Raw genomic sequence first — 133564 nt, 5'->3', positions numbered from 1 at the left:
ATACAGGTTGGCGGTAATTTTACTTGCATACATGAGGGTCTCTTGATACATTACAAGATGAGTATTACTTGAATGCATCAAGGTCCTTACCTTACTAGGTACTGGATATTGTTTCCCCTTTATTTGTTATTTAGTTTATAAAATAAATTACAAAATCAAAGAAAAAAACAATTTAAATTTTTTTTCCTTTTGATAAAATCAGAATTTTTCATCTTATGCTTACATTTACGACAATATACATTTCATAAAATTCATTCAATTGTTACATCATTTTTACATTTTAATCTATTGTGCATACATTTTTTAAAAAAGCTAAAACTCGTAATCTCAGGGACATTGATTCCCTGTGTAACATTCTTAGCCATAGGAGATCTCTCAATAGCCAGGCATAATGAATACATGCTCCAAAATACCTTTCTCTTTGTATTGACAATTCCTCACATTCAACCATTAAATGACATAATGTTTCTACCTCTTTCTTATCTTTGCAGAATCTGCATGAGGCGTTTTCCATCACTCTTTTTGATCTTAAACATTTTATTTAATTTGTTGAGAGTACATTCATTCTAAATCTCATAAATCCGATTTTCATGCTCTTATTTGGAAATTCTTTAAATATTGTTCTACTTCTCCCACAATTTTTCCTTCTGTTAATACATGCACATATTATCTTGAGTTGCAAATAGAAAGACACGTTTTTCCCAATCCAGTACCTTGCGTTTTTCTTAACTAGATTTGGGTTTGTTTCCATCACTTCCATTGAAATACCAATTTCTTCCAGAATTGTTTCACATTCAAACCTTAGAGTTTTAATATACCCCTCTGTGTCATTCAGTCTCAATTGTTGGTCCAAGGTTTCTTCTCTTGAAAAGTCAAATTTACTCAATAAACATAACTTTTTCCACTGTATCAGGCTTACCAATGATTGGAGGCCCATTTCATACCTGATTACCTCCAATGGTATACATTTGGATAAGAAGTATATAATGGCTCTCCAAATTTTACTTTCGACTGCTCTATATTCAGATTCCATAGTTGATGGCCAAAATTCTAGCCTATACATAACAATTGGGAGAACTTTACTTCTGTAGAATTCTCTACATGGATCCAAAGAGAATTTTCAATATTTGTTATCCACCCTCTTCATTTGATTTAACATTCCTTTAACTTTAGAGTTTAAATAGTTCACCAGGAAGATCTTACTGTGCTTCACCAATACAGGGTATCCCAGGAATTGAAATTTATTTTTCGCTGATAGTTCATTATTTTGCCAATTCCATACAAACTTCCTCTTTCTGTTCTTTGTTTCCCCTTTAGTTAGCTTGATTATCACTGTTTTAGATGGGTTAATTGTCAACTCAGTTCCTAACATGTACTTTCCAAAAGTTGTTATAAGTCTTTGGAGTCCCACTGGAGTAGTATCAATATGAAGAAAATCATCGCCGTAACCTGCCCAACTTATTTTTAAGTGGGCTTTACCTCCTCCTGCTATGTACAAATTATATAGGGTAGAGACCAGTATACAGCCTTGTCTAATTCCCTTGTCTGTGATACACTCTCTTGATAGATGACCTTGTGAATGTAATCTTACTTGAATTCTTGATTCATTGTGAAGAAAGATTATCAGACCCAACAGAGCCTTAGGTATTCCATTTCTGTCCAGCTGTTTCTAGTCACACAGTCAAAGGCTTTACTAAGATCCACGCCTTATTCTGCAGACACTTTGGGGGTCATTACGAACCAGGCGGTAACCATGGCGCTAGTAGCGCCATGGTTGCCGCCGGTATTTTACCGATTGCGCCATGGTGAATGGCAGAATTACCGCCCCATTCCAAGGTTGGCGGGGCGGTAATTCCCCATTCATCATTGGCCTTTCCCCATTCCCATTTTTGCCCCCATAGGGCTCAATGGAAATGGGGAAGGCGGTAGTTACGGTATCGCAAATTGCGGTGCTGTTAATACCTCCAAGGTCCCTTTGCAGGTCCAATCCTTAACGGCTGGTAAAAACCAGCCGTTAAGGTCGGGACCCGCAAAAGGACCTCGTAATTAGGCGGTAATGGGTTAACGGCGCTGCCACCTTTTATGGCGCCGGTAATCCCTTACGGCCTGGGTCGTAATGAGGCCCTTTATCAATAAACCCCACAATCTGTACCTATGTGTTTTCAGAATCCTATTTGTCTATAATCTAAGATGTTGTTCTCTTCAGCCCATTCATTAATTCTTTCCAGCACCATAGGGGCAAAGATTTTAGAGTCTGTATCCATTATGCAGATTGTTGTATAGTTTGCAGGTTCTTCTCGCGAACCCCTTTTAAAAATGGGTACCATAAATGAACGCTTCCAGGTTTCCGGAATTGTTTGAGTGTCAATTATATCTTGAAATTGGACATACAGTATCTTAGCCCATAGCAGAGGGGCTTGCTTAAGAACATTATTTGTTAGTTTGTTGGGTCCAGGGGCCCTAGATGGATTAGCCTTCATAATCTTTGCCTCTATTTGTTGCGTGGTTACCTCTAATTCCCATTTCTCAAATTCCTGTATGTAAGTACCCCCCTTCTTTGTAGTAAACATTTGTTTCATATATTTTAGCCAGACATCCTCAGCTATTGGACTGGTCATACTACTCCAATTCTTTTCCTCTTTTTTACTGCTTAAGTCCCAGAAGGCCCAAGGATTATTTCCCTGTAAACTCTCTAACATCTTTTCCCCATCCTCCTTGGTTATTCTAAACTTCTCTTGCTTTAACCAGTTTTTGTACTTTTGCTTTAATTTCCTTATTGCTTCTTCTTTATTAATAGATATATCTGTGCTTTTTGTAGTTTTTCTTATGTCCCTTCTAAAAGCATTCTTTTTCATTCTTATTTCGTTACTATAGTTATGCTTATGGTTTGTGTTTCGGGTAAAGTGATTTTTCTGCTTCCCTCCACACTCTCGACCATATTTTCAGATATTCCGGGAACCCCTTTACTAACCACCTTCTCATCTAGGGTGCTGTCATTGAATTCATTTAGCATACACGTGTTAAAGTTCCACACTTTTTTTTTCCCTTCCATCTTACCCACTTGCCTCTATTATTTATACATAAATTCTCCAGGTTTCTTTTCTCCCTATTACCATTATTATTCTGCCACTCTAGGTCCACCATTAACATGGCATGGTCACTTACACTCGTCTCTTTTACCTGAAATCTTTTCATACTGTCAAGCGTTCTAACAGACATAAAGACAAAGTCGATTTCTGACTTAGATCCTCTAGCTGACCATGTTGACCTTTCATTCTCAATATGTTTCGATCCCCAACTAGCCGCCCAGTTTATCCACATACCCCCTTCCACTTTCTTTCGTTTACCTTTCGCAACATCTGCATAATCGGAGGAAAAACAATCCATACTTTGCAAATTACAACTTGCATTTAAATCCCCAGACAGTATTATTTCAGCTTCCTCATTCTTCGATAAGCATTCATACAATTTTTGATCTAGTCTTACAAGAATTTCTTGGAAATTGGCCTCAAAGGATCTATAAATGTTTATCAGCAACAATATTGTCTTTTCGTCCTTCATTGTTATTTGCCACCCCATTCCGAATATTTCCCCATCTATATTCCACTCTTCACTTTTATGCAGTCCCTTTCCTACCTTAACTAGCGTTGTTATCCCTCCCTTAGGTCTACCCATTTTACCTTGTGTGGCGGGTATGCTGCCAGACTGGAACCCATCCCATATCAATTTTGTTGTGGACCATGTTTCTTGTATGTGCAGCACATCAGATTTTTTTCAGCAGAAATGTTACTGTTGCCTAGCAAGGTTTTATTTCCCCTAGAATTCCAGCTTAAAATCCTAAATGTTCCAGTAGGTCTAAAGAGGTTGCTTAACGCTCTTAATTGCGCAATGGAGCCTTCCAAAACTTCTGCTAAGCGTTTCAATGTTTGATTTTCCTTTTTATTCAGTTGGGTTTCATCTTGATTTTCTGATATTTTCTCATTACCTCTTCTTTCCAGTTTGCTTTTACTTTCATCTTTTGGATTATCCCAGAGGCACACATTGTAACCAAATTTTTTTAGGCTTTCTGCCTCCCTCATAATAATTCTCCTTACCAAAGGTGAGTATATTACTAGTCTTACGTAGTCATACCTCCACCCATGAATAAAATGTACAAGTTGAATATCTGCTGAGGTAATTACTCTTATTTCTGGAAATAATTCAAATAGTTCCATTATTGTCCTCCTATTTAATGAATGGGGACCTCCTTCTTCAAACAAATACTGACGGATCAAACCTAGTCCCTCTGGATATTTGGGTTTACAGAGTTTCCAACCATTCTCCCCTCTCTTATATCTCTTTCCCCGGATCCTGTCCCTCTATTTTTTGTTTGATTTACTTCCTTCAAACTCTCCATATTCCCTTCAGCCCTTCCTCCTTCTCGTTCCCTTCCTCTTCTTTCCTCCATTCTTATTTCAACTTCATCCTTTGTCTCTCTTCCTTTCACATCTTTCTCTTCATAACAGTTCTTTTCTTTCAAAATTTCCCTTATAATGTTCCTAACATTTTCCTTTGAAGTCATTGTTTCTGATTCCTTTCTTACATCCACATTTCCTTCTTCTTGCTTTCTCAATCTTTCACTGATTTTTCTCACTCTACCTTTGGAGTACCTATATTCCTCTAGTTTGTCGTCCTCCTCACTCAGTTCCCAAAGTCTTTCCCTACTTATACTCTGAGGGGTGATTTGCTGCTTTTGTTGTTTCTTTTGTACTCACTGTTTTTTCGCCTGCTTTTTTCTGTTTTAGAGCATCCTTTAGTTGTATCTCTGAGTTACTGCATTCCTGTTGATCACCCTTTTCAGCTCTTGGTTCCTCATTCATATCCCTTTTCTCTCCCTCCTCCTCGTTTTCTGTTATTGCCTGCTCTGCAGTTAATCCCTTACCAATATTACTCAGAAATTTTAGAGATGATGACTTGCCCATCTTCAACTCTGCAGCTTTTAGAATCCTTTGTTTTTTTTCTCCCTTTTTCTGGCATTTTTAGAGATTACAACCCGTAACTCTTCCTCTTCACCATTTATCTTTATGATTTCTTCTTCTTGATCTTCTGTAATATGTATCTCCTCCCCTATGCCTTCATTTTCCTGAGCTTTCAGACATTTTCCCCCTTCAGCTTTTCCTCTCTTTTTCCAGTTTTGTCTTTTCCCATTCCTTGCTCATTTTGAGGTTCCCCTTGTCCTCCACTACTCACATTACCCTTCTCTTCACCCAATACTAGTTCATCCACATTTTTTCCTACAATTTCCATCCTTGTTATCCTGTCTGACATTGTTGTTAAAAAAGCTGTTTGTTGTGTCATTTCCTTTTGTATCCATTCTTTAATTTCAAATAATGTATGTAAAATAAACTCTCTTACCATACTTGCGTTTGTTCCCTTCTCTTCTTTTTGCACCCCATTCTCTTCCATCTCTCGCAACTCTTCTTCTGTCGCTTTGCCCCTCATTGCTAGTTGTTATTAATCCTTTTGTGAATATAAAAGGAGAATCTTGCATTGTGCAAACGTGTACATCTTCGTTCTGTAACCCTTCCTCTCCCTGTTCTTTCCCCATGTCAGGTGGAACGTCCCCTCCGCCCTCATCTTCGAACAAGAGTTGTGATTGGCCCAGTTCCCCTTCTACACTAAGCCCTTTCCCTGCTTCCAGGTTTTCTAACATCTTAGCCATTTCATTATCAGTACTGTTGTCAGTACTGAGTAGGAGTACATAGTCTTCAGGCTCTATTTCACAGTTATTTTTCTTAAGGCTCGGTGAGGGTGGTAGAGGCATCGTTAAAGCCTTTGCAATTGTACTTCTTCTTGGGGTAAAGACTATGGGGCCTAAAACTGTTTCCTTTCTTGAGCGAATCGTCTTTTTCCTCATACCTATTACATACCTATTCTTAAGACTCCTGTTTTTCTGCTTAAGGTGTCACGTTTTCACCCTTAGCAACTTTCTTTACCCTTTTACCATTTACCATTCAAATAAGTGCTCCTTTCGCAATTATCTGAACAATGATTTTTCACAAGCCTAACTTGATTGTTAAGTATTCCTTAACATACCCAATCTTTGCATTCCACAACCAGTTTCCTACAATTAGTAGCCTAGATTGAGCGCAAACATTACAAAAAATAAAAGAAACAAAAATGACAAAAAGAAAGAATGAAAATAAATTACATTTTCCTCCTCCTCTGTGCCCCCCCTTCTCCCCTCGATAGTATTCAAGTACACACGTTTTTGCCTTTTTACCCTCTTCAGTTGCTGCTTTGCAGCTGCTTCTGTTTTTTTTTCCTCTGTAAAAGCAAAAGGAAATATCGAGGCTGAGTACCCAAAAAGAAATTACACCAAACACGGGCTTATAAAGATTCACAGATCTTTATTCTATAACTGTGCAGTTTTACAAAGAAACAAAGTATCAGATAGCTATCTGGCCCTCAGTACATCACAGTGAATACCAGCCCTTTCGGTGTGAGAAGTGAGAGGTACTGGACGTCTAAACATTTACATCTTTTATACATTTTCCAATTGTAATGTCCAGCCCCTCTGCAGGTTAATAATTCTCCATCTAGGGTTTGTGCAGAGTTCACCTCTACTTTGTCCAACTATATGCATGTGGATTATTTCCACTTTGTACAACAACAAGTCACAATGTCAACAGTGTATCTTCGGATTTAACATTAAGCCTTAGGACATGTCCTATACAATGCAGTTCAACAAATGTCCACGTTTAGTATGTAAACAACATTGTATTTGATGTATGTCTGCGGATTGGACTTGTTGGCGCGGGTAATCCTTGATCTACAGGTCAAACGTAGGACAAGGTCTCATTACATGATCCTAACATTCAGCCTACGGGCAGTTTAGACATTAACTTATGTGCGAAGGTCAGGACGGCTAGGTTACAAGTGGGAAACACTGTCCAATCATTTTAGAACACAGAGTGACTTTGAAATGGAAATCAAAATGGTGGTTGGACCTAAAATGACGGCTAAGTCGATCTAAGATCGGAAATTTGCAACACGGATTTCTTCACATAAAGGAGGCACAATATGATATCCCGTTTAACAAACCCTCCTTTTGGCCTAAGCCAAGTGCTAAACTACTTCTAGTCACTTTACGAGTAACTCCACATTTCAATGTCCACACATCCTGAATCATTATCAGAGATATCAATTGCCATGAGGTCAGATACTAAGATTTCCTTCAGCACAAATTCATTGGATATTTTCTCTGGGGTGAATACCTTGTGCCCTAATGTACCCATCGCTTGTGCACAACATCCTCCAAACATCAAACACATAACAGGAAGACATTGTATGCAACAACAAAGAAACACCAGAATGCCTAAAATAATCAGCAAGACCGAAAGTAGCTTCCATCCCCAAGATCGTAGGAGGTCCCAGAACCAAGCACTAAGATCCCAGTTTCCCTCGGGAACATACACTTCTGAACTGAGAACATGCAGTTTGTGAATCGCCCTAAAGATAGTTGGGGAGGAATCTGGAACGAAAACACAGCAAGTGGACCCCACTAATTTACATACCCCACCACTTTCAGCCAGGATGACATCTAATGCCATCCGGTTCTGAAGTGCCACTAACCTTATTGCTTTCTATTCTAATGTCATATTATAGAGTATGTCAGTGGTCCGGTTGATGGTCCTCTCCAGTACTCTGGTTAATCTCCTGATATCTTCTGAATTCAGTATTTGCCCCCAAAATGGCACAAAGGATTTAGCTACATTGCCCAGAACTTGTGCTGAGGTATCGCCATTCTCGTCCCGCCGTGGACGAGCCTTTGAAATTTCTACAGTGCTAGCAATGAATAGCCTAGGTAACAGAACCCTAAATAACAAGTTCCCTGCCAATCCCTGGGTAACCATGGAAATGCTACATTACCGCAAACAAAGTAGACAGGTTTGCCTACATACAAAGGTCTGACCTTGGCGCAACCCTTAAAATCATCCATTGACTGAGTTCCATTCCTCTGTATGCAGAAATAAACTGAATCTGGGCTGTGATTGACAGTATAAGAAGGAGGCGTGGCATCCCTATTGCCTATTGGAGCCATCTTAAAAGAGATCAGAGATTGAAAAGGATCGGACAGTCTATCAGAAGTCTAATAGAAGCATCATTTGGCTTGCTCCTATTCGCAAAGAGTGAGCATCCCAGGGCATTAGAAAAAGTTTTTCAAAATCATTTAAGTTAGTTCCATCAAAGTTCCCCGAGTTGCTATCGTTCCATCGGCCAAAGAATAGTGCTCTAAGAGAAGCATAGCAAGCAGTTGTCAAAGGTAAAGGATGAATATACCAACCCAGCCCCCTATCCCCGTGTTGCGGTAAATGCGAACAGACCCAACAGTTGGACCTACTAAAAATGGCATGTGTAGCATTCATAATGAGTAATAGAGTGTTGTTGTGGTAACTCTGTCTGTGCTGAGAGCCTCTAGAAGATAGAGTGTGCAGATGCACGAATGGAGTAGAAACAGTGGGTACATTTTCAGTGGGTAACACATTTTCAAGCGGATGTACTTCTTTCAGATACCAGAATCCTAAGGCAATGACTATTGTAAAACCAGTTAACATTATCACAAGAAAAAAATACGTTTTCGGGGCCCACACATTCGATTGTTCATTTTCGTGGCTGGTCACACAGTCGCTTATGTGTTCCGTATGAGCAGGAGCGGTTGCAGGCATTGTTCTTTAAACGATTTGCACCAATGTATTTTTGCTGCCGACCTCCCGGACGAGTATCTTCTTAGTCCTTTCACAAACCCTAGCCAACAGAATCCCCTTATATACAAATGATCGGGCCAAATAGGTAAGCCCTTTGATGATTTACTTTGATGGCACAGCCGAACTGTGCAATAGGTCTATTTCCTCGGATGCAGATCGTACCTTGTGACTCCTGGTACTGAGTGATCTGTGAACAACGTTTCGTCACTTCCAGATGGAAGCAACAAATCCAAAGCAGGATCTGATGCAAGATCCGGAATAATTTTTAAAGACTGAACTGTTGGAGAGTATGGAGGTGAAATGGCTGTTTCCCCAGGCCCCACGGGCTCAGGGAGAGTCTCCGACGCACTCTCGATGCTGTTTACTGCTTCATGATCGTTGGTTGCAGTACTGGTGAGGGGTTCTGTATCTTCTGTAGCGTGAGGCACAGGGTATGGAATTCTCTTGATGTGGGACGCGTGGATCCAGTGCTTCTTGCCTGCTACCCGCACCGCCATCTGTGTGACCAGGAGGACCTGATGAGGGCCCCGCCAATGAGGTGTGAGGCAAGAAGTCCGCTCAAATGATTTTGTGAGGACCCAGTCTCCCAGCCTTATGCTGTGACAGGGACCCTCGTACATGACAGGTAAAGCCTCTCGCACCTGGTGATAAATCAAATACAGATTTTAGTTAACTGGCCACAATAATCAGAAAGAAGTACATTTTCAACCTTGCGTAAAGAACAGGGCCTTGGGACATTCTAAATATTGGCTGGCCTACCCATTACCACCTCAAAGGGAGAGAGCCCAGTCTTAGTTTGAGGGGTCGTCCTCATGGACAATAACACGATCAGTAAGGCGTCCGGCCATTTTAATTTGGTGCCGGCACACATTTTAGCGAGCTTGTTCTTGATGATGCCGTTGTGTCTTTCCACTAAACCAGCACTCTGTGCGTGTCTGGCCGAATGGAACCGTTTATCGATCTGTCAATCTGGAAAAATAAATACCCTTCATTTGGATGATAGACGTATCTTGATGGCCGAAGGCCAACCGTCTTATGCACAGAATTATAGAAATGCAGACTGCTATGCTTGACCAACAAGCGGCCATTTTCAACGTAGCAAGAATCGCCATTTTGCTTGTTAACCATTGCTCAATGCTTCCTGTCTAAACTGCTTTGCAGCTTGTAATACTTGCGAATTCTGCTTACTCTGCTCAACTGTTAACATTGTTGTCTGAATATGAAAGGGCAAGGCCGGGGGACTGAGGAGTTCGTTGAAACTCCTCATGAGCCACCCAGAAAGGAATGCCCACGCTCCCTCTTTGTAGCCTTGAGGGAGAGCTGCAGGGCATTTAATCATTTCACAGCTGCCAGCCAGTCTCGTAATGTGATAGAATATGTTAGAATAAAGCAGCTAAAGGCTTGAATTATGTTCTTCCTACGTCCCCCCTTCACAAAACCCTTTAGAGCGTGTCGGCTCTCAGGACACGAATAGCACCTCATAGATAGCAAAGCTTGGAATGTGACTCTTCCCCCGTGTGCAGCTTGCTTCCAAGAACAGAAGCACCGTGTTCTGTTCAACAACTATTGATGCCTCCGCACTTTCTAAATTGCACATTGTTACTAGAATAGACAACAAAAGTGTCATAACATGACAAAGCTGATTGTATGATATGCATTTTGTATATATGTAACTGATGTACGTAATTCGCTCTCTTGCGTCCCTCGAGGTCTAGAGAATACACGTCGCGGGGCGTGAGACCACAGTTGGCCAATTGGGACTATTTTGCTTGCAATAAACCCTAGCATTGGGAATTTGAACCTCGTGTCTGGCGCATCCTTTCGTGTATGGTTATTGCCTTGTTTCCATATTGCGAGGGACCCTTAAGGGCCCCTTTCAAGATGGTGCCCGAACAGGGACCCTCCCCCACTTGCCCCATCGTATATGTTGTAACGGAGTAAAGGCGGAGACGGCAAGGACGGGACGATCGAGCTGGGATCAAGAGGTGTACGGGGCGCCCTGTAGAAGTGAGGAGAGATTCCTTCCGCAGATCTGTACACATCTGATCCCTGATCGACGTACCGGGCCAGAGGGCAAAGGAGGCGAAGGTCCCGAAATGAGGCAGAAGCCAGAGAAGCGCAGACATGATGTTGGGAGAGGTTACGTCAGGAAATAGGCGACTTGTTTTATCAGGTGAGTCATTCCCCGATTCAAACGAAACCCTGATTATTGGTAGAGGGTTGATTTTGCAAATTCAAACAACCAGAGTAAGGTTGATTAACCAAGGGGAAGGTTAAAAACATGCCTAGAGTACTGTCCACTTTAGCGGGGCTTTTCTGCTGCGGTAGACAGTCCTTGGAAAATGGCCATATTGCACCGCCTGGGGGAACGCCGGCTTATGACATGTATGCAAAATATGGTGTGGGTGCGATAATGTTTTGTGAAATTTGGCATAGGCAAACTAGAAAGCAACAGGACCATCACTGGCCGATTAATGGTAGCTTTGAGATTGCGAGGATAGATAACCTAGAAAGGGTGTTGATAAGGGAAAAAGCGCGACCCGCAGCTTTTGAGACTATCAAAGATTGGAGGAGGGAAGCAATGCTCCGACTTAGGAGTAGAGAGAAGCATGCGCGTATAGCACAAATCGAAGCTTGAGGTAGCAGAAGAAAAGGAGGAGGAGTGGATGGCAAGTCTAAGACGGGAAGGGATACGTGAGCAAATGAACATAGAAGGAATATACCCACAGCGGGAACTACACATAGCAGACAAATTAATGGAACATTTGTTAACCCATACCGGTCAAGGCCCAAAACCAGGATCGAAACCAAACACGCCAGTAGTGCCTGCGCAGGCCCAACCAGTAGCTCTCATACTCCCTCCCGCAGCCCAAGCACTTCCGCTCATGCAAGCATTAACCCACACCCCACCCACAGCTCGAGCCATCCCACAAGCGCAGACCGCAGACGCACAATTTCCCAGCACCCAGCAAGGCCCTTCACAGATGCCACCTGTGTCACTTGTCCCATCCGCACCTCCCGCTCCAGAGACAGATTCAGCACCATCCGCCCCTCCCGAAGTCGAAATTGAGACCGGGGAGGCGAGAGGCGGGGCTGAAGGAACAGGATTTTGGACGGGTAACTCGCAGCGCGATCAGCAAAGAAAGAAAGATTGAATTACAGCAAGAGTCAGAAATGTACATAGAAGGAAATGATGGGACGGCAGCATTGGCCTCATTATATGGGTACCGAAGAAGCAATGAGAGACAGGTAGTGTTGGAATCCATGGGGGAAAAGATACTTGGGAATTTACCACCACAACGATTGTTAGATTTGAATAAGTTAGCACGGAGTGAGCAAAGAGATGAGGATGTAAGAAAACATGTGTACAAACTCATTGAACTGAAAAATGAAATGGTAGATATGCTGAAATGTTTGCTACACCTGAATATAGTCAGGAGTGTATTAAGAAAGGTAGGAAGGAGGCGTTGAGGTTGTATATGCAAAAATCGCGGCCGACAGTTTTTCCAGGTGGTACAAAGCATTCGCCGGCACCGGGACAAATAGGTGATAAACAAAGATTGCAGGCATGGGTGAGGGAAACGATGAGATGGATGTCAAATAAGAAAACGTCAGTTAAGGAAGTAAGTGAGATGTGTAATGGGTACCCATTGGAGATGAGAAAAGAAGCGATGCAAACGATAGTAGGACTGTTACTGCAGCAGGTAATTGGATACAATAGAGGTAGAGGAAATGCACAAGGCAGGGGAAATTTGAATAATATGCACGTGGTGTCATTGGGATTAAATCAATGTGCGTACTGTAAAGAGGAAGGACAATGGCGAGCGCAATGCCCGCACCTACAGAATAGAGGTGGGTTTGGCCAGAGAAGGCCTCATAGAGGACATCAGGGGTCAAATGGCCCAAGCAGAAATAGCATGCAGCAGCAGCAGGGATATACCAATGGAGGTAATCAAAACCAATCCTATGGTCAAAACCAAGCTCAACAGAACCAGGCATTGAACCAAAGTGTTCCGAACCAAAATCAGGGCGGGCAGGGCCAACAGAGAAATGATCAGAGTGGAGGACACCAAGGGGGAAATGGCAATATTTTTGATACACAGCCAAACACGTATTATAGTAGCAGCGGTGACTACACATTGGACAATGTGTTATTTTCGCAATTGGACAGCCCACAGCAGGGGTCGGAACCAGTGTCTATTCTCGTGAATCAGAGAGGACCCTACATAGAAATGAGAGTCGGGAATAAGGAGCACCATTTCCTTGTAGATACAGGGGCACAAAAGTGTTCGATAGACCACCACTTGGTTCCGGAGATCCCACTGTCGGGGCAAAAGAATGTTTCTGTAGGGTTCGCAGGTACACCAGTAATTAACCCCATGTTCGAAGCTGTCCCAATTACAATAGGACCATTTACGGAACAGTGTCCATTTCTTCTGACAGAAAATTGTGGGGAGAACTTGCTAGGATTAAACTTGTTGAGAAAATTGGGGGCAGTTATACATTGTACGGCAGATGGGGTGTTCCTCACGATTTGGCCTCACGATGCACCGGTTACGGAATTTATGTCAAAAGCGTTACCAGAAGAGCTAAGTAGAGTACCAACCTGTCTATGGGCAATGCATGATAACGATGTAGGATGCTTGAAAATAGAGCCAGCAAAAATAACTTTGAAAGAAGGTGTTACATTACCACGAATTCCCCAGTATAAAATTTCTGTTGAAGGTGAGAAGGGATTAAAGAGTATTGTTACTGATCTGGTGAGATTGGGGGTGGTTGAAGAAATTGCAGGTAGCACGTGCAACAGCCCGATTCTTCCAGTTTACAAGAAAGGAGGCAATGAAGTACCATATCATTTCATAATTGATCTGCGTGCATTGAACAAAGTGGTAGACCCACTATTCCCTTTGGTCCCAGATGTCACAACAATACTGACAATGATACCGGCCACTGCAGAATACTTTAGTGTAGTTGATTTGAAGAACACGATCTTTAGCATTCCAGTGGATAAAAGCAGTAGATATCTGTTCGCGTTCATTCTAGGAGGTCGATCATTCACATTCACACGCATTCCACAAGGATACACAGAAAGCCCAAGTATTTACAGCAGAGCGCTAAAAGAGCAGCTAGACATGCTAGAATTACCTGAAGGTTGCATACTCTTGCAGTACATAGATGACTTGTTACTAGCTGCTGACACAAAAGAGATCTGCAAAGAAAGTACTATATTACTATTGACACACCTAGCGACCCATGGTCATAATGCAAGTTTGAAGAAATTCCAGTATAATCAAAAGGAGGTGTCTTATTTGGGTTGCCTACTTTCGAAAGAAGGGAGAAGATTAACACCAGAACGCATAAAAAGTATTTCTAGTATGCCTATTCCAAAAACTCAAAAGGGAGTGAGAGCTGTAATAGGCATGGCCTCTTATTGTCGGCAGTGGATCAGTCATTTTGCGTTGATTGTGAAGCTGATGATAAAATTAACTAAAAAGGATGCAGTGATGCCTTTACAGTGGGATGAGGAATGTCAGAAAGCGTTTGAGCAATTCAAAGCTGCATTGTGTGCTGCGCCAGTTTTAGGCACTCCTAACTGTAAAAAGATCTTTAGACTATTTGTGAGCGAGAGTGAAGGATGTGCATTGGCGGTTTTGACACAGGAACAAGGTGGAAGAAATAGCCTGTGCGGCTATTATTCTTCCGCGCTGGACCCTGTAGCGCGCGCACTACCACGATGTTTGCGATCTGTTGCAGCGGCTGCTGCGTCAGTGAAACAAACGGAAGGAATGGTATTGGGGCATACTTTAATTCTGATGGTGCCACATGCCATAGACGTTCCATTAAATAGAACACAGACGCAACACCTCACCTTTGCTAGACTAACAAGATATGAGCTCATATTGTTTGCACCCCACATCCAAATTATGAGGTGTAGCACATTGAATCCTGCAGAATTAATGCCACTGCCCATAGCAGAAATTGGTGACAACGAATCACCACCCCATGATTGTTTAATGGTCACTGAAGAAGAAACAAAGGGAAGAGTTGACTTGAGCGACATCCCACAGAAAGAGCCAGATGGGGAGTTGTTTTGTGACGGCTCTTGTTTTAAATTACCTGATGGCACATCAACGGCCGCATATGCAATTACTACCCCAGAGAGTGTTGTAGAAAGCAGAAAAATCCTCTACAATTCGGCACAAGCCGCAGAAATAATAGCACTGACCCGAGCATGTGAAGTCTCTGAGAATTTAAACGTGAATATTTATACTGAGAGCCAGTACACCTTTGGCGTGGTTCATAACTTTGGCCGACTCTGGGCTGAGAGGGGCTTCTTGACATCACATGGGGCCAGGATTCAGCATGGCCCTTTGATTGTACGATTGTTGTCTGCACTCACGTTTCCAAAGCGCTTAGCTATAGTAAAATGCGAGGCGCATAAAAAAGTAACATGCAAAGTGGGAGAGGGAAACGCATTTGCAGACAGGATTGCGAAACAAACAGCCACTGATTTGAGTACTAGAATGATGACAGTACAAACAGAGGAAGTACCTTGTATGATAGAGAATGGAGTTGCCACAGTCAAAGAAATGCAGGCTGAGGCCACGACCGAAGAGATTCAGGGGTGGGCTGAGGGCTCTGCTGAGTTAGATTTGGAAAGATGTTGGGTGGACAAAGAGACCAAGAACTGGATGTTGCCAAATTGTTACATAACCGCAATGGTCACAATGGTGCATAGCCCTACCCACATTTGCGCGAAGAAAATGGTACAGCATTTGTCCACAGTATGGAAAAATGAGCACATAAAAAAGAATGCAGAAAGGCTAGTGCATAATTGTATTACATGCCTGCAACACAATGTAGGGAAGGGAACCGTGACTCCAGTAGGTAGTTTTGGCCCACTCTCTATGCCATTCGAGGTTATCCATTTTGATTTCATAGAAATGGAAAGGTGCCAGAACTACAAATATGTGTTAGTGGTGATTTGTGCATTTAGCAAGTGGGTGGAGGCATATCCTTTAAAAGACTGTACTGCCATGTCAACGGCAAAAGTAATGTTGAAGGAGTATTTCTCCCGGTTCGGGCTGCCCCGTGTCCTGTGGTCAGATAACGGCCCACATTTTGTGGGCGCAGTAGTACTACAGATCTGTGCAGGTCTACAGATAGAGAAACGATTCCACAGTTCCAGGCATCCGAGTTCCGCTGGACTTGTTGAGAGACATAACGGTATCTTAAAGTCAAAGATAGCTAAGATCTGTGCTGGGAGCAAGTTGAGTTGGGTGGATGCATTACCCCTAGCGCTATTGTGCATGCGCAGGTCTGTGCAGGCTAAAACTGGGCTCTCTCCCTATGAAATTATAATGGGGAGACCAGCAAATGTATGGTGCGCACCGCAGCCCAAAAGATTATGTGAGGGTAGAGCATCCTGTGTTAAGCACGTACTGTGGCCATTTAATGCAGCAGTTGTGTTTGATTCATCAGAAGGTGCAGGAGGCGGTACCAGTGCGATACACCGAACCGCTGGAACCTGGAAGAACTTTGAGCGGAAGACAGCATTAGCACCCAGGTGGTGCGGCCCCTATCAAGTGTTGCTGGCAACGCAGACGGCCATACGGGTGGACGGCCGCAAGGCATGGATCCATGCGACACATGCCAAAAGATTCCCAGGACTCCTGACAACTTCCGACGACCAGAGAAAGGAAACGGTCTCGGAAACAAAAGAAACTGTTTCCAGTTCACTGCCAAAGCATCAGCCTGAGCGAGAAGTGAAAGGTGAAACAAAGCCTAAGCGAGAAGTGAAACTCGAAACAGAGCCTGAGGAGGCTGCCAGGAAGGGGAAAGGGCGAAAAGTGCCTCAACGTTGCTCAGCAGAAACAACATCACTGCGGAACGACACAAACTCTGCATTGAAAACACGAGCAGAAACAACGCGTGTACCCCTTTGGCGCCCACCAGCTTCTGCAAATACACCAAAGCCAGAGAAAGAAACTACATCATTGCCACGGCGCTCATCGCTACCCATTCATTGTGCTGCAGGCTGACACTGAGCCTGATACTGAAAGTGCAACGGCACTATTCACGGATCATACAATACCAGGAGTGAAACGGTATAATTTGCGGCCTCGACGGGCAAAGTGATCCACAGATCTTTGGTGCTTTTCTTTTGCCTTTGGTTCCACTCATGGACGGCGTAGGAACCAGAGGCGTAGAGGAGAGAAGTGTGAGAGTTGTGCAAGTCGGACAATTCAAGACTCACGGCTCCTCGGTGCGCTTATAATAAAGTACATGTGTCAGGAGCCAGAGCAGGACAAGCTGGACGCACATAAGTACTAAGGCTGATAGAGTACATGTGTCCTAAGCTAGAGCGGGACAAGCTGGATGCACATAGTACTCTGTCAATAAAGAACTGTTCAGAAATCGTTTGAGCAGTGGGAGAAAGAACAACTAATCTTGCTCAGAGGGGATAAGTGATCTAGGCTGTGAAAGGGTTGGCAGAATTGAACTGTGACATTTTCATTGAACTTTTTGCATCAAGAACGAGAGACATTTGCGACGAACTTTGCCAGCAAGAAGAAGAGCGATGAAGAACAAATCAAGACCGGTTTCAGCCTCCTCCTGCATCTGCTGAAAAGATGATAGTTTTAAAGACTGTAAATTTAGGGAAAAAGCATGGTAAAAGGAATAAGGTACTGATTTGGACATTGGTCCTGTGTTCCCTAAGTATGGTAGTACCAACAATAATAGCTATTACACTATGGTTCCTGGAGTCCGCGAACCCATTAGAAACACTTTTGCTAAAAGCAGCTACTGAGAGCCCGGTTCATGTAATCACTGGTACTTTGTCCCCAATGGAAGAAAGACATAGAGAAGGATATGACAACAATACATTGTTGCTCATCATGAACATGACCAATGTGGTTTTAAAGAAAAAAGATTGCTGGGTTTGTGCCCATTTACCACAGCACGGTGGGGAAGGGATAGGCTGGTATGTATAACCGTTATCATTGATTTATTCATGTGAAGTATCGTTGAGTGCAATGTTCTTTGGGAAATGGAACAAGAGTAATACGGGTCAGCTAGACGAGACCAATATGAATGAATTTGAGGAAGTGATCATGAGACCTGTGGGTTGTTCCATATTCCACAAAGCTTGCGTGTTATCACCAGATCCCATGAGGAAAAATACACGAAAGACAACAAGACTAGATAGATTACATAGGCAGAATAGACCGACCCCGCCAGCAGAGGAAACATCAGTAATGACATTTCAAATAAGGGATGAATGGAGTAAAGATGCTGTGCTCCCTGCCTATACAGTGGATTATAGCCCCAAAACTGCTCCCCTATGTTTAAAGAAAAAAGGTTCCTATAAAGTAGGAACGTTTAGCAGCTGCCTGAACACAGTGGTTTTAAAGCACGAAATAGAACCCGTGTACGTAGGGGACCCTGTTTACTTTATATGTGGGGAAAAAGCATATCCATGGTTACCTAGGAACTGGGGAGGTACGTGTTACTTGGGTCTACTATTCCCAGGAGTGTTCCTCTTAGAAACTGCAGAAGTAGTGAGGCGATTAAAAGGTAGAACCCGAAGGAGTAGTGAAGATGGAATGATAGCAATGGATGTAGCCAAAACGTTTATACCATTCTTGGTCCAAATAGAAAATTCCTATAACATAAGGAAACTGTCCAGAATACTAAAAAATACAATAGATACAACAACGGATATCTTATACAACATGACGTTGGAAGAAAAAGGAATTAGGCTAATGGCACTACAAAACAGAATGGATCTTGATATAATATTAGTTGATCGTGGGGGAGTTTGCAAACTCATAAAAACTGCATGCTGTGTGTTTATAGATGATTGCTCCCCTACAATATTTAAAGCAATCCGGAAATTACATGTCCTAAGTTCCACACTCTCTACTGAGGAAGGAGGTTGGTGGATAGGACCCTGGTTTTGGGGACTATTGTGGTCCTGGGGATGGAAGCTAATTTCGATACTAGTGGTGGTACTTGGTATATTCATAACATGTTGCTGTTGCATACAATGCCTACCAATAGTTTGCACTGAGATAACTGAGGGATGTACTAAGGGATGTACGCACATGGTGTCGAGAGGAAAACAAACGCATGGCTGAAATAACAGAGACACTGATGAAACAAAAACAATAAAACAATTCATGGCTATAGACATTAAAGATGAAGATGATGCTTGTGATAGCATGAAAGGTTCAGACATAGATACCCCAGACTTATCCTCATCAGAGGAGGATATAATGAATGAATGAGACGTTTGGCATACGGCCAAAAAGAGGGTTTGTCAATCTGGAAAAATGAATACCCTTCATTTGGATGATAGACGTATCTTGATGGCCGAAGGCCAACCGTTTTATGCACAGAATTATAGAAATACAGACTGCTATGCTTGACCAACAAGCGGTCATTTTCAACATAGCAAGAATCGCCATTTTGCTTGTTAACCATTGCTCCTTGCTTTCTGTCTAAACTGCTTTGCAGCTTGCAATTCTTGCGACTTCTGCTTACTCTGCTCAACTGTTAACATTGTTGTCTGAATATGAAAGGGCAAGGCCGGGGGACTGAGGAGTTTGTTGAAACTCCTCATGAGCCGCCCAGAAAGGAATGCCCACGCTCCCTATCTGTAGCCTTGAGGGAGAGCTGCAGGGCATTTAATCATTTCACAGATGCCAGCCAGTCTCGTACTGTGATAGAATATGTTAGAATAAAGCAGCTAAAGGCTTGAATTATGTTCTTCTTACGGCCCCCCTTCACAAAACCCTTTAAACGTGTCGGCCCCCAGGACACGAATAGCACCTCATAGATAGCAAAGCTTGGAATGTGACTCTTCCCCCGTGTGCAGCTTGCTTCCAAGAACAGAAGCACCGTGCTCTGTTCAACAACTATTGATGCCTCCGCACTTTCTAAATTGAACATTGTTACTAGAATAGACAACAAAAGTGTCATAATTGTCATACTAGTCGGAAATGTCCATCATCATCCCGAGTGCAAAGAAACTCAATAAAAGGGGGGTGTTCAATATGACAAAGCTGATTGTATGATATGCATTTTGTATATATGTAACTGATGTACGTAATTCGCTCTCTTGCATCCCTCGAGGTCTAGAGAATACACGTTGCGGGGCGTGAGACCACAGTTGGCCAATTGGGACTATTTTGCTTGCAATAAACCCTAGCATTGGGAATCTGAACCTCGTGTCTGGCGCATCCTTTCGTGTATGGTTATTGCCTTGTTTCCATATCGCGAATGGGACCCCTAAGGGCCCCTTTCAGATCTGTAATCCTGCGCATATCTGCAGAATTACAGCAGCGATAAAATGTGCACCATTATCCGACCAAATGACCCTTGGCAAACCAAATCTAGGAAAATATTCCTTCAGCATGGTCTTTGCCGTGATCATGGCTGTGGCATCTTTGACGGGAAAAGCTTCAACCCATTTGCTAATGGCACAGATGACAACTAATACGTATTTAAAATTATGACAATGCTCCATTTCCATAAAGTCAAAATGAATCACTTCAAAGGGGACAGAAGGTGGACCAAAACTACCCCTAGGAGTTGATGTGCCCTTTCCCACATTATGCTGCAAACAAATCATACACCTCTGAACGAAGCGTTCAGCTACCTTAGGGATTTTGTCATTTACCCACACGTTTTGCAACATTTTGGTGACCTTACGAGCAGAGATATGGGTAGGACCATGAGCCATAACAACCATCATCATAATATACATGTCGGGCAATAACCACTTCCCTTCAACTTTGTCCACCCAACACCCGTCATCATCCAATTTCATCAACCCCTCAGGACATTTCTTAGATTCCTCTAACGTGGCATCAGCTTGAATGTTCTTTACGGAGTCAAAACCCTCATCCAAAGTACAGGCATTTATGGCTTCGCTTGAAGTATCCATTTCTGAAGAGAGATCAGTGGCAGTCTGTTTGTCTATCTGGTCAGCGAAAGTGTTCCCTTTTCCTACATTGTCTACAACCTTCTGATGTTCTGCGCATTTCATGATGCCTAGCTGAGTAGGGAGTGCAAGCACTGAAAGTAACGGTACTATCAAGGAGCCATGCAGGATTTTAGTGCCATGTGAGGTCAAAAACCCTCTTTCTGCCCAAAGTCTACCGAAGTTGTGAACCACCCCAAAGGCATACTGACTGTCAGTATATATGTTTACGGTAAGCCCTTCATAAAGTTCACAAGCTCGGGTCAATGCTATAATCTCTGCGGCCTGCGCAGAGTTATGCATGATTCTTTTGGTCTCCATGACCGTGCTTAATGTGGTGATTGCATAAGCAGCTGTGGATATACCATCCGGGAGTTTGAAACAGGAGCCATCACAAAACAGCTCCCCTTGTGGATTGTTCAAAGGAATGTCTTTTAGATCGATTCTGCCTTTGGTCTCTTGCTCTGTGGTGTAAAGGCAGTCATGTGACTCTTCGTCACTGCAAGTAGTACTTTGCGAGAAAGGTAAAAGTTCAGCCGGATTAAGAACACAACACCTCTTGATTTGGATGTGCGGTGCAAACAAGATCAATTTGTATCTCATTAATCGTGCGGAGGTGCGGAGGTGAGGTGTTGCGTTTGTGTTCTGTTTAATAGAACAACTACAGAGTGAGGTACCATCAGGTACCATCAGGGTTAAAGCATGGCCTAGGACCATTCCCTCGCTCTGTTTTAAGGACGCAGCAGCGACAGCTCGCAAACAGCTTCGCAAAGCGCATGCAACAGGATCAAGGGTGGACGAAAAGTAGCCACACGGCCTATTCTTCCCTCCATGTTCCTGCGTTAACACAGCCAAAGCACATCCATCACATTCATGCACATACAACACAAAGTCCTTTTCATAATTTAGTGTGCCCCAAACTGGTGCCGAGCACAATGCAGTCTTGAGCAGATCAAAAGCTTGCTGGTGTTCCAAGTTCCACGGCAATGGTGAAGAAATGCCCTTCTTTGTCAAAGCCAACATTGGTTTAATCACTAAGGAGAAGTTCGGGATCCACTGCCTATAGTAAGAAGCCATTCCTATCAAGGCTCTGACTTCCTTCTGTGTATTTGGGACAGACATGCTAGAAATGATTTCTATCCATTCAGGTGTCAACCTTCTTCGCTACTTTGACAGGAGATAACCTAAATTGTCCTGTCGACAATATTGACATTTTTTAAGCAAAGCTTTGTGTCCATGTTGTGCTAAGTGGATAAGCAACAACTCGGTGCCCTCCTTACAAGCGCTCTCTGAGTCAGCAGCTAAGAGAAGATCGTCTACCTACTGAAGCAGTGTACAAGTAGTGGGCAACTCGAGTGTGTCGAGCTGCTCTTACAAAGCCCTACTGTAGATGCTAGGACTTTCCGTGTAGCCTTGCAGTGCACGGGTAAAGGTAAACGAGCGTCCCCTTAAGGTAAACGCGAACAAGTATCAACTGTCCTTTCTTTAGATCCACAACACTAAAGTGAGTAGCTGAAGCCGGAATCATGGTCAATATTGTGACATCAGGCAGAATAGGACATTTTGGAGCAACAATCTTACTAATGGCACATAATTCAATAATAAAACATTATCGCCTTTTCTGCACACAGGCAAAATCGAACTATTGCACAGACTACCTGCAATTTCCTCAATCACCACTCAATGCACAAAATCAGAAACAATGCATTTCAAAGCTTGCTCACCATCGACCGAGATCTTATATTGGGGAATACGTGGTAACTTCACTCCATGTTTCAAAATAATCTTAACAGGCTCAATCTGCAAAACACCAATATCATTGTCGTCAATTGCCCACAAACACTCCGGAACATCCTTAAATTCCGGCGGCAAAGGTCTGGTTAAGAATTCAGAGACAGAAAGTTGCTGTGGTGAAATCGTCAAATGCACTCCATCAGAAGAACAAAGCATTTAATTCTTTCAACAGATTCAACCCCAACAAATTCTCTCCACAATTCGTGGTCAAAAGGAATGGACAGTGGTCCGTAAATGGACCCAAAGAAATAGGTACCGGCGAAGAAACTGGACAGACAACTGGTGTGCCAGAAAACCCTACAGAAACATTGGTTTGCCCTGACAGTGGAATGTTTGGAACCCGTGAATGGTCAATGGAACACTTCTGTGCCCCTGTATCTATCAAGAATAGATGTTTCCTATTTTCCACTTTTCAACATAGGGACCTTTCTGATTAACGGGAATAGGCGTTGGTTCCAAACCCTGCTTCGGGCAATCCTAGCGACACAGAATGTCATTGAAAGGAAGTTCTTCAGAGAGGTAAGCGGCAGAAGGATGATCAAAGATGTTTCAATTGTACACACTTGGTGCCTGATTGTCCTGTGAAAAAGGTTGCTGTGAATCCTTTGAAAACTGACTTCTACCAGGACCTCCTGCCCCTGGGAATCCTCTGGATCGTCTACCCATATTCCCAAATGCGTTATTCGACCTCTGCTGGAGGATCGGACATTGTGCACGCCAATGACCCTCTTGTGTGCAATAAGCGCACTGGTTTATGTTTACAAGACCCAATGGCGCATTTCCCTGTGGAACATACTGACCTATAAATTGCGAATTACCCCCTCTAGGACCTCTAACAATCTGTTGCACTAGTACTTTTGTCTTTAAGTCACCTTTTCTCTTTTTAACTCTTTCTTTTTCGTTATTGACACAATACTCATAGTACTGAGCCATATGCAGTACTTGACTATGACTGAGACTTCGCTTGCCAAGCACTCTCGGAGGACATCATTTGTGACTGGATGTCAGGCAGCAATCCATGCACAAATTTGACCATGAATAGTCGTTTCCCAGACTCTGTGCTTAAGTATTGCCCACTGTAATCTGAAAATACTTGTTCGAACCAATTAAAGAACTCGGTAGCGCCCTCAGATTTTCCTTGGACACAGGTCGTAAGCTTGTCCCAAATAATCCTTCTTTCAGTAATTATAGTTTTCAACTTTGTAATTATTCTATCAGGCAAAGTTAGTATTACCTGCGGTGGTCTTTCACCAGCTGGTCTTTCTCTATCGAGTCTAGCTATAGTATTCCATGAATCTCCTAACCCGGGTACATCATCTACAGTCCTAATCTTCTTCCATAAGTCAATAGGCAGGAGTACAGGAAATAACAAGTCAATATCACTTAAGGTGAACACTGATGATTGTAAGACGGACTCTATTTTTTTGTAGAACCTTGTCGTATTCTTCCTAATATCGGGAATAGATTGTTTTATTGTGTTCACTTCCTGCCCCGAGAAAGGGACATGAACAAACTGTGACACATAATGTGCAGGGATATCTTGGGCAGGTGTACCTTCTGCAACATCAGACGGAATCTCTACTTTTGGGACAAATGTCAGAGGAACCTCTCTCATAGGCAACTGAGAACTAGGCAACTCTGAACGCTTACTAAGCAACAGAGCTAAATCAAGCGCTAAAGCAGCTGAAGAAGTGTTAAACGAAAAAGCTCTCTTATAAATACTCAATAACTCTGCGGGACAAGAAACCTTTCTTTTTACGCATTCATCCTGTAGTTACTCTACCATTACCTGCATCACTTTCCTCTGCATTTCTGGCGTATACTGACTATACGTGTCATATACTTCAACGGGAGTTATGGATTGGCTGAGATCCACCTAATTGAATCTTTTGTACAAATTCGTGCTTCCTCATTTATCGATTTACGACAAGGAAAGAACCGTTTCTGTACTAACATAGCGTCCAAACTATCACCATCTATATCTTCATTCTTTAACCTTTCCAACTCCCTTCTATACCCAATAATCCTCTCGACATGCTCTTGTACTTTCTCCACAGTATCTCTAGAGAATGCTAAAGTTTTCAAATCCCTTAACCCTTGATATGATATGATATGATATGGTATTTGTAACGCGCCTATACACAAGTGTTTCGGGAGATCTATATCATTTAGTCTGTTCCACATTACACATAAATGAATTCTTAATCCTTCAATAAAAACTTTTTTCTCAGGAAAATTGTCTAAATTACAGAGTGTGGCAAACACATCGGCTTATTCACCCCTTTCAATGCAATGCTTAGCCCATACAGTCAACTCACGCTTTTTCTGTGATGTCACAGTATTACGAGTTACAACCCTCGATCCCGCTCCCCGATCTACTACAAGTGGTGTAGAAGCACTTGGAAGAGGGAGAGTAGGCACATTTTGAACATCCGGAAACAAAGGTACTATCACTGGCGCGGCAGGCAAATCCACCGGACCCGTAGCAGCAGGCAAAGGTGGAGGAACAGGCAGAGGAGTGATAACAAGAGGAGGAACAACAGCCGGAGGAAGAGGAACATTAAGAGGAGCAATAGGAGGAGCATGAGGAGCTATGGGAGGAGGAATAACAATAGGAAGAGGAACATATGGAGGTGGCACAGTGGCACCAGACCTTCGTTCATTTAAAAGTTTGTCGATGAGTTCATCAGAAAGATGAAAGTCTTTAGAAGGATACAAGCTCTATCCATATTCCTAACTGACTCAGACTGTTTATTGTGGTCATATAACAACGCTTTTTCGGTGTTTGTCATATGACGGCGCGCATGCTTTTCTCTACTCTTAAGCTGCTGCATAGCTTCTTTCTTCCAATTCTGTAATACATCGAATGCTGCAGGTCTAGCCTTTTTCTTCAATAATATGGATTCTAAGTATTCAATACAAGGAATTTCAAAACTACCATTGATTGGCCACTGAAGTTCGGAAGCATGTCTAGTTTGTCTGTGCCAAATATCATTAAATACTATACTACCAATGCCGTGCTTACAGTCGATAGTACACGCCGGCGACCCCTCCATTGGCGCCGGTCAGTCAAATTCCAAAGATTGTCTGTCATTGCGGAATAACGCCCTCAAGCAGGCAGATAATTTCCCAGGCATATCAAAATACTGGTGTTACCTGGTCAATAATTGTACTCGTGAGTGCAATGCGCCAAAACAAATCATCAGGATACTTAAGAATCTGGTCACGACTCACCTGATCAAATCCTAAGGAGGTCCGATTGGATTACAAAGTTCTAACTAAGGTCCCACGTGGTTGTTGATTTCAGCAAATCTGCCCGCCTCGATGTATGGACCCTCGTCAAGATGCCAACTTGGACCGCATGCTCACCATCCAGGGATCGGGTCGTGCAGCGCTGCTGAGGTTTCGCGTCTCACCCAAGAAAGGGGCCCACTTTTACATCGTCCGATCCCGGCCGGTAGCCGTGTCAACCTTCAATGAGCTGGCATCTTCTTGATGGTCCCTATTCGGGTGCCATCTGTAAAAGCAAAAGGAAATATCAATGCTGAGTACCCAAAAAGGAAATACACCAATCACAGGATTATAAAGATTCAGAGATCTTTATTCTATAACTGTACAGTTTTACAAAGAAACAAATATATCAAAGAGCTATCTCACCCTCAGTACATCACAGCGAATACCAGCCCTTTTCATGTGAGAAGTGAGAGGTACTGGATGTCTAAACATTTACATCTTTTATACATTTTCCAATCGTAATGTCCAGCCCCTCTGCAGGTTAATAATTCTCGGTCTAGGGTTTGTGCCGAGTTCACCTCTAGTTTGTCCAACTATATGCATGTGGATTATTTCCAGTTTGTACAACAAGTCATAATGGCAACAGTGTATCTTCGGATTTAACATTAGACCTTAGGACATGTCCTATACAATGCGGTTCAACAAATGTCTACGTTTAGTATTTAAACAACATTGTATTTGATGTATGTCCGCGGATCGGACTTGTTGGCGCGGGTAATCCTTGATCTACAGGTCAAACATAGGACAAGGTCTCATTGCACGACCCTAACATTCAGCCTATGGGCAGTTTAGACATTAACTTATGTGCGAAGGTCAGGACGGCTAGGTTACAAGTGGGAAACACTGTCCACCATTTTAGAACACAGAGTGACTTTGAAATGGAAATCAAAATGGCGGATGGACCCAAAATGGCGGCTAAATCGATCTAAGATCGGAACTTTGCAACGCGGATATCTTCACAGAGCGACTGGGCTTAGGCCAATATATACAATAAAGGAGGCACAATATGATATCCCATTTAACACCTCAATGTATTAATCTCTCAATAACATGCCATGTACTCCTCTGCTATTACTTCCCTTCTTTCCACTTGCGTGTACATTATTACATTTGTCCTGCCCAGCAACTCTCTTACATGTTCTTGACTTAACCAACGTGCTCTGACCACAATCTGCAACACTCGCGAGCGGCTTGCCTTCGCGTTCTCTAGGTGTTATGCATTTAATTGTCAGAGCATTAACATATGCCATGACCAGCTGTTGTTGTTTTATGCAACATTTTCAATAATCACACTGCTCCTTACGGCTTTCACCTCACAACAAATTGACCGATCCAAATAAGCTTCCGAGCGACTCAAACAATCAATATGCAACAGAGCGACTCAGAATCAATCAATGTATCCTAACCTCAAATAATACGTATTGGCTTTCAGTTGAACAACATGTTTTCAGACTACTTGTCCACGCGTCACTTGTAATAATATTATAGCTTTTGCACTTTGTTCATTTGACATCCCACCATATGTGAGGTTAACTAACTCCATGAGAACCAGTTGCGTAGTACGGTTTCTTGTAACATACCTCCCTCGCAGCTGCAGCCTCCCTCTCTTTAAGAGTTTCCCACACCTTTGTGTAATAGAGAGACAGAGACAAAGACTTTCCCCTTGTCCCCGGCTCCCGGCTAACAGGCTAACAGGCAGTTCTGGGCACTACATTGGTGCGTGCGCTCAGGTGCACGCGACTCTCAGTTTTTATGGAATTCGGGGAGCCAGTGGGCGGGGCTTATCCTTGCTGGGAAAAAATGCTTTTAAAGTCCATATTTTTCATACGATGGTCACGGATCTCAGGTGCTACGTCGATTCTCTCCCCAGTCTCCCCAGGCTAACAGGCGCTTCTGTGCACTTCCAGGTACTGGATATGAACTCCTTGGTTACCTCCCGGCTTGATTTTAGTGATGCTATTTACTTAGTTTGCCCAACTACAGAATTCAAAGATTACAAAACACTGCTGGAAGATTCTTACTGAAATACAAGAAATATGAGCAAATTACTCGAGCCCTGTGTTCTCTTCACTGGCTACCAGTGAAGAGTTGCATCGCTTTTAAAAGATTGTGTCTTGTTTTTAAGAGCCTCCCACTTCTGTATGTCAATGCGTTCTTCAAGATTAAGATCTGACAGAAGACTAGCTGTGTCCAAATACAAGAAGGATCGCTTGGGCGGGCTCCTTCTTGGTCCAGGCAATTAGACTGTGGAACGTTCTACCCAAGTTACGTAGAGAAAAAAACCTTTTAATTTTCGGGAAAAACTGTAAACGTACCTCTTCAATAATGAATATGTCCTGTTCCGACCCTAGCGAATATTCTAGTTTTCAATTTAGTTCTAGATTATGTAGCTCTGAGATACTGTCAGGTGTTTGTGCCTCAAAAAATCTACCATATAACATAACATGTTTTCACTTCCAGTCTGTATATCAATGGGCCCCCACATGTTTTTTAGGTCTTGAGCCCCGCTGATTTTGTTAACACATGCAGATCTTTGAAACTGTTTACTGTCACTGACTCACAGCCTTTCCGTTAAAAAAGGTCTGCTTCAATCGCAGCATATTTTGCCCTGTCTGCTGCAGCCACAATCCCTGTTGTACGAAAGGGTAGGTTAGCCCCTGAGGTGTTAAGTGTGAATTTAGTGCAAAGTGCAAAACAAACAAAAAGTAGCAATCCACACTGTAGTTTAGACATAAAAATGAATGTCCTCATTTGACTTATTTTTACCTAAAAGTGTTTCTGAGCTCATATATAGAGTCACAAGTAGGAAATTACCAGAAGTACAGCTGGAATAATATTGACCATTTTTTAATGAAAAAATATAGAACATATACAAAGATTTCAAAAACAAATACAGTGACAAGGCTTGAAAATAAATTATTCAAACACAGAAACAGTGAATTAGGCAAGGCTTGAAAATAAATTATTCAAACACAGAAAGAGATACATTTCTCAAAATATGAAAAACAGAGTCAAAGAGAACATCATATTCAACAATAAAATATCAGAGACATTGTAAGAAAAAAGGGTGTAAACAGAAAACGATACAAACATTTCTCTGTGATAGACTTAATCTTTTTTATTCATAAAGTTTACTAAAACTGTCGATTCTCAGAGATTTCTCCATTTTTTGTGTGTGTCAAGATCAATATGTGATCATGTTTTTTAATCTGCCAGCGTGCCAGTTTTTAAGCAAAGAAATTATTGTTCAGTATTGCTGATCTAAAACTTTCAAATAGGCAAAATACTGAAGACACATTTCGGCTATTGCCATCTCTGTTGGCATACATTTTGGAGCCTTCCTCAGGGCAAAACGGACCTAGAAGTCCGGGAAACAAAAAGGAGAAAGATATGTGTATTAAGGCAATGTCATCTTTTTCCAGCATATAAACGGTATTTACTACCAGGGTTTAAATTCAATCCCTGCCTTCACCTCCTTGAAACCTGTGATCAGAGCAGGAGACATTCTCTAGGTACGAAGCTTAAAAGAAAAAAAAAGAATTGCTCAGGGATTTATTCAAAATAATCCTCATCTGTGCTTCGGAAGGAAAAGCATATTGCTACTTTGGACAACATGACCGAATCTACACAGCACAAAAATAAAAGCAACAGAGAAACTGCCATAAACAAAAAGGTGAATATTATGTAGCAGAACACAATCACATTTGCTTGCAATGAATTACAAAGTCAGAAGGAGTTTTCAAACCAAAGTTGCAAAAGCTCCTGTGGTAAACAACATTTCTACCAACTACCGCTAGGTAAATGTGTGTGCAAGTGCCTGGGTTCCAAACTGGTCTCATATCTGGATTTTCCAGTTAGCCAAAGTGTGTGCTCCTGGGCAAATCATTTTCTCACCTTTACTTGCCTAACAAAATGAGGAGTCTCTATAAGTGATACAGCTCACATTGTCTGCTGTTCCAAAAAGCCTTACTCCCCATATTGCCAAATATGTCATAGCTGGCTGTGACCACTCATAAAGTCAATATCATACTTTATTTCTCATACTTTATCATGCTTATTCCTGTATGAAACTTTACATGAACACATGGAGTATTACAGACTCATTCTGTGATGCTTTTGCCACCCAGGGCCCAACACATCCTAGGGCCCTGTTTGTTGGCTCAATCAGGTTCCAATTTTGGCAGCTTTTTCTTCTTCGACACATTTTTAATTTGTATTTACTAATATTATTTATTGATATTGATTTAATTTTATTTTATTCTGATTTTAGTTATTTATTTGCGATACAAAATGATGGAAACCAACATACGGCTGTGGTTCAAACTAGTATGAATGGATTCCGGCTACAAAGAAGTCAAACCAAGCATTTTTAAGGTTTATATCGCTTTTAGGGGCCGCTCACTTCAAGTGATTACTAGATCCGAAGCCAGGGTCTTAGGTCAAATTACCTTTTTTTATTTTCCCAACAGGAAAAATAATCAATTTAGAAAGACTGCTGCGTGATCCCATGGATCGGTCTTTCTAAATGGAACTGTCACGCCCCTGCCGCACACGAGTGCACGCAGGGCCCGACAGGCGGAGCGAGACGGAGAGGACGGGCCAGGGAGTGCTGGATAGTATATGACTGTGAAAGTTTAGGAGGCTTGAATACTTAGACCTGCCTGCCATGAAACTGTGATGCAAGTGCAGGATGATTTAGAAAAGGCATATCTTTCATGGTGGTGCACGTATTAGCGTGGAGCCATAACTCAAAGTTCCCTCCAGTATTTGTCTTGTGTTCTGAATAGTGACCCATTAGCGCTGGTCGCCCAGCTAATCACCAGGACTCCTGCTTTACTTATGTTCAGCCATATTCCCCTACCACCATGGTCGCCACGCGGTTGAATGGGGCCTGTGACAAAAAGAAAATATTCTGGGGCCACCCACTATATTTTCAAACTAGTGCAGTGTCATTAAGGGGCAAATGTGTAATATATGTGTGACTCTCACCTGGCACCATCAAGTTAGGCTGTGGGTACATGTGGTAAAGCATGATTCGTCAGTATGACTACCAGAGAAGGGGCATGTGCCCCCTTCTGCAAAGGCCACAAGCCCTGCCAATGTGTCCCCTGGCATAGTTCCCAGGCCTCTCTGACCCTCAGCCATGTATGTCTGCATTCCTCAGCGGCCCCACACACTAATATCCACCCAGCCCTGCACAAAACTCAGGTACACTCCTACATGATATTCCCACAATGCTGCATAGCCACTCGCCGTGCCTACTCAATGTATCCTACAATCCACAACCCCACAGACACCCCCAGTCTAAGATGTTAGATGACACCTGAGCCATGCATACCACCGAGGCCTGAAACCCCGTCGTCCTCAGATGATCCCAGACTCATATGTATCTTCTCGCATTACCACCAATGCTCCACGGCTCACAACACATCAGGTTCTAAGGCCACAGCAGAGGTACCCGCCTAAAAAAAGCCCCCTTAGCCTGTATGATCACAAGCTCTTCCTCTCTCTGCACACTCTGCACGAATACCCCAGAACTGCCCGCATCCCACAGCCCTGCACAAACACCCCAGACCTGCATGCCTCCACCAGCAATGCACAAACACCCCAGAATTTCCTGCCTCCCCCAGCCAGCAACAAACCCCCCAGAACTACTTGCCTCCCTTTGCCCTGCACAAACACCCCAGAACTGCCTGCATCCGCCATCCCTGCACAGACAGCCCAAAACTGACTGCCTCCCTCTGCCCCACACAAACATCACAGAGCTGACTGCATCTCTCAGCGCTGCACAAACACCCCAGAACTGCCTGCATCCCCCAGCCCTGCACAAACACCGCAGAACAGACTGCCTCCCTCTGGCCCACACAAACATCACATAACTGACTGCATTACCCAGCCCTGCACAAACTCTCCAGAACTGCCTGCATCCCCCAGCCCTGCACAAACACAGCAGAACTGCCTGCATCAGCCAGCCCTGCACACACACCCCAGAACTGCCTGCATCCCCCAGCCCTGCACAAACACCTTAGAACTGCCTGCATCCCGCAGCCCTGCACAAACACCGCAGAACTGCCTGCATCCAACAGCCCTGCACAAACACCCCAGAACTGCCTGCATCCGCCAGCCGTGCACAAACACCCCAGAACTGCCTGCATCCTCCAGTCCTGCACAAACACAGCAGAACTACCTGACTCCCCCAGCCCTGCACAGACACCACAGAACTACCTGCCTCCCCTTGCCCCGCACAAACGCCCCAGGACTGCCTGCATCCCCCAGCCCTGCACAGACACCCCACAATTGCCTGCATCCCCTAACCCTGCACAAACATCCCAGAACTGCCTGCTTCCCACAGATATGCACACACACCCTGGAACTGCCTGCCTCCACCAGCCCCGCACAAACACCCCAGAACGGATTGCCTCCCTCGGCCCTGCACAAACTTCACAAAACTGACTGCACCTCACAGTCCTGCACAAACAACCCAGAACTGCCTGCATCCCCCTGCCCTGCACAAACACCCCAGAACTTCCTGCATCCCCCAGCTCTGCACATACACCCCAAAACTGCCTGCCTCCACCAGCCCTGCACAAACACCCCAGACCTGCCTGCCTCCCCCAGCCCTGCACAAACACTGCAGAACTACCTGCCTCCCCTTGCCCCGCACAAACACCCAGGACTGCCTGCATCCCCCAGTGCGCACAGACACCCCATAACTGACTGCCTCCCTCTGCCCCACACAAACATCACTGAACTGACTGCATCGCCCAGCCCTGCACAAACACCCCAGAACTGCTGGCATCCCCCAGCCCTGCACCAACACCCCAGAACTGTCTGCATCCCCCAGCCATGCACAAACACCCCAGAACTGCCTGCCTCCACTAGCCCTACACAAACACCCCAGAACTGCCTGCAGCCCCCAGCCCTGCACAAACACCCCAGAAATGCCTGCATCCCCCAGCCCTGCACAAACATCCCATCCCTGCCTAACTCTGCTAGACAAACGCCACAGCCCTACCTGCCTCTGTGAACCCTGCACAAAGAGCCCAGAGTTGCCTGACTCTCCCAGCCCTGCACAAACCCCCAGCCTCTTCAAGCCATTTATTTATAAAAAGTCAAAGGGAAAGCAATACATTTGTGCTATGTACAAACACCCCAGCCCTGCACAAACCCCAGGTACACTCCTACATGATATTCCCACAACGCTATATATGCACTCGCCATGCCTACTCAATTCATCCTACAATCCACAACCCCACAGACACCACCAGTCTAACATGTTAGATGACACCTGAGCCATGCATGCCACCGAGGCCTGAAACCACGTCGTCCTCAGATGATCCCAGACTCATATGTATCCTTCTCGCATTACCACCAATGCTCCACGACTCACAACACATCAGGTTCTAAGACCACAGCAGAGGTACCCGCCTAAAAAAGCCCCCTTAGCCTGTATGATCACAAGCTTTTCCTCACGCTGCACACCCTGCACGAATACCCCAGAACTGCCCGCATCCCACAGCCCCGCACAAACACCCCAGAACTGCCTGCATCCCACAGCCCTGCACGAATACCTCATAACTGTCCGCATCCCACAGCCCTGCACAAACACCCCAGAACTGCATGCCTCCACCAGCAATGCACAAACACCCCAGAACTGCCTGCCTCCCCCAGCCCTGCACAAACCCAGCAGAACTACCTGCCTCCCCTTGCCACGCATAAACACCCCAGAACTGCCTGCATCCGCCAGCCCTGCACAAACACCCCAAAACTACCTGCCTCCCCCAGCCCTGCACAAACACAGCAGAACTACCTGCCTCCCCCTGCCCCGCAGAAACACCCCAGGATGGCCTGCATCTGCCAGACCTGCACAAACACCCCAGAACTACCTGCCTCCCCCAGCTCTGCACAAACACAGCAGAACGACCTGGCCCAGCATTTCAGTATCCGTGGTAAGTCATAAGAGTGCATCAGGGCCTTTCAACTTTTTCAAATGAAAGGGGAATCGAGCCTCCGGGGGGCCCCTAGCAACTCCCCCCATGTTTCCAGTAAGCAGTGTTGTAACACAGCAATATATTCCTTTCTCTATTTTTGTTCCGGGGGTTAAAATTGCACTTTGCAGCGCTCACATTACAAGCTGCGTGTCCTGGTGCCTTTCCGACATCACTTCCCATGGGCGACAGTGTTACCACCTCATTGCCATTAAACACTGGTTCCTCCACATCAGCCATTTGCTGACAAAGAAGGGTTTATAGCTCTTCAATGGGCATTTAGTGGTTAAGGGAGCTGCTGGCTGGCTGTCTAGTTTCAACCAATACCTGGCACTTCTTGCCCACCGCATCGCCACACTCTCCTCCTCCAACTTTCAGTGCTATGCGGATGACGCTCAGCTCGTTTTCAGGCTCCACTCTGCCACCTCTTCTCCTTCTCTGACTGTCTGTCTGCTATCCAGGAGTGGTGTGCCGCCAACGATCTCTGCCTTAATGTCAGTAAGACTGGGATTCGCCTCATCGGCACACCTGCACCCTCCTTTCCTGTCACTCTCTGGCTGGCCTCCCTTGGCCCTCTTCCTGCTCCCATCTGTGAGGCTAAGAACCTCAGGGTCATCTTTGACTCCACACTCTCCCTTTCTCCTCACATTTCTGACATCTCTAAGAAGTCAAACTACTAACTGCACCTCCTCAGAAGCATTCTTCCTTTCCTCCCCTTCCACTTCCTCCAGAAGCTCACTGCACTGTCTCTAGAGCTCTGGTTCTCTCTAGGCTGGACTACTACAACAGCCTCTTTCTAAATCTGCCTTCTGCTACTCTCTGCCCTCTGCAACTCAACCAGAACAGGACAGCAAGACTTGTCCTGTGTCCTTAAGCCCAGGGATCCTATCTCTCCAGCACTGAAATCTCTGTATTGGCTCCCAGTGGCTGCAAGGATTAAGTTCAAGACCCTCTGCATTGTCCACAAGGCCTTCTGGGGCCTGGGTCCTCAATACCTCCAACCCTCTCTTTGTAAATAACTTCCTACTCGAGCTCTTCGCTCCTCCACCTCAAACTCCCTCAGGGTCAGTCACTTCTCCAAGCAACGAGTTGGTGGTAGATCTCTTTCCTCAGCTGGGGCCTCCCTCTGGTACAGCCTCTTTACCTCTCTGAAACTTGAGGGGAACCATCTCCAGTTCCGCAAGCACCTCAAGAACTTCCTCTTTGTTTCTGCCTTCTCTCTTCCTCCCCCCATCTGATTTCCTGTCTCATACTGCACTGATCACCTGGTTATCCTCTGATTTTGGGCCCAAGTCCCTGCCCGCCCAGTTGCACACCCACACCACATCCCGGAACCCTTGCACTTGGGTCTGTAGCTGTAACCCTGCAGTCCCTCTACATGCACTTATGGTCATGTGTTCTGCACTTACTCTTGCACTTGCCACCTGCTGGCCACACTTCTTGTTATTGTTTTGATCCCATGTACAGCACTGCTCCCCCAGGCGCAATCTCAATGTCACTTGGCTTAGTAAGCGTTGTCTCAGTCCTCCCTCTGTTCCCCCTTCCTTGCCTCGTTGCGCCTTGAAACACTTGTGTATAGGCGCCTTACAAATGCCACATCATATCATATCATAATCAGCGGCTATTAAGCTTATCTTTGTCGCCATTGCAATGTATGCACAGTGATATTCGGTGGTGTGGCTTTTGATGACAAGTAGACAGGAGGTTTGCTGGTGACTCTCCTGTGCTTTCCCTCCTGCGGCGCTTCAGCACAAGACATGAGTGCTCCTAAGAATCACAGTGTGTAGGTGCAGCACTGCATGTGCCATGGTGCACATATCAGCCTGTGGGCAGGCACAGGTCTGCGGCGGGGCAGTTTGAATAACATTTGGCATCAGACACGGGGATCAGGAGGCATCCTGGAAAATAACAGCTGCGTTATTACATAATTTCCCTAGCCTCGACCCTAAAGCAAATGCCCAACGATGCCATAGGGCTCATTAGTCCACAATAGCCCCAGGTCAATGCGTGGCTACCCAAAACCTTAGCCTTCAGGCACGCTCCTCCCAGATGCATTGGCGCCAGGGACCCTTCACCTCCAGGAGTCCCGATTAAAGTGAAAGGTGCAGACAGTGGGGCCATCTGGACCCAGGTCAACAGCCACCCACACCTACCTGATAGCATTAGGATGTGTTCATCTCCCTGCTCTGCGCGCATGGCACCTCTGATCCAGTCTAAGTGGCCTGTGCAGTGATGCATACGCCCCAGTACTCACATGGGGTACGGTGTGTAACAAAGCGAGAGACAGAACCTGTACCCCACTGAAAGCCGTGGCTGTGCCCCCCCCCCCCCGCCCTGTCAAACTTAAGTGGCTGGCGTTTTCACCTGACGTTGGTGGCCTCACTTTTGCCTCGTTATATAAAGAGGCTTGCTCCTCTGCAGACATTTCTTCGATTTGGACGATACATTTGAGCCATGTACTTTAAAGAGCACTCCCCTTACTGTAGTACTGTAGCACTCCCTGTAACACCCGTCTGGACACAGGCTCATGACGAGTGTTGTTAGTGTTGTCATTCTAGTTTATTCCATCATCACAGTCATTATGTTCTGGCCTCCAGCTGCACCATGATATGACAAGTGGGAACCCTGCTAAGGGGGCAGTGACAACTGATATATTAGGTCAGATTGAGTTCCAATTAACGACGCCTTCCTGTACGACAAGGCGTACGACAAGGCAAGCTGACGCGGTGCGCGCTTATACACACATACATTCATACATTGGAATGCAATGTTGAATGGCAGTGCAGGCAAGCCCATTCCAGAAACAATGTTGAGTAGTTCTGTGAAACTCTGTGTCTGCATCTTGGAAAGTCAGTGTGCTTAAAATAGTCTCCGGATCTCAGCCAGTTATTAAAAAAACATAGAACTGGTGAGAATGGGACGGGGAGACGCTGATCAAGATACGTCTCATACCACATTTCCATGCCTTCTTCTTCTCTCCCAAATCTACCCTGTGGCTGGAGGATGAAGACACACACTGGCCCAAGGAAACATATAACTATGGTGATCAGACGGCAGTTCTCAATCTGGAATTCCACTGCCGTCTCGATACATCCATAAACAATATTCACATTTATAGTATGAGGCTTACCCTGATGAATATCCATCTATCCTCACTAAGGATAGAAACATGTTGGGGTTTTAGGGAATGCAGCGGACTGAATAATGGCGAACAGGTGTATCAAAAAGGGACGAGCACCAGCAATCTACATTTCATTCAATCCCAGGCATGGTAACGACTATCTTCATAAATGTGAAAAGATGTTAATACATCAACTAGAGAATGGCCCATGATGTGCAAGTGGCACTACATGTATACATTCACCACTGTGGTAAGAAGCACATGGCACACTCCCCTTTCACAAGCAGGCACACGCATTCTCAAGTAGCAAAAGGTTGCCCTGCCCTGCTGCTCAGTGTTGCATAGGGGCTTCACCTGGGAAATGCGCACTGTTTACAAAACACATTAAATAAATGAAATAAACTCCAAGGATAAGCGCATTCAAACTTAAATACACTTTCCACTAATACAGACTTCTGCAGCTGCTTGTTTACAAAATGCAGACCAGTCACGTTCAATTGCTATCAGAAGCTGCAATCTTTTTACCTTCGACCCATATAACATTGCTGCCCATCCCATTAGGCAAGACCCTTAAGAGTGAAAATCATACTTCCTAGGAAATTAATAAAATAACAGAAATAAGAAGAAAGAATTGGCAAGTCCTCGATGTTTTAGTTGAATCCCCGGTCTGTTTCTTCTTGGCTTCTGGCTCTCACTGTGTTTCCTGGGCTTCCTTAGTTTTCCCTGATAGGTCTTCCCTGCTCCCGGATCACAGATGCACTGAAGAGAGGGAGGGCGAGCATCTCCCACGACGCTCCCCGCCAGACTGCTGCATGTGGTCGAATTTCAGAACAAGCGAACGCAAAGCATCCATTGGTGCCCAGCATCCATCTGCCAGCCAATTATATCCCACGATGACGAAGTGAAGAGAAATCAAAGCCTTGGGAATTTGATAGACGGATCCCTGGACACTATTTGACCAAATATAGAAGGCCGCCCTGCTGAGTTGGCAGGTCTCAGCTTATAAAAGAGCACCCTTTGGGATGGCCTTTAATCCGCCTGCAGCCCTGCTTCCAGAGGTAATTAAGGACCACTTGTGTGTGTGTGTGTGTGCTCCTTGTGTCTCACCAGTCTGGTGTGTAAGGAGTGGGTTCTACAGGCAGTGCCTCCCTGGTACTTTTAAGCTAAATATAATTTGAAGCAAGCCTGCATGTAACCATTGAACTGAAATCATACGCGTATGGGACCGGTGTGCATCCGCGCCTTTCCCATGCCCGGCATGCCTGAAATAATGTCACTGAAACCCAACTCCCAAACACGATGTGCCCAGTCTGTGCCCAGGAGCCGGGAACTCAGAAATGCTAAGTGATGAATATTAAATGTTAAAGGTATTTGTACCGCGCACCTTCAGCAACGGACTTGGTCCACAAGCGCTCTGGCGGATCTGCAAATGAGAAGGTGGGATGGGATAGTAGGTGAAGCGGGAGTAGGGTAGTGAGAGGAGTGGTGTTCTGTTGGCAGCTTCAACTCGTTATACACCGGGTGCTGAGCTTTGGTGCGAGTATTGGATCGGTGTCAGTCCACGTGTGCTGTTGGTGTTGCTTATGTATTGTTGCAGTGTTGTGGATTGCGTGCGGGTTGTTGTGCGAGAGATGGTTGTGTGAGATTTTGGGTGAGATAAGTCTGCTGAATGCTTCAGATGTTGCTGCTAAACCTCCCTTGGCATGACTCAGTTAAATAAGGAATCACAACAATGCGTGAGCCTAATTATAAAGCACCCTGTGCTACACCTGGTCTCTCTCTGCTTCAGTTTTCAGGGTGCCTCGAGGCCCTACAGTTTTTCCATCGGAGGAATAAGTGAAGGTAAGTGCCTTTGCAGAACGCTGTTTATTTTACACAAGTACGCAAACTTTGGATGCGCTGACAATTTACCGAAGTGTGGGCCTCTTTCGAGTTGGGGGGTAATTCTAGATCAATTACCCCCAAACTCAGTTACCAATGCTGCCACTCGTTCCTGCAGAATTCATGTCAGGTTACAGGTGGAAGTATTGGGGAGTTACCCCTGCACCCCCATTCATGGAGTCCATAGGAATCCAGGTGGGGGGTATTGGTGGCAAGTCCACCCACGGTAACTCCTCCAGTTTATGCTATTAAAGTGGGGGAGTTTACTCCAGAAAATTGCTGGAGGAAAATCCCCCACTTTAAGGGTACATTTGTATTTTGATTGCAATAAAAATGGCGGTAATTCCATTCCACCCAAAAAAGCTGGTAAGGGAAGTAATGCAATGGTTTTATCGGTATACCACTATAACAGGCCCAGTGACTTTTGAAAGCCATCAACATGCTCGTGTTTTGAATGGCAGGATTGTAACTCTGTATTGTGACCATGGCCGAATTCGTTTTGCTGGTCAAACTTCTTTTAGATACAAAACTATCCCTGAGCGATGCGAGGCCTACAACAAAATTATGTGTTGAGGGATGCATGGCCTCTAGCCTTTGCAACAACCTTCTGTCTGGGCTTTGACCAGCAAGAGGAACTCATGCCCACCTAGTCATTCATGTCTGATGCCTGGTCAACCCCGAGTACCCGCCTTACACTCTCTGGCTCTGTTTGCTCAACTTGCCTCCCAGCTGCTTTCCACATGGAGTACCATGGCTTAATAATACTCAGCGACTTCCAACCACGTTTGGAAATTAAAGTATGTTACGTTACCTTATATTTGCATAGCGCCTCCTGTCATATTTAATGGTGTCCAAGTCCTGCATTGAATGGCATCTTTTCAGAAAGGGATGGCAAGCAGGTGGCAAACTTGCTGCTCGCCCTGTCTGACTCTGATCCCTACATATCACGGAAACGTACCCCTGATTATCGCAAGTTTGTCCCTCTGGGTTCCTCTTGGAACCTGAACCCACCTGATCTCCAATCTAAAACCCTGGTCACCAAAGCTCATCAAAGACATCAATCTACTTCTCTGCTTCAGAACTGAAAAAGATAAATCCGAAAGGTCCTAGTGGGTCCTCTAGGGATCACAATTCCCATTCTAGCTTTCAGGAAGGAGAAACAATAACTTACCTGGCACCGTAAGTGCTTCCTTTCCTGCAGCCCCTATCACGAGTGTAGGTGCCTACCTACCCCATAAACTGGAAAAATACCCTTGGTCTTCCCTACTTGTGTCGAGTGCTGATGCCAGGTGCTCCACCTAAAATTATCAAATATCATGACATCACTTACTGACAGAAGATACTGAATGCAAGGACCACCTTGCACTGCCACTACATTCGTGTCTCTGTAGGTTTTTCTTTTGTTTTAATTCCATCTCTGAATCTGGTTCCGGGCTCTGTCTATTTGGGGTTAGTGTTGTGGCAACCTGATTGCCAGAGAGCACCATATGCATATACTTTCACCCACTCATCTCTCTCTCTCTCTCTCTCTCTCTCTTCCCTCTCCTCCTTTTGTTGCTCTTACTTGACTCTCCCTTTCTTCCTCTTCCTGTTTCTTGCTCTGACTCTGTATGCCTTTCAATCTCCCTTCCTTTTCTCTTCCTCTTGGTTTCTGTCCCTGCTTTCTCTTTCTTCACCTTGCATCTCTATTTTTCTTTCACTCATCACACTGTATATCTGATCTCACTCTTCCTCTTTCTGTGTTTCAGCTCTGTCTCTCCCATTCTCTGTGCCTGAATATCAATTTCTTCAGTTTCTCTTCCTCTGTGATTGACTTGCTCGCCCTCGCTTCTATCTCCATTTTCATCCCCATTATGTTCTATCTCCCCATCTCTAGCTCTCTCTGGCTTATCATTTCCCTTTTATCTCTTTCATTCATTCGTTCTTTCGGTTCTCTCTCTCCTTCTCTCTTTCTCTCTCTCTCTCTCTCTCTCTCTCTCTCTCTCTCTCTCTCTCTCTCTCTCTCCCTAGCCCCTCCATCTCTCTCTCTCTATTTCCCTCTCTCTCATTCTCTCCCCCAACTCTCTACATCTCTCCATTTCTCTCTCTCTACCTTTCATTTCCCCCTACCTCTCTCTTTCCCTCTCCCCCTTTCTCTCCCCCACCCTCCCTTTCTCTCACTTTCCCTTGCCGTCTCCCCCTCTCTCTCACTCTCTTTCTCCCCATCTCTATCTTTCTCTGTTTCTCTCTTTCTCTTTCCCTCTCTCTCTCCCCCACCCTCTCTTTTTTCTCTCTCTCTCACACTTTCCCCTGCCCTCTCCCTCCCTCTTTCTCTCCCTTACCCTCTATATCTCTCTCTGTTTCTCTCCCTCTTTCCCTCTCCATATCTCTCTGTTTCTCTCTCACTTTCCCTTGTCCCTCTCTCTCTTTCTTTCTATCCCCCAACCCCTCTTTTTAACTCTTTTTCTCTATCTCTCTTTCCTTGTACCTCTCTTCCTCTCTCTTTCCCTCTCGCCTTCTCTCCCCATACTCTCTATCTCTCTCGTTCTCTCTCTCTCTTTCACTTGCCTCCTCTTTCTCTTCCCTCTCTCTCTTCTTCTCCCCCACCGTCTTTCTCCCTTTCCTTTTTACCTCTCTCCCTCGCTCTTTCCCTCTCTCTTTCTCTCCCACCCCTCTCTCTTTCTCACTTTCCCCTGCCCTCTACCTCCCCAACTCTTTCTCCCCCCAACCCTCTCTGTCTCCCCCTCTTTCCCTGGTCCCTCCCTCTCTGTCGTTCCCTCTCTCTTTCCCTTCCCCACCATCTCTACCTGTCTCTATTTCTCTCTCTCGCTCTCTCTCCCTTTTCATTACCTCTCCCTCTCTCTTTCCCTCTCCGTCTTTCTCTCCCCTCCCTCCCTCTCTCTCTCTTTCCCTTGCCCCTCCATCTCCCTCACTCTCTTTCTCGCCCCATCTCTATTTCTCTGTTTCTCTCCCTCTACCTTTCTTTCTTTCCCTCTCTCTTTCCCCCACCCCTCTATCGCTCTCTGTTTCTCTCTCTCTTTCCCTTGTCCCTCCCTCTCTTTCGTTCCCTCTCTCTTTCTCTTCCCCACCATCTCTACCTCTCTCTATTTCTCTATCTCTCTCTCGCTCTCTCTCCCTTTTCCTTGCTCCTCCTTCTCTCTTCCCCTCTCCCTCTTTCTCTCCCCCTCCCACCCTCTCACTTTCCCTTGCGCTTCCATCTCTCGCACTCTCTCTCTTTCTCGCCCCATCCCTATCCCTCTCTGTTTCTCTCCCTCTCCCTCTCTTTCTCTCCCCACCCTTCCTTTCTCTCTCTTTCCTTCGCCCTCTCCTCTCTTTCTCTCGCCCACCCTCTCTATCTCCCCCTCTTCCTCTCTCTGTTTCCTTTGTCCCTCCCTCCTCTCTTTCCCTCTCTCTTTCTCTCCCCAACACTCTCTATCTCTCTCATTCGCTCTCTCGTCCCCTTGTCCCTCCCTCCTTTCTCCCCTCTCTCTCTTTCTCTCCCCTCTCCCCCACCCTCTCTCTCATTCCTTTGTACCCTCCTCTCCATCTCGCTCTCTTTTTCTCCCCCACCCTCTCTATCTATCACTTTCTCTTTCTCACTTTCCCCTGTCCTCAACCTACCCCTCTCTCTCTCTCCCCACCCTCTCTATCACTCTTTGTTTCTCTCTCTCTTTCCTTCTCGATCTCTCTTTTTCTCTTTCTCTTTCCCTTGTCCCTCCCTCTCTCTTTCTCCCTCCACTTTATCTCTTTCTCTCCCTCTCTTTCCGTGCCCCTCTCTATCTTCCCTCTCTCTCTTTCTCTCCCCAACCCCCTCTCTCTCGCTTTCCCTTGTACCTCTCTCTCCACTTCTCTCGCTTTCCTTCTCTCTTTCTCCCCCTCACCCTATCTCTCTCTTTCTCTCTCTCACTTTATCTTGCCCCCTCCCGCTCTTTCTCTTTCCTCGCTCTCTTTCCCTCTCTTCCCTCTCTCTCTTTCTCTTGTACTTCTCTCCCTCTCTCTTTCCCTCTCTTTTTCTTCTCCCCACCCTCCATATCTCTCTCTCTTTCTCTCTCCCACTTTCCCTTGCCCCCTCCCTCCCACCCTCTCTCTTTCCCTCTCTCTCTCTTTCTTTCCCCCACCCCTCTATCGCTCTCTGTTTCTCTCTCTCTTTCCCTGGTCCCTCGCTCTCTCTCTTTCCCTCTCTCTTTCTCTCCCCCGTCTTTCTCTCTCTTTCTCTTTCCCTTGCCCCCTCCATCTCTTCCCTCTCTCTCATCCTCTCTCTCCCCCACTCTCTCTCTCTCTCTCTCTCTCCCTTGCCCCTTTGCTCTCGTCCTCCTATCTCTCTGTCCCTCTCTTTTTCTCTCCCCCACCCTCTCTATATCTCCCTTTCTCTCACTTTCCCTTGCCCCCTCCCTCCCTCCCTGTCGTTCTCTTTCTCTTCCCCACCCTCTCTATCACTCTGTTTCTCTCTCTCGTTCCCCTGTCCCTCACTCTCTCTTTCCTTCTCTCTTTCTATTCCCGACCCTCTCTATCTCTTTCTCTTTCCCTTGCCCCCTCCATCTCTTCCCTCTCTCTCTTTCTCTCCCCCACGCCCTCCCTCTCTCTCTCTCTCTCTCTCTCTCTCTCATACTTTTCCTTGCCCCCCCCCCTCTCTGTCTCCTTCGTCTCTTTCTTTCTCTCCCCCACCCTGGTATCAGCTTGGGGAGTTGTGGTTGCTTGGATCTGCGTAGGTCAGCTAAGGAAATCACAACAAGAGTAGGACTAACTATACCTTTGTTTCCCCCCTCACTGTTATGGACAGTTCATTTTTTTACTTTTTTATACCTAGCTTTACTTTTTTTAGGACTCCCTTTTGCCATGATGACGTTCCTCTGACATGGTTTAGTCAAAATTAAAACAGCCCATAATATCCCCAATGAATATGGTAGACTTCAAAAGGCAGACGATGGTTGTCGGCAATATTCTAATGTGAGAAATACAGCGGAGGTTCTCTGGGTGTTCAGAACAGATGTTATAAGAGTCCAGTACAGGACACGTAGGCGAGCAGTGCAAACAGACCAAGAGCTCTGTGTGTAGAATACACGGGTGCTGGGTGTATAGAGCACGCTCTCTGAGTGTACACCACACTGGATGTACACAATAAGCACGGTACAATGGCTCTCAGTGTACAGAAGGAGCAGCCTGAGTGCACCCTACTATGGGTTTGAGTGTCCAGAAGAAGCACTGTGAATGTGCCATGCAAGGGCTGGCTCGACTCTAACCGCTCTGTGCAGGCAGATAGCTGCAATGTGAACCCAGGCCAGGTGTTTGATGCAAGCACCTTGGAGGCCCTGATGAGGACTCTTGGAATATGTCAGGCACATGGAACCCATGTATTTAATGGCACACGTGAGATCTAGACATTCCCACAACGTGAATATTTAGCAGAATATTACACTGGAATGCAACCTAGAGAGCAAGTGAGAAGTCATAGTCCACCAGTAATGGACGGGCCACTGAGTGAGGAGCTTCAGCCAAGCACGGGCCGATAGCCATCATCCCTCCATTCAGAGACTGGTGGATTGTTGACGAGGGTTCTTTTGACCCAACTGAAGCTCATTGAGTTTCATATCACTACCAGTCGAGATGCAAGAGGGGGAAGTGTTCCCTTTCTGTGCACACCCTTGACGTGGTCTCCATGCTATCATGATAGATATATCAGAGGTCGCCTGAACATTTTACAGTGTCCCTTTGTAGAGGCGGGTAGAAATCACCTAACAATGCTATGCAGTGAAGCTCTCGCTGAGCAAGGCATCCAGAGTCTTCCATTATCGAAGACATCAGAATGATCAGTATTGGTGGGGACAAGTAGGGTCACACTTCTGACACCGTTACTGACGGTCCACAAATTAGGGGATTGTGACCGTTCCTATCCAGGATTTGGCCTGTTTCAATATTCCAGGAGGGCAGAGACCAAGTTATTTAGAAGCTGACTTTGGTCCATGGTCACTGACTGTGTTGTTTAAATGTAAGGAAAGTGCAGTTTAGCAGTTGGGCACTGTTTGCTGGAGGGTGCTTTGATCCCAATTTTCTGGCAGCACATATTGCGTACTTGCTAATGTTATAACTTATGATATTCATGGTGGCATTTCCTACATCACTTAATATGATGGCACCGGTGTTATGATTATGTGGCACCTCTAAACCTTCAGCTTTTGTGCGATAATGATCTTTTCGCTGTTTATATACGAATGTAAAATCATTGCTCAGAACCACATTTAAATTGTATCTCCTTGATGCTGCAGGAACTCTCCAGCCATGAGTTCAGACGCTGAAATGGCCGTCTTTGGCGTGGCGGCTCAGTTCCTCCGAAAGACTGAGAAGGAAAGAATTGAGGACCAGAATCGGCCCTTTGATGCTAAAACCTCCTGCTTTGTGTGTGAGCCAAAGGAGTTATTCGTAAAGGGTGTAATCCAGAGTAAAGAGGGTGGCAAAGTCACAGTAAAAACTGAGGGCGGTCAAGTAAGTAGAAATTGATTTAACTTAGTCAATATCCTTTAACAAGACTGAACTTCAATCCAATTTTAATACATCGTATACCTCAATTCCTTCAAAGTCTCTCACTGTCAAGGATGACCAAGTCTTCCCGATGAATCCCCCCAAGTATGATAAAATTGAGGACATGGCTATGATGACCCACCTGAATGAAGCGACGGTGCTGTATAACCTCAAAGAGCGCTATGCAGCCTGGATGATCTATGTGAGTACACTGAGAAGAATGCAACTCTCCGTGGCATTAGTGATAATGTGATCGTTTTCATTTTCTACACACATACTCCTGCCAGTGGACAAATCAACTGGCTCTCTTCTTATATGTCCAGAGGAAACACACGTAAACTGTATTATTTTATTGCTTAAAAAAGGAAATTGAGATTAAATCCTTTCTGTATTGTTTGGGAGATTGCTCAATAGCATGCAGTGACTACATAGGTAACGTGAGTTAGTAAGTTACTATCTGGCAAGAGCAGCAGTTGTAGAACTTACTTTTGGGCCCTTAACATCACTCTATCCACAATTCAGAACCCACTGATAGTTCTACAAAAACCTTCTGTAACATGATCGTGAATTGGTTTACGAGACTGGTTCTGCCGCAAGATATTTTGTAGGACATTTTACACGAGAGTGTGCATAGTTGTGACACTAAGGGCACTTGGTTACACTTCTTCCACACTGCCAACTGGGTCCCAGAATCTTTTGTAGTTTGAAATGTGGGCCCTTGACTAATATGGCCCCGGGGTAGGACAATCCTAGCAATGTGGCTACTAGAATTGTCGACGTAGCCTAGGAGAACCTAATATGATCCCCGATACATGGACCACTGTGCTTGCGTTCTGCTTTGTAGCACTCTAACCAGTATTCTAAACACTCCCTGTTCTCAGATGCATTGTGGGGCAGCAAGGAATTAGCATTGCTTCTCAATCTTAAATGGTACATGCCATGTTGTCTCCCGTGTTTTCAGATATGACACCAAAACTCTGCTTGTAACCTATATTATGAAGTAGTAGCATTTTCTACAGGTTCGTTGCCCAGGTGGACGATGATAAGCATTTTCTTGTGTTTCCCAGACATATTCAGGTCTCTTCTGTGCAACTGTCAACCCCTACAAGTGGCTACCAGTGTACAACCCCGAAGTGGTGACCGGCTACCGGGGCAAGAAGCGCCAGGAGGCCCCTCCACACATCTTCTCCATCTCTGATAACGCCTATCAGTTCATGCTGACTGGTGAGTGAGTCACGCGATGGACATTGCCTTGGGCAAAATGACCTCAAACAACGTAGCAGAGTCACACAAATTTCTCAAATTATCGAATGGGGGGAGGGGCTATCAATATATTTATTTCTAACATTTAAGAGTTATGAATTAAAACTGGCCAAAAGAAAATGCAACGCAGGAAACAACAGTTTATCTCGTATTGGAATTCTTTTTCAAGCTATACAGCAGAGACGTGCCCTCCTCTTCGCAGGGTGTGGGCTGTTAAGAGGGCACAGTGTGCAGCCACCTAGAGAATGCTTAACTCACACTGGGAAACAGCGCTTTCACGAGGAAAAAACACGTGTATGCTGCTCTCATGGTCTGATTCCTGTCATGGGCTTCTGATTAAGCAGCCGGGTGCCCCTGTTTCCCTGGAGACTGGTACAGTGGCCCCATAGGCTGGGCCTGGGAGTGTCATATCTAGTTCTGTGGCTTGCCATCTGATGCCGGCTGCTCATACCCTCGCGAAGAGAGAGATGTCCCACCGGTAGGTCACACAACCACCTATATACATCAAGTCCTGGAGGAAAGTTCAACATCAACTTAAAGTGAGTGTTAGAGTTCACATTAATGGGAAATACAAACACAGTCAACAAAGGACATATACACAAAAAGCCGGGCTAAACGCGTGCCTAAAAGACCCCTTCCAACCTTTGTGCAGTGCAAAAAATGCGGCTTCCTTGCATTCGATAAGACGGGTGCATGGTGCCCCCCATATCCTGTTCTTCTGCTTTCCACTTTACCCCCATATGATCTTTGCTTCTCCTGACCTTTACTCAGAGATGCCTCTTGCCTGCATTGGCTAGCAGGATGCTAGACTGGTGAATCAGTCCTGCTAAATCTGAGGTCCGGGGAGTCAAAGGTCGAGGGTGACAACATATAAAGGTCTGAGTTAAGGTGTGGAGAAGTGTGGGAGGTCCCCAACATCTGGAGGGCCACACAATGAGTGACCCCTCTGAAACAAGTAGCAATGATTTGTGGTACCATCTATGAAGCTGTCAAATCCGTCTTTTAAGTATTCAAAATGTCATCTGATAAATCTGGTTCTCTTCTTCCCCAGACCGGGAAAACCAGTCCATCCTGATCACGTAAGTATGCGTCCAGGCCTTCCTTGGATTTGCAATGCTTCGCATTGTCCATCAGGATGCAACATGTGTGCGCTTCATTCCACAGCGGAGAATCCGGTGCTGGGAAGACTGTGAACACGAAGCGTGTCATCCAGTACTTTGCATCAATCGCTGCCTCCGGTGACAAGAAGAAGCAGGAGCCGACACCTGGGAAAATACAGGTATTGTAACAGCAACCCCTTTGCCAATTGTAGGTCTGTGATTCTTTAAAAATATGTAGTTGTTGAGAATTCTGCATAGGAACATATTGGAAATCTATTCTGTGTTCTTGCTGATAAACCGTTTGCAGCCCTCCAAATTCTTTAGTTAAGTAGTTGGAAATACAGCACCTAAAGGCAATTTAGTTGTTGCCCATTCACGGTATATTTTATGTTATGTTATGTTGAATTATACCGCACACCGCTACCATTTGCATGGTCTCCAGGGGCCAGATTACAGAAACCTTGCACTGGTGCAAGTGCAAAGTTTGCACGGTATTAGCACTAGGGCAAAGTTTGTCCTATTTCTAAAAACACTTGAATATGTTAAAAAACCATTGCACCATGACAAGTGCAATTTGGCATGGTATACGCACCAAGGCAAACATTTCCCCAGTGCAAAAAAGATACATTTATGATGCCTATGTTATGTTATGTTACTAGTGCTATTCAGTATCAGCACTAGGGCAAACTTTGCCCTGGTGCAAAAATGCAGTGAAAAAGTATCTTTTTGTTCACATGGGTAATTTTTTCCCTAATGCTTATGACATGCCAAAATGCACTTGTCATGGTGCAATGGTTTCCTCATATTTCCAAGTGCAAACTCTGCCCTAGTGCAATCTGTGCAATCTTTGCACTTGCACCAGTGCAACACTTCTGTAATCTGGCCCCAGGTGCTCTAGATAAACAAATAAACACACACATAAACATTGTATATACACATATGGCCTCCCCCATATATGGATTTGTAAAAGGCAAGGTATCCAGTATACGTGCATAGTTAACTTAAAGGATAAAGACATGTACCTGCTTAGCTTAAAGTGGGGCCAGCGTGTTAAGAGTACTCTACGACTGGCATTTAAAGGGTGAAGTCACAGTGGGCCTCAAAACCCAATCATACACTGCCAACCATCAAGAAAAATGATATTCTGGAAAATATTTTGATGATGATTGTGGATTGTGGAAGAATAACTTGGTTTTCACAATGGCACCTCTGCCACTCTAACTACTATGCTTCTTATAAAGTATAAATAGGCACAGAATCCTGGGACGCCCTGGATATATGTGCCCAATATATACCCCTTTACTAAAACAAACAAACCAGCATGCAGAGGGTGGTAGAGACACATGTGTTGGTGGTTGCGGTCCGCTCCGTGCTATTTACGTATCACACAAAGCGATCGATTCTATGTTTGTTGACTAAATAATCGATGAGAGAACTTGGGAAATGAACTTACTATGTTTATTTCGGCCCTAGGGCACCCTGGAAGATCAAATCATCTCAGCCAACCCGCTGCTGGAAGCCTTCGGCAACGCCAAGACCGTGAGGAACGACAACTCCTCGCGTTTTGTAAGTATTGATATTCCTCAGCTCTAAAGTAGACAGCAAGAATAAGTGATTTATAAATGCACCCTACACATAAAAGACTTCAAAGACAAAACATGTTTAGAAACATGTTTAGAAATGGGCAAATCCCATTGAAAACGTGTTTGTAAATCAGCCCCAAAGACTGTTTAACGTATTCGTGTAAGGAGCTAACATGCAGCATGGACCATGTCCAGCAGAGAGCCTTGCACTCAGTACACTATTTGCATATCAAGAAGTTGTTCCATGTACAGGACAAATTCTATTAAGGAGGGGACATGCAGCATGGACCATGCCCAACACAGACTCTGGCACTCAGTAGCACTATTTGCATACCAAGAAGTTGTTCCATGTACAGGACACATTCTATTAAGGAGAGGACATGCAGGATGGACCATGCCCAACACAGACTCTGGCACTCAGTAGCACTATTTGCATACCAAGATGTTTTTCCATGTACAAGACATATTTATATAATGAGGGGGCATGCAGCATGGACCACATCTGATGCAAAATATTCCACTTAGGAGCACTATTTTCATAGCAAACAGTTACTCCAGGAGCAGCACATATTTTTAAAGGAGAGGACATCCTCTTAGTTGCACTGTTTTCCCACAGCAAAGTTGCTGAAATAGGCGAGAAATTGATTCAGTGGAAACCCCACATCCATAGGTTGATCTCGTGATGCATGTTGATTGGGGGCCTGATTCAGATGTGATAAAAAGTGTGTGGAAAACCGACATTCTCCCCTCCAGTTTCCGGCACCATCACTCTGAGGTGGGTGGAAATATTGGAGTGGAATATGTTGTGCTTTCCAGCAGCAAAAGATGCTAAAATCCCACTTGTGGGGGAAACATGTGCCCTGGTGACATTGTGAGCCTTTCTTAATAGACTGCCACATTTCTAGTTTAAGAAACTTTTTTTAAACTTTCATTAAAATATAAAACTGATGCTGCAGTCTGAGAAATGCATTGTTTAAAGAGGAACAAGTGTGCAGTGGAGTTTAACGGCACCTCATAGTTACCGTATTTGTACTCCTTTTTTTATGGTGCTAACCCATTGCTACTGGAAGGAAAATCCCCTCCGTGTGGCTGCCCTGCATTCCTGATGGTTGTTAGGGCTGTTGTCAAGCCATAAATCAGGCACCTGCAAAAGCCGAAGCCTTAGTGTCCCTGCACCACATTCGTTCTTCATCAGAATATGGTGTTTGTAAGTAAAGTATTCCTCCATAATGGAAGAACACTTTCTTACATTTGCACGCACCTTAGAATCGGCCCATGGGTGTATTGCTTTAAGTGTCTAATTGTGATCATTTGATTTTGCAAACGCTTTATTATTCTTTTCTTTTACTCTACGAGTTTAGTGGAAAACTGTGATATTAGAAATGTGTATATTATTCAACATTCCAAAGTAAACCAATTCCTCCCAATTCAGGATCTCTGAGGGAACATGACACAAATTAAAATATGCCTATTTTTAATTCCACAGGGTAAATTCATCAGGATTCATTTTGGGGCTACAGGAAAACTGGCCTCTGCTGATATTGAAACATGTAAGACCCAGCGAGTCACTTAATCACCAGAGCCGCTTATCTGCCAGTACCATGTTGTGCATTAAATAATTGATGCTATTTATTGTGAACAGATCTTCTGGAAAAATCCAGAGTAACATTCCAGCTGTCAGCGGAAAGGAGTTACCACATCTTTTACCAGGTCATGTGCAACAAGAAGCCGGAGCTCATTGGTGCGTAGGCAAAATGACACAAAAAACAAAAATTGCTTGCATGATTATGACCATTCTGTATAATTTACAACACATGCACATTTCAAATTTAAACTTGACTATAACAATTACCCCACAGATATGCTCCTCATTACAACCAATCCCTATGATTTTGGATTTGTGAGTCAAGGCGAGATCACCGTGGCCAGCATTGACGACGCAGAGGAGTTAATGGCTACAGATGTAAGTACATTTAGTCCGGCTCTGTCACTCGGCGGTGTGCATGGGGAGCTCTGGAAATAATGCAGGGATGATTGCATCCACACCGTTCAGCCCATGCTATTCAATACCCTCTCTCTGTAAGGGATGGGCTGAAAGGCCCATGAGCTTCTGACTTGGGGCATTGCATTTCACCAGCCTCACTGCAATGCCTCAGATACATTAAAGATCCTTAATATTCCTGCAGGACATTTGCTCAGATGCTCATGCCTGGAAAGGGAGTCCTTTGTATGAGTGCATGCAGTCCTTTACCACCATGCATGTCTCCCGTGCTCAGCCTTTTACCATCATGCTTATATCTCTTGTACAGCCCTTTACCATCATCCATACCTCTCTTGTACATCCCTTTACCATTATGCATATATCTCTTGTACAGCCCTTTACCATCATGCATACCTCTCTTGTACAGCCCTTCACCATCATGCATACCTCTCTTGTACAGCCCTTTACCATCTCGCAAATATCTCTTGTACATCCCTTTACCATCATGCTTATATCTCTTGTACAGCCTTTTGCCATCATGCATACATCTCTTGTACAGCCCTTTACCATCATGCATACCTCTCTTGTACAGCCTTTACCATCTTGCATATATCTCTTGTACATCCCTTTACCATCATGTGTATATCTCTTGTACAGCCCTTTACCATCATGCATACCTCTCTTGTACAGCCCTTTATCATCACGCATACCTCTCTTGTACAGCCTTTTACCATCATGCATACATCTCTTGTACAGCCCTTTACCATCATGCATACCTCTCTTGTACAGCCCTTTACCATCATGCATATATCTCTTGTACAGCCCTTTACCATCATGCATACCTCTCTTGTGTAGCCATTTGCTATGAACAACAAATTCTGCCTCATATCATCACCAATTACCAAACTTTCAGGCTATAAAAGATCTCTTGGGTTTCAAACGTCATTATATTGAAGAAATTACACTAAAATGATGTATATATTTTTTAAGTTGCCCTTTAGTAGTATACATTTCAAAATTCGACTAATAAAATGTATTTGAACTCCACCTGAGAGCTTTGACACATTCACCATAAAACATTAATATGTTTACTTCATGCAGCTATTTTAAGTGATGGCAAATGATGATTGATAGGTTTACCCAATTAACATAAGAAACTTTGCTAAATCAGGAAGTAATGCTACCAGTATTCTATTTCTGGAATTATGAATTCATTTCCCAGGAAAAAGTTCAAGTGAATAGTCACCACTGAACTCAGACACTATAGAACTTGATATTTAGGCATACAATATGACAGCCATGCTGGAAAATGTGTCTATTTGGTATATTAGGTGAAAAGAATAGGTCTAGTTATGTATATTTTTATTGCGAAATCAAAAGAAAATGTCTAAGGGTCTTTTTGTTACACCCAGAGTGCTATCGACATCCTGGGCTTTAATTCAGAGGAGAAAGTGGGTATCTACAAGCTGACCGGCGCAGTGATGCACCACGGCAACATGAAGTTCAAGCAGAAGCAGCGAGAGGAGCAGGCAGAACCCGACGGCACGGAAGGTATAAACTGTGGAAATAAGTTAGAGTATTTGTCTCTACTACCACTGGAGACTAGTCACCTGCTTTTGATCCGTACATTCGGAGGGGGAAGGCATATGTGACAGGAATTGAAAATGGGCACTCTGCTTGCTCTATGAGGCATTTGTAGCCAAAGAATGTGATGGGTGCAAGGTTGTGACAGGCATTGCTCTGGGCCACCTCCCACATCATTGTTTTTAAGCCTGTCTGCGCCATCGCAGAGTCGAGCAACCGTATGCAAGGCAGTCTTAGTCTTGCTACCAATGGGAGCAGTCTAGTCCGAACTGCTAGGCCACCCCCCCTCTGCACAGAAACACAAGCAAATCCAGGCGTGTTTCAGCCTGGTTGGGCCTCATCAACGAGGTGCAGCATGGTTCTCGAAGATTAATTCAAAACTTTTCAAAACTTTTCAGCCATCATTCCTTTTGTTTTGCTATAAGGAATTTGCAACAGCAGAATTTAATGTGGACTGGAGTAGATGGAGAAACTGGGCAGTAATGATGTGCTGTGCCCGGTTTCAGGCACAGCTCACCATCATAATTTTATGGAGGATACTTTTTTATGGCCCAAATATATGTGATGTATACATCTGAGATACACTGTATATTCACAACACCAAGAATGTTATGGTGGATTTAAAGAGGTTTGAAAAAAACCTTTCATCTGAAATTTGAAAATAGGAAAGTCCATTTGAGCCAAGTCACACATTCCACAATGCCACATAGTAGCTATCACTCCAGTTCTGAGCCACAACAGCAAGAAATTCTGGGTATGCAAATTAGCTCAAATGCAACCTTTTTCTCCATACAATTGTCTCTGTCTAAGAGGGCAATGCTATGTTATACATGGTGTATATTATATATGTCAAACATAACATATATTAAATACCAAATAAGGTCATGTACATATGCAGCACGCATGTATCACCAATATTAAACTAATTGAAATGTATGATATATGGGGGCATGATTTACAGAAATGTTTTCAATGGGACTTTCATTTTGAAAATCAGGCCCGTATGTCTTTTAGGTTCTTATATATGTACTACCAGTCCTTAACTGCCAGCCAAAACTCAGCACTTCTGCCACATGCAATAAGTACAGGATTTGTAGTAGACAGAAAAGGAAGCCACAGAAATGCATGGCTTCTTTAAAAGTTGGTCTTTTGCTCCTAGCCTTTGAACAGAGATCCCACAGCATTGGTCTTGTAAAGTTCCTGCTGTAAGGAAGCTTCCAGCTGCCACATGCCTGATATTTACAATTTAAATGGAGAGACTCCCTGCATTGCACTTGCTGGTAATCCCTTAGCGCCATCCGTGTAATGAGGCCCATAATCTGTTTTTTCCTAATGTGTGTGTTTAGGGGTGCTGATGAATCATCTTCTTGGTTCTGGATTATCAGCCTGTACACAGAGGAACACAACATGCAAAACCAAAAATATGTTCATGATTTTACTCAAAACTTTGTTTAGCGTCATATTTGGAGTTTGAACTATTAGTAGTATGATCTAATGCATAACAATGTTTTATTTGACTTCAGTATAAAAAATACAGTATTGACATAGATCTGAAACTCCAACAAAATAGTAACAGTTTTCCAGTGGCTTTTGGAAACGTGTCCAAACGTAATGTTAGTATTTACATAATGTATAGCAATAGATATGAAACAATGTAAGGCTACATAAGGCTGTCACCTGTTTTATGCCACCTATTTGATGTACCTGCCTATTCCTGAATGTAACTGTGTCATAAAACGAATCTGTAACCAATCTCGTAAGCTAATGCGCCTATATGCCTTTGGGCTTTGTGCACTGTATAAATGACATGTAAATGAATAAATACATGCATGAAAAAACCTATATCCTTGATTGCAGTGGCTGACAAGATCGCCTACCTGATGGGTCTGAACTCTGCAGATCTGCTGAAGGCTCTCTGCTACCCACGAGTGAAGGTTGGCAATGAATACGTCACCAAAGGTCAAACTGTTGCCCAGGTACAGTAGCGTCGCCCCCATTTGCTATGTGAAACCCAAGGTGTTCTGAAAACCAAAGAAATACTCATTGACGCTACAATTCTCTTTAATCAGGTGTACAACAATGTCGGTGCTTTGGCCAAATCTGTCTATGAGAAAATGTTCTTGTGGATGGTCATTCGCATCAACCAGCAGCTGGACACGAAGCAAGCGCGACAGCACTTCATTGGAGTACTGGACATTGCCGGCTTTGAGATCTTTGATGTAAGTAAATTATGCGATCACTGCAGCTGTAACGTACAAATGCTAAAGTGTCACTCGATTACATGCATGAAATTTCAAATCAACTAAAATATCCTGTATCTTAAATGTTCAGTTCAACACCCTGGAGCAGCTGTGCATCAACTTCACCAATGAGAAGCTGCAACAGTTCTTCAACCACCACATGTTCGTCCTGGAGCAGGAGGAGTACAAGAAAGAAGGCATTGAGTGGGCGTTCATCGACTTTGGCATGGACCTGGCCGCCTGCATTGAGCTCATTGAGAAGGTATGGTTGGTGTGCTGCTCTTAATCAAGATTGTGAGGCCTGAAGCAGTGACTGGTAGTTTCAAGATAATATATGACAAAATACCTTGCTGCTTCTCCCCATGGGTAAGAAACTACAGCAACTCTGAAACTAGGTAAACCTGTATTAGTTTGGAGCTTTTTTTATGGTATACCAGAGTCCCTATGGAGGCTTCTGAATACATTCACACTTATTGCGCACAAGGCAAAAGAGAGAGTACACCAGAGGAATACAATTCATCTTATAGCAGGCATCACTTAGGATAACATGAACATTCATCCTATAACGCTGGAGATCTCTGAGCTCTATTACACTTTGTCTACAGCAATTAAACAAAGAAGCAGAACAGGAGAACCTATTTCCATGCAATTAGAAAGAATTAAAGGGAAAGGATGTGAATATCTGTTCACTAATCTGAAGATGGATCATGATCTACTGCGTGAGATCTCAGAGCTTATTTCTTTATTTGCCAATGAATTACTAGATACCAGCCTTCTTTCAAACCAATGTTTGGGGCCCTTGGAGGGAAGATGAACCTGGAGGCAGCCGAAGGTTAAAAGGGGCACCAACTGCATCAATTATAATTCAAATCAACTTGGTACATTTCAAGAATGATTAACAAAAGCCCCTTAGAGGTGCAATAAGCCAAGCCTCTGCCATTTACCCCACATTAACCCTTTTCACTTAATGTTCTAAGGTTTTACTGACAAACTGTGTGTAAATGTTTAAAACTTCTTTATTCTAAGCTATGCCCATGTTTTCCCCCATCCTCTAGCCCATGGGCATCTTCTCCATCCTGGAAGAGGAGTGCATGTTCCCTAAGGCTACAGACACATCCTTCAAAAACAAGCTCTATGACCAGCATCTGGGCAAGTGCAACAACTTCCAGAAGCCCAAGCCTACCAAGGGCAAGGCCGAGGCACACTTCGCACTGGTGCACTATGCCGGCACCGTGGACTACAACATCAACGGCTGGCTGGAGAAGAACAAGGACCCACTGAACGACTCTGTGATCCAGCTCTACCAGAAGGCCTCTGTGAAGCTCTTGTGTTTTCTCTATGCCAGCCATGGAGCTGAAGGTACTTTAATTAGGACATGTGTTAATGGAGGAAGACTGTTTTACTTTTAGATGAAACCCAAAGTATTGCTTGTGCTGTATGCCGTTCCTAAAAGTTGATCTGCATAAATATTAATTACAATAATTCATAGAACAAACATAATAATGTCTACCTTTCTACTGCAATAGGTTTATTACATGCTGTGCACGAACATTGCTTTTTACAGGCTGTCAATCAATTGAGGGAAATCCTTTACTCATTTTGTTCTGAATGTTCAAAGGTGATTGCTAAGAAGAGGGAACTATGGTTACATAGAATAGCAGTGTGTTCTGATAGTATACAAAGGTGTCCAGTCATACTTTCGAAAAAATAGTTTCGACATACAAAAGTTCCGAATACAAATTTTCGAATGAAAAAGTTTCGAATGCATTTTTTCATGTTTTAGGTATTATTTTAGTTTCGTATAGATATATGTATATATGTATATTTTAAAGGAAATGGGGGTTGGAGGGGAACCACCCCATACATTTTATTTTTTTCAAATGCATTCAAAAATTCTGAACCGTATACAAAGATACAGGCAATCATTGGGTACTTCCACAGATTACACTGTCAAATTAACATTGTTATAACATCACAAACCCAAGATGGCGACCATTAGTGAGGTAACATGTTACACAAAGATGTGCACTGAATTACATCAGGAGATTCCTGTGAGCATTTCAGTTTTGTGTCTTTTAGCCTTATTTCTGCTTCACAGAGCCCAACACTGAAGCAAACATCTGTGTGATGCCATTGAGCCAGACTATGTGGATCATATTTATATGTGATAATCTAAGGTTTTGGGCATCTCCAGTTTTGCTGTGGTTTTAGGCTTTGTGAATCAGGTATAAGGTTAGCAGGTGCAAATCAGGCATACTGACTGGCATCACCTCTTTTACTCCAGTGGAAGTCTTTGTAAATCAGTCCTATTGTGCTTGAGTCCCCTTATCAATATCACTAGCAATAGATAAACAGGGCAGACCCGTAAGAAGAAAATAGGCATTCTTCTTCAGATATCTACCAATAATGCACGTTTCGCAACTAAGTTTAAGTTTGTATGGGTACATGTGATACGGTTTTCCCAATCTCTACCAATGCATAACGAGTTCATCTATTACGGGTGACTGTCAATCAAAGCCCCGGATGCTATATAATAATAAGCCACGGTTCATGGAATGGGTGACCACAAGAAACAAAAGGGAGACATTTTGATTGGAGGACCTCTGTCAGGTGTCAATACAACACACATATTATCAAAAATGGGCTGTGTAAAACAATTGTTTGGGAATGATTTTCAAATACACAAATCACACGGATAAACAAGACTATCAAAAAGGATCAGTTTTGTTTCTTATGACACTCAGTTCCCACAAGCCCTTCCACCGGGACTAAGGTCTAAGAGTAGACTTAATCGATGCTCTGACTCCACCAGCTACCCTGTGGTCATAACCACTCCAGATCATCATCAGTATGTACGACATTCCCTCGGAATCTTGAACCAACGTCCAAAGCACAAACTAGACTAATCCCCGTACAGTTGGCACGGTGAGCAAATACCTCTTTGTAGTCAAACTAGCATTGGGTTGGTTGATCTACTGAATAGTCAAATCAAGTTATGTTTTTAGAACCTCCATAATGAATATAGGTGACAAACATGTACATGTAATGGATTTCAAGGCATACTATTTACATATATTTTTGATCATTCTAAACACACGGTTCGATTTTACGCTACAGTGGTTACAGTCTAGCCGTATAAAATCAGCAATATTTAAAATTCCACATGAGCATATTCTACATGAAGACTGAGCTACAAATGAACACATATGCAAATTCTGCCTAAAATATAAGTATGCTAGTTTCCATTTAAGGAAGTTGCAATATGTGCTAATAAACTCAGGCATTTTAAACATGTTTACAGATTTGACAAGGAATGTTCTTTAAGTTACAGTGACTTGTATGAATTGAAGTATAATTGGTGTTCATTGGGACAATAGGCTACCACTATAAAAACGCTAGATGGAAATTTAGAAATAGAAAGCCCATACACCATAGCTGTGATAGACAATGGTATGAAAGAGAGTTAATGATGTCCCCCCACTAAAGTTATTCTTGTTAAGCCTCTGCGTTCTGAAGTTGCACGCGTAGCAGATGATCACTAGGGTGTTCTTCAAATGCTAGCAAGAATCTATCCATGTGCAAATCATCTAGTCTCCAAAAATGGGTACCCACAGCCTTCATGCATCCATTGGCAGCATCACCTCGGCAATAGGATAGGAGACCTGGGAGTAGCTCCCCATCTTTTGCAAATCGCTTCACGCCAATGAATTGAAATCACTCCAATATTGGTGTCTGGTAAAATGTTTCAGTGTATGGTGAGAGCTGTCCTGATGGGGGTATAGGTGGAGGGACACCCGAGACAAGAACCCCCATTTGGGCATTAAGGCAAGATTATGAGTTCAATCCGTGCTCTAGCCTAACAATGAAGGCATTGAAAGCACCTGTTTGCATTTACGAATTAATTGAAAAACGTTTTTTGAAGAATTATTATGGATTGGTAGGTTAGCATCAAAAGAGAAACGGTAACTAAACTAATATGGAATACATTGTAAGATAACATACAAAACACTGCATTAACCCCCCCATCCCCCGCTCGTCCAAAATACGATTGGCCTTATTTACAAATGTGTTTTTCAATGGGAACATCCTATTGAAAAACACTGTAAATCAGGCCCTATGTATCGATTATGTCCATGTGAAAAAACCTAATCCATAAACACATGCAAAGGACACATTTACCTCATCCTAAATGGGGTTTAACATATTTTGCAGTGCCCCTGAGGCAATCAATCATGTGTGATTAAACTCAACAAATATTTGACCGTGCTTGTTTTTCATTCAAGAGGGCGCTGGCAAGAAGGCCGGCAAGAAGAAGGGTGGCTCTTTCCAGACTGTGTCTGCACTCTTCAGGGTGAGTCATTTCTTCTCAAGAATGAACTCTTTTTTTCCAGTTCCAATGCGCCAAATGTACCCCTAAATGCTGACATGCGCTCTTCCTTCAAACTACAGGAAAACTTGAACAAACTGATGTCCAACCTGAGAAGCACCCACCCTCACTTTGTGCGCTGCCTCATCCCCAATGAGACCAAGACACCCGGTGAGTGACAGCATTGACAGTATTGACAACACTCAGACATGTTCATTTGTAAAGCAGATACGCTGACGGATTACCTCAACCGGTATTCCAGGTACATGTTTAGTTGACAATCATATCACAGTTTATTGATTTATTAAGATATGACTAGGTTTCATATATTCATGTTGAGGAATTATATTAGATTGCAATATTTAGATTCAAATGTTTTATTGACACCGACTTAGTCTGTAATCTGCATTGTTTTAAGGTGCCATGGATCACCACCTGGTTATTCATCAGCTGAGGTGTAACGGGGTGCTGGAGGGCATCAGAATCTGCAGAAAGGGATTTCCCAGCAGAATCATTTACGGTGACTTCAAACAACGGTAAATGGGGCATGCAAAATGCCTGTGAACTGATAAATAACTACATCATGTGGAACATTATGTCTTATTACGTCTGAACAATGTAGGTGTACACATTTCTCTTGATGAGATCTCTGAAATTATATGAGTGGTCTTTCTCCGAGTTGAGCATAGGGCAGGCTCATAAAATAGTTTGCTATTGATATACAGAGAACTTTATTTAGGCGTTTGCTTATTGCAATTTGTATTGTGTACATGCATAGAGGCAAGAACTGGGATTAGATGGGTGGATGGAGAACAGGTCAGGGAGCCTTTACGGCATGACCAAGGTTGCTTTCTAGAGTCTCATAACACGATCAACTAAGACACAGTTTCAGCTAATGAAAAATGGTTTCAGCTCCATCTTCAAACGAAAGGTAGTTACGGAAACACATTGCACTCCTACACAATTCACTTTACTCACAGCAACTACACCATATATATATATATATATATATATATATATATATATATATATATATATATATATTCCTTGTTTATATTCATCTACAAAGTAGAGGACGTTTAATACACTCTTTTCTGTATGTACATGAGACAAAGACATTGAAATATGCTTTGATGTTAACGTTATTTGTCCAAACATCTATGGAAATTGAAGTTCATATTGTAAAAATGTTGAAGATTTTGGAGCACAAGCTGCGTTTTTCTTCAGACCACATGCCCTGGTTTTGCATACCTGATGATCATTCGTATGCTTTGCCAATATATGCATAATTATTGTAGACTGGTCCTTCAGTTGTCATCACAAGGTGCATGTTTTTCACAATAATGTATAAATACATGTTTCTTATCATTTACAGTTACAAAGTCTTAAATGCCAGTGCTATCCCAGACGGGCAATTTATTGACAGCAAGAAGGCCTCTGAGAAACTACTTGGCTCCATTGATATTGATCATACTCAGTACAAATTTGGACACACCAAGGTAAATATTTCAACTTTTCTTTTCAGTGCTTCCCAACTAATTCGTGTTGCATGTTTGGGCTCCATTGAGATCTTAAAATATGGACACTTGTCTGCTTGCTTTATATTTGCTTTATATTTTCTATATTTCACATCATTATCTTTGAGTATTTGAGAGTATGTGGCCTGTCAGAATTAGATATTCTCTTCTTAGCATTTTCAAATATGTTGATGTTTGCTTAGTCTGCTGCACTGCAGAAAATCCAATGAATTTCCTTATAAATATAATATAGTAGAAAGCTAAACAAACATTGAGAATCACATATAGAACAACAGCCTGTAAAAGAACAAAGTACAGCTGCCTAAATGCATAGTAGCTGTATGAATGCAGAAGGACACACGATGGACTTCAGACTGTTACATATATGTTACATAATTCAGCAGTCGATGAATGCTGAGACGTCCCCCGAAAAGGTTAATAAAAACCTTTGCTATCAAATGTTTACCTGTTCATATTTATGTATCAATAATTTGCTTTGATATTAAGAAAATACATAGGTGGATAGTATTACCAGGACTTATGAAAATATCATGTCTAACCAACTAATTTTGTTCTAAAGGTTTTCTTCAAAGCTGGTATTCTGGGTGTTCTTGAAGAGATGAGAGATGAAAAATTAGCTGAACTGATCACAAAAACTCAGGCCATGTGCAGAGGATTTCTGATGAGAGTAGAATTCCAGAAGATGATGCAAAGGAGGTAAACCTCATTCACAGGAGAACATGAATTTACAGTATGTATGGAAAGCTCATCAAAAGTTAGTTTTGCATTTGTTGGAATGACCGAGGTATAGAGGATTACATTATTTATCTGTTTTTTAAGTTGTACTCCGTTAGTACAGTCTGTGGCATTATCCTTCTGCAGAGCGTGTATAGCATACCACTTGGAGCACTGTAATATTTTGCAAAGAGGCATTTTGACCGGTCAATTTCTCACTATTTCTCACTTGGTATTTCCTGGCCTCCATTGGAACAACCTGTTTTAAATATGAATAAAATGTGTTTTTAATGAGGCTGCTTGAAATGAACCCATCAATACATACTAATCCTCACAACATGTGCAATGTAGACAAACACATACTTTCTTTTGAAACTACTTCAACAAAGAAATGTTTTGATGTTTAATTGAACATCAAATCTCCAGTGGGGTGAACATACTCCATCAATACATTTGTTGATTCATTCTTAGAGAGTCCATCTTCACCATTCAGTACAATGTCCGCTCCTTCATGAATGTCAAACATTGGTCATGGATGAAGCTCTACTTCAAGATTAAGCCCCTCCTGAAGAGCGCCGAGTCTGAGAAGGAGATGGCCAACATGAAAGAAGAGTTTGAGAAAACCAAAGAAAGTCTGGCTAAATCCGAGGCCAGAAGGAAGGAACTGGAAGAGAAAATGGTTGCTGTCATGCAGGAAAAGAATGACCTGCTGCTTCAAGTCCAGTCCGTAAGTTCTAACTCTAATACAAGAACAATATTCTAATTTCATAACATACAAAGGCAATACAAAAAGTAAAGATTGTTCTATGAAAAGTGAAATAACTGAATTGAACCCATTTGTTCAAATTTACATTGAAATAGGGAAGAAGATCATCGTTTCATGGTTGCGACACCATGGCCCACTTAAACATACCATATATAGTTTTCATTGTTAGCAGGCACCGTCAAACAAGTAGCTGTTAGGGGCGGTGGTAGAACAATGGGCAACACAAAGAAGTGATGAAAACATCTGGCATCACAGGATGAAACAGCATTTTTGGGTCATGGTGTATTAGTGAGAGCCAGGGGGGATGGGGATGATGAGGGAGCTGGGCTGGGGGATTAGGGTGCAAGGTGTGGGAGTAGGAAGAGGCCAATCGTGTGCAACAAAAAGAAGGCCTGCAATGGAGAGACACATGATAGGAAGGTCCACATCTCTAATTTAATTGAACTGTGACCTGAATGCAATGCTTATTTCTTAATAACATGGCACATTACCCGCTGCAGATTCCCTTAAATGAGGAGGAAACGATCACTTACAAATATTGAAGTATAATGTATAGGACTCCAATTACACTGTCTTATCTTTATGTTTAAATGATATATAACTAACGTTATTTAGTCAAATTCGAAAACCATGAATGGTCTATATTACATTTGTGCTTTTGACATTTTATTTAAAATCTCATAGGAAACAGAAAATCTGTCGGATGCTGAGGAAAGGTGTGAGCAGCTCATCAAAAGCAAGATTGGCCTGGAGGCTAAAATTAAGGAAATTACTGAAAGGCTGGAGGATGAAGAAGAATCCAACGCTGAGCTGACCGCCAAGAAGAGGAAACTCGAGGACGAGTGCTCCGAGCTCAAGAAGGACATCGACGACCTCGAGCTGACACTGGCCAAAGTGGAAAAGGAGAAGCATGCCACTGAGAACAAGGTAACATATATGTTTTTATTTGACTTAGGAAACACACAAAAAAGGTTTTGATCAAATTATTAGGCCATTCTTTGCTGATTGACGAAAAACACACAATGAGAGGTGCCTTCTTGCTTATTGTGAGCTTACTTAGAATGTGCATACTTAGGCGCAGGTGCCACAAGTGTTACCAAGATAAGCAAACTCAATGTTTACAAAGAAGTTGAAAACTTTAGTTTCGACCCATTCAGCATTTTGAAAAATAGTGTGTAAATGCGAACTATTAAAACTAAGAAAACATGGAGGAAGTTGCCTGTGAATAAGGAGCGAAAATGCACAAAATGTTGAGCTTTGTTGATTAGAACAATCAGACCTGAAATGCAAATCAAGGCTATGGTACCTGTTGGCCCAACACTGTGGTCTTTCTGTAAGTCAAATTAACTAAGTTCACATGTTTTTTGTTCAGGTTAAAGCCTCATCTTTAAGAATGAACATAATTGCTAGAAAATTTTTGGGAGTTCCTATTTTCTGCTTAAATATGACCCCAACCAACATTGAAAACTCCACACCAAATATTTGCTGGTTCAAAACAAACAGCACTTTTCTGCAACATTTTTATGAGATGTCCTTGTGACAGACCAGTGCTGAAATGCCGCTGGGTTTCTGAATGATGTATGCATTTAAGATAAGATGAATTATCCATTTGCAATCACAGGTTAAGAATCTTACTGAAGAAATGGCCATCTTGGATGAAAATATAGCTAAGCTCTCCAAGGAGAAGAAGGCTCTCCAAGAAGCTCATCAGCAGACCTTGGATGACCTTCAAGCGGAAGAAGACAAAGTCAACACTCTAACCAAAGCAAAATCGAAGCTGGAGCAGCAAGTGGATGATGTAAGTCACCTCCCATAGAGAAAACGACAGCTGTTCAATGACAGATAACAATATCTCTCACTGTTGCCTGGCATAATCACAATGATCATTTCCTACCTTCTCTTTTACTGTAGCTTGAAGGTTCCCTGGAACAAGAGAAGAAGCTTCGCATGGACTTGGAAAGAGCTAAGAGGAAGCTTGAAGGTGACCTCAAATTGGCCCAGGAATCTCTTATGGACATGGAAAATGACAAGCAACAGCTCGATGAAAAGAATAAAAAGTAAGTGTATTAAAGGTTGCAAACAGGAATGAGAATTTCATCAAGAAACAGATTGGAATGACAAGTGATGTGTGACCTTTAGTAATTGAGGGCCATTCCCAAACATGCAGTCAGTAGCCAGTGGTAGCCAGTAGTGAACGTGCAGTAAACACGCAGTAACTGAAATTGCAGGTTGGCTTCACTCGGCCTGCACTACCAGTGATCTTGATTAGAGAACCCTGCATGGAGAGATGACTAGTACATGTATAGGGATAGTATGGGTGGGGCAACATATTTTCGTCAAACTCCTTCAGGATTGTGTACTTTGCAAAACTGCATAATAATTGCATAGTGCAATAGTGTTCAATTAATCTCCACACAGCAAGGAATGTATCAATTGTACGTACCATAGCTCCATAATTATGTCAGGTAGATACAGACTTTCACGTAACCATTGCTATTCTCCTCTTTAGTGGTAATTCAGTGGCATAGCTTTCCGGGATAGAGAGTAGTTCATTTAGTGGTGACTAAACATTGCTGGCGTCATCGCCAAGAGCATTCATTCATGTGGTAGATTTCAACTCAATCACTTAATCCCAACAAATCCCAGCTATGGTATAGTGAATTGGTCACATGGTTTGCAACTTCTTATTAAAAACGGATTATCGACACAAGCTAAAACAGTATTTTGGACAACCACTAAGTTAATAATTCTACTTGCTTCAAAAAAGAGGGACAACTTCAACATTTCAACTCACATATCACTTTTAGGGTGATCTGTGAAAACTGTTTCTTGGCCACAAAACATATACATGTTGAGGAAAGATGAAATGACATCATTGTGCTCATCAGAGTTTTAAGGTGCATAGTACAGGAAACGTGTGTAAGTGTGCACAACACTGCAGTTAATTAACCAGTTTTTGTTCCACCAGGATTATGAATGGCGATAGACAAATCTTGCTCATGTGAATGTGCTTAACTTGTTTCATTTGATCAGGAAGGAGTTTGAAATCAGTCAATTCCAAAGTAGGATTGAGGATGAGCAGATCCTAGGTGTGCAACTGCAGAAGAAGATCAAGGAGCTGCAGGTATGTTTTAATATTTCTGATTTCTGAGAACAGGAAGAGCATAGGGTCTCCCACAGATTCAGATTGAAAAGCTTGAAAGGAGGATGCAGTGAGTAACTGCACAGAATAGACTGCACTATTATGCCATCCTGCCAACTTTGCGGGACTCTGGCTGTGTCCCATCACTCGACTGCACTAGTACTGGATGACCATTTCCATAAGCACCTCCTTGAGTTGAAGATTGCATTCTAAGCGAAGCCAGGATGTATACTGGAAGTGGTCACAAAGAGGAGAAGCCTGTTGGCATACATCATCTCCTAAACTTGTTTGGCATTTGCCAAGGACTTTAAGAAGTTCACCTCCTCCCATCACAAACTGCTAATATAATAAACACCAGTCACTGGTGGGTGAAGGGCGGCACACATATTCAGCCATATTGAATTTGAAGCATAAAAGGCACATTCCTCATGTTGCCCCCGCTCTAATAGTAACAGAATGAAAGTTGACAGACATCTTGGCACCACGAAATATGCCTTATTAGTCAAAGGTGTGAACACAAGCCACAACTGTCCTGATTATTGTGGTGCCCACCCTCACGGCATTGTGCTTGGTTTAGCAACCATGGGTGGCCTGCTGATAACAACACTCCTGAGCAACAGTCTGACTTTAAAGCTCTCACGTATGAGACTGGTTACAATGCAGCGGGAATGACCAACTGTACCTACCTGGTTCATGTGCCCTGACACTCACAGGTTTCAGAAACACACAAATGTAATTCATAAAATAAATAAATAATAATATCTTATTTTCAAGTGAAAGAAGGACATCCTTGGTGTTTTATTCGGTGGTCTATTGATTGTGAAGAAAGAATCATTGGTCATATCGTGTTAGCATGTTTCCTTTTTTCTGTCTTTGTACTAGTTAGAGAAATTGAGGTGGTAGTAATCTAGAGCCATTACCTTATTGGAAAGTATTCTATAGCAGGTGTCTGGTATATACAGAAGATATTGTCTCAATGCATTAATTAAAAACATTTTACATGCATGTCGTAGGTGATAGACACACGGACCAAACAGTGGTTTGCAAACATTCTTTAGACTAAAAGACCGTCCACATTACCCAAAATATTCCATACTTTTTGGCCGTCATATCATTGAGGCATTTGTACTTCTCCTATTTTCAGGCGCGCATCGAAGAACTTGAAGAGGAAATAGAGGCTGAACGGGCGGGCCGTGCCAAAACAGAGAAGCAGAGGTCAGATCTCTCCAGGGAGCTTGAAGAGATCAGCGAGAGGCTGGAGGAGGCCGGCGGGGCCACCTCAGCTCAGATTGAGATGAACAAGAAGCGAGATGCGGAATACCAGAAAATGCGCCGTGACCTGGAAGAGTCCACACTGCAGCATGAAGCTACAGCCGCTGCTCTACGCAAGAAGCACGCGGACAGTGCCGCAGAACTTGCGGAGCAAATCGACAACCTGCAGCGAGTCAAACAGAAGCTGGAGAAGGAGAAGAGTGAGCTGAAGATGGAGATCGATGACCTCGCCAGTAACATGGAGTCTGTCTCCAAAACCAAGGCAGGTTTATTTGACTTTTGTTGTGTATTTATTGCCGTTGCCTAAGTTATTTTGCAAAACTGACAAATCAATAATGTATATATAATTTCCTTTTTCAAAAAGGCTAACCTGGAAAAAACATGCAGAGCCCTAGAGGACCAATTTAGTGAAGTGAAGTCAAAAGATGAAGAACACCAACGACAAATCATTGACCTGAATACACACAGGGCTCGCCTGGCAACAGAGAATGGTAAAACATGCATACTATTCAGGACTTTTCTATAAGAATGATAATGCAAAGACAACTTTGTTCATTTTCTAAACATCTCTACCTTTAGGTGAATTTTCTAGGCAGTTAGATGAAAAGGAGTCTTTGATTTCACAGCTAAGCAGGGCCAAGCAAGCCTTCACCCAGCAGCTGGAGGAGCTGAAGAGACATCTGGAGGAAGAGACAAAGGTAGATGATGTCACCCTCAAGCAACATTCCTACATAGATTTCAATGTCATTTCAAGATATGCCACTATTTAAGCAAATTATAAAACACAGCTTACTTGTCTCAGTGACATTCTCCAAGTTATTATTACAAGAGGTAGTTACTAATGGAACCCTTAACTCCCTGTTTAAGAAAAGCTAAAGTTGTGATAGGTTCTATCACAAGTAAAGTGTAGGTCTGCAGGCAAAGAGCTTTATGCAAGAATGGACATTTGGGGTGAATTATAACACTAATTGAACATATTTCATGGATGATACGTTATTGGGTCTGATGATAAATGGAGCTCATTGTGTTACATTAACAAAAGTGTATTAATATGCATTTGGATGAATTATGTCAAACATTAAGTTCAATAGATTTTCTGAGGCTCTGCTCTATTTGGTGTGAGAAACCCTAATGCCACTCTATTTTGTTCCAACTTGTGCTGTTGTCCCTCCCTGCAGGCTAAGAATGCTCTCGCGCATGGTCTGCAATCTTCCCGCCATGACTGCGACTTGCTCCGGGAACAATATGAAGAGGAGCAGGAGGCCAAGGCGGAGCTGCAGCGGGCATTGTCCAAAGCCAATGGTGAAGTTGCCCAATGGAGGACCAAGTATGAGACCGATGCCATCCAGCGCACAGAGGAGCTGGAAGAGGCCAAGTATGTTTTTAAAGACTCTTTACAATGTTCATGGTTTGCTTTTGAGTGATTGTGTTTGAGAGTATTGTATGGGTTCTTTGCAACATACCCATAATACATTCAATAAAAACATTGTTTGTGGTGGTCTTTCAAGCATCACTGCCTCTGCAATAAAGATAGGGCTTTTACCTAGTGTTCATATTTATAATTATAATTGGTTATTTATAACGCACGTTATACCCAGAGGTTTCTAAGTGCGGACCCGGGGTTTGAACTTGTGCTGCTCTGCGTTGTCTTGCTTCCAAGGTGAGCACGTTGCCCCTGAACTATCCTTTCTATCTTAACTGACAGATGTGTTATGGCGATATATCCTAATTACTCTCACATGCATAATAGAATCATCAACAGTGTTGGAATGTATATATAGACTTAATATGTTTTGTGAATTTATGTACTGCAAACCAGACACCCAGGGGTGTTGGAGTGCTGAACAAGAATGGTTTGGTCAACCCTGAGCAGGGGTGAAGTGTGAGGACAGTTCTAAACATTAGTGTAACGGTCATTGCCAAATGGCAGTTACCGATGCAGATGTTTTAAAGGACCGACATTCCACAGAGAATCTGGCAGCTCACCTGCGTGCTACTGAAAAATTAAAGATGGGTCGCCAGCACATTAGACGAGCTGCAAGTGACCTAAACTATAGTCTTTTTTAGTTAATAATAATACTGCGCGGCTCGCAGTCAGCGAGCAGCACTCCCGAACAAGCATATATGCCCAAAACCAGAATCACCTAAAATGTGCTTAATCGAAGAACATTAACCAGTGACTAATTCAATTCCTAGCATGGGCTCCAGGGTAGTATACATTTGGAAAATATAATTCTTAGGGAGGGCCCCTGTGATTTCTAATTTCAGCATGGGGAACTCTTCCCTGGATTTGCTTATATGCTCTCTGATTTCAGTGTAGGTTGGCCTGCATTAGAAATAGAGAAAATACTGTTTCTAGCACAGGTGCTGCACAGGCTCCCAAATCCTACGGCTAGTGGGTGGTGTTACTCCGAAGCCCGCATTGACCTGCACACATCTCTCTGTTGGGGATAGCTTGCATGGAGACACTGATAATATTCATGGGCCACTTTTTAAGGCGTTTTCCCAGACCTTGTGTGGAGCAGTAAGAAGAAACGTAGCGGTCTAGTGCAACGATTGAGGGAAGAAGACATTCTGACTTGGTGGCTTTGAAAAAGGAGGCGTGTTAGCCACATTTCAAAATTACTAGACAGACTACTGATGGGGACAACAACATATTTCATACAAAACAGAAAAGAAGTTTTACAAAACAGAAAAGAAGTTTTATTGACAACCACAATTCTCCATTATTTTCTTTCTTATTTGACCCACAGCTTGCTGCACCGTTTTTAAATGTCCTGTGCTAATAAATAAATGTTTATTCTCCTTCAGGAAAAAGCTTGCCCAACGACTACAGGAGGCCGAGGAACAGATCGAGGCTGTTAATTCCAAGTGTGCTTCTTTGGAAAAGACAAAACAGAGACTCAATGGTGAAGTTGAAGACCTCATGATTGACGTGGAGCGGTCGAACTCAGCCTGTGCAGCCCTGGACAAGAAGCAGAAAAACTTTGACAAGGTATCGCAAAGGGCAACATAGTTAGCTCTTGGGGTAATATCTACAGAAAATGACTTGAAAAGAGCCTTCCTTCAGATCCCTTGCATTGCATGCTGGTGCCTTCTGAGCTAGTCATCCATTTCAATAAAAGCTTTCCCTATATACAGAAGTCTTAGGAAACACATATGCCACACTTGGAACTAGGAAACACGCCCAATCCAATGTTCAGTAATGTGTATTAGACCATGATTTCTTCTAATGGTTAATGGAATACCTTATTGAAAATTGGAACAGACACAAAACAGGGAGATGAACTCGAGCAATGCTTAGAGTCTAGTGAACACCCTACATGTATCCAAAATTGAGCTTTACATATCTTTTCAGACAGTGGACTGATTCTGTGGTTGAAGTGATTATAAAGCACTTACAATAGTTAAGAACGAGGTATGTACTTTGTGAAGGATTCCAGAGTATCACGGTATCAATAGAATTGAAAGAGTAATTTCACAAATATTGTATAAGTTCATTAAACGCTATCAATAGGAGAGTATTGTGCAAAAGCCCGAATTTCCATAATGTTTGCTTTCCCTGACTCCATAGATCCTGGCAGAATGGAAGCAAAAGCACGATGAAGCTCAGGCAGAACTTGAATCAGCCCTGAAAGAGTCACGATCGCTGAGTACCGAGGTCTTCAAAATAAAGAACGCATATGAGGAGTCATTGGAACATCTTGAGACCCTCAAGAGAGAAAACAAAAACCTTCAACGTGAGTTGCAGTTTCAGCGGTGTGGGGACTTGTTGGCTTTGACGGTTCAGGGGAGCCCTGGATAGAACCAAAACCATCTCAGAAGAAAATAAGCAGAGGATAATAACTTTCTCTGATCCTTCTCCGGCTATGAATCACTGAGAAAAAATACTACTCATTAAATTTGGCTGTATTTTTCCCTTTACTTTCATAATGTTTTTTGCATAACTAAATCCAATCTATCTAAATAATTTGATGTATTTTCCTGATTTGGGCTGCATTCGATTTTTATTTTGGGTAGGTGCGTGCAAGCACTTGACAACTCACAAAATTGAAATAGCATGTTTCTAACTTTTGATGTGCTGAAGTTTCCATTTTAGATGTGCTGGGCACTATAGAGCTGCCTATATGTACATATTGTCCTAATTTATGAAACACAAACCCAATTAGGTTCTGCAGTAATTTAACAAAATGTATTCCAATTGCAGAGGAGATTTCTGACCTCACCGAACAAATTGCTGAAAGTGGAAAGAGCATTCATGAATTGGAAAAAGCCAAGAAACAACTTGAGCAAGAAAAGAATGATCTTCATTCTGCATTGGAGGAGGCTGAGGCAAGTATAAGACGGACCCACTCCTTGTGCAAATCATTAGAAATGATCACATAACAAATGTGTTATTGTAAATGATAGCGCTTCAATTCCAACTTGCATACAAACAAAGCAATGTTGCCATATAAACCAATCATCTTAAACTCTACAGGCCTCACTGGAACATGAAGAGGCAAAGATCCTCCGCATTCAACTGGAGCTGACCCAAGTGAAAGGTGAGATTGATAGAAAGATTGCTGAGAAGGACGAGGAGATCGACCAAATAAAGAGGACAAGCCAGAGGGCTCTAGAATCCATGCAGAGCACGCTGGATTCTGAGATCCGAAGCAGGAATGATGCCCTCAGGTTGAAGAAGAAGATGGAGGGAGACCTGAATGAGATGGAAATCCAGCTGGGACACGCCAACCGCCAAGCAGCCGAGGCACAGAAACAGCTCAGGAATGTGCAAGGACAGCTCAAGGTAATGCATCGTTACAGACATATTTGCTATTGATGTTTGCTCTAGAGAGTGCAATATTACACATTATAGTCTTTCTTTGCTTTCTCATAAAGGATGCCCAGCTGCACCTGGATGATGCTCTCAGAAGCAATGAAGATCTGAAGGAACAGGTGGCCATGGTTGAGCGCAGAAGTAACCTGATGGCAGCAGAAATTGAGGAGATGAGAGCGGCCCTGGAACAGACTGAGCGCGGCCGCAAAGTGGCTGAACAGGAACTTCTCGATGTTTCTGAGCGTGTGCAGCTGCTACACTCTCAGGTACACCTCGTCTGCCCAGGGCTTTCCATTCTCCTTTCTCATTTGCCCTTCATTTTCCATCCGCTGGACATTATCTGGATATAGTCTCTGGCGCATCTTACTCAGCTTCCTTTCAAACATAATCTGTTTGCCAGATCTTCTGGCAACACCATCTTTATTTCTTGATGTGCTCCCCCCTCGTGGCACTGGCTTAAAGAGCATCTTCATTTGTTTTCTCTGCACAGAGGTTCCTCATGATAGTCATTATTCAACTGTAGAATGAATGCATTGTTTTCCAGACCCATTTGTGAATAAAGGCTGTTGCATGACAAACCTTCCCGAATGACAGAATGTCTACATTCTGAATGACGGAGAGCTGAGAACTAGGGTTTGGGTATGTTTGACCTTTTGCAAGTAGTCCTCAGCAATTTGACCTAAAAACATTTGACCTTTTTACCAATTTGACCTCCATTGTAAAGATGTGGGGGACACCCCTGCAACCCATTTTTGACGTATGAGCGGGGAACACCCCCGCAACCCATGCACCTCATGTTCAGGTAAGTAGGAATTCACCTATTTGACCTAAAACAAAAAGGTCTGTTTGGATCGGATGCAAAAAAGGTCAATTTGAACCACTCAGAAAAGGTCAATTTGGTCAAAATGTCAAATGTTTTAAGTCAAATAGGCTAATACCAAGAACTCGTGCACAAAGATTTCATTACAATATGTCTTCTACATTTACAATCACTGTACCATCCACAGTACACTATTATCCCGAGTTTTTAACTTTGATATCCAGCAATCTATCTTCTGGAATGCTACTATTAATGGCCATATCACCTGCCATTTAAAAGAACATTTAAATAAGCAGTGTGCCGGATAAATAAGCTTCACTGGTACTATTCTACTATGTCGTGGTTCAGCACCATAGTGAAAGGCAACCGAATGCAATGCATGAAACCAAAGAGATGCTTAGGAAAAATCTTGAAAAAAATATACATACAGAAAATGAATGATTAAATTTGATGACATTATTATTCGCAGAACACCAGCCTCATCAACACAAAGAAGAAGATGGAGGCGGACATCTCTCAGCTTCAGAGTGAAGTGGAAGAAGCCGTCCAGGAGGCGAGAAATGCAGAAGAAAAAGCCAAAAAATCAATCACTGATGTAAGTTGTGTTTATTTGCCAAAAAACACTTTCATTTTGATCATGTAAGGCCGTTTTACTATTTTAAAGCCAAGACTTGCTCTTGAACTTTTCTGGGAGTATGCAGTCAGAGGCCATCCTAGGGATGTGCATCTGCAGTGTCTATTGTGACATCAGCTGTGTCCACATGTGTTAATATCGGGGGACGCATGATATGATATGATATGGCATTCATAACGCGCCTGTATACAAGTGTTTCTATCAATTAAAACAGTGTTTGATTGGCAGATACTTTGGATATGGAACCTATTGCTTTTTTATCAGTCAATTAGAATTAAATGGTGTGTAGATTTATTCGAGCTAAAGCATTGGAAAGTGTGCATTGTTAGGGTGTGTCCATGGTGCTTCCTGGAATGAAACACTGGCACACCGAGATGTTCACCAACTCCAATGCTGGGTCATAAAGACAGAGAACATCCGTCTCAGAATGGTCAGAAAAGGTGCCTGCCGAGACAGTGTGTGTTTACCTAAATGGATGGGTTAACCAGCAGCAGGCAATGCTAAGAAGCCACTGCATATAGGGGGAGAAGGAAGAGTGGAGCTGGCATATAACACACCCAGAAAGAGACCATTCCCAACTAGAATCAGAGCCAGAAGTGCATGATCAAATGCAGCAAGGAAGTAGCGAAACAGTGTAACGCGCATGGACAGGGTTATGGACATTGCTACCTAAGAGAAAGAGTAGGAACAGCGAGCGTAGGATTGTTAGCAACACGGAAGCTCCTATTGTGCATAGACCTTCTCACGATTGGAGCTGTGAAAGGGATCTCTCTCACTCCTTGCCCCCAACCACCCACTCTTTCCCATCTTCGCTCTCTGGGGACACTACAGCAAACATGCCCCCTCCCACCAAACGCCCTCCCTCTGCCCCCAGTGCTAATCGCTTATCATCAAGGGGATACCACTGCCACTTCACTCCTCCCACCCTCCCAAGCCTCTCCGTCACCCTTTTCATTCCCCAGTCTCTTCGTCGCCTCATTGGCCCGCCTCACACCAATTACCGCTCCTCGGCCACTTCCTTTCACTTTCTGGATTGCGAAATCGAAATTTCACACCAGTTATGTGCACCAATATCAATTTCACAAACCAGGAAGTACACCCTTGTCTGATAAACAGGCAGGGTACATATGCCCACTATTAGCAGATGTTATTGCCCTCCTCTGAGCCAATCCGAATCTTCAGATGCTCAATAAATAAGAGTGCAGTCAATAACTACTAGTGTTGACTCCATTCGTAACTGTTTTCTTTAAAAGGAAACAGAAACAACAATGCGATTTCCAGGCAAAGAAGTTTATCAACAAGCATATTCCTCTCTCGGAGGACCATTTGCTCCACTGAAACACACCAACGATAATGCTGAACCATGGGATAATGCTTTCCCTTATCGAGAAACTGTTTGTTTTATTTGACACCTAATGCATGCTCATGGTAAACCCACTCCAGTTTAGCCAAGTTTGCAATTAAACCTTGTTAGTTAAATACAAAAAAATACAAATAAATAAAAGCATATTTAATGTACTGCCTCTCTATTTACTTTACTCACTATTAAAGTAAAATGTTTACTTCACCATCAAAACCCTGAAACTTGTATTGCTATTGCCACTAAGCGCTAATTGCCCTTTGTACCTCGGGAGAGGTCGTGATCGCTTAGGATAATGACCCTCCCCAATTTATGGCCCTAGGACATCAATAAACCTCATCAGCAAATGAACGCTTTTGTTGCTCATCTAAGCGGAAGTGAGCACGCAAATTGTCTTATTTGTTTAATTAATAATGCCTCTGTCAAAATGAGTTGCGATATATATGAACATGTATTCCACTAGGAGTGCCTGCTGCTATGTCACAAGCTATACACTAATGATGCTCGCTTTGTCTTACATTTGTATTTTATTGCTTTCTTTCCACTGTTTCAAAAATTCTCTAAATAAAAAATGTAAAAACCTGCCATTATTCAATGGTACAATAATAGCAGAGATGCTTTTACCTTTGTTAATGCTGTTGGGGAAAGTATTTCAATGGAAGTTACAAATGATGTATTTCGTTCACTAGGCGGCCATGATGGCGGAGGAGCTGAAGAAGGAGCAGGACACAAGTTCCCATCTTGAGAGGATGAAGAAGAACCTGGATCAGACGGTGAAGGACCTACAGCACCGCCTGGACGAGGCTGAACAGCTGGCGCTGAAGGGTGGCAAGAAGCAGCTCCAGAAACTAGAGTCCAGGGTATGAATCACATTAGAAGCGCTTTTGGATTAACAATCACTATTCTAAATGCTCTGGGTTGAAACCTATAGTCCTAAAGTTACTGTGAGGAATGATGGAGCAGCAATTTGTTCTGGCTTTTTGCTTTGACACAACTGAACTGCAAATGGGATCCATAATCCGGTGGTGCCAATGACTCATACAGTTGTGAGCACGTGCAAGGACTGCACCGACTTCTGCCCCACTGCTTTCTTTTGTGTCCAGCAGTAGGAAGTGCCAGTGCAGGTAATGTCACAGTGAACTTGGGTTGCAATAGTGATACATTTCAAGAAGGCAGTGTTTCCTTGGTTTTGACAGTCATTCCTGTACCGCCAATGCTGAAGTACCTCTCGTTTTAGGTTAACCAGTTATTAAACAGTCACTTATTGTAAAGGTGAACACACTTGCAGTGATGCCATTGTGGCGTCCGCTTGCCAACTGAGCTACACTGAACACCTGTTAAGTGAAACTCATTGGATGTGTTAGTACCAGAGCTGGACTTGGATCTCCAACTTTCTAGCCATGTCATTACTAGGTTGTTATACAATTCTAATTCTCTTAGAATAGCCAATCAACATAGAAACAGTGCATGCAAAGGACCACACAATAAAACATAAAAACGCATCTAGGAAAGGTAAAGTGTGTGTTCTTGTATACTTTGAAAAAGCTGTTTACTGTTGTCTCTGTCCCCCTTAAACAAAGCTTAATCACCTTATTCCACACAAAGGAGCGCCCATTGGGGCACATGTCCAATTCACAGTTTACTGCATGGGTCTGCAACCTGTGGCTTTCCTAATGTGTTGGACTATGATTTCCATGAATCCTCTCTATTGGCTATGCTGGCTACGGATGATGCCAGTTCTAGCCCAAGAAATATGCAGAGCCAACTTTACAGACCCCTGTTCTACTGCATCCCTATCCCAACAGTCTCAATTGTTCCTATGTGGAAGAAAACTATTCAAGTAGATGCAGACACTGCACCTTGATGAGCCATAAAAGCTACTTCACCATCCAAAAATATGTTCTACCCTGAAGAAGTGACAAGGGTTTCTGAAGAACATGCCCTGTTTCCTGTAGTGTGGCCGGCCTTGCTCCTTGTTAAATCTTATATCACCGGCTGCTCCTCTTCTCCTGCTGGAACCAGTGCCTCATTCCTAAAGGGGCCTCTGAGTGTGGTGAAACACAGTTCATGGTGTTCTTCTGCAGGAACTAGACTGTTTCTTATGAAAGTACGCTCTCTTGCAGGTGCATGAACTAGAGAACGAGCTTGAGGCAGAGCAGCGGCGAGGAGCAGAAGCTATTAAGGGGATGCGGAAGTACGAGCGACGACTCAAGGAGGTCACCTACCAGGTAATCAGAGAGCCCTGTAGACCGATCACTATGGTCGCCACTAGGCTATTAGCACGTCTTGCTACTCGGCCAAACACTTGTTCATCAACTTCTCTATCATTGGCAGTCTGAGGAGGACAAGAAGAACGTGATGCGGCTCCAGGACTTGGTGGACAAGTTGCAGCTGAAGGTGAAGGCCTACAAGAGACAATCGGAAGAGGCCGTAAGTGAAGAATTCAAGCATTATGTTTTTTTTTACAAGGAGTAGTACTGCCATGAACCGTCCCTTCACCAATGTGGTTGTTCACAGGCCACATTTAGAAGCAGGGTGGAACTACGCTAATTCTACAAAACAGTCATGTAAGATTAATGCTTGGCAGGTTCACTTGGGGAATAGAGTGCCCTGCTTATTCTCTGTAGCATGTCTTGAGATTATCATTAGGGACATAGCTTCTTTCACCTATTGATGATTAGAGTGTGCTCTTCAGTAAGGATGCAAGGGGAGAAAGGGTTGATATAATGGAGGGCCACAAGATTTTGTATCATTTAGTTAAATGCACTGCCAGGTACTGAACAGTGATCAGTGATCAGTCCAGTGTCACAAGACACATTTATATTCAATGATATTATTGAGCAAGAGAGTTAACACGTGTTTCATCACGGTCAATATACTCGTTGCTTGCAGCCCTTCTAGACGTCACATATGCACTCACAAAAATGCATTGCCCGTTCCCATGCTTCTTCACATTATCTTCTACATTTAGCATAATAGGTTGATGCCTACGTTGATGTTGTGCTCATGAATTGCTAATGTTGTGATGCAATGTTCTCTCTGTTTCAGGAGGAACAGGCCAACACCCACCTGTCTCGATTCCGAAAGACTCAGCATGAGCTGGAGGAGGCTTCTGAGCGCGCGGACATCGCCGAGTCGCAGGTCAACAAACTGCGAGTGAAGAGCCGAGACATTGGCAAGGTGAGAGAGACCGTGATATCCCTATCATAGGATGAGAGAGGAGGGCAGCCACCCACCCTGTCCTAGTGGAAGACGCAGCTAGTGTGTGCCTTTCTCTCATTCATTCTCTTAATAATTTCATTGAGTGGTGAGTTTACCCCCCACACCCTCCGTAACGGGCCTGCGCTATCCTAATTTTAGACACACACATTTGTTGAATTGCACATAATTGGGAGGAACATAAATGATTGTGGCGGCTGATTCATGTTCTCTCTCATAATGCCAAGAATGGGAGCGGGGCAGTGGCAGGTGTCTGCCCATTCACCCTTCAAAAGATGGCTGCCCGGGTAGACTCGGAGAGAGGGCCAGCTGCTCTTTTCCCAGGTGGCGGCTCCAGCATGTGCCCAGCTTCGAATCCTATGCCATGCTTGCAATTCACCAAACAGTTCTGAGTCATTTCTGACATATGTGCTATTAAATGTAAGTTAACGTGATAGAAGTGCACCCAATGTAATCAATGTCACGTTTGATTTTCTTGCAGAAGGTGGAAGAATGAGGAGTGGAGGCGGAATGCTGAAGAGGTTCATAGAATATGAACGGCTTTGGGATTCAATGTATATTGTACAAAATGTACCATACAGAGCGTCTAGGTTACAATAAATGTTATGCAGCCACCTGTTTCTGATCAATCTTTGTTGTGTATGCATTGTCTCATGGACCCAGAAGTGGGTGTAATCCTAAATCTATGCTTAGGATTCAAGATTCCCCGCTGAGGATTTGGACGTGCTGACGCATAGCTCCATGATCGAATTTTAGTTGCTATTTCCCATCACCATAACACACATTCTCCACTCAAATTCTTAAACAAGCTACTCTGGCCCTTATCCTTTCTACTCATTGCTCCTTATTCAAATCCCTAACTCCCCATCCTCACAATGATCTGGATTTGTCGACGGTCTATAGAACAAGTAAAGGCAAGGGATGCAGCGAGTTTTCTCTGCATCGCCTTAATGCAGTTGTCTTCAAACCAAGACCCCTTGAATATGTGTTTTGTGGCCCCTGACCATTCAGGCTGCTGTATGAGAGATGGACATCACCTTGCAATAGACCACCTTTACCCATTGTATTGTTTGTATTGTATTGTTTATTTATTTATAGAGCGCACCTGGCCGTTAAGCAACTGGGCGCTTACAGAAAATAAATCTTGGGTTGCAGGTACATAAATAAGTTACATTTCTTATGTTACAGGATCATTTATCAAGCATTTCTTATGTTACAATGTCGGAAGACTTACATGTGAGATATGTTACATATATCAAAACATTTATTATGTTACAATGTTGGATGACTTACATGGAAGATATGTTACAGTTACAAGTGTTTACAGAAAATATATTTGGTACAGTTGGAAGCCAGAGTTTAACGTTAGCTTTGAACACATGGAAGGAAGGGGTGGCTCTAAGGGCATATGGGATGGATATCCAGAGATGAGCTGCCAGAACCGGGAACCTGGACCCACCAGTTCTTTTCAGTTTAAAGTTGGGGACTTTGATACTGTTTGAGAGGGCCTTTCTGATGGGACGTTCAGAATTGTGCTTTGTGAATTTTTCTGTGAGGTATGCAGGAGCTTTGTTGTTCAGACAATTGTGTGTAATGTTCAGAGTTTTAAATGTGTTATGGTCATTGATGGCCAGCCAGTTGATGGCTCATCTATGGGCAGATGTGTTGCCCTTTGGGAATTCCTAGGGCTGTTCTAAGGGCATTGTTCTGCAGGGTTTGGAGTTTGTTGATGTTATGTTTACTTGTGCCTAGGTACAGTGCATTACAGTAATCTAATTTGGAGAGGATGAGGGCTCGCACTATGGTGGTGCAGCTATCTGTGGATAGGTATGGTTTGCAGGCGTGGATAAGTTTGCAGGTGTAACTGGTTGCTGAGGCTGTAGCATTTACTTTCTTGTCGAGGGCGAGAGCTGAGTCTATGTAGAATCCTAAGGTTTTAACTTCCTTGGCTACCTTGATTTTGATGCCATTGATCATGATGGAATTGTACAGCTGGGGTAATTTATTCAGTTTGTTGGTAGACCCGATGATTAAGAGCTCAGTCTTGTCGTCGTTAAGACACAGGCCATGGGTGGCCATCCAAGTTTGGATGATTTGGTAGATTTTATTTATGAGTCTGGTGTCCTTTTCATAGTCACCCTGGATTGGGATAAGAATCTGGGTATCATCGGCGTAGTTGGTATATGAGACCCCTAGTTTGTCCAATATATCAAAGAGAGGCTTTGTAAAATATTGTATAACGTGGGGGAAACACATGACCCTTGAGGGACTACACAGGTGATGGGGACTGGATCTGCTGCTGATGAAGGTGAGAAGACTCTTATGGTTCTCTGGTTCAGGAATGAATTTATCCATGCCGTGGCTTTTGTAGAGAAGTTGGCTGCCGATTTGAGGTGATTGCAAAGTACCTTGTGATCTACCAGGTCGAAGGCAGCTGATAGGTCTAGGAGTAGGAGAATAGAGATGTCTCCTCTGTCTTTGCGCTCGTCTAGTTGGTTTTTAAGATCAAGGAGAGCCGTTTCGGATCCATGTCTTGGACTAAATCCTGATTGTCTTGTCCCTAGTAAATTGTTGATCTCCAGATAAGCTTGGATCTGAAGATATGCAGCTTTATCTAACAGTTTTAAGGAGGAACGGGACAGTTGTTATGGGCCTATAGTTTGTTGGGACATTGGGGTCCAGGTTAACTTTTTTTAGGAGAGGTAATATCCAGGCATCTTTAAGGTTAGTTGGCACAGAGCATGATTTAAATGAGGAGTTAATAAATGATGTGACGAAGGGGGCTAGTTCGTGTGCAGCCTCTTTAATAATTGTGGCTGGACAGGTGTCACCAAGGCATCGGGACGGTTTCAAGGACAAGATGATGTTCTTAGTTTCCGCAGTAGAGATGGCTCTAAAGCTAAATTGGTTAGGGGGTTTGCCACAGGGGGTAGCTGTGGGCAGCGAGTGTGCCAGGTGGCCAAGTGCCTGCACTCTCATAGATGCCTCTCATCATGGAGTCTATACTGAGAGTGAAATGGAGATGGTCCCATGAGTTCAATATCAAGCAATTGTTCTGCTGCACTACCAAAACGAGGAAGAGTTGAGACGTTTGCTTTTGTTGGAGGAGGGCTGGGGCAGATGCCTGCTTTGGCACACTTATATCCAGAAGTGTTGAGAGTGAGCAGACATTTCCTTACCATTGAACTACAGAGTGTTAGCAACCAATGATGGGATTTGCCCTGTGAAGCAGACCCGCTGGCTTCCTCGAGCACTTATGTCTCTCTTACTGTAAATTCCTTATTGCTGCCTCACTGTCTAATACACGCTTCTTTCTTGCCAATCTTAGCCAGTTTCCCTCACTTTAATTATGTGTCTGCTGTTCCCTCTTTTCCTTCTTCACTGCCCCCGTTCGGCCTTCCCTCTTCCTCATCAGTCCTGACTGCCACCTTTAGCCATTCTCCCATTCTTATATCTTCCCACTTGCACTCTCTCTCTCTTCCCTCCCATTGCACAAATTATGTCCTTTATCTCTATTTGTTAGACACTTTCATTGCTTCTTTCTTGTTTCTTTTGCCCTCCACCAGTCCTTTCTTTTTATTCTCTACCATGTGTATTCTCTGTCTCTCCTCTGCATCCTTTATTTCACTTTCCTTCAATCCTGACTCTTCTTTTAGTTGCATTCTCATTCTGCCACTTTTTTCCTGTTCTTTCTCTTCTTTTACTTCTCCCAGCATTTTCCGTCTCATCCCCATTCTCTCTTAGCTTTCTCAGCCTTTTTTTCTCTTTCACCCCTCCTTTCAGTTCACTCTCCTGTACTGTCACCCTCTCATTCTGTATGCCCCAGTTCCCATTCTGGCTATCTCCCTCCCTACTGCCATGTGCTCTCTCTCTCCCTCCTTTTCAGTTTCCTGACGATTCTCTCTCTCCTACCTATTCCACCGTATTCTATCTCTCCCTCCTGTTCTGTCTTATCTCTCTCTTCCTCCTGTTCTTTCTCACCCTCCTGTTCTGTGCCTCCCTCTTATTCTTTCCGACTCCATCTCCTATTTTCTGCCTCAGCCTCCTATTCTGTCTCTCTGTACTAGTCTCTCCCTTCCATTCTGTGCTGCCCCCTTATTCTTTCTTAGTTGGCCCCTCTCATGCTGTTCCTCCCTCCTATTCTGTCTCTCTTTTATTCTCTCCCTCCCTCCTATTCGGCTCGATTCTGTCCCTTCTTTCGTATCTGTGTCTCCCTTTTATTCTGATCTAGTGCGTCCCTTGCATTCTGTCTCCCACCTATTCTGTCTCTCCCCATCTCTGTCATATTCGGACTCTCCCATCTATTCCATATTTTACCCCTAGTATGTTCCTTCCTCTAGTCTGTTTCTCCCCTTTTGTCGTTCCTATTATGTCTCTCCCTCTTAGTTGGCCTCTCCCTCCTGGTCTGTGATATTCTGACTCTCCTTTCTGGTCTGTCCTATTTCAACTCTTCCTAATAGTCTGTCTCTCCCCTCCTTGTCTGTTCTAGTCTCTCTCCCTCCTATTCTGTCTCTGACTCCTAGCTTTCTGTCTCTTCCACCCATTATGTCTCTTTCTCCCATTCTATCCCTCCATCCTGGCCCACCCTCTTTTCCTGTTTCTATCCTTTACACATTATAATTATGTGTGGTTTTCTAAAGGATAAGGCTGAATCGTCTGTCCTGCGCAGTCTCACTGTTGAGTCCTCTTTCATTATCCTGTAGTCTCCTTGTTCAATCCATTTCTTTCTTCTCCCATCTATACCCAATTCTGTGTCCCTGCATCCTGTTCCAAGCACCCTTGTTTTCTGTTCTGTTCTGCATTTTCTCCTCTGACTCCCATGCTTTCTCTCTGGCTCCTGTCTGGCATTCTCATGTCTTCCTCATTCTGTCTACCCCCACATACTCCTATTCTCAGCCATTCTCCCTTCCTATAGCCTCTTTCCTCTGGCTATAGTTCCTCCTGACCCCTCTTCTTCCCTCTTGGCTGGGAGCCTGCCTTCCTTCACATTATCCATGCTGGCAAAGAAAGGAAACACAGCATGAAAGCTCTTGCATGCTGTGTTCATTACTTGAAAGGCACACTTGACGCTGAGGCGGTGAGGGGCTCTTTTGTTGTAAACTGGTGTTTTATTGAAGTTTTTGCAATTTTAATAAATACATGCACAATAATGCACAACAATAAAGTCTCCCAGAGAACCCTCCCCTGCCCCCAAAACTTACATAATGAAAACAAAATACATTGTGATCACAACTAGCATGACATCAGAATTTACAGTGGTATGCCATTATTAGTAGCAGTTGTCTGTCATGTCCCAGCAAACTCTCCTCCCTGACTCTGTGCTACTATTAGGGGAACACCCTCCTATTCTAACTCTGCATCAGATGATATGCTAAAATATGATTGATTATTTATAACGCGCTTAACACCCAGAGGTTTCAAAGCGCGAACCCGGCATTGCCCTTGAGCTTTTCTCCCAAGCGCAGTGTTAACACATCTCGTCATCATTTCTGTAATTTATAAATCCTTTCCGGCCTGTTCCCCAGTCCATCCTACCCAGCTGCCAGTGGGAGTGTCACCCTAATCATCGTCCAGGGAAACCTCTCCTGTAGCGTCAAGGTCCCACTTTCTAATCAGTGGGCCCCATTGTTCATCAGGCAACCACATATGGTCGTTAAATATGGCTGTGAGTTTTTCCATTATGAACATGTCTTGCAGTTTGTGTTTCCACCATCCCCCCTGAAGTTTCAAGTGATTTCCATTTCTGGGCTACTGCTGCTCTCAATCCCCTTATCATTGCTTTATACATCCTAGGGATTAAGTCCTCACCGCCCGCTGGGGGTGTCCCTAAATACATTTACATAGGATACATTGCTAGTTCATTCCCCGTTAGATCTTTAATCCACTTTAGTTGTTCTCCCCAGTATGTCTGTATTTTCGGGCAGTGCCTCCACATATGCAAACAGGAGCATATTTTACCACATGCCCTTGGACACAGTGGGGATGTGCCTTCAAACATTTTGGAGAGTCTGAGAGGGTCTCTCTGCCAACCAAGTAGCATTTTAAAATCGTGTTCTATAGTTGACATAAATAGGTTTACAGGGAAGGTAACAATAAACATTCTCCTCCAAGTCTCCACGGATATGTCTTTGGCCGCAAAGTTATCCCAGAGCTTTTTAAAGTTCTGCCTATTCCATATATGTGAAGTAGATAGGACTATATAGAGTTTAAACAGGATCCCTTTGCTATTTTCGGATGTCGCTATCACTTTCTCAAAAATGGTCAAATGTCTGGTTAGAATGTCTCCCCATGTTGTATCCATTAATGCCCCCTTTAGTCGCAAATATTCAAAGACAGAAATTGGCTCTCAACCCAGGACACCCTGGAGAGCATCATATTCAATCAAGGACCCCTGTACAAATAGATTCCCTGCTCACTCTTTCCAAACCATCCCTGTGTGTGATGAAAGTTATGCCATGCAAGATTTAGTGGGGATCCCATACCAATGTAAATGGCTAGTACCATGAAGACAAGTCCTGATTTCTGCTTTTCTTCTTCCAGATGTACCACAATACTCTCAGTGGTGGGTGGTTTATCAGTCTCCTAGGGATCAACCTCGATGGAGAACACAATACATCTCTAACCTTTTCGGGATGAGTTTCCAGGTCTTCTAATAAGTTCACTAATTCCCAGGTCATCCCTCATGTGCTCCACTAGGATTTGCAGTTGTGAGGCCTTATAGTATAAGCAAATATCGGGCAACCCTCCCCCCCGTAATCCCTTGGTAATGTTAGCACAGATTGTTTTATTCTATGAACTTACTTTTGCCCAATTAATCTATTTCTCTATTTCTCTAAAATAGCTATCCAGGAGGATAGTATGTATAGCTGTAAAGAGACAAAAAAAATCAGAGAAGGATATTGATTTTTTAAGGTTATCATTTAGCCGTACAATGATCGCACCATTGTAGCCCAACAGTTAAGATCTCTTTTAATATTATCAATAATAGGATTGAAATGAATATTTACCAATGTTGATCCCCAAGTACGTGATGGCATGTTTCTCTACCTTCATCCCACAAGTCCTATAGTGACTGTGTTCAAATTAGAGCCCATTGAGCAGATCAGCATCACACTCGATTTTCCTAGATTGATCTTTACCAAAGAAAAATATCCATCTGTGGACATGTGTGTCATGAGAGCATGGAGAGAACCATGTGTATCATCTATAGAAGATAATATATCATCTGCAAATAGTGACTGCTTAAATTCCGTCCCTCCACATTGGATACCCCTCATAGCGCGGTTTGCTCATATTGCGAACACCAAAGGTTCCATTGATAAGGCATATAATAGCAGGGAAAGAGGGCAGTCCTGTCCCTTCCCCCTTGATAAGGCTAGTGGTTCTGTTAAAGAGCCATTAACTTTGATTCTTGCTTTCGGGGTGCTTTAGAGGGCTGATACCTGATTTTGAAAATTCACCCTGAATCACATTTTTATTAATACCGTTGTTAGGTAGAGCCATTCCACCCTATTGAAGTCCTTCTCAGAGTCTAATGAGACCAATGCTGCATCCATGCCCTTACTTTGTGATATGTGCATGTGGTCAATGATTTTTCTTATATTGTCCGACCCTTGCCTTCCCATTATAAAGCCTACTTGGTCACCATGGATTGGACATGGTAGGGCACTGTCAATTCTGTTCCCCAGCAGCATAGCCAGGATCTTCACATGACTATTTAATGGGGATATTTGGTCTGTATGAGGAGCAGGATACCGGGTCCTTGCCCATCTTGTGTATAACCACTATTGTGCCACTAACCATTGTTTCTGGAAGTGAACCCCCTTCCAGAATGTTGATGAATACTCAAACTAAGTGAGCTAATGGAGAGCGGTTCATTTTATAGAATCCAACAATGAATCCGTCATCCCCTGGCGTTGTAACACACTTCATATTTGTGATTGTACAGACTACCTGCTCCTCCGTGATGGTCTCCGTTATACCCTCAGCCTGTTCTTGGGATAGGCCAGGGATCGGGATTGAGTTAAGACAGTTATTTATATGGGATCCACCGCCCTCATATTCTGACATGTAAAGTTGTTCATTATAGGCCCTGAACTCTTTGCCCATGCTTTCTGAGTCGCAAACCGTGTTTCCCTCCCGTCTCTTGATACCAAACACCATTTTGGATTTGCAGTCACCCTTTTCATGGTACCTTTGTTTTAAAAACAGGAGTTTCTTTTCCGTCTCCTGTACCAACTGCCTTCACTGTGCTTTAAACTGTTTTAGCTTTGCAACCCGTGCTGGTGACACAAAACCTCTCTACTCCCTACAGCCCCCGAATGTGAAATCTCTATGTTTCCCCTTAAGTCTATTTCTAGCTAGGCACTGTCTTTCCCACGTCTTCTGTGCCCCAATCCGTATGAGGATCCCATGCAGAGTCACTTTAAAGCCTTCCAATAGAAACTGGGCACTCCTTTCCCCCTTGTCATCAAACTCAAAGTAGTATTTAACTTCCGTCAGTGAAATCAGTGCTGTTGCCTTTTTCTTAAGTAGGCAATCATTGCAGCTCCATCTCCCTATATTCATTCAGGATAACCAACTCCCCAGATTCTCTCAGACTAAGAGACGTATCCTTTTAGGCTGAAATCAACCAATATGATATCTATTCTAGAAAAGGAAGCATGTGTTTGGGAGTGGTAGGTGAAAAAGGGGTCCCCCATGGTTGGATGAATCAATGAGTCTGTCAGATCTAACTCCTGAACAATCAGATTGAATCTATTAGCCTCACTCATTTGAGGGGCAGTTACTGTTGTGTCCCTCATTCTCTTCCTATCCCTAAGAGGGTTGAGAACCATGTTAAAGTCCCCTCCCACCAGCAGAGGCCCCCCTACAAACTCCTTGAATTTCTCTTTGACTCCATCCCAGAATGTAATCTGAACCTCATTCGGGCAACAGACTGAGCCCGCCGTTATTGTTTTCCATTGTAATAAACTGCAGCGTCCCTCAAGGGCCTCTAATGATCTTTTCCACCACCAGCCAATCGTACTAGATACAACTAGTGCAACATGCCACTCTATTTCAGCGACTGAGGCGTGGAGGACCTCCCTTATTTCTTTGGTTCCTTTCCCCTCAACCAATGGATTTCCCTTAAACAGTGCAAGTCGAGCTTTGAGCATAAGAATTCTTGGACTAGCATTTCATGGGGGAGTTGACCCTGCGGGTGTTGTGAGAACCAGTTACCAAGTGTACCTATGGACTTACCATTTTGACAGGTAAGTTGAACCTACTTGATGCCCCCACCTTGACTGCCATGCCTTCAGATAGTAGTACGCACACCAAATGTTGTCTTTGGTATCCGGTCAAAGGTTCGAAACCAAAAGGACCGAATGCAATAGGGTCGAGTCAATAGGACCGAAAAAAAAGGGTTGAATGCCTTTTTTTAAATGTATTTTTTTTTTTTGGCGTCCGTATAGGAAAAAAAGTGGTTTTTCAGCCCTTCCTATCAACCGGCACCAATATTCCAAAAGTGGCGTATTCAGTCCGAAATAATTCACCACCTTCCTAAAAGGTTTCAATTATCAAAAATGTTGTTAACACTTTTTATGAGATTTTCTGTAATTAACACCCACTTAAGAATCGTTAATAGCAGTCTCTCTACATGATCGCAATAAAAATCACAAGCATTAGAAATGCTAGCCATCTGCCAACTGTCTTTGTGCAATTCATCCCACTCCAAAGCGGTTGTGGTTTTCTTTCCAACACCAAGAGGAAAGCAAAACACACAATCGTGTTTCATTCATGCCAAAAGGAAATAATGCTGTAATTCAAATGTATTGGGCCTCATTATGAGGTTGCCGGTCCGGATACAACGGTACCGGTAAGCTTGCCGGTACTGTTGTATCCAGACTGGCAAACTCTGAGTTGTGCTCGCGGGTTCCTTTCATTCTGCCAGGCCTGGCCTGGCGGAATGAAAGGCACCCGCGAGCGCCGCAAAGCCTGTAGCACCGGCACAGTAATGAACCGTGCCAGTGCTACAGGCATCCCCATTCCCAGCTCCCACGAAAGGGCACTTACCATGAAAATTATAGCTATAAATTAGTCACTGAAGATGACATCCAGAGGATCACAAGCGAACTTGCACCTAATATGGATGAATTGCCAAAGGACTCTGAAGGCGCTCACAGAGAAGGATTGAGGCGTCACAAAACAGCCAAGAGACATCATATACCAGGATCGAGGCAATTTAAAAGCTGAATACACCCCGGAGGGGGAGTACACAATCGACTTGAGAAATTGCCAGCAACTCGAAAGGGGTGCTCTCACCCAGTCTCCATCACCGTAATCAAATAATATTTCAGTGAAGTTAACCAGCGTACATAGGGGCTGGGTGAACCGGGAGTTGGGTGTTTGGTATTAAGTATGGATGCTTTTTGTAAATGTCTAATTGGTGTGTCTTAGGTGGCATAACCTCCTGGTGGACCGAGCAAAAAAAAAAATCGACCCTTTTGTTTTCGGTCCTTTTGATTCGACCCTATTGCATTTCGGTCCTTTTGATTCGAACCTTTGACCTATAACCGTTGTCTTTGACACCGCGAATACCCAATATCTTTCACAGTAAAAATAAATGTTATTTGATTAATTGAAATCATCACCCCTTTGATTTGTCTCCCATCTGCCCCCCCCTTGGTGTCCAGTCTTGCTGCACTATCATTATAGGCTATGGACTAGACCACCGGCTGATCATGGTCCTCCAGGTCATATAGCAACAACAACCTCCTATCTGTTTCGAGGCCCCCCTATTCAATCCTGACTTATCTATGAACTCGAATTAACTAAGATCACATTAATGAAAATCTACTGCTCGGTCCACCAGGAGGATATGCCACCTAAGACACACTATGTAATTTCATTACAATTGGGCAGGGAAAAATATGTAAATGCGTTAATTACTTGTTTTGATCTCGCCAGCATTTTCGTTAAATAACGAATCCCTCGTTATTTAACAAAGTGCTGCAGAAATTCTGCAATCCACCTGTTTTCACTAGAAACAGGCGGATTACAAAGAAAGCACTTTTGTGCTTTATGAAGACGCCCAGGCCCACTTCAGAATAGCCGTCATCATTAGAATTAGCCCCTAACTGTAAGTCAGACTGAGGTGGGCAAGCTAGAAAAGTGTTTATGAATAGTGCTGGGCTGATCGTACCACTCCCTCTCCGTGGTTATTTATTTTTATTTATTCGTATTTGTATAGCACACTTGCAGCCCGGAGGCATCGAGGAGCTGTCATAAGAAATTGTAAGAAGTTTTGATTAATTTGAAAAACGTGCGTCCAGAGGTCTCATGGTTACAGGTACACACTATATGCAGTACGGGAATGGTAGGAGTTGCAAACATAAAGTCGATACAGTGACATGATACAGTTACATCATAATACAGTTACATCATAATCCAGGCAGTCATTGACATTTTACTTTCAGACAAAAAGCTTGGATTTGATTGCTTAACGGAATGCTTGGTGAGACTGTATCATTCGTAGGTGAGTGGGGAGTGCATTCCAATGGGTAGTGGCCAATGTGGGAAAGCTGGAGCCCCCCGCGCGGACTTTACGAGTCCTTGGGGTGAGAATCATGTTGCAGTATCCCTTCCTCAGAGGTCTTGTGGCGGTGTGCATGGTGATTCTTTGAGCCAGCTAAGTGGGTGCCAGTTCATGGAGGCATTTGTGAGTGAGTGCAAGGGTTTTGAACACAATTCTCTCTTTTACCGGGAGCCAGTGGGCGTGCCTTCTAACTTCGGAGATGTGATCTTTTCTGGAGGTTCCTGTGGCTGCCCAGAGGGCGTTGTTTTGAACCAGTTGTAGTTTGGCAAGGTTTTTGCAGGAGGTCCCTACAAAGAGGGCATTACAATAATCCAGCCTTGAACCAAATATTGCACTAGCAATGGTGAGGCAATGCTGGCGCGATAGGAAGGGTCTGGCAGCATTAAGAACTTTAGAGTAATATGCTGACGATGAGGTGATGGCATTCATCTGTCTGTCCATGGTAAGATCTAAGTCTAGGTAGACTCCAAGTGTCTTGACGTTGCTGGAGACCTTGATGGGGATGTAGTCGATAGTAAAGGATGAGTACTTGCTGATCGAGGTTGCCTAGGGCGGTGGGTGACCCAATGAGAAGAAGTTCAGTTTTTTTGCTATTGAGGCAGAGCCAGTTGTCTGCCATCCAGGATTGGATAGTAGAATAGATGATGGTGAGCGTGTTCATATCTACTTCATAGTCACCCATGAGTGGGATAAGCACCTGTGTGTCATCTGCGTAATTGGTATATGAGATGCCCATGGAGTCAAGGATGCTGAACAAAGGCCTTGCGAATAGGTAGTACAGCGTGGGCGCTATGCAAGATCCCTGTGGAACAGCACATTTGATGTGGATCTGGGTTGCACAGGCTGAGTCAGAGAAGACTTTCATGACCCTCTCTTGGAGAAAGGAGGTAACCCAGTCACACGCTTTAGGGGAGAAATTAGCCTCAGTTGCTAGGTGGCGGCACAAGGTCTTGTGATCCACCAGGTCAAAGGCAGCGGAAAGGTCCAAGAGCAATAAGAGTGCAGGTTTGCCTGTTTCTCTAAGATCATCCATTTGGTTCTTTAAGTCTAGGAGAGCCATTTCAGTGCCAAGTCGTGGGCAGAAGCCCGATTGGCGCAGGCCGAGGAGACGGTTCTCTTCAAGGTATTTTTGGACTTGCAGGTTGGCTGCTTTGTCCAAGATTTTGAGTAAGAATGGGACAGTAGTGATGGGCCTGCAGTTCCCTGGGACCGTAGGGTTGAAGGATGTTTCTTTTAGGAGTGGGCGTACCCAGGCTTCCTTAAGACCAGTTGGGACATGGGCCACCTGGAATGATGAGGGTACTAAGATATGTGCCGAGTCTTTGATGAGTTGGGCTGGGCAGGCATCCCCCTTGCAGTTGGAAGGTTTGATGGATTTGAGCAGGGCGATGACTTCCAGGACTGTCATGTCTTTGAAGTCAAAGGATGGGGAGGGCTTCGCTATGGTGGGCCTGGGTGTTTTCTTGTGCAAGTTAGCTATGAGAAGGTTCAGCAATTTTTGATGGCCGAGGATTTTGGTTTGTAGAGAATTTACCTTGTCTAGCATGGCAGACTGAATACTGTTGCACCAGATTTCATCCTTGAGGAGAGAGGGTGGGGGTTGTGGAGGGTATTTCTAGTTCTCTAAAGATGGTGAAGATGTCTTTAGACCCTGATTTGGCATCATTAATCCTTGAGTTGGAGGACACTGCTTTTGCTCTCATGATGTTGGCTTTGTATGCTATGGAAATGGCTTTGAAGGCGCTTCTCGTGGCTTCAGAGGGGTTGGCTTTCCATGCTGAGAGGGCAAGCCTCATCTGAGAGCGTTGGTCAAGAAGTTCTTTAGAGAACTAGGCATTAGAGTGTTTAGATTTTTTGGCTTTTATAAGGGCGATGGGGGAAATGGCTTCGACAGCTGGGGGAACGATCTGTTTAAAGGTGTTGGCTAAAGTTTCTGGGTTTTTGGAAAGTGGAGCCTGCAGGGCAGGCACACATAGGAAGGGTGCTATGTGTTCAGCTATCAATTGGCGTGAGCTTCTTGCAAGAGCAGCTGGACATGGGGTGGTGGGCCTGAAGGGCTCTTTTTTGGAGTCAAGGTTAAATTGATGATAGTGGTGGTCGGATCCAGGGATGGGTGTTTTGGCAGTGATTTGGATGGAGCAGTTATGATGGCTAATCCAATCAAGAGTACGCCCTTTGACGTGGGTGGGTTCAGAAATTGTTTGTGAGAAGCCCAATGTGGATAGGGCATTCTTGAGGGTTTTGGCGTGAGAATCCTTAGGATAATTGTAGCCTAGGTTTAGGTTGCCCAGCAGTATGACTTGGGACATCTTTTTAATGTTGTCAGACGGTGAGAGGATGAGGGTGTCCTGAAAGTCTGAGATCGGCCATGGAGGTCTATAAACAATATGCATAGTAATGGTGCAATTGTGGGAGACATTGATTTTGAGTAGGAGGTAATCACAGTGCTGGCTGGGTTGACCTTCAGCCTTTCTGATAGCTAGGGTTTCCCTGGCGATAAGGGCCACTCCCCCGCCTCGCTGTGGAGTGCTGTCTTTTCTGAAAATGGTTTACCCTGTAGGGATGGCGAGATATAGAGCCGGGCCTGAGCCTTCATTAACCCAGGTTTCTGTGATTATTAAGATGTCAAGGTTGTCTCTAATGATGAGGTCATTTATGTCGAGGGCATGGGCAGGTACCAAGCGTGCGTTGACCATAGCACAGCTGAAAGTGTGGGTCATAGGGTGTGCGGAGGCATGCAGCAGGGTAGGTGGGGAGTTATTAGTACAAGCAGACAGTGGGGTGGTGAGCGCCTCGGATGGCTCAGACATATGGCATAGTGCAGTGATAACATTGGGCATAGGTGAATAGAGCGCAGGCACAGGGTGAATGGCAGTGGCATTGTCAGGCAAGGACGCCTCAGAGGGCTCAGATACAGAACACAGTGCAGTAATAACATTAGGCATAGGTCCATAGAGCACAGGCACAAGGTGAATGGCAGTGGCATTGTCAGGCATGGGCACCTCAGAAGGCTCAGATACAGGACACAGTGCAGTAATAACATTAGGCATAGGTCCATAGAGCACAGGCACAAGGTGAATGGCAGTGGCATTGTCAGGCATGGGTACCTCAGAAGGCTCAGATACAGGACACAGTGCAGTAATAACATTAGGCATAGGTCCATAGAGCGCAGGCACAAGGTGAATGGCAGTGGCATTGCCAGGCATGGGCGCTTCAGAAGGCTCAGATACAGGACACAGTGCAGTAATAACATTAGGCATAGGTCCATAGAGCACAGGCACAAGGTGAATGGCAGTGGCATTGCCAGGCATGGGCACTTCAGAAGGCTCAGATACAGGACACAGTGCAGTAATAACATTAGGCATAGGTGCATAGAGCACAGGCACAAGGTGAATGGCAGTGACATTGTCGGGCATGGGCGCCTCAGCAGGCCCATGCATAGTAGATGGTACATGTGAAATGGGAGAATAGTGGTAAGGTAGGGGTGCTGTGGTCCATATAAAGTTACATCTGAGGACAGAGACCCTCCTCCAATTGCAAAATTAGCCAGAACATTGTTTTAAAAATATCAGCCGTAGAAGGAAATGGATTACTGCACATTTGAGCAGGATTCCTTGGTTATATAGACCTATGTATAGACTCAAATCCTGCGCAGCCTTCACAGTACAGAATGCAGACACCAGCCCTGGGAATCTAAGAGGAGCTTTGAAAACCATTTTAAATTGCTGAAGCCAGCAAACTTGAGTATCTCCAGAAACACTGCAGTGTGCAGTTTCACACAAACAGGACTAAACAACACTGACCTAGAGTTGCTTTGGGAAGGCACAACATGTGCAAAGTGCTGCAAAATAGGGCTGATCTTTCACCCCTGACCCAACCCCGAGGTCACCATGCTGCAGGGACCTGAACTAAAATCCAGGCAGTGGGCCTGCCTCTGCCCAGCAAAGCCCTTCACGACCAGGAGCCCAGTACCCCGGGCACTACAACAGATCACGCGTGCCTTCTTCAAAGCAAGAGTCCCAGAGCATCAACAGTAAAGCAAAAGCAAAGTTAATCATTCATTTCCTATTTGTTTAGATACATACATGTTCAGTTTTGGACTGTGTTCTGTCTTTCATGCCAATAATCCAAAAACAGGGTAGGTTGGTAGCAGAAGCCAGACGTCCAGAGATCAGGACAAAGACTGGGGCAATGAGGTTTGATGAATCGTGATGCAAATTGTGCATTTTAAAGAATATGTATTCAGTAACACTGGTCCAAACTACTAGCCGCACGTTGAAGTAACTTATCAAACTGGCCCACATGGTCCAAAAAACGGGCCCACACTAGTATTTTGCATTTTTGATTCAGACATTGGCCTTTTGCGCTGTAGGCCAGTCCGAACCTGCATAGGACAGATTTCTGTGCTGAGACAGCGTTGTACCTTTCATGTCTGTAGATTTAGCTTGCCTTGTAGTGACAGGTGGTCCTGTCATATATGTAATTATTTATTTCCAGCATATTGCATGAACTCACGACGGTGGGAGTTACAAACTTGATGCCCTTTGTAATCCCCCGCCAACCACCACCTGGGGCTTCCGGTTGTCACTGGCCGCCTCCTTTATTGTTTAAAATGTTTAGAGTTCAAAGCCTCACTTGTGGCTTAATCTGAGCAGTGGGGCCCAACCACCTGAGCAAGCCCCTGAGGCTGTCCATCTGTCTCTCGCTTCCCCCCTTTCTTAGCAGACTCTGCCCATCCCTCTCTTTGTTACTCAGCTGTTTCCTCTATTATCTCAGCTCTTTATTCATGGTGCACCCGTTTGCGTCCATGTGCCGCTCAACTTCTCTTTTAGTCGCAGGGCAGTGTCAAGGCCCAAGAATCATCAGGCAGGTATGAGTGTATGAGTGTATTGCTGCAAATTGTATTCTTTTTTAATTCACAGAAACGTATGGTTTCACAAATCTCAGACACAATTAAAATCAATGAGGCCATTCAGAGAGTGCGCCAAATGTGTGAGACGCCCCAGTGAGATGCCCACACAGTGAATAAGGCTCAAGGTGTCTTTGAGGAGGAGGGAAGGCAACATACCACATATGCACAGTGCACCAAAGAATGCGATAATATCGTACAACCTCGTTTTTTTATAGTTCTCGTTTCAGCCTCTGATGAATTCTCAATGATCTAATTGGCTTAGCATTCCCGAAATCAATGGCAATCTTCCAAGGTCGTTACAGCGCCTAAGACGGGGTCTGAGAGAGGCATGTAGCCAGCACCCGAGCAAGCGCCTCTGCCAGAGCCCATCGCTCTCCCGCCCTCCAACTCTCGCTTCAGCTCTCGGCTCTGCAGGTCAATGTCTATGGGAAGTCGTTCATGTCAAAATTACACCTTTTACGAATGTGACCTATTGAAATGAATACAACATGCAATTAAATGATTAAGTTGTGCATTAAGATGACTATAGCATGTATTGAAATTCAATATATAAGACATGCATTGAAATGAATAGGACATGCAATGGAATGAATATGACACCCATTGAAATTAATATGGCACACCTGAAGTGAATTTAACATGCATTGGAATGAATAGGACATACATTGAAATGAATATGAAACCCATTGAAATGAAGTGAATATGACATGCAATGGAATGAGTATGACACCCCTTAAAATGAATATGAAACGCATTGAAGTGAATGTAACATGCATTGGAATGAATACGACATGCATTGAAATTAATAGGACATGCAAAGGAATAAATATGAAACCCATTGAAACGAATATGACACACATTGAAGTGAATAGGACATGCAGAAGGAACACATATGACACCCATTGAAATGAATATGATCCCTAACCTAATGAAATGTATATGACACCCATTGAAATGAATATGACACATGATGAAGTGAATACAACATGCAATGGAATGAATGTAACATGCATTGGAATGAAAAAGACATGCATGGAAGTGAATAGGACATGCATGGAAATAAATATGACACCCATTGAAATGAATATGATACACGTTGAAGTGAATACGACATGCAATGGAATTAATATGACACCCATTGAAATGAATATGACACACATGGAAGTGAATGTAACATGTGTTGGAATGAATGTAACATGCATTGGAATTAATAAGACATGCATTGAAATGATTATGACACTTATTGAAACTATTTTGACACCCATTGAAATTAATATGACACATTGAAGAGGTTACAACATGCAATGGAATGAATATGATACCCATTGAAATAAATATGACGCCCATTGAAATGAATATGACATACATTGAAGTGAATACGACATGCAATGGAATGAATATGACACCCATTGAAATGAATACGACACACATTGAAGTGAATGTAACATGCGTTGGAATGAATGTAATATGCATTGGAATGAATAGGACATGCATTGAAATGAATATGACACATATTAAAACTATTTTGACACCCATTGAAATTAATATGACACACGTTGATGTGAATAAGACATGCATTGGAATTAATAGGACATGCATTGAAATAAATATGACACCCATTGAAATGAATATGACACACGTTGAAGGTAACATGACATGTTTGTTTGTTTGTTTATTTATTTATAATGTGCACCCCACCCGTAGGTATCTGGGCGCAGTACAAGGAGATGCAAAATTCTTAGTTACACTGGTGAAGATAAACTGTCAGGATGTACCTCAAAAGTATCTTATTTACATGGGTACAAATGAACTATACAATAAGATATCTGACAAGATGTACAAAAGGAAGTTAATAAATAATTCACAGTTGTTACAGAAACAACAAAGGCGTAAAGGATGATCTGGTTAAGTGCAGGCAGAGCAGAGGTATGTTTTTTTTAAAAAACCTTTCTTTATTGTATTAAAACCGTAATCAACACAACACAAAAACTCCCCTTCCCCCATGCCTCCTCCCAACCTTCCCAACCCCTGAATCCAACATTATCCTTCCATTCTACCCCAACCAGGAACTACAAGTACAGTTCTAAATCAATAACCAAGCACATTAAGGGCAACATAAAGTTGGTACATCTTTCTCGTTCTCAGGTCCAAGGCTTATATTTCTCATATCAGTCCAAGTACGTCCGGGGGACTGTTCATCTTGCATCCTGTCCCTTTGGTATTGTCTGTAAGGGGACCAGTAATCAAACGGACGGCTGGTGCACAGTAAAGTGTTGAAGCAAACATAGTCTCCCTTCGTTCACACATGCTTATGCATTCTAACCATCTGGAGAAGGTGGTAGGAGCCGCCTTCCCCCATGTCCTGGTCACCTGATATCTAGCCACAACTGAGGCCATGCCCAACAGCTTCTTTTCAGTTTGCGTACCCCCCCCAATCAGGGCTAAAAGCCAGAGCTCCGTAGGTAACTGTGAAAAGATGGTAGCATTTCTGACATTGCTTCTTCAATCTTTTCCCAATAGGGCCTAATACCAGGACAACTCCAACATATATGAAAAAAAATCTGGTTGATCCGCACCACACTTTTTACACGCTGAATCCCGGTCTGTAGAGAATTTACTAAGTGCCAATGGGGAATAGTATGCCTGGTGAATATATTTATAGTGGATCAGCCTGTATCTCGAGTTTAAGGAGACATACCGCTTCTGCGAGCAGGTGGATTTCCACTGCTCCTCATTCAGCGTTTTCCCCAATGCAGCCTCCCATGATTTCTTACATCCTACTTCCTGCACAACCATCTCCTTCCTCACAAACTTATAGATGGTAGACAACAATCTCCCCCCTGACATCGGGTGCACTATATAACACAGAGCTGGCGATGTTGGCGGGGGCCTAGGAAACTCGGGCCAGTTAGCCCTGATGATGCCCCTCAGCCTACAATAATGCAATAAGGTTACCGCATCTTTGTCAACTCTAGACGTGAGTTCATCCCACTGTATAAAGCACCCATCCCGAATCAGATCCCCCAAGGTCTGTATCCCCAATGCTTGAAACCGATTCTTAAAGGACCTCTTATGCGTTAGCGGAATCCCCACCACATTCTACATCAGTAGCTCTGGGAGGGAATAAGGAGTAGACTGCAGTAATTGACACAATCTTTCTCAGGCCCTGCATGTTATCTCCACAGGTTGGACTTCATCTCTCGGGACCGTATCCCTCCTACCCCATAGCAGACCCATTAGAGCATCCGGACACATAAGGGATTTAGCCAACCTTATATGCGGGGACTCTGATCTAGGCGAGTTCCACCCAGCTATATACTGCACTTGAGCCGCCAGGTAATATAAATATATATCAGGGTATTCCATCCCACCCATCTCATATGGCCGGGCTAGAGTATCATAGGCTATCCTTGGTTGTCTACCCGCCCATACCAGCCTGGTGAATAACCTCCTAATGCGAGTCCAATAGCTAGCTGGGGGCCACACCGGGACATTATTATTATATATATATATATATATATATATATATATATAAAGGCTTAAGAACCATCACCATCTTCGCAAGCGCCATACGGGCAGCCTGCGAGATAGGCAGTCATATCCATGGCTCTACCTTCAATTCTAAATTCTCTAAGGGTACCACATAATTATCCCTGTACAGCCGTTCCCTCACCGTGGACACAAAAATCCCCAAATACCGCATACCTTCCGGTTGCCACCGAAACTCATCCCCCACATCCGTTCTCTGAACTACCGTGGTCAATGGGAGAACTTCAGACTTCTCCCAATTTATCCAGAGCCCAGAGAATTCCCCAAACCTGATCAGTTCCTGTACCAACAGAGGGAGATTCTGGTGCGGGTGCTTAACACAGAGAAGAACATCGTCAGCATATAATGAGATGACAGAGAGGTGTGAACGCACGCGTATGCCACGGTGTGCATGCTTTTCTCGTATATGACATGCCAAGGGTTCCATCGCTAAAGCAAAAAGGGCCATTGAAAAGGGACACCCCTGCCTAGTTCCGCGCGTGGGATATATCTGCTCAGACATAAACCCATTTGTGTATACTGTGGCTCTCGGGGCCGTATATAGCAGTTTGATCCACTTGATGTATATCAAACCCAGGCCTGACCGGCGAAGTACCTCAAAGAGAAAAGTCCACTCAACCGAATCAAACGCCTTTTCAGCATCCAGAGCCACTGCAACCATTGGTATGCTAGGGTTAACATTATGCATAATGTTAAATAGGCGGCGCAGGTTATTTCGAGTAGAGCGTCCAGGTACAAACCGGGCCTGATCTGGGAGCACTAGGGCCGGAAGATGTGGGAGGAGTCGATTCACGAGAACCTTAGCTAATATTTTATTATCCGTGTTGATAAGTGAGAGGGGTCGATAAGACGTTGGACTGAGGGGGTCTTTAACATTCTTCGGCAACACAGTTATCAGTGCAGACCTTGTAGATTCCGGAAGGATGCCATTAGCCATGGCACCCTCAAACATTGCGAGAAGATGGGGGAATAACCCGGTCCGCATAAGCCTTATAAAATTCGGCAGTGATGCCATCCAGTCCCGGCGCCTTACCATTAGGAAGCGATTCTATAGCCCTATGTACCTCCTTCACTGTAATAGGCTCATTAAGAGCAGCACCCTGTTCAGGATCCAGCCAACCCAAAGCCACCTCATCCAGATAGCGCAGCATAGCATCATGTCCCGGCGTAGGCCGAGACGTATATAGCTGCTCATAGTAAGCACAAAATTCTTCATTGACTCCCTCAAGATCTCGCACCCGACTCCCATTCCGATCTATGATTTCGGCTATATTAACAGATGATCACTCTTTGCAAATGGCCCATGCCGGTGTCATACTAGGCCTATCCCCCTCTCCATACTTCGCCGCCTGTATTGGATCTCCCAGATATCTATCTTCCTCACATGCCAACTCTCGCAACCTCTCCCTATTTACTCTTAATTCGCTGTGCAATTCAGCTGTATCTCGGGCACTCTGCTGCTGCTCACCCCTCCTGATAACCTCCTCCAGTTTTTTCATGGACCGTCTAATGGTTCTTAACACCCCACCCTCCGTGGAGATACACACCCTCGTATATAAACCTTAAAGGCCTCCCAAAGCACCCCCAGGTCTGAAACTGAACCTACATTAGTTTGGAAATACATATCTATATCCTCCCCAATTTCAGCCCTGAATGCTCCATCCACAAGGGCTGCAGCCCATAAGCGCCAACGCACCGCAGCAGGAGTTTGAGCCATAGACAAAAATCTAACTAATACCGGTGAGTGGTCGGATAATGTTCGAGGCAGAATACTGGCCTCCATGACCGTTCTGAGAACCGATGTGGTGGCCATAACGTAGTCTATTCTAGATGAACTCCCGTGCACCCCTGAGTAAAACGTGTAATCCTTAACATCAGGAGGTAACGAGCGCCACACATCATGCAGATCGTGCATCTGAGCAATACTACCCCATGCCTTAGCCGCCTGAGAGACAGAAAGCTGGGCCGTTGAAGCCCTATCCATGTACAGCGTAAGGGCTAGATTAAAATCTCTGGCCCAAATTACTTCGTACTGGGTGTATTTATAGAGATGACTGGCACACATGTGGAAGAACTCCGGCGAGTCCACATTCGGAGCATATACATTCACAATCACAAGACGGCTTCCCAAAACCTCCTCCACCAGCAGCAGAAACCGCCCATCATCATCCCGCACCTGTGCATGCAACTTAAATTGCAGCGACCTATGTATATAAGTAGCTACATAAATGGTTCCTCCTTCTCCTCCCTAACATGGGAGGAGAAGGAGGAACCATTCCTATGCGTGCCCCACCCTGCAAGATTTCGAGGAGGCACACCATTCGCTAGATGAGTTTCTTGCAGACACAATATATCCACCCCATGACCCTTACAATAATTGTCTCTCAGTCGCATATTTTTGTGATTAATAAACACCCAAACATTCCAAGACATCAATGATATGGTCATTTTACGATCATCCCTTTAGGTGGCCTGTAACACCATACTCACTCACCCCGATCCTACCATGACACCCCCCAAACTGGGCACACCATATACATACTATGCCCTCTTCCAAAGGCTCATGCCTAGGGGCTACCTCGCCCCTCTGAAGCAAAGTTGGAGTCAACCCACCCTGCCCATCCCAACTATAAACCCACTCCATAAACCCCATCCCCCCCACTCCCACCCACGCCAGAAACAAGAACATGCCGGCAGACCTTATCCTCCCCCTTTCCCCCCACCAACATCTTTAACACGCCGCAGTGTCAACGGCAACTGGGGTCCTGTAGGCAGCCCAAGAGCTCCATGCAGCAACAACCAATTTATATGACACCATCCCCCACCCACCATCCCCCAAAGAGCCCATTTTGGGCAGCTTGTTTCTGTCACATTTGCAGCACCAGCAGCCTTGGATGTTGGGGCACGCTCAAGACGGGTGTCACGGCAAACTGCGCTCCTCCGGCAGATTCCTAGCAAACTGTTCCGCTGCATCCGGCGTAGTGAAGAACACCACCGACCCATTATGTTGCACACGAAGCTTGGCCAGACACATCATTCAGTATTGAAAGCCTTTACGCCTCAGGATGGTTTTCACCGTTTGGAAGGTCTTCCTTTGTTCCTGCACAGCTGGACTAAAGTCCGGAAACAGCCGTATGGTAGAGCCTCCCCACTTCAGCTCTCCCTTTTCTCGAGCCGCTTTCAGTATGACATCTCTGTCATGGTAGCAAAAGATTCTCGCTATAATGGGGCGCTCAGGGGCTCCCGGCGGTGGCCTATTTTCCAACAAACGATGAGCACGCTCCACCATGAACATATTAGACAACAGGGGATTACCCAGAACTTCCTGCAGCAACTGCTCCACACATTTTTCCATGTTACTTATATCCGTGGATTCTGCAATGCCATAAATTCTAATGTTATTCCTCCTCAAACGCCCCTCCAAGTCCTCATTCTTGGCTGCGATTTTCTTTACCACCTGCTGCAGATTTGTTACCTCGCGTTGAAGTGTTGCAACACTATCCTCCGCAGACCCAATCCTCTGTTCTGCTTCCTCCATGCGTCTGCAGAGTTCCTCTATCTGCACCGCAGAGTTGTCCACTTTACAGGTAAGGGCGTAAGGGAGTCAATTTTAACCCCAAGTGTGTCCGTGCTTCCCTTCAGCGCCAGTAGGGTTTGGTTTAATGCAGCTATATCCACTTGTTCAGGCATTGGTGACTTCGAAACAGACGCCGAGGATGGAGCCTGGTCCGCATGAGTACGCCGAGTCTATAGGCCGATGGTAGGCCATGTCCTCCGTCCCCAAGATCCAGGGTCCGGGCAGCACTGAGGGCAGAGAGATCCTGCACGCGGGGGAAGGCGAGCAGGACGAAAGCAAGGGGAGCCCCGGGGGGGCGGCAACGCTTGAGGAAAGCTGACCCGCTCCGGTCGGCGCAACACACGCAGAGGACACCGTCACCCTCCTCCACCGGGCTGGACCCGCCGCCACCCGCCAGCAGCCAACCACCTGAGGGGCGGTCCTGCAAACTGGCCCCACTGAGGCTGCCTGACCAATATAGCCACCTCATGGCTCGCCCCGTACCCGCTCACAGGTCCCCCGTTCGCCGCACGGCAGGTCCCGCTCCACCACCTCAAGGCTCCGCTCTGCAGCCTCTCCCTCGCTCCAATCCACACCAGTCCGTAGAATCCCAGAGACCCGGGTCCACGCTCAGGCGGGGCGACGACTCATCCCTCCACTCGCCACTCAGTAACTTTGCACCTTCCTGGCAGCAATCCGCCCCAATATTTCGACCGCTGGTGCCTAATCAAGTCGCTGCCACTGTCCCATACTTATTAGGGAGCTAGGGCCAGAGGGATAGGATATTAGTCAGGATTTTCAATGTCGTTGCCGGAGCTTTTCAGGCAGCGGCCATCTTGGTCTGCCACCCAACAGCGCCCCCTGAGCAGAGGTATGTTTATAGATATATACATGGTAGAGGGTGGGGTCCTCTTACGCGTTGTTGTTAGAGATGAGCCAGTTTTTCATTTTAAATCTGAAGCTAGAAAGGGATTGGCTCGTTCAAAAGTTGGCAGGAAGAGAGTTCCATAGTTGGGCGGCCAAGACAGGGAAGCTATTGCCTCCTGCTGTTTGTCATTTTTATCTGGGCACTTGAAGTAAGCCCAGACTGGCTGATCTGGTGAGTCTGGTGTATTGTCATTGTGGGGGTGCGTTGTTAAGGCATGTGTATGTGAGAGATGCGGTTTTGAGTTGAATTCTTTCTTTAATGGAGAGCCAGTTGTGGTCTCTTCTTATGGAGGAGATATGAAGTTTGCACGGAATGCTCAAGGATGTCCTGAGGGCGTTATTTTGCAGGATCTGTAATTTTTGATGATGTATTTGTTGGCACCAAGATATATGCCATTACAATAGTCGATTTTTGATAGTATTAGGGCTCTAGCCAAAGTGGTGCAGCTTTTCGTAGAAAGTAACGGTTTGCAGGCTCGGATAAGTTTGGAGGTGTAAGCGCTAGCCAAGGCAGTGGCATTCACCTGTTTTCTTAAATTAAGGGAAGAGTCTAGGTAGAAGGCCCACTGCAAGCAAAAGTATTTGTCAGCAGGCCTCAAAATCATTTGCAAACTATTCCACAGCCGGGCGAGCTGTCTGAATTCTTTTGCCAAGAACTCTTGCCCGTACCCAGAAAGCAGTGTTACATCCAGAATCCACTTGATCCGAACCGGAAAGCAGAGCAGTATCCAGAACCAGAGGCCGCTGAATCCAGAGAGGCTAGACCAGCAGAGCAGACCTGACCCAGATCGCTGTGAGCAGAACCGGTGCCTGATTGACCCGCCGAGCAGACAGAACCGCAGCCGGACGGGTTGACCAGATCCGTGACGAGGCCTAGTTCAAATTTATATTGTGAGTACCTAGCAGAACTGTGCAGAACCAATCTCTTAGTTAAAATAATCTAATCCAAACTATTTTAACCTAAGTAGAACAGCCTCCTAGAAATCGTGTCATCTGTCATTTGTAAAGCTGCACAACTGTCACCTGTCAATTCTGAAGCTGCAAGCTGTCACCTGTCATTTGGAGTTTTACTTTAAATCCGGAAATCTACCTTTATTTAATCGTCCGTATCTCTGGAACCGTTTGGACTTCCTACTCCTTATACTTTTTCCGCAATCACGATTTATGCACTCGCGAAATTTACCGCGATTTGCGATTTTGGCTCAATTTCTCCACTTGTCAAAATAGCAGCTCCATTCTTTTTTTTGTTAAAATCCGTTGCAACTTGGTAATAACCCATAGAGCATTGCTAAAGTGAGCCTGAACTAATACCAACACGCATCTCCCACTCACCCTGAATCTCTAGAGGGAATTAAAATCAGTTGGCCTGTGTTTCAAACCCCTACCTGTTTCCTCTAAGCTTGCTAGGGGGGAACTGAATTTCGTATTGTATTTGATTGCATTCCTGAGAACTGTGTGCTCCTCTTTCCATCTCCTTCCATTTCTTACATTGCATAGGGGAGGGGGGTGAATTGCCAGAGAAAAAGTGATTATCTTATCTTTTGCTAAAATCATATCAAGTATTTCTGTACTGCATTTTATTCCTCATTGCTTTTCCCTTGAAATCATAAAAGTATTTTTGCTACTTTATCCATCCTATACTAACTCCTCATTGATTGTAAAGAAGTGCTGTAGTGCCAGATTACCCATTGTTGATCATCATATGTCTAAGTGTACTATCAGATATTAATTTATTATAAAGTGTGATATATATATATATTGTTTAAATTCTCAAATAAACCTTTTAATTTGCAAAACAAACCTACTTCTTGACTCAGTGGGGTCAGGGGGATTCTAAGAGGGGGGTGTTATACAAGGGTGGTCATCCAGAGTACTGAACTAGACATAAAAATACATTAATAAGGGTTTTCCTCAGCATCCCAGACTAGGCATTGACTTGGCTGTAGTGTTGATTGAATATCACTTACAGAAGTGAATATGACACATGTTGAAGTGAATACGACATGCAATGGCATTAATATGACACCGATTGAAATTAATATGCCACACATTGAAGTGAATGTAACATGCATTGAAATGAATATGACATGCATTGGAATGAATAAAACATGCATTGAAATTAATAGGACATGTATTGAAATAAATAGGACATGCATTGAAATGAAAATGACACCCATTGAAATGAATATGACACCTGTTGAAGGGAATACGACATGCAATGAAATGAATATGTCAACCCATTGCAAAGAATATGACACACATTGAAGTGAATGTAACATGCATTGAAATAAATAAGACATGCATTGGAATTAATAGGACATGCAATGAAATAAAAATGACAACCATTGACATGAATATGACACGCGTTGAAATGAATATGACACACATTGAAGTGAATATGACATGCAATGGAATGAATATGACACCCATTGCAATGAATATGACACACATTGAAGTGAACATAACATGCATTGGAATTAATAAGAGAAGCATTGACATGAATAAGACATGCATTGACATGAATATGACACCCATTGAAATGAATATGGCCCACATTGAAGTGAATGTAGCATGCATTGGAATGAATGTAACATGCATTGGAATGAAAAAGACATGTATTAAAATTATTAGGACATGTATTGAAATGAATATGATACCCAATTAACTGAATATGACACACATTGAAGTGAATACGACATGCAATTAAATGAATATGACACCCATTTAAATGAATATGGCTCACAGTGAAGTGAATGTAACATGCATTAAAATAAATGTACCATGCATTGAAATGAATAAGACATGCATTGGAATGAATAAGACATTAACCCCACGTCCTTCATCCTCTTCCCAGTACTTATCTTTGAGTATGTTCCATGCTCACTGGAACTCTTTTCTTTTCAAGCTGGCCTCCTCCAATTGGAAAGAGTTGGCAGGCATTCTAAGGACTTTGGTGATCTTCAGGTCTTTGATCAAGGGGAAGGATGTTCTCTGTAAGAACGGTCCATATCCGGGGGTGGACAATGTGACTGCGGATCGGCTCAGCAGGGTGTTTCCGGTCTATGGGGAGATGTCTCTTTGTCCCTAGTTTTTTCAGTAGGTGTATCAGCAGTTCAGGCATCCCTGGATGGACCTCTTTGCCTCCCTCTGCAACTCTCAACTTCCCTGGTTTTGTTTGAGGACCCTGTCCCCCAGGGCTTGTGGAGGTGGACACTCTTTCCCCGGGGCTTCTTTATGCCTTTCCTCCAATTTCCCTGATTCCACAGGTCATCAACAGTCAGGTCATCTCTGGCGGTGTTTATCCTGGTGGTCCCTTACTAGCCTTGTAGGGGGTGGTTCCTGGCATGGGCGGAATTATATGGGTAACAGGGGGGGTTTGTCCCCCAATGTTTGTGGCATGCCTTTTTATCCCCCCATCTTTTGGCAGGAGCACCAAGGGGCCGCATTTTGACCGCAGGCTGTGTAATTGCGGCCAGGCTGGCTGAGCTCTGTTTTATTTTCTGCTTGTGGGTGCCTGTGTGGCGCTGCACAGCCAATTAAATATCGTTATAGTACGCAGGCCGGGCCCGAATCAGTGTAGGCTTTCAGTTTAGTTTCTGAATAGCAACACTGTCAGCCAATGAAATGTGTTTGTGTGAGTGTGTAGGGAGATGACGGGCATGCTGCTGCGCACATGCATGTGCGTGGGTGGCAACCTTCTGGACTGTTCTTGTGGAGGCGAGCTCTATGGCACCCTGGTCCCTGAGGCACGTGTGCGCAGTGTTTCCCCCACGGTGACGGTCAGTGTGTGACTTCTGCCAACTAATCCTTGCCTATGTTGCGGCCTCAGGGAAACGAACGAAGATTCAATCATACAGCAGGTAAGCTTATAACCCTGTTTTTTTGCAGCGTGTTTGTGCCTCTGTCTCATATTTCTAAGGTGCCCATGCCTTTAGATCTCTCCCCTGTCCCCTCTCCCTTGCATGTGTCTCGCTTTCTCTCTTCTAGAAATGGACATGGATAGGTGTTATTAGAAGGCAGGTGTGCAAAAGAAGAGATATGGGGTAGAGAACTACTGTGGGTGGGGGAGGTAGGTGGGGGGCAGATGCGGGTACAGAGGAAAAAGGAACGAAATGGAGCCAGTGACTGGGGAGACGAGGCAGAGCCTGTGGAGCTGGAGAGGTGAAGCGCAGTGCTGCCTCAAACTGCACGGGCCTCGCCTCTATCAGGGTTTCTGAGCTAGGCCTGCCTCTGAGTCCAGTGTCCCAGATGTGGAGCCTTCATATTTCAGCTGCCTGTTATCCTGACCTAGTCTCCCCTGCACGCCCCCCGAACCCTGCAACGCTCCCACCTGGCATGGCCCTTCAGTCCAGAGCTCTGCATCTCCTCTGCTCATCATCACTTGAAACTTCCCGTCATCATTTTAAACACCCACAAACTCTTGTTGCTGTGAGAAAAGGCCCTGCAGTCCTTGTCCGCTTTCATTTGAACTAAAGTTGGCACAATGTGTCAGTTTGTTGAAGGTTGAATGCATTCACTCGTTGGGAGAACCCTTGTATCTGGCAACACCTCTACATGTAAAGATAGCTCTCAGGTGCACATGTTGTATTCGGCAGGCTTTAATGTCCCCAGTGTCCTGGGGTACAGGGACTATCCATTTTAGACGTGGGCATAGCTAGTGAAAGGTTGCCACCCACAACCACCATTTAACTTTATTTGACGTCATCTGGTTGTGTTTTGAGACCTGCCGTGACACCATTTACTGGAGAGACCCTTTATATTCAAATAAAGAACCCCCTTCCGTTTACCCATCACTGCATCTTCTTCGCTAGGTATCAAAAAACAGGGTCTCCAGAACGCCTCTTTGGTGTTGTCTGGATGATTTGTGAGGCTTATTGTGGTATTGTTATGACCTGTGCATCGCACTTCACCCCTGACACGCAGTGTGATCTGCGAACAAGTGATTTTTGTGAGTGAAAGTATTAACATGTGTTGTGTTTAGTTTTCTGCATTCCTGCCTGTTTAATCCGTGTGTTGGTGCACGTACCTGTCAGTGCATGTCAACATGCATGTCTGTCCCATGTGTTTGCGAGTGGGCTGTCTAGTGGGTTTAGATTTGTCTCAAATGTGTCGCGGTTCATTGCTGTCTGATGTGTGTGTCTGCAGTAAGCCCTCTTGTGCGTGTGTGTGTTTGTCGGTCTGTCCTTGGTAGTGCGTGTCTGTGTTTCAGGTGTGTGTTGGGTTTTCAAAGTGAACGAGCTGTGGCTTTACTTGAGTCTGTCAGCCATGCACTCTCCAACTGTGTATAGGACTGTGCCTGTGATGCTTTGACTTCACAGAGACTGTTATGTAGTGTGTGCTACATTTTCTAACCGTGTCTGTCAAGTTCTGAGAGGACGTGTGAGAAGGACTGCGTGTTTTTATGCAATTTGTCTTTACTCTGTGTGTGTCAACCTGTCTGTGCTGTACTCTGTGTGTGTGAATGAGCTTTGGGCCCCATTCATGGAATTTTTTGCACAGTTCAAAGTGACTTTGCACTGCCAACACAAACCCCGATTCATGGAACTATGCAAAATTTATTTTTGCAGTGCGAAATCAATGCAAAGTTCTTTTTGTACTGCAAAAATGACTTTTAACTGACTTTGCCCTGCAGAAATTAACTTTGTGCAGTTCCCTGGATCAGGATTTGTGTTGGCAGTGCAAAGTCGCTTTGAACCGTGCAAAAAATTCCATGAATGCCCTTTGCCTTTACTAGCTGTGTCTGTTTGTATGTGCTGGACAGTGGATGCTATTGTCTGATGGTGTGTGATGGGTATCGTCTTAACAGTGCATCCCGGACTGTGTGCAAGCATTTTTGTGAGAATTACATGTATCGTTAATGTGTGTGAGCTTTAATGTTTGTATCTTTGTTAGGGAGAATTCTCAAGAATGTGCTAATTTCCCTTACATTTTGAGACCTCCAGCAACTTTGCTGGATTTCTAGGATTTGAGTTTTCACCTGGGAAGAGTGTGAGCCTTTTTTCCCACTCTTCCATGTATTTGGATGTGTGTTTTACTTTTCTGTTCTTTGGATATGGAGATTTAAAACAACACCACAGGCATCATCTTTTTCTGTGAGTCACACAGCACCTTCAGTGCAGTGACACAGGGGTGTCTTTCAGACTCCCCAAAGTTTAAATACCTTCTCTGGGACAGACTACTGTCTCCCAGAGCAATTAACTTTACTCGTCTTTTTAAATGTACAGACCCAGCACACACTATCTTACTATAGAGTGCTGGAGGGGTTGCCTAGCTTCTCCTGAGTCTAAACACTCATGCAACAGTCAAATGTTACCCTTTCCCACTTGAAATGACTGGTGGCAGTGGTTTTAAACAAACTACCCTGATTTTTCCCAACCGCAAACACTGGTAGCTAAAAATCGGGTCAGCCATGTTTTCCAATATGGTGCCCAAGACCTATCTGTAAAAACAGACTCCGGTCAACTTTTTTTGCCCTTTCTTTTTGGAAAATTCCTTCTTGTGTTTTTCTCTGCACGCCAAACCAGATTTGGTCCGTTTGTTTGTTGGTCTTTGGCGGGCTCCAGTGCTGAAGCCCTCCTCTGGTGCCTGAGTGTCTGGGGTGGACAGGATGTGAAGGAGGTTCCCGAAACTCCCTGGGCTCAGTCTCTTAGGATACCTGAATGCACTCTGGCGTGATTGGCTGGCTGGCTGTCCGGCAAAGACAGCCACCCTGCTGTGTGAGTGACAGCCAGGCTGGAATTAATGGGGGAAAACTGTTTAAATTCAGGTCTCTGGGACTTGGAAACCAGAGTCAATCACTGGAACGAAAGAATCGAAGGCAAGCTTAAGGAAGACGACTGCTGCAACTCCTGGTCCACTGGTGAAGCCCTGCTGCAGGTCCGAAATGTCTGAAACTCCATCGATGGAGAAGCCCTCAAGGTTAACTTCTTCCCTTGAGTTTGGTGGGAACAACCAACTTGCAAGCCACTTGGACACTGTCTCCAATCTGGTCGAATTTTCTTCAGAGTGCTGTTGAAAACCGGATAGCCAGGGGAAGGAAACCAGTTTGTGGACTTTAAGGCACCCACATCTTAAACAGACATTTTGCCAAGCATGTGGCCTTTTCCCTGGGCAGTGCAGGAACCCCGATGTCCTCCTTCTTGTCCCCACGACTGAAGCTCAGGAACAACGAGGTCTGCAGGAACTGCCAGGAACAACTGCCTCAGCTACAGCTTTTCTTCACTTACAAGGTACTGTGCAAGTGCAGTGTAGAACTCTGTTCGGCCACAGTGAATGTTTGTGAAACTTTCCCAACTTTGAAGGCTTGTCCTTCCCTAAACCAACATCTAACTTTTCGTTTTACCAAATTCTTCTAAGATCCGTGGCATAGACTTAACCGTTTACTGCCAGAACTGTGCTATCCTATACAAGGCTCTGAACCATTAACTTTGGCCCAGGCCTATTGAATTGAATTACTGGTTGTAGTGAACTGAAACCCTTTGCCCTGCCTATGAAAGTATGTGTACTGTTGATTCTTATAACCTTTTTACCACTTTTCAAAGTAACTGAAGTGTCATTTTGCTCCCACTTCAGGGGAGCTGAACTTGTTCAGAAACTGATTGGTTGTGTATTGTAGTGTACTAGAGTATGATATTGAGCTTCTTTTGCTAGTGGAATGTTTTCCAAATGACTGTGTAAATAAATGTATAGTCTTTTACCAAGAAACCTTGAGTACGTTTTTGTTTGAATCACTGTATTTGCTAGTCCTTTATGTAACCTGTTGTACTGCTCACTCTACTCTTGAGATAAGTCTGGCTGCTCAACCACTGCTACCACATTACTGTGTATAACTGTGTAGAACAGGCTTGTACCAAGGGTGTCATTGTACTGACACTCGTAGTCTTAATTGTGTGTAGTGATCCCAAAGGGTAATGCATATGATTCTGCCTAACACTGGTGTACAGTGGTGAGGATAAAGTATACTTGTTACATTTAGAGTGCTACTCTTATTGTTATTCAAATAACTTTGAAAAGGCTAAGCACCACTACAGAAGCAATTGTTTTATCATGTCTGATATGGATAGCTACAGACAGGAGACCCTAGTCACTTTAACAGTTGATCAATTAAAAGAAATGTGTAAAGCTAGGAATCTCTTTGTAAAAGGAAAAAGGTTGAATTGATAGAAAAATTGTTGGAATACCAAAGTCTGAGGAGTGGGTCTGAAACACCTACCCTTGCAGCAAATGTGGAAAATGTTGATGGGGATGATAATGTTTCAGAGGGTAACTCAAATGTTATTGAAGAGTTAGATGAGGCAGAAGAGTCTCAAAATGTAGGCCCTGTTTTAACTCTACCTGCTCATAGGCTTCAACCCTTGACCACAGGGACCCCATAAGGTCCAACACTAAGTACTGAATTTCTCTCTCTGGAAAGGATGAGACTAGAATTGGAGTTTAAAAGAATCCAAGTCCAAACTGAAAGCAAACATCAAGAACTTAAGCTCAGAGAAATGGAGTTGAATCATGCACTTGAAATGAAAAAGTTGTCTCTTGAAACGGGTTCTCTCTCTGAGTCCTCTAGGTCTTCCACACCTAAGAGGCTGGCTGCTTTAAAATTTAACCATAGGATTCAAGACATTACAGGGAATCAGCTGATTTATTGACTTTTTTCTAGGCTACCCCCTGTTGCAACTGATGTGGTAATAGAGTTGGGGGATATAGACAGAAAGGAGTATGAAAGTGTGAAACTAGCTTTGATAGCTAGGTTTGCGAAGACCCCTTCCCAGTATCTTAAGAGGTTTAGAACCCTCAAAAAGCATGATGGCACCCGTTGGGCTACCTGGGTGACTGAATGTTTGAAAAACTTAGATGGATGGGTTAAGGGTTACAGAGTTAACACTTATGAAGGAATGAGAAATCTATTTATGTTAGAATCTATTTATGATGCCTGCTTTCCTGAGCTGGGACAAAACTTGGCTGACTAAGGAAATTGAACCGAAGAAGTTAGCAAGGGTTGCTGACTTGTGGGTTGCCAACAGGGCAACTCACAAGGATTCTGCGGTAACTAAGAAGAAGGATGAGGGAAAGCAGCACAAGAAATACAACAATGAGAATTCTAATACCTCCACTCAAAAAGAGGGCCACAAACATAACAAGGGTAAGCCCCCTGGGAAACCAAATCAGGCTAGTGTACCTCCTGGTGCTAAACCAGAAGGTGGTCACTAAAATCCCCCATTCATAAAGACATTTGGAAAATGTTATACTTGTGGGTCAACTGACCATGTGAAAGGGGATCCCAGATGTAAGGGTAAACCTTCAGGGATCCATATTGTCGCCTTAGCCCTCTCCCCATAGAATGTGTGGAATCAGAAAAAATACAATATTACGGCTGTTACACCAAACAAAAGAAAATTCACCGACACAGGCTTGTAAAGATTCCCAGAATCTTTATTACAAAACTGAACAGTATTCAACAAAGTACACAAAGCTATTTGGCCGTCAATACATCACAGAGACCATCAGCAGGGTTCAATGTGAGCAGTGAGCAGAATTTGCTAGCTGGACATCAGCGTATTTATACAATTTGTTATAATGATGTCCAGCCTCTTACAAGTTAATAATACATTGGTCTAGGGTCGCGCCAGGTTCACTTTCCTAATTCACAAATCTCGTGCATGCGGGTTACTTTTGAATACATTTACTAACACACTATTATTCTTTAATTTAACGTTACACTCTTTACATATGGTTTTAATACAGATCAAACTAATGTTTCATATATCGTATTCGGATAGCATTACTGTTCTTGTATACTTGGAGTTTAACATTGCTGATTCAAGTAATCCCCTGCTCCCGAGGTCAACAAAGGACAAAGTCTAGATGACCCTAACATGTAGCCTAAAGGCAGGTTGGACATTAACTCTCCTACAGAGGTTGAAGAGGTTAAGGCAAGAACAAGAGCACACGAGACGGCCATTTTAGATTACAGGGTGACTTTATACAAAACCCCAAAATGGCGGTTCTAACCTAAAATGGAGGCTTTAGTCACTTGAGGTAACGACCTTGTAATACGGATTTCCTCGCAAAGCGACTTGGCATAGGCCAACATATATGATGAGGACGAAACAATATTATATCAGTTCTAACAAACCCTCCTTTTGGCCTATGCCAAGCGCTAAACTACCTTCAATCGTTTTACGATTAACTCCACATTTCAATGTATATACATCCCGAATCATTGTCGGACATATCTATTGCCATTAGATCTGACACCAGAGTTTCTTTTAACACATACTCTTTGGAAACCTTCTCTGGGGCGTATATTTTATGCCCTAGTACACTTGTTGCTTGCGCGCAACATCCCCCTAATACTGAGCATATACCAGGGAGACACTGTATACAACAGCAAAGAAACAGAAAACCTCCCAAGATAATCAGCAGGGCAGAGAACAACTTCCATCCCCATGACCGTAGGAGGTCCCAAAACCATGCACTAACTTCCCAGTTTCCCTCAGGAACATGTACTTCTGAACTAAGAACATGTAGATTTTGGATAGCCCTAAAGATCCTCGGAGAGGAGTCTGGTACGTAAACGCAGCAAGCGGACCCCACTAATTTACATACTCCTCCACGCTCGGCCAGAATGACATCTAATGCCATCCGGTTCTGAAGAGCCACTAATCTTATCGCTCTCTGCTCCAACGTCATATTATAGAGTGTCAGTTGTCCAGTTGATGGTTCTCTCCAATAATCTTGCTAGTCCCCTGATATCTTCTGAATTCGTAATTTGCCCAAAAAATGGCACGAAGGATTTCATGGTGTCCCCTAGAGTTTGCGCTGGAGTATCCCCTTTCACACCTCGTCGTGGACGAGCCTTTGAAATTTCTGCAGTACTGGCAATAAATACCCGAGGTAATAGAATCCCTAAATAACAGGTTCCTTGCCAATCCCTGGGCAACCATGGAAATGCCACATTACCACAAAAAAAATAGACAGGTTCGCCTACATACAGAGGTCAGTTTTCACTAGTCAAATTTGCAACGTTGGCGCACTTTCAAAAATTACCCATTGACCGTGTTCCATTCCTCTGTATGCAGAAGGATACTGAATCGGGGCTATGATTAACAGAATAAGATGGAGGCGTGGCATCCTTATTGCCTATAGGAGCCATTTTGAAAGAGATTAAAGAATGAAAGGGAAGATACAATCTATCAGAGGGCCTAACAGAAGCAACATTTGGCTTACTTCTATTTGCAAAAAGCGAGCAACCCAGGGGCATCAAAACATGCTTATTTAAATTTGTACCATCAATTTTCCCTGAGATGCTGTCATTCCATCGACCAAAAAATAGTGCTCTAAGAGAAGCATAACAGGCAGTTGTCAAAGATAAAGGATAAATATACCAACCTAGCCCCTTATCCCCGTGTTGCGGTAAATGCGAACAAATCCAACAATTGGTTTTATTAAAAATTGCATGGATGGCATTCATGATTAACAAAAGGGTATTATTCTGATAGTTCACTCTATGCAAAGAATCCCTAGGCGACAAAGTATGCAATTGCACGGAAGGAGTGGGGATAACAGATACATTTTCAATAGGTAAAAAGTCCTCTAATGGATATGCTTCCTCCAGATACCATAACCCAAAACCAACAGTTACTAAAAATCCAGTAATTATCACAAAAAGGCAACAATACACTTTGGGGGTCCCTTTACATGCTCGATCATTGTCTCTGCTAGTCACATGTTTATCTAAAAGCTCGGTACGAGCGGTAGCGGGTGCAGGCATTGTAGTCTTCAACCGAAAAAAAACACCAATTGTTTGTTTGCTGGCGACTCCAGTCGCACGTCTTCTTAATGTCTTGCCCAAAACCCTTAGCCAACAGAACCTTCCCTTACAGTCGGGCCAAAAGGCAAGCCCTCAAATGATTTTCTCAATTGCACAGTTAGACCATGCCGTACGTTTACTTCCTTGGACGTAAATTATATTTTGCAGTTTCTGGTGAGGACAAAGTGTCGTCACTTCCTCCTGGAAGTGGCAAATGAACGGAAATGGGATCAGAAAAGGATTGATCCGGAAGTTCCACTGTCGGGGAGTGCAGAGACAAGATGGCCGTTTTGTCCGGCCTTGCGGATTCTGAAGCGGTCTCTGATTCTCCCTTGTTGGTTGTTGCTGTTTCAGGTACACAGTGGGAATGGATTCTGTGTCTTCTGTATCGTATGGCACGGGATGTGGGATCAGTTTGGTGTGCGTGGCATGAATCCAGTTCTTACGACCCGCTACCCGCACAGCAGTCTGGGTGACTAGCAGGATTTGATAGGGACCCCTCGACCGAGGTGCAAGGCAAGACGACCTCTCAAAAACCTTCGTGAGGATCCAGTCCCCCGGTCGTAGACTGTGACCGGGACCCTCATAGCGTACAGGTAATGCCTCTCGCACCTGGTGATAAATTGAAAACAGATTTTTAGTCAACTGGTTACAGTAATCTGAAAGAAGCACATTTTCTATGTCCCGCAATGAGCGACTTTTTGGCATATCCCAAATATTAGCAGGTCTCCCCATTACCACCTCAAAGGGAGAGAGCCCAGTCTTAGTTTGAGGGGTTGTTCTCATCGATAGCAACACGATCGGTAAGGCGTCCGGCCATTTTAGCTTGGTGCCAGCACACATCTTAGCGAGTTTGTTCTTTATAATGCTGTTATGCATTTCCACTAATCCGGCACTTTGGGCATGTCTAGCTGAATGGAACCGTTTGTCAATCTGTAATCCTTTGCAAATTTGTAGGATTACAGTAGCAATGAAGTGTGGCCCATTATCTGACCAGATGAATCTCGGCAGCCCGAACCTAGGAAAAAATTCTTTCAACAGAGTTTTTGCCGTGGTTATGGCCGTTGCATCTCTAACCGGGAAGGCCTCAACCCATTTACTAAAGGCACAAATGACAACCAACACATATTTCAGATTGTTACAACGTTCCATTTCAATAAAATCAAAATGAATAACCTCAAACGGGACAGAAGGTAGAGCAAAACTTCCTCTAGGAGTCGAGGTACCTTTTCCTACATTGTGCTGCAAGCAGACCATGCAGCTTTGGACAAAACGCTCTGCGGTTTTCAAAATCTTATTGGCCCATACACTGTGTAGCATTTTAGTCAATTTACGCGCACAAACATGTGTCGGACTATGAGCCATAATAACCATCATTGTAATGTAGGCGTCAGGGAGTAACCATTTTCCTTCAATATTGTCTACCCAGCACCCATCGTCATCCAATCTCCCTGCACCCTCAATCCATCTCTTAGTTTCCTCTATGGTAGCATCTGCTTGAATATCTTTTACAGCATTGATACTTTCACCCAAAGCGCAAATGTTTACAATTTATTTTACAGCATACATTTCTGAACTGAAATCAGTTTCAGTTTGTTTAGCTATCTGATCGGCCAAAGCATTCCCTTTTCCTACATCATCTGTAACCTTTTGATGTGTTGAACATTTTATGATAGCTAACTGAACAGGGAGTGCGAGTGCTGAAAGTAATCGCACTATTAAAGTGCTGTGCTGGATTTTCGTTCCGTGCGAGGTCAAGAAACCTTGTTCTTTCCAGAGTCTACCGAAATTGTGGGCCTCCCAAAAAGCATACTGACTATTGGTATATATATTTACTGTAAGACCTTCAGAAAGTTCACAAGCTCGAGTTAACGCTATAATTTCTAAGGCCTGTGCAGAGTTATGCATAATTCTTTTAGTTTCCACAATCGTGCTTAAAGTAGTGACAGCATAAGCAGCCGTGGATGTACCGTCTGGAAGTTTAAAACAAGAGCCATCACAAAATAGCTCTCCTTGTAGGCTATTCAAAGGCGTGTCTTTCAGATCAATTCTGCCTTTAGTCTCCTATTCTGTCGTATAAAGGAAATCCTGTGACGTATCATCACCATCAACAATATCTTGCGAGACAGGTAAAAGTTCAGCCGGATTTAATACGCAACACGTCTGAATTTGAATGTGGGGGGCAAACAAGATTAGTTCATATCTTGTCAATCGTGCAGAAGTGAGGTGTTGCGTTTGAGCTCTATTCAATAAAATATCTACAGAGTGAGGTACCATTAGGGTTAACGCATGACCCAAGACCATTCCCTCACTCTGTTTTACAGATGCAGCAGCAGCAGCAACAGCGCGCAAACATATTGGCAAAGCGCATGCAACAGGATCAAGGGCGGAGGAATAGTAACCGCACGGCCTATTCTTCCCTCCATGCTCCTGCGTTAATACAGCCAAAGCACAACCATCACGTTCATGCTCAAACAATACAAAGGCCTTGTCATATTTCGGAGTTCCTAAAACCGGCGCTGAACACAGCGCGGATTTGAGCAAATCAAATGCTGTTTGGTGTTCCAAAGTCCATGGCAATGGCAAAGAAATGCCCTTCTTTGTCAAAGCCATCATTGGTTTAATCGTTAACGAAAAGTTAGGGATCCACAATCTACAATAAGAAGCCATACCTATCAGGTCTCTAACTTCCTTCTGCGTATTTGGGACAGAAATGCCAGAAATAGTCTTTATTCGTTCAGGTGTCAACCGTCTCCCCTCCGTTTGATAGGAGGTAGCCTAAATAGGCGACCTCCTGGCAACAATATTGGAATTTTTTAAGTGAAGCTTTGTGGCCATGTTTCGCTAGATGACAAAGCAACAACACAGTGCCTTTTTTACAGGCGCTCTCAGAATCAGCAGCCAAGAGGAGGTCATCTACATACTGTAGTAATATGCAAGTAGTAGGCAACTCGAGAGTATCGAGCTGCTCTTTCAACGTCCTACTATAAATACTTGGACACTCAGTGTACCCTTGTGGTGCACGAGTGAATGTAAACGAGCGTCCACCTAGTGTAAACGCAAACAAACACCTACTATCCTTGTGTATGGGAAAACTGAAAAACGCGTTTTTAAGATCAACAACGCTAAAATGATTGGCAGAAGCCGGAATCATGGTTAGTATTGTTGTAACATCAGGTACAATAGGAAATTGAGGAGCCACAATTTTGTTAATAGCACATAAATCAATTATAAAACGAAAGGGAATCGCATTATCACCTTTTTTGTATGCTGGCAAAATGGGGCTGTTACATATGCAACCCGTAATCTCCTCAATTACTCCACGATGTACAAAATCAGAAACTATACATTTCAAAGCCTGTTCGCCTTCAACTGAGATCTTATATTGCGGGATGCGTGGCAATTTTACTCCATGTTTCAAAATAATTTTAACAGGTTCAATTTGAAGAATACCCACATCATTATCATCAATTGCCCATAACCATTCTGGGACATTACTGAATTCTGGCGGTAAAGGTCGAGTCAAAAACTGAGAGGCGAGTGATTGCTGAGGTGAAATTGTTAACCGAACTCCATCCGGAGAACAATGTATTACTGCATGCAATGCCTTCAACAAATTTAGCTCCAGCAAGTTCTCCCCACAGTTTGCGGGAAGTAGAAATGGACACTATTTCATGAAGCTGACCCAGTGTTATCGGTACAGGCAAAGAGACCGGACAAACTACAGGTGTGCCTGAAAACCCTTCGGAAACGTTGGACTGCCCTGACAGGGGAATATTTGGAACCCGCGAATGATCAATGGAACATTTCTGTGCTCCTGTATCTACTAAAAATAGATGCTTCCTATTTCCCACCGCCATCTCAACGTAGGGCCTTTCTGATGAACGGGAATAGGCGTAGGTTGCAAATCCTGCTTCGGGCAATCCTAGCGAAACATAATATTATCAAAGGGAAGCTCTTCAGAGAGGTACGCGGCAGAAGGGTGATCAAAAATGTTTCTTTTATCCACATTTGAAACTTGCTTATCTTGTGAAGGAGGTTGCTGTGATTCGGGTACAAACTGACCTCTAATAGGGCCCCCTGCACCTGGGCGATCTCTGGATCGTCTACCCATGTTCCCAAATGACCTTTGCTGCAAGGTCGGACATTGTGCGCGCCAGTGGCCTTGCTGCCGGCAATAGGCACACTGGTTAATGGTTACCGGAGCCAAGGGCGCACTTCCCTGTTGAATGTACTGACCTCTGAATTGATTACCCCCTCTAGGGCTTCTAACAATCTGTTGTAATAAAACTTTTGTTTTCAGGTCAGCCTTTTTGTTCTCAAGTTTTTCCTTTTCAGTATTTACACGATTTTCATAGTACTGAGCCATATGTAGTACTTCTGATTGAGACGTCGCCTGCCAAGTGCTTTCAGAAGACATAATCTGTAACTGGATGTCAGGCAGCAATCCACGTACAAATTTGTTGACAAACAGCCTTTTCCCCGACTCTGTGCCTAAGTCTTGTCCACTGAAATCTGAAATTGAAGAAATCGGTAGCACCCTCAGACTTTCCATGGACACAGGCCGTAAGCTTGTCCCAAATGATTCTTTTTTCAGGAACCATAGTTTTCAATTTTACAATGATTCTATCAGGCAAGGTTAATATCACTTGAGGCGGTCGTTCGCCAGCTGGTCTTTCTCTATCTAGCCTAACCATGTTATCCCATGTATCTCCCAACCCAGGTACGTCATCTATAGTCCTGATCTGTTTCCACAAATTGACTGGTAGGAGTACGGGAAATAATAGGTCAACATCACTTAAGGTGAATACCGACAACTGTAAGAACGACTATTTCGTTATAGAATCCGGTCGGATTCTTTCTTATATCGGGAATAGATTGCTTTATGGTGTTCACTTCCTGTCTTGAAAACGGGACGTGAACAAACTGTGATACGTTATGTGCAGAAATGTTCAAAGCGACTATACTTCGTGAAGCATCGGCCACAATCTCATTCTGCGGGACACATGTCGGAGGGACCTCTCTCATAGGCAACTGAGAAGTAGGCAGCTCTGAACGCTTACTAAGCAGCAGAGCCAAATCAAGCGCTAAAGCAGTCGAAGAAGTATCAATCGAAAAGGCTCTATTATAAACACTCAACAATTCTGCGGGACAACAAATCTTTCTTTTTACACACTCATCCTGTAGGTACTCTACCATCACCTGTATCACTTTCTTCTGCATTTCTAACGTATACTGACATATCCGAAATCCATCTTATCGCATCCTTCATATAAATTCGTGCTTCCTCACCTTTTAATTCACGGCGAGGAGAAAATCGTTTCTGTAAGTACATAATACCTAAACTATCACCAACTGCTTCCTCATTCTGTAACCCTTCCAACTCCTTCCTATACTGAGAAATCCTCTCAACATGCTCATATACCTTCTTCACAGTATCTCTGGACAACGCTAAGGCGTTCAAATCCTGTAACCCCTGTGGGAAATCTTCATTATTCAATCTATTCCACATTATGCTCAGATGAGTTCCTAATCCTTCAAGAAAAACATTTTTCTCTGGAATACTTTTTAAATTTTCGAGTGTGGAAAAAAAATTGGCTTGTTCACCCTTCTCCATACAATGTTTAGCCCAAGCAATCAATTCACTCTTTTTGTCTGGGGACACAGTATTACGAGTCACAATCCTTGGTCGCGCTCCCTGATCTACTAAAAACGATGCAGAATCACTTGGAAGAGGAAGAGTAGGCACATTCTGAATATCAACAGGTGGAGGTAAGGGGGCAGGAAAAGGAGCGACAGCTGGAAAAACAGGAACAGCAGGCAGGACCAGAGGAACTATAGGAGGGGGAACAACAACGGGAAGGGGCAAAGCGTTGGGAGGAGGGATGTACGGGGGTGGCACGGAGGCATCGGGCCTTCGTTCATGAAAAAGTTTATTAATCAATTCATCTGATGTATGAAAATCTTTTGAAGGGTGGATTTTTTGAATGCCTAATTGAAATGCCCTGCCTGTGTTCCTAACTGACTCCAATTGTTTATTTTGATCATATAACCGTGCCTTTTCGACACTTGTCATATGTCTACGCATATGTTTCTCTCTACTCTTTTGTTGCTGCAAAGCTTCTGTTTTCCAACTGTGCAATGCGTCAAATGCTGCAGGTCTAGCCTTTTTCTTTACTAAAACAGACTCTAAATATTCTATACGAGGGATTTCAAAACTACCATTGGTTGGCCACCGAAGATTAGAATTATGTCTGGTCAGTCTGTGCCAAATGTCATTAAATGCTATACTACCAAAGCCTTTCTTACAGTACATAGTACATGCCGGCGACCCCTCCTGTGGTGCGGGATGGCTATCTTCGAAAGATTGTCTGTCGCTGTGGAATAATGCCCTAAAACAGGCAGACAATTTCCCAGGCATATCAAAGTTCTGATGTTACCTGGTTAAATAATTGTGCTTGCGAGTACAATGCTCCAAATTCAAATTGTCAGGGTTAGATTAAGAATCGGGACACGATTCACCTGACCAAAGGACTGGGAGGCCCGATCGGGTTACTAAGGACAATGCTAAGGACCCACGTGTCTGGTGATTTTTGGCAAATTTACCCACCTCTAATGTATGGACCCTCGTCAAGACGGGCTACAGCTCACCGTTCAGGGATCGGATCGTGCAGTTTCATTGAGGAATTTGCTACTCGTCTAGAGTGGCCATTTCTGTTGGCACCGTCCGATCCCGGTCCGGTAGCCGAGCCAACCTTCAACGAGACGAAGTCAATCTTGAGGGTCCCTATTTGGGCGCCATCTGTGGAATCAGAAAAATACAATATTACGGCTGTTACACCAAACAAAGGAAAATTCATCGACACAGGCTTGCAAAGATTCCCAGAATCTTTATTACAAAACTGAACAGTAGTCAACAAAGTACACAAATAGCTATTTGGCCGTCAATACATCACAGAGACCACCAGCAGGTTCAATGTGAGCAGTGAGCAGAATTTGCTAGCTGGACATCGGCGTATTTATACAATTTGTTATAATGATGTCCAGCCTCTTACAAGTTAATAATACATTGGGCTAGGGTCGCGCCAGGTTCACTTTCCTAATTTACATATCTTGTGCATGCGGTTTACTTTTGAATACATTTACTAACACACTCTATTATTCTTTAATTTAACGTTACACTCTTTACATATGGTTTTAATATAGATCAAACAAATGTTTCGCATATCGTATTCGGATAGCATTACTGTTCTTGTATACTTGTAGTTTAACATTGCTGATTCAAGTAATCCCCTGCTCCCGAGGTCAACAAAGGACAAGGTCTACATGACCCTAACATGTAGCCTAAAGGCAGGTTGGACATTAACTCTCCTACAGAGGTTGAAGACGTTAAGGCAAGAAAAAGAGCACACGAGACGGCCGTTTTAGATTACAGGGTGACTTTGTACAAAACCCCAAAATGGTGGTTCTAACCTAAAATGGAGGCTTGATTCACTTGAGGTCACAACCTTGTAATACGGATTTCCTCGCAAAGCGACTGGGCAAAGGCCAACATATATGATGAGGACGAAACAATATTATATCAGTTTTAACAGATGAAGTACCAATGGCAAGTGGAAACCTGCACTTACTGGCTGAGGAACCCATGGAAGCCTCAACCAGTGTTTCTTTAGTATACCTGGGTATGTGGGAACAACAGAACGTAGATGTTTATAATTCCATTCCAGACAATACTAAAGAGTATTACAAAGACAGTTTTCTTGTGAATGGTCAGGAGACCCTTGCCATCAGAGACACTGGGGCCAGCATTACTGTAGTTGATGAATCTTTTTTCAAGGTAGAGGATGTTGCTAAGGCACCCAAATACCTAACTAAGTTTGCTGGAGGCCCCGTCCAAATGCTTCCTCAGTTACCAGCTCTCATCCAGTGCAATGACATGGTTGTCAAGATACCTGTAAGTGTGTGAAGTGCCTGGGAGAGTCCTGTTGGGGAATGACTTAAAAACGTTTGGACTTGTATCAAGCACCCCAAGGCCTTCCATCAAAAGAAAACAGGAGAAGACTAGGAAGACCAGATAGAGTACTTTAAGAGGCTCTCAAGAGGAGATTATAGAGGAAACTATAACTCCCAGTCCACAGGACTTACTGACTGCAATTTCAAAAAAGAAAGAGGAAAAGGGGTTACCGCTAATTCCCATTTCACAAATTCCTGTATGTAAGTATCCCCCTTCTTTGTAGTAAACATTTGTTTAATATATTTTAGCCAGACATCCTCAGCTAATGGATTGGTCATACTACTCCAATTCTTTTCCTCTTTTTTATTGATTTAGTCCCTAGGGCTTTTCCCCTGTAAACATCTTTTCCCCATCCTCCTGGGTTATTCAAAACTTCTCTTGCTTTAACCAGTTTTTGTACTTTTGCTTTAATTTCCTTATTGTTTCTTCTTTATTAATAGATTTATCTGTGCATTTTGTAGTTTTTCTTATGTCCCTTCTTAAAGCATTCTTTTTCATTCTTATTTTGGTATTATAGTTATGTTTCTGCTTCGTGTTTCGGGTAAAGTGTTTTTTCTGCTTCCCCTCCACACTCTCGACCATATTTTCCAGATATTCCAGGAACCCCTTTACTGAGTATCTAACCACCTTCTCTTCTAGGGTGTTGTCATTGAATTCATTTAGCATTCACGTGTTAAAGTTCAACACTTTTGTTTTACGACCACCTTACCTGATTACCTCTATTATTGATACATACATTCTGCAGGTTTCTTTCCTCCCTATTATCATTATTATTTTGCCACTCTAGGTCTACCATTAACATGTCGTGGTCACTTACACTTGTCTCTTTTACCTAAAATCTTTTCATACTTTCAAAAGTTCTAACAGACATAACGACAAAGTCGATTTCTGACTTAGGTCCTCTAGCTGACCATGTTGACCTTTCAATCTCAAGACGTTTCAATCCCCAACTAGCCGCCCAGTTTATCCACATACCTCCTTCCACTTTCTTTCTTTTACCTTTCTCCACATGTGCTTAATCGGAGGAAAAACAATCCATACTTTCCATACTTTGCAAATTACAACTTGCATTTAAATCCCCAGCCAGTATTATTTCAGCTTCCTCAATCCTCGAGAAGCATTCATACAATTTTTGATCTAGTTTTTCAAGAATTTCTTGCAAATTGGCCTCAAAGAACCTATGAATGTTTATCAGCTGTGGGATGTACTCACCCACTATGCTCTGCCCTGTGACATCACTCTGTGCTTGTGGCACCTTAACCAGCAAAATGGCCGCAAAAAGCCCTATGCGTGCTAAACCTATGAAAATTGCGCTTTGAAACCAAATAAGATGGATGCCACTCTACTTTTCCTGTGTTAGTGGTGGAACCAGAGACCACACTGCTGAAACTTGTCACTGGGCAGCCCACAGAGTGAAAATGGAAACTACATGAAAGGCAGTGCTTCATTGCAAGGTAACCCAGAAGTGCTCTGAAATCCCTTTTTTCCTTGGTTGCTGAAATTACAAAATAATGGTTCCAAACATCAGAAAACATCCAACATCTTTGCTGGGCGTTACCCGTCACCTTATTTAAGGACTCAACAGGAGCACACAATGCAAGTAAAAGCAGAATCCATCAGCATGATACACACATTAAAAAAATTGCTTGCCTGGGAAAATCTGTCAAAATATGGGTGCAGTACTACCGGCCGCCTGTATGACAGCTGTCATTTAATTGCAGTAGAAGTTTAAACTTGTGCAGTTAAAATCAAATGGTTGGAATTAAGTGACTTGCCGTCAAAAGCAATATAGTTTGCAACTATTTAATCTCTATGTTTTAAAAAGACTGGAATTAGAGTTCTGTTTGCCTGTTTTGAAATTGTAAATTGATTTAATCAAAGAAAAACTAAAGTGGATTTTTTAAATCAGCCCAATGCCAGCCAAAACTACAAAGTAAACTCCACAGCTTGCTCCAACAAAAGGCACCTCCCTTCTGCTCTCTGGCCCAGGAACTCACATTCAGGTGTTAATGAAGAGGGGAGGGGATTTGGGTTTCTGCTTCTGGTAGAGACAAAGGTCTTCCTTGGTTGAAAAGATATGCAGATGCAAGTGTCAACAGAAGCCCCTGCCAGAGGAAAGAGTCAGGGATTGCTCTTGAGCCACCAGAAACTTTGGGGGCGGGAACAGACAGTTCTGTTTATTCTTAAAGCACAGAAAAGTATATTTTTGAAAAGGACTGACAAAGGACTGTGCAAATTTGTAAAAATTGTAAAATTACAGTATTGGTAATGTGACATTTTTGGTCACGTTTTAAAAGTACTCAGAACTCTGTGCTATGTTCAGGGACATAACTGCAGAATTTGTGGTTTTGTAGAAATTGTGGTGATGTCATAAACATGAAACATCCTATGATTATGCCCAGATCTCATGCACACATATGTGTAAAATTGTGGACAAATCTGACATTGGGTACCAGACCAAAAGTGTGAAAAATTGCCAAATATAGACCCAAGCTCTCACCGCGACGGGGCTCGGATGAATACTTGCTCCACTAAATATGGGATAGAGATATGCTATTGCTATCAAGTTTGTAAAATTGTAAATATGTCTGATATGAAAGTAGATTTCATAATAATAAAATAATAATTTCACATTTATATAGCGCTACGAACCCTCAGGTATCTGAGCGCTGTTTATTAAAACCCACAGTGTGTGGTGCTCATTTATCGACCTCGGAAGGATGAAAGGCTGAGTTTGGCCCTGCCGGATTCGAACCTGCGTTAGCAAGCTCTGCACGGATGTCAAAGCAAGTGCTCTACTCGCTGTGCCACTTGACCGGCTCATGTGCAAAAGCAAAGGGGAGGTTTTCCCTGGATCATAAAACACATTGTCATGATGACACTCTGTTTTCTTCTCCAATCAAGGGAGAGGAAAGACCCTAACCAATAGAATACGTAGGGTTGTGCCTAGTATAATTCAGCATACCCACCCCTTTAGGAAATACATAAATAGAGACAGCTTAGGACCTAGAAACACACACTTTCACCTACCAACCGATTTCTGGCGGAGCACTTAGCAAGAGAAATCCATATTCCAGACTCCAGACTCCAGAACTTTGAAGGCAGAAAGGCCCATTTTCAAAGCTGAACCATTCTCAGTTTGGCCTTTAAAAATCCAGAAACCAGATTTTACCCCAGACCTCTAAGGGGAACAAAAGAACAGCCTGGCTGTGCTGTGCTGCTTTCTTACTAAGAATTATTGCCAGAATCCAGAGACCCAACCCAATAGAGCCGTGCTGTGACCAGATAGCTGCTAACCGGAACCAGAACCCGTCAGATCCAGTCCAGTCCCACCGTGCGGTGTCCAGAGTGCCTTGCTGATTGCAGAACCAGAGCTCTTTGAGTCCAGTCCGGTGTGCTAGCAGAATTCCTGTCCAGAAAGCATCCCTGACCAGATCCCTGACGGGTCTATTCCAAACATTGGTAGTGAGTATCCATATCATAGGATTGTCACTAGCATATGTATTGTCCATAAGTCATCCCTATCAAAACCCATTCTATTATATACAGAACTGCATTGTTAGAATCTTTTGTCTTGCCTGAACTCTTTCTCTTACCCTATAGTCCTTTGTAATAGTAGTGTTAAAATCATCTTTGCGCTGATATATTGTCTGAAGAAAGGCGAGCGTCTCGGCAGGCCAAACCAACCAGTGATATCCTGGGCTGGTGGCTGCACTGTTGTGTAGTTTGCATCTTCATAGTCTCCCCTAGTGTAAAGAAATCTTGTTGGTAATTTTAAAAGCACATTCTTTAATTTACAATGTGCCTCTTTCTGAAAAAATGACCTCCACAAAAACCTTCATAACTTCCTTGCCGTTTATGCTAGAAACTTCCCTAAAGATATTCCCCAATCGTGCTTAACGCATGCGGAAAAGTTTGCCGCCAATTTTTTGTTTGGCTCAAATCTATCACGTGTGAAATAGCTGTTCATTGCATCCAACCTCAGAATTAAGTTTTCAATTTTCCTATTACTCAATAATCATTGCTGGTGTTTGTCTGAATCTATACAAAAATGGCATCATTAGTACTGAGACCATTTTAGTGAATTAAATCCAGTTTCAGTGTTTTTACCTTTCCATTCAAAGCAACTTTAAGCCAATTTGACAAGTTTGCAATCATTCCTGTTTTTCTCTGTGTTTGCTGGGGTAAATTGGGATTGATCCTATTTTGTTGAATTCTGTATTCCTGAGACCTATTTTCTCTCCTCCCATCTCTTTATATTGCATATTGGGGGGATTGAGAAGTGTGCAGGGGGAAAGAGTAATCACATTGCATTTTTGATTGAACCCACAGAAAAGTATTATTCTTTGCTGCCATATTTTTCCTATCATTACTCCTGATTAAAGAGATTGTTATTGTGACATCACCCCATTGGCGATCATTGTATAACCATTAAGATAGTGTGATCTATATATTGTGAAATACTTAAAATAAATATTTTTAACTTTGCAAAACAACCTGCTTCCTGGTTCAGTGTGACCGGGGGGGGCGGGGGGATTCAAAGAGAGGGGTGTGATATAAGGGTACATCATTCAGAAATAAAAGAACTTGTAGACATAAATACATAATTAAGGGTTTCAGCTGTGCATCACACGCTGGGCATTCACTTAGGTGGAGTGCCGGATTGGAATAACTTACACAACAACAATACCGTCTTTTCATCCCTCATTGTTACTTGCCACCCCGTTACGAGTATTTCCCCCATCTATATTCCACTCTTCACTTTTATGCAGTCCCTTTCCTACCTTAAATAGCGTTATTATCCCTCCCTTAGGTCTACCCATTTTACCTTGTGTGGCGGGTATGCTGCTAGACTGGAACCCATCCCATATCAATTTTGTTGTGGGCCATGTTCATTGTATGTGCAGCACATCAGATTTTTTTTAATTCAGTACAAATGTTACTGTTGCCTAGCAAGTGTTTATTCCCCCTAGAATTCCATCTTAAAATCCTTAATGTTCCAGTAGGTCTAAAGAGGTTGACTTAACACTCTTAATAGCGCAATGGAGCCTTCCAAAACTTCTGCTAAGCATTTCAATTTTTGATTTTCCTTTTTATTAAGTTGGGTTTCATCTTGATTTTATGATATTTTCTCATTACCCCTTCTTTCCAGTTTGCTTTTAATTTCATTTTACGGTTATCCTAGAGGCATACATCGTGACCTAATTTTTGGAGGCTTTCTGCCTCCCTCATAATAATGCTCCTTACCAATGGTGAGTATATTACTAGTCTTACGTAGTCATACCTCCACCCATGAATAACATCTACAAGTTGAATATCCGCTGAGGTAATTAATCTTAGTTCTGGAATTAATTCAAATAGCTCCATTATTGTCCTCCTATTTAATGAATGGGGACCACCTTCTTCAAACAAATACTGAAGCATCAAACCTGGATATTTGGGTTGATGGAGTTTCCATCCATTCCCCCCCCCTCTCTTTCATCTCCTTCACCGGATCCTGTCCCCCTATATTTTGTTTGATTTATTTCCTTCAAACTCTCCATATTCCCTTCAGCCCTTCCTCCTTCTTCTTTCCTACCGCTTCTTTCCTCCATTCTTATTTCAACTTCATCCTTTGTCTCTCTTCCTTTCGCATCTTTCTCTTCACACCAGTTCTTTTCTTTCAAAATTTCCCTTTTAATGTTCCTAACATTTTCCTTTGAAATCATTGTTTCTGATTCCTTTCTTACATCCACCTTTCCTTCTTGCTTTCCCAATCTTTCACTGATTTTTCTCACTTTACCTTTGGGGTACCTGTATTCCTCTAGTTTGTTGTCCTTCTCACTCAGTTCCCAAATACTTTCCCCACTTATACTCTGAGGGGTGATTTGCTGCTTTTGTTGTTTCTGTGGAATGTGTACTGTTTGTTTAAATATTTCAAACAGTGGTCTTCCTTCTTTTGTACTCACTGTTTTTTTCCTGCTTTTTTCTGATTTAGAGCATCCTTTAGTCTTATTTCTGAATTACTACATTCCTGTTGATCACCCTTTTCAGCTCTTGGTTCCTCATTCATATCCTTTTTCTCTCCCTCCTCCTCATTTTCTGTTATTGCCTGCTCTGCAGTTAATCCCTTACCAATATTTCTCAGGAATTTTAGAGATGATGACTTGCCCATCTTCAACTCTGCAGCTTTTAGAAACCTTTGTTTTTTTCACCCTTTGTCTTGCGTTTTTAGAGATTACAACCCGTAATTCTTCCTCATCACCATTTAGCTTCACGATTTCTTCTTCTTGATCTTCTGTAATATGTATCTCCTCCCCTAGGTCTTCAATTTCTTGATCTTTCAGACATTTTCACCCTTCTGCTTTTCCTCTCTTTTTCCAGTTTTGTCTTTACCCCTTTCTTGCTCATTTTGAGGTTCCCCTTGTCCTCCACTACTCATATTACCCTTCTTTTCACTCAATACTAGTCCATCCACATTTTTTCCTATAATTTCAATCCTCGTTAACCTGTCTGACATTGCTAAACAAGCTGTTTTGTTGTGTCATTTCTTTTTGTATCCATTCTTTAATTTCAAATTATGTATGTAAAATAAACTCTTTCCATACTTGCGTTTGTTCCCTTCTCTTCTTTTTGCACCACCTTCTCTTCCATCTCTCCCAACTCTTCTTCTGTCACTTTGCCCCTCATTGCTAGTTGTGTTATTATTCCTTTTGTGAATGTAAGAGGAGTTATCTTGCATCGAACAATCGTGTACATCTTCGTTCTGTAACCCTTCCTCTCCCTGTTCTTTCCCAATGTCAGGTGGAATGTCCCGTTCCCCTTCATCTTCGAACAAGAGTTGTGATTGGCCCGGTTCCCCTTCTACACTAACCCCTTTCCCTCCTTCCAGGTTTTCTAACATGTTAGCCATTTCATTATCGGTACTGTTGTCAGTACTGAGTGGGAGTACATAGTCTTCAGGCTCTATTTCACAGTTATTATTTTTCTTATGGCTCGGTGAGGGTGGTAGAGGCATCGCTAAAGCATTTGCAATTGTACTTCTTCTTGTGGTAAATACTATGGGGTCTAAAACTGTTTCTTTTCTTGAGCAAATAGTCTTTTTCCTCATACCTATTCTTAAGACTTCTGTTTTTTTGCCTAAGGTGCCACGTTTTTCGCCCTTAGCAACTTTCTTTACCCTTTTACCATTCACCATTCACATAAGTGCTCCTTTCGCAATTATCTGAACAATGATTTTTCACAAGCCTAACTCAATTGTTAATTCTTCTTTAACATACTCAACCTTTCCATTCCACAACCAGTTTCCTACAATAAGTAGCCTAGATTGAGCACAGACATAAAAAAATGACAAAAAGAAAGAATGAAAATAAATAAAATGTTCCTCCTCCACTGCAATCCCCCCCCCTTCTCCCCTCGATAGTATTTAAGTACACACATTTTTGGCTTCGTACCCTCCTCAGTTGCAGCTTTGCAGCTGCTTCATTTTTTTTCTCCATGCATTAATCTCTCAATAACCTGGCATGTACTCCTCTACTATTACTTTCCTACTGTCGGAGGGGAAAATTCTGCCGGGGTCGGCCGGGCCGTCCGCAGACCTCCGGGCAGGGAGGCCCCAACTCCTCCCGTATATCCCAGAAGAGATAGAGTATGAGACACACACAAGAAGCAAGGTGACTCTGCTGTTTATTATACAAAAACGGCGGGGATGGGTCAAGGATCGTACGCGTCCGTCCTGACACACACACAATCGTGGGGCTCGCAGGCCCTTTTTACCTTAGTATGACGCGCTACTTGCGTCAACTTAGAAAGTTAGCAAAAAACCTATCGCCACTCTTAATTGGTTGCTCGAGTGGTAGGGTTAGTATAGCATACGTATAGAGAACAATATTAGTGGACAAGGGTTAGTCAGGTGATATATCTGGGTTGTCCCTACAATTAGATACATGAGAATTGTTACATGAAGACTCCTGATGATTGGTTAATGTTAATGGCGTCAGTGATAAGAGCCCCATGTTCTGATTGGTGCGCCCTCGAGCTTCCCAGCCTGGGACCATCGCTGTTCCCAGCTCTCGGTGTACCTGTCATTTGCAACAATGTTTCACTATGAGTACGTGCAGACAATGTGAGGACTTATTCATGAGCTGGAAAGCCGACTACTCCCACTGTCGCAGATGTCCATTGAGCCTTTTAAGTGTATCTGCCTGTGTCTTGTAACGAGGGATCCAGACGCCTTCATTCTCCTGGGCTTGGCATCCTGTCAGGTTCGGCTTGGTCACGTGAGGTGGGACCGTGTTTGAGGCAGAATTCTGCACAATTAATATTGTTTTTCCACTGTGTGCCTGGTTTAATTTGCAGGTGCAACTTTAACGTTGGTGCGCGGCGTGCGAGGTTGCAACATCGTGCCCTTGATGGTCTGCTTTTGGAATGTGGGTTTGCAACATTACGACCTTGGCTGTCTGCTTTCGCCAGGCTCATTCTGCAGGATCAGCAACCTGACTCTTGTTCTTTTAACGTCCATGCTTGCGGCCTACTTAGGCCTGGTGTATAGGTGGAACCGTTTGGTGCACAGGCGCTTTAGGTTATAGTATCATATTGTCTTATGACCAGTATCGTGTCTTCGTTATATTTCTCATTATGACACCTGGGTTTAGGAGAAGCGTAAGCAAGCTCTTTAGATGAGTTCATGATGTGTCTTGCGTTTCTGCATTTTGAGAGCCTACGTGGAAAATAATAAAGATGCACGTCCGTGGGTATGTCTGTCGCCTACGTCATAGCACTGAGTATATTCTTCGTGTAGATTGGTGCGGGAGTGTCCAGTGTGTATATTGGCACAGGTGTGCTGACCGTTGGCTAGGTCGTCATGGCATCTCTAACGACGTGTAGGTTTTAGTCTAGTTGATCCGTGCCGCAGGTATCGGCATGGGCAGGGCGGAATGCTGGGCAGGCAGATGAACACATCCGTATGTTCCTGTACCAGGGTATTTGGTCATCTGGTAGATGGGCAAACTCTTCTCGTGGCGGGTGTCTGGGCCGTGATCCTTTAGGCCAGGCGCGAGAGGGGAAGGACGGGAGCCTGTTTTTCCATTCTCCCACTTCACTACTTTCCACTTACCTGTCCATTTTTACATTTGTCCCGCCCAGCAACTCTCGATTCAACCAACGTGCTCTGACCACAATCTGCAACACTGGCAAGCAGATTGCCTTTGCGTTCTCTAGGTGTTATGCATTTAATTGTCAGAGTGTAAACATAGGCCATGAACAGCTGTTGTTTGTTTAAAGCAACATTTTCAATAATTACTCCGCTCCTTACGGCTTTCACCTCACAACAAATTCCGAGCGACTCAAACAATCAATAAAAAGCAGAGCGACTCAGAATCAATCAATGTATCCTAGCATTAAATGATACGTATTGGCTTTCGGTTAAACAACATGTTTTCGGACTACTTGTCCACGCCTTACTTGTAATATTATTATAGCTTTCGCGCTTTGTTCAATTGACATCCCACCATATGTGCGGTTAACTAACTCTGTGAGAACCAGTTGCGTAGTACGGTTACTTGTAGCCTACCTCCTCGCAGCTGCAGCCTCCCTCTTTTTAACAGTTTCCTGCACGTTTGTGTAATAGAGAGACAGAGACTTAACCCTAACAGGCCCTTCCGGGCACTTCCTTGGTGCACGCGTGCAGTTGCGCGCGATCCTCACTTCTTATGGAATTCTGGGAGCCAGTGGGTGTGGCTTATCTACGGCAAAGAAACTGTGGTTTTTAGCTACTTATGAGTATGTAAGTAAGTATTCACGTTAATATAAGGTACTTTTCAGTCCATTGGTAAGCAAAGAGGCTCACCCTTGCTGGGAAAAAATGCTTTTAAAATCCATATTTTTCATACGATGGTCACGCATCTCAGGTGCTATGTCGATTCTCTCCCGAGGCTAACAGGCACTTCCGGGCACTTCCTTGTGCGCGCGCGAAAGTGCGCGCAACCCTCACTTCTTATGGAATTGTGGGAGCCATTGGGCGGGGCTTATCTTTGCTGGAAAAAATGCTTTTAAAGTCCATAATTTTCATACGATGGTCTCAGATCTTAGGTGATATGTCGATTCTCTCCCCAGGCTAACACGCACTTCCGGGCACTTCCAGGTACTGGATATGAACTCCCTGGTTACCTCCCAGCTTGATTTTAGTGATGCTATTTACTTAGTTGGCCCAACTACAGAACTTCCAGGCTGCAAAGACTACAAAATGCTGCTGGAAGATTCTTACTGAAATACAAGAAATATGAGCACATTACTCCAGCCCTGTGTTCTCTTCACTGGCTACCGGTGGCATCGCTTTTAAAAGATTGTGTCTTGTTTTTAAGAGCCTCCCACTTCTGTATGTCAATGCGTTCTTCAAGATTAAGATCTGACAGAAGACTAGCTGTGCCCGGATACATGAAGAATCGATTGGGCGTGCTCCTTCGAGGTCCAGGCAATTAGACTGTGGAACATTCGACCCAAGTTGCATAGAGAAAACAACCTTTTCATTTTCTTCTTCTAATAGATCCTGTTCCGGCCGTAGCGACTTTTCACTTTAGTTCCAAGTTTTGTAGCGCTGAGATACCGTCAGATGATTGAGCACCGAATAAAAATACCATATAACATGACATGTTTTCACTTGCAGTCCACTGTATGAAAATCATGGTTTACAAATTTGGTAAACTGCATGCAAACCTTTGCAAACTATAAGTTTACAAAGGTTTAAGAGTGTTTGAAACCTTTTTTGTAAACCTTTGGTTTACATTGTGTTTACACACAAGTTAACCCTTGAGTTATGCAAGTCCATTTGGACTTGATGTTCCAGGGATTTGTAAACTCTAAGTTTGCCATGGTTTACACATCATGAATACTTTGTAAACCCTAAGTTTGCCATGGTTTACACATCATGAATACTTTGTAAGCCCTACGTTTTGCCATGGTTTACAAATCATGAATACTTTGTAAGCCCTAAGTTTTGCCATGGTTTACAAATCATGAATACTTTGTAAACCCAATGTACACTTAATGTTTCATGCACAATTGAACATTTCATTTACCAAGAAAACGTATTTGTAAAACTAGTGTACACCTGAAATTCTCAATATTAGTAAACATTTGGTTTACCGAATTTACAATGCGTGCAAACCTTTGCAAATAGTTTTCAGTTCTGTCTTTTAAGTGCACTTTTACTTTATTAAATAGTAAACCCCAAAACACAATGTGCCTCATTACAAGTTTGCCAGTCCAGTAACTACTGTAGCAGTAAGCTTGCCGGTACCGTAGTTCCCGAACCAGCAAACTAAGAGTTGTGCTCGCAGGTGCCTTTCTGCCCGCCAAGGCACCCGCAGAGCAGCACCCGCGAGCACAGGATTTCGGATGCACTGGCACCGTCATAAACGGTGCGGGTGCATCCGAGCTCCCCATTCCCATTCAGCCCTATGGGGCCGACTGGGAATGGGGAGCATCTTTTATCCAGTGCCCGCAAATGGGCAATTACCAGGTCCAGCAGGGCCGT

General features: G+C 43.7%; 1 protein-coding gene across 1 annotated transcript; it reads left to right on the top strand.

Annotated features, from left to right (window-relative positions):
- Window positions 1-37972: 37972 nt before the first annotated feature.
- On the top strand, window positions 37973-78324 carry LOC138582823 (myosin-4-like). Its single transcript, XM_069654487.1, has 41 exons — window positions 37973-37991; window positions 38723-38775; window positions 45057-45273; window positions 45368-45511; window positions 46377-46533; window positions 47624-47651; window positions 47737-47851; window positions 49146-49238; window positions 50742-50805; window positions 50898-50996; window positions 51115-51218; window positions 52649-52787; window positions 54678-54796; window positions 54890-55039; window positions 55152-55322; window positions 56116-56419; window positions 59344-59411; window positions 59510-59597; window positions 59845-59962; window positions 60802-60925; window positions 61524-61660; window positions 62150-62405; window positions 63129-63371; window positions 64066-64242; window positions 64356-64501; window positions 65478-65568; window positions 66731-67120; window positions 67223-67349; window positions 67438-67556; window positions 68037-68233; window positions 69670-69853; window positions 70433-70598; window positions 71066-71190; window positions 71339-71647; window positions 71740-71943; window positions 72967-73092; window positions 75181-75351; window positions 76615-76719; window positions 76826-76921; window positions 77540-77671; window positions 78192-78324. Exons 3-41 carry the CDS (start codon window positions 45070-45072, stop codon window positions 78204-78206), a joined length of 5805 nt encoding a protein of 1934 aa, XP_069510588.1. The 5' UTR covers window positions 37973-37991; window positions 38723-38775; window positions 45057-45069; the 3' UTR covers window positions 78207-78324.
- Window positions 78325-133564: the final 55240 nt, after the last annotated feature.

This window comes from Ambystoma mexicanum, chromosome 3q (assembly GCF_040938575.1).
Source record: "Ambystoma mexicanum isolate Mex_15411 chromosome 3q, UKY_AmexF1_1, whole genome shotgun sequence".
NCBI lineage: Eukaryota > Metazoa > Chordata > Amphibia > Caudata > Ambystomatidae > Ambystoma > Ambystoma mexicanum.
Note: the sequence above shows the minus strand (reverse complement) of the source record. Positions and strands in the feature narration are given on the sequence as shown.

Bases quoted from the DNA above. Each gene is read 5' to 3' on its own strand.
- LOC138582823 (XM_069654487.1), top strand. From the start codon at position 45,070: ATGAGTTCAGACGCTGAAATGGCCGTCTTTGGCGTGGCGGCTCAGTTC. The intron at 45,274-45,367 runs GTAAGTAGAAAT...ATTCCTTCAAAG, and splicing joins TAAAAACTGAGGGCGGTCAA to TCTCTCACTGTCAAGGATGA. The intron at 61,661-62,149 runs GTAAACCTCATT...ATTCATTCTTAG, and splicing joins CAGAAGATGATGCAAAGGAG to AGAGTCCATCTTCACCATTC.